The 141,511-nt window shown below is 49.6% G+C and overlaps 3 protein-coding genes, 1 long non-coding RNA gene and 1 pseudogene across 8 annotated transcripts; 4 read left to right on the forward strand and 1 right to left on the reverse strand.

The window, feature by feature from the left end:
- Positions 1 to 240: 240 nt before the first annotated feature.
- Positions 241 to 61,851, forward strand: Srrm3 (serine/arginine repetitive matrix 3). Of its 4 annotated transcripts, XM_060382217.1 has the most exons (16): positions 241 to 432; positions 28,035 to 28,292; positions 30,859 to 30,960; positions 41,571 to 41,699; positions 41,778 to 41,858; positions 42,234 to 42,263; positions 42,987 to 43,082; positions 43,195 to 43,230; positions 44,438 to 44,488; positions 44,952 to 45,056; positions 45,516 to 45,693; positions 56,506 to 56,849; positions 57,197 to 57,421; positions 57,538 to 57,675; positions 58,094 to 58,172; positions 60,180 to 60,381. In XM_060382217.1, exons 1-16 carry the CDS (start codon positions 260 to 262, stop codon positions 60,246 to 60,248), a joined length of 2,094 nt encoding a protein of 697 aa, XP_060238200.1. In that variant the 5' UTR covers positions 241 to 259; the 3' UTR covers positions 60,249 to 60,381. The 4 variants fall into 4 exon arrangements, with proteins under 4 accessions (XP_060238200.1, XP_060238201.1, XP_060238199.1 ...); XM_060382216.1 differs by lacking the exon at positions 58,094 to 58,172 and having other exon boundaries at positions 244 to 432; positions 60,180 to 61,851; XM_021649336.2 differs by lacking the exon at positions 58,094 to 58,172 and having other exon boundaries at positions 244 to 432; positions 43,020 to 43,082; positions 60,180 to 61,851.
- A 13,526-nt stretch (positions 61,852 to 75,377) lies between these two features.
- On the forward strand, positions 75,378 to 77,031 carry Hspb1 (heat shock protein family B (small) member 1). The gene is made up of 3 exons (XM_021649341.2): positions 75,378 to 75,902; positions 76,542 to 76,605; positions 76,721 to 77,031. The coding sequence occupies exons 1-3, from the start codon at positions 75,530 to 75,532 to the stop codon at positions 76,905 to 76,907; spliced, it is 624 nt and encodes a 207-aa protein (XP_021505016.1). The 5' UTR covers positions 75,378 to 75,529; the 3' UTR covers positions 76,908 to 77,031.
- Positions 77,032 to 95,230: 18,199 nt separating this feature from the next.
- LOC110555865 (uncharacterized) lies at positions 95,231 to 99,789 on the forward strand. Of its 2 annotated transcripts, XR_009591442.1 has the most exons (3): positions 95,231 to 95,530; positions 96,183 to 96,290; positions 98,567 to 99,789. It is a non-coding gene; the product is annotated as an uncharacterized LOC110555865 (long non-coding RNA). The 2 variants fall into 2 exon arrangements; XR_002476851.2 differs by having other exon boundaries at positions 95,231 to 96,290.
- Positions 99,414 to 125,452, reverse strand: Ywhag (tyrosine 3-monooxygenase/tryptophan 5-monooxygenase activation protein gamma). Its single transcript, XM_021649338.2, has 2 exons — positions 125,130 to 125,452; positions 99,414 to 102,635 (listed from the first exon to the last, which is right to left on the reverse strand). The coding sequence occupies exons 1-2, from the start codon at positions 125,214 to 125,216 to the stop codon at positions 101,979 to 101,981; spliced, it is 744 nt and encodes a 247-aa protein (XP_021505013.1). The 5' UTR covers positions 125,217 to 125,452; the 3' UTR covers positions 99,414 to 101,978.
- Positions 125,453 to 133,109: 7,657 nt separating this feature from the next.
- On the forward strand, positions 133,110 to 133,699 carry LOC110555853 (high mobility group protein B3-like; annotated as a pseudogene).
- The last annotated feature ends 7,812 nt before the right edge of the window (positions 133,700 to 141,511 follow it).

A 141,511-nucleotide genomic window follows, 5' to 3' on the forward strand; every position in this document is an offset into this window, starting at 1 on the left:
ACAAGGACATCTTTGGAGGTGTCCCCTAATTCTCTAGCTGCGGCCAGGCTTCAGGGTAAGGGCTGGTAAGGTCTAGATACCGAGAACTCTACCCAAATTAATGACTGCCTTTGCTCTTAGGCAGCGCTCAGAATAGACACGTCCCGCCCCCCTGCTGATCCCGCATCCGCAGTATTAGGTTCTCCGGGCCAGCAGAGGGCACTGTGAGCCGCGGGATGCGGTACGGTCTAGCCACCAGGCGGGCCAGGAGGCCACCTCGATGGTGGTGCGCTGTCCAGCATTTCAGCAATCGGCAGCGGCGCCCGCGGGAGGACCCGGGCGCGGGGCCGTGGGGAGGCCACAGACCTGCCTTGCCGAGCAAAATACCCGGGGGACAAACGGGACCCGGAGGCCTGGCTCCAGCATCCAGAGGACTGCAGAGGTCAGCGGGAGGTAAGAGCCTCTGATGGGGCGGGGGTGTTTCCCAGAGGGGCTGGGCTGGGTTGGACCTCAGGCCTCCCCAGCTAGGGGATCCAGATGTGCAGAAGATTGGTGGTGAGGCGTTGATTGCTGAAGTTACCTATCGCGGGGTGGGGGTTCATACGAGATAAAATTAGAGACAGAGAATGCTGTTCTTTTCACCTAGAGTGATGGAGAAAGTGTAAATTTAAGGGTCAAAGGGAAGACTGTTCTGGACATAAATGAATCATGGTGCAGCCCGTGAGAATGCCAACAAGGCCATCATATAGTCGCCCTTCCCCCAGCTTAGGAGAAGCACCTGCTCCCCAGGGAAGGGCTACCCAGAGGCAGGGGTACTGTAGACACCCATCACACTTGCAGAGATGGAGAGAGCAGGCCACCCCAACCTGGAGGCTGGGCCTCTGTCCAGCAGGGGGTGCCTGCAGAAGGGACAGTCTGGCCTTTTTCCCAGCTGCCCAAATGCCTGGGGGAGGTAGGAGCTGGCAGTGAGAATTGGGTCTCTCACAAGCCGGCATTTATTCTCACACTGGGAAGAGGGTAGAGGGTGCAGATGTGAAAGAGCCACTGGGAGTTTGGAAGGACATTCTGCAAGAATTTCTAAGGCCTAGGGTAGGTCTAGCCTTGTGGTAGATTTCTGAGTAAGTACTCTGGAGAGACATACAGCCTCTGGCTTGGCAGCTGCTCCCACTTTCTTTCAAAGGCTCCTGCCTAGATAGTGAGGCCTCCTACAGTTCTTGTTTCTGACAGCTAATTCTCATAAGGACAGATCAGGGAGATCCAGAAAAAGGCCACTCAGGTCAGATGTGTATTCCGGTGTCTGTGCTCTATCCAAACCATAACTTCTCAGTCCCATGACACCTCTCCACTCACCTGCGCTTGGCAGGCTTACGCAGGGACTGGCCTTCTATCCTGTATTAAGAGCAAAAGTCAGTTACCTTGAGTCCCCATCCGTTACCCATAGAGTCATCGTAAGGTCACAACCGGAGCTGGTGCTGGATTCCTCACCCCAAGCCAGAAATAGAAATATGTTGACTAGGAAATCGCTCCCACTGAAAAATAGTTTTGGGGTTCCTTAACTTTATATCTTATCCCACTCTCCTGTGTGGGGTGGGGGGGAATTCATTCAGGGTGACTAAAGAGAGTGAACTGGGTTTTCAGAGGTGAGTGGTGGGTGGGTGGAGAGTCACAGTCTCTGAAGTCAAGAAACACAGAATCAAATGTAGGATGTCTGACTTCAGGTAAGCCACTTAACCTTCCGGAACTTGCCTCCTACTGCGTAAACAAGAGGGATAGCAACAATCTCTTCTGTGGTGGACGGTGACCCGGCATGTGCTGAGAAAGGGGCCAGAATCTTTTGTGGTTGAACTACTGGGATCGTCTATAGAATGAATGCAAAGCTACCTAAACAGTAGGATGTTAGGGCCAGTGAGGTGGCTCACTAGGGTAAAAGCGCTTGCCACCAAGCCTGACAGCCAAGTTCGACCCCTGGACCCAGCATTAGGGAAGAAGAGACTCAAATTCCACAAGTTGTACTCTGACCTCCATACGTGCACCATCACTCACGTTTCTCCCCTCACAAACAAATACATGTAAAAGAGCCAGGAGGTGGTGGCATATGCTTTTAATCCCAGCACTCAACACACAGGCGGGTGGACAGAGACAGAGTTCAGGGCTAGTCTGGTCTATAGAGTGATTTCCAGGACAGCCATGGATACATGGAGAAACTCTGTGCTTATTATATGTATAACATATATGTATTTTATATGCATATAAATAAAACACAGGGTTTTAAATATATCATATATAAATATATATATATGATGCTAGATTAAAGTAAATAAATAGATTATGGTCAGGAGTGGTGGCTCATGCCTTTACACTTGGGAGGTAGAGGCAAGCAGATCTCTGTGAGTTCAAGGTCTACAAGAGTCCAGGACAGTCAGGGCTTGACACACAAAGAAACACCCTGTTTCTAAAAACAGAACAAAAAAGTTTACAGGTAAACATTTTCTACAAAGATAAACAGAAGAGCGTGTGGTCTGTATTTTGATTTTGTGGTGTCTCCTTTGAGATCCTGTCAGCTGAGGGTAGCACATCAGGTTCCATGGCTGGCATCAGGCTGCAGTAGAGCCAGCTCGTCCTCACCAATGCTTCGCAAGGAAGATCTAATTGGTCCTTTTTCAGAGTTGAGAAGTGAGGGTAGACTGACTTTCCCAAGGTCACAAAGCCACTTAGCCATCCTCCCTGGGGCAGAAGTTGCTCATGACCTGTCCCAAACTCTTGCTGTCAAGGTCCAGAAAAGTGTCGGTTTCTTTTGATGTCAGATTCCAGGTGTGGAGCCTGAGGCATACACAGTGGAGTAGGAGGATGACTCCCCCAAGGTCACTAGGACATTTGCTGGTAGAATGTACTTTGGACTGGCATCTGTGCACCCCTACTGCAACCTGCCCCCATCGTGATCCCAGGAGAAGTCCCATCTGGTCATTATCATACCTTCATCCCACCTCCTCCTCCCCACAGGCTCTTGCTGACCTTGGAAAGCTCGTGGCTGCCCATTCCTTTCTGAGTGGTTAACTCCCACCCCCTCACACAGCCCATGGTCAGAGCAGCTGTCAGCCCTGTTGGAGTCAGCCTCCCTTTCTACCCACATCTCCTCCTCTGCTCACACATTATTCACTCCAGGGCCATGTCACAGCCTGTGCATTCCTTAACCTACACTTTGAATCATTCACATGACCATGACCTTTCACACACACACACATCACATCACATCACATCTTCATATTACCTGGTCAAGAGGTATTAGGTCAGTGGAGGTGGAGAGATGGGAGGGGGAAATGTCATAGGCCTTTAATAGCACTCTAAAGGCAGAGGCAGGTGGATCTCAGAGTTCGAGGCTAGTCTGGTCTACAGAGCAAGTTCTAGAAAAATCAGAGCTACACAGAGAAACCCTGTCTTGAAAGAAAAAAAAAAAAAAAAAAAGAGGTGCTGCAGTCTTCCCTTTGCAGAGGATCCAGACAAAACCTAGAAGTTCAGTCTAAGCCCACTGTCCCAGAGTGGCTTCCTCAATTCTCCCTGCCTCCTGGCGACCATCTCCCAGTGCGCTGTGGACCAGCAGAAGTCAGGGGTAACACGGGGCAAAGAAGACTGCAGGGTTGGGCATGTGAGTCCAAAGGTATTTTTGATCCCAGCTCCAATCCTGACTTCTTTCATAACCTTCAACAAGTCCCCAGTGTCCCCGTGTGTAAAGTGATAGAGTCTCACAAGATGACCACCCAAAGTTTCCATCAGCATCAGGACTTTTAAGAGCTCTCTACACTACATATCTGTATGTCAGGCCAAGCCTGATAGTGAAGGCCTGTGATTCCCAACTGGTTGGGAGATGGAGGTAGGAGGATTTTGAGGTCAAGACGAGTTTGGGCAACATCTTGGAGAACTTGGCAAAACCCTGTGACAAAGTAAAGTAAAAAGATGACTGGGGAAACAGGTCAGTGGTAGATGATTTGCTTAGTCCTTTAACTAGGGTACAAGCCTCTCTAACACACACATGGTCTGGGGGTGGGGTGGGGAAATGGCTCGGTCAGTGGAGTGTTTGTTATCCAAACATAAGGACCTGAGTTCAGATCCCCAGCACTCACATAAGAAGCTGGGTGCTCTAGCATACATCCACAATCCAGCTGTTAGGAAGGTGAGAGCAAGTGGCTCCCTGGAACTCATTGGTCAGCCAATTTAACTAATTTGCTACCTCCAGGTTTAGGGAGAGAATCTGTTCCAAAAACAAGGTGGAGAGCAATTGAGAAAGACACCTGACATATACCTCTGCCTTTCATGTGCATACATGCATTCTCTCTCTCTCTCTCTCTCTCTCTCTCTCTCTCTCAGAGGTGGGAAGGTTAGAGAAAGGTGAGAGGTCTAGAGTCCTGGGATAGATAGAAATTTCTTACCAGCAATCACAACTGCGGTCTGGTCCAGCCGTGTTCATCCTGTGGTGACGATACCTGTGTTTCTTCCCTCTTCTCTCTCTTCTGGGTCATGTCTTAGCCTTGTGTCATCCAAATTGGGGCTTTCAGGTGATTTGGGCAGGTGATCAAGGCCTGGGTTGACCACTGGACTTGTAGAAAAGCCCTTCAATGGCTATGTAGACCTTGGCTCCAGAGTGGCCCACCAACCCCCTAGGGGTCCCACCATATTAAAAGCTGCCAGCCTGCGGCAATGTTTCCTCAGCAGGCAGCCCAGCTCCAGCCTCTGCCGCCCTCGTCCTGGCCTCCTGCCCACTGCAGAGGTTGCTGTGCCAGCCGAAGCTGGCAGACAAGCCTGGATCCCTCAGCATGGTGCTGGGCCCTCTGAAAGTTATAAGGCTGGCCAAGCTCCCCGATCCTGAAGTGCAGACAGCTTCTTCATTTGGGGTATGGGGTGGGGCTCTTCCTATTGCTGTCTCCCAGAATTACCCAGGACAGAGACAGACACGCAAAAACGAATTGTGTTGTACTCTGTCTTCAGCAGGGTCTCAATATGTGTCACTGGCTAGCCTGCGCTGAACGTGAACTTCCTGCTGTCCTCTTGACAGGCATAGACCAGCACACCTAGCATGTGCTGAATCTTTTAATTTTGTAAACGACCTGTTTTCAAGACGGCAAAGGTGCATACTGGTTAATCCCAGTTCTCGCTTGCCTAGCATGCTCAAGGCCCTGGGTTTCATCATCAGTGCTCCTTCTTTTAAAATAAAACATGAAGAAAGGGAAGAAGAAGAGAAGAAAGAAGCCAGGTGTGGTGGGCTGCTCCTTTAATTCCAGCACTTGGGAGTGGAGGCAGGCGGATCTCCGTGAGTTCACGGCAAGCATGGTCTACAGAGGGAGTTCCGGGACAGCCAGGGCTACAGTGAGACCCTGACTCAAAGAACTATAAACAAGTAAATAAGAATGGCGTTACACATGTCTGGTCATGCTTGTAATCCCAGCCCTTGGCAGGCTGGGCCAGAAGGATTTCTGGAAGCTTGAAACCAGTCTGGGCTGCAGAGTGAGTTCTGGACAGTCTAGGCTACCGAGTGAGACCATGTCAGAAAGAGAGAGACACAGACACACAGGAGGGACAGAGGGATGGGGGTGGGGGAGTGGGGAATGGGGGGAGGTTTCACTGTATAACAGTGGACCGAAATCAGCCATCAGCCAGTGAGATGGCTCAGTGAGTCGTGGCACTTGCTACCAAGGCTGACGGCTTGAGTTTCAGCCCCAGAGCCCACACGGTGGAAGGAGAGAACTGCTTCCTCAGAGAACTCCTCTGTCATTCACACGCACACGGTGGGATGCACAGGTGCACACAGAGAAAGACACATCACTCACAATAAAATTAATTAAACTTGTTTGTTCGTTTTTTGAGATAGGGTTTCTTTGTGTAGCTCTGGTTGTCCTGGAACTCACTTTGTAGGCCAGGCTGGCCTCAAACTCAGAGCTCTTCCTATCTCTGCCTCCCATGTGCTGGGATTAAAGGTGTGCATCACCACCACCCAGAATTTTTTTTTATTTTCTTAATTTTATTTTTCTTATTAGTTACATTTTGTTAACTCTGTATCCCAGATGTATCCCACTCCCTCATTCCCTCCCCAATCCCACCCTCCCTCCCTCATCTCCTCCCTGCCCCTTTCCAAGTCCACTGATAGGGGAGGACTTCCTCCCCTTTCATCTGACCCTGTTTTATCAGGTTTCTTCAGGAATGGCTGCAATGTCCTCCTCTGTAGCCTAACAGTACTGCTCCTCCCTTGGGGGGGTGGGGAGGTCAAAGAGCCAGCCATTGAGTTCCTGTTAGAAATAGTCCTTGTTCCCCTCACTTTGGGAAACCAATTGGTTACTGAGCTACCACAGGCCACATCCTAGCAGAGGTTCTAGGTTATATCCATTCATGGTCTTTGGTTGAGTGTCAGTCTCAGAAAAGACCCCCACCCAGAAATTTTTAAATGTTTTATGAGGTCAGATGTACAGCAAAATGGTACAGCCCCTGCCTAGAATCCCCTAGTGAGGTGCTGGGGGTGTGGCTCAGTGGTAGAGCATCTGCTAGAATGTACAAAGTCCTGGTTTCCATTCATTCCTAACACACACACACACACACACACACACACAGCAAAGAAAAGAAAAGAAAAACCGTCTTACCATCCAAAGATACACACTAAAAGTGTGGTCCCTTCTTTCAGGCTCCTACATGCCCATAGCTACATGAGACTAAGTCACTGGAAATGTGCTATTGGAAGAAGTCTGCATGATTTTTTTTTACTCCAGCCTAAGCAGCCTTAGATGTCTTCAGAGACTGTTCGAAAGCATGCTATTTTCCCCCAGTGCTGGAGCTTGAGCCCCTGTGGAGCCGTGTAAAGACTGGAGGGGGCCTAGGGCAAATGAGTGAGGTAGTTCTGTCTTGACAGTGTCCTATGCCAGGGACGGCAAGAGCAGTGGCCAGAGCTGATGGCAGGGAATAGTCTGAGTAGGTCACACATCCCCGGGGGAGATCACGGATCCTGCAGGACTTCAGTGGAAAGAGCGCAGAGCTAGAATCAGGTAACAGCCCTCTCCTACCCTCTGCTGTCCACTGGACCCACCCTCCATCCTTACAACAGGCTCCTAAAGTGCCTCTCTGTCTCCTGGTGCACAAGAAGAAGTGATAGATGATGGGTTTGATAGCAATTTTATAAGAATAAAATCCAGGCTGGGTGGTAGTGCATGCCTTTAATCCCAGCGCTTGGGGCAGGAGCAGGAGGATCTCTCTGAGTTCAAGGTCAGCCACATGTGGTCTATAGAGCTAGTTCCAGGACAGCAGCTAGGGCCCCACAGAAACACTCTGTCTCAAAAAAACCAAATAATAATAATAATAATAGAATATGAATGTACCTGAGACAGCAGTCACCATCTAGGTGGCTGGCTCTATATAAGAGAGGACACAGAAGTCCATCTGACCCTAACTTTGACCTTGAAGATTCCCCAGAGAAGTTGTGGGAACTGAGAGTTATGACCCTCTGAGGATCAGTACACAGAAGCTATCCACAGTGATGTGGGCTGTGGGAGGAGGCCCTGGGAGAGCTGATGCTTTTTGGGGGGCACTGGAGATTGATAAAGAAGGCTCGGAGGAGTGATACCCAGAATAGCAGGAGTAAAGACACGGAGGGGCAGAAAGCCCTCGGTGAGCCAGGGGCAGTGGAGCATGACGGCCATTCAGAGCAGCAGTTCTCAACCTGGGGTCAAAACTCCTCCTCGTGGGGGCTGGTATCGAATGACCCTTTCACAGGGGTCACCTAAGACCATCAGAAAACACAGATATTTACATCATGATTCATACCAGTAGCGAAATTACAGATACGAAGTAGCAACAAAAATCATTGTATGGTTGGGGTCACCTCAACGTGAGGAACTATATTAAAGGTTGCAGCATGAGGGAGGTTGAGAAGCTCTGCTCTGGAGAGTCAGGCCAGCTTGGGTTCATAGGGAGACTTTCTCAAAACCCTGATAGAGAGAGGGAGAGAGGGAGGGAGGAAAAGAGAAACATATCAGACACTAAGGGCTGTGGCCAAGAAGGAACCACTGTCCAGTGAAGGAGAAGCTGCTGTCACCAGGGCAGTAGGTGACCTCACAGCTGAAGAGGGACATGTTCTAGTCCCCTGGGAGACCTGACAGGGATGAGTGTGCATGTGCCCAGGCTAGAATCTTCTGGAGAAAAAGGGAGGCCAGTGGGAGGGGAGGAGCCGAGGGTATTGCCCGTCAGCCTATCCCCAGCTAACAACGCAGCCCTCAGCACCCAGCGAAGACCCCTGGTTAGCAGAGTGGGCCTCGGCACTAGCAGAGTAGCCGAGCCATCCCAGGAAGTCAAAGGAGGTATTCTGGAAGAGAGGGAAGCTGGGACACTCAGCTGGTCCTGCCGATGCTCAGCCTTGCCCCCTCCCCTTAGCCGGTCCTGTTCGCGCACTCAGTATCCTGCGCAGGACACCTCTCTTTGCTCTTGTAAGTATGCGTAAGGGGATGCACTCATGTGCGTGTGAGTGCATGTGTGAGTGTATACACTCATGTGTGTGAGTGTATGCAAGTGTGCATGAGTGTATGTGTGTGAGTGTGTGTATGTGTGTGCATGTGCAGATGTGCATGCAGAGGGAATGGCAGGCGCTGTCTTTCTTATTTACCTACCTATTTACTTATTTATAGAGAAGATCTTGCTGTCCTGCAGCCCACCAAGTAGGCGAGGCTGGCTGGCTAGGGAGCCACAGGGATCTGCTTGTTTCTACCGCCTAACGCTTCGATTATTAGCATGCTTAGCAAAACCAAAAACCAAAGCAAGCAAACCAACAAAAAGCAAGGGTCCTGGGGTTGGAGCACTTTGCTAGCTGAGCCAGCCCCGCCTGCCCTGGGTCTGGTTTTGCTTTGTGTTTATTTTGTTTGTTTGTTTGGAGTCTTTTTTTCCATTTTTATTTTCATTTATTATGCTCTGGCACGTATGCCCCAGTGGAGATCAGAGAGTAACAACTCACAGGAGTTGGGTCCCAAGGATGGAACTCAGGGTGCCAGGTTTGGCAGCAGGCATCTTTACACTGAGCTGTTTACCAGCCCTGTTTTTTTTTTTTGTTTGTTTGTTTTGTTTTGTTTTTCTGGTTTTGTTTCTTTGTTGTTTGAAGATGAGGACTTGAATTTGATACATAGCCAAGGCTTGCCTTCAATTCCTGATCAGTCTACCTCTGCCTCCAAAGTGCTAGGATTACAGATGTGCACAGCTGCACTTTGCTCTCCATCGGCTTTTGAACTCTTCCTTCCTCCATCCCCTTTTCTGCAGTATCAGACAGCAGATATGCTCATTCCTACCTTCATTTAGTCACTCACCAAACCTTTGCTTGGTGCCCTTCTTCCCCTACAAGTTTCATATTGTCATCCCCTGCCCCAGGGTGTACATTGGAGAACCAGGCTGCCACCAAAGCCCTCCTCAGCAGAAAACTCACCTAGAATCCCTCAGTGAGAGGCTGGGCGTGGCCGCTGGTAGAATGCTTGCTGGCTTTGCCTGCACAGGCTGAAGGCCTCATCCTCGGCACCCCAGAAACAAAAATCCTCTTTGCCTAGAGTTGGTAATGTTCCTGCAAGTGATGTGGCTTAGATGGAAGTGTCTGAGGGTGGCCCGGGCTCTGATGGGGCTGGCTGGGTGACTTTAGAGCAAGCATTACAGATAGACCTCATAGAAGGGGAAAGAGAAATGAAGAAAAGCCAAAGCGAAGGAGCTTGGGACTCAACAGGAGACATAGGCAGCTGTGGGGACCTTGGTGCCAGGTGAGGATGGGAGGCTCTGTCTTTGTCCTGAAGGCAGCATAGAACACAGAGGCTGTTCCCAGAGGGAGCCACCAGACAGAACTGTTTGGAGAAGGGCAGGTGTGGTTTAGACAGATGGAAACTGGGAGGGCGATGATGTGTTTTTCAGGACACGAATCACATGACTGGGGGTCAACCCAGGACATCCAAATTCACCACAGCATGGTCTGGTGGTGCAGTAGGCCTGCCCCTGTGTTTCTGGAAGAGTCTGTGATAAGAAAATTTCTTGGACCCGACCTGAACGGTGGGCTCAGAATCTGAGTGTGGGGTGTGAGGGTCAAATATTAAAGCACCGGATGCCAGTACATGCTAGGGCTGGGAAGCAGAGAACTGAAAACGGAGCTCAGTGGTGGAGTGCTTACTTACTACAGCAAGGTCCTGGGTTGTCAGTACCAGAAAACCAAGGAAAATGAAAATATAAAAGAATGATTCCAACGCTTAGGCAATTGTAGCAGGGTGGTCAAGTTCAAGTACAGACTGGACCTTGTCTTAACATAAAAAATAAAAGGCTGGGAGGGTAGCTCAGCAGTAAAGTACCTCCCTGGTGCATACCAGCCCTTGGATTTCATCCCCAATATTGCAAAAACAAGGGGTTTTGTTTGTTTGTTTTTGTTTGTTTGTTTGTTTGTTTGTTTGTTTGTTTTTTGCATGGAGTTGAGAACCAGTGTCTTCTTTATGTGGTTCCCTACACCTGAAATGCCCTTCTTCATCCTCCTCTGCCTCCTTCATCTCCAAGCTCAGGCGGCTCCTGTGAGATATGTCAGGTCAAGCTGTCTCCTGTGTGTCCTTCCAGGCCCTTCTTGCTCAGTCCTGCCACTCTCTCCTCTCACTCTCTGTTTGGCATTTGCCAGGCATCAGGCCCTGCGGCTTGAGATCATGCATCTTTCTCTGCCTCACAACATCCAGTGGAGCAGGATGGAGACATGGACCACAGCTCAGAAATAATACCACCGCAGTGGGGGAGGCTGACCTGTTTTCAGGCGCTCGGGCTTGTTGCCATTTAAGGGCCAGGTCTGTGCCCTGTGCTGCCAGAGGTCCCCATGCTACCTAGGTTGGCACAGAGATGCTCATTCCCTCGTCTTCCAAGTGGCCTGAGGGTTCCCCATTTCCATCTGGGGCTGCTGTGCAACTTGAGGGGTCCTCGGCCTGGGTGAAGGTGATAGGCTATGAGGCACATGATCTGGGAAGGAGGAGGCAGCAGATGCAGAGGCAGGGCTCTGGAACCTTAGAGCAGTCTCACAGAGGGACACACTTTCCCTTCCTCCCCTGGCCTCTCTCCCACAGAGGTCTTCTCTACTAGGGACTGACCCCAGGATTTGCACATGCAAAGCAATGACACACCTCCAGGCAACATTCCTAGACCCTCACCAAGGGATTCTAAGCAAAAACTCTAGCACTGAGCTATACCCCACCCTATTTCTGCTTTTTTGTTTTTTAAGATTTATTCATTTCTCAAGTATACAGTGTTCTAGCTGCATGTACTCCTGCACGCCAGAAGAGGGCACCAGATCTCATTATAGCCGGTTATGAGCCACCATGTGGCTGCTGGGAATTGAACTCAGAACCTCTGAAAGAGCAACAGTGCTCTTAACCTCTGAGCCATCTCTCCAGCCCCTATCTTTGTTTTCTCTTTGGAAATAGCCTCACTAGGTTGCCCCGACAGGCCTGAGGTTAACAGCTCCCTGGGAATGACAGACCTGTGCTAACAGACCCAGCTCATATCACCCTTTCCACCCTGGCCAGGGTCTAGACAGAGCTGATGGTAAAGTCAGAAAAACACGGGGAAGGGAATGCATGGGGAGGCACAAGTAGCCATCTTTCTTGGTGTAACACCAAGAGATGCACCCCTTCCTTGCCAGAGAATCGAGGGCCTCCTTCATCACCCCAATTGCCATCCCTGAGGGATCCATGGGTTATTGTCAATGATGTTGCTAATTAACTGCTTAAATAACGATTTAGGATAATCAGATTAATTGACATTAATTGCTTACCATTTGTCAAGGACCCTGGAAAGCCGTGCCTCTCAGAGTTGAAGTGTGTCAGGCACTGGGCAGAGTACTCTGGAAGGAAATGACTCCGCGCTGTAGAGCTGAGGCTGAGCTGGTGGCAGTCAGGTCCAGGACCAAGGGCTTGCAGAAACCACCCTGGGTCTGAGCCTCTGCGTGTACCATGGCGAGCTTCTAAGTGCTTTAGCTCCTCTCCTTCTCCCTCGCATGCATTAGGGAAAGAGTTGGGGGCTGTCAAGACGGCTCACTGGGTAAAAAGCACTTGCCACCAAGTGTGACAAGCCCCTGGGGCCCACACGGTGGAAGGGCAGAGTTAACTCCTTCAATTGACACCCATACATCTGCCGTGGGACCCCCCCACACATGCTGGCCCCAAGCCCACAGAGATGCACCTGCCTCTGCCGCACTAGTGCTGAGACTAAAGGGGTGCACGGCCACCGCCACCCCACCACCACCTGGCCGATCAATTTCACTTCTAAAGCGGTTTGAGGCCGCTGCATACAGCGCCTCCACCGAGCAGCATGGCTGAGCCTGCTTGATTTCTGTGCTTTAGCTCAGAAAAGTGTAATTCTCCCTCCATCCTTTCCCTATTTTTAATATACTAGCCAAAAGCTGAGCATGCTCTGTGTGCCAAAAAGAAAAAAAAAAGAGCAAGCTCTTTCTCTGATGCACCCCCCCCCCAGCTCTGCCATGTAATCACTTGCCTTCTGAACCCTAACGCAAGACAGCAGGGCCTTTTTCTTCCTCTTCTCTTCCCCACCCCCACCCCCTGCCCAGCAGCTGCTGAGGTAGAGCTTGCTTGCCCTGCTGTGGTTTTTATTTTCTCTCAAAACTCTAATATAATTGTCCTCCAGCTTCAGATAAAACAAAATAAAAAAGGGTTGACAGCTGGATATAGTGGTTAGGGGCTGAGGCAGGAGGGTCACAAATTTGATGGCCTCCTGGGATCCATAGTTTGAGGCTAGCCTGGACTGCAGAGGGAGACAGTGTCTCAAAGAAAGAAAAGATTGGAAAGGAATCAAGGCAGAGGGAGGGGGTTCTGGTGAGCCGCCCATTGAAAAGCCCTTGCAGTGTGCTTGTGTAAACCTGATTTTGATGCCCAAAGTTGGGCATGGTCATGCACAGTTGCTATCCCAGTAGGAGAGGAGAGGAGACAGGAGGATCCGTGGAGCTCACTGCCAGCCAGACTATCTTAGTTGATGAGCTGTAGGTCCCAGTGAGGGGTCTGTCTCAAAAACCGGGTGGATGGCTCCTGAGGAATGGCTCCCACTGGCAAACCTTCCCCTGACATACACACACCAAAGAAAAATAAAACCAAGGAGCGGAGGAAAGCTGCCCTTTGTCTGTCTGCAAGGGAGGTCCTCCTGAAAAGAGGCCTAGTTCTAAGGTGCTGTGGTGTAAACAGGTCACCATATAACAGCTGCTGGACTGTAACTAGGTCACCATATAACCCCCGCTGGGGTGCGGCACACACAGACAAGCTTTTGAAAACCCAGAAAAGTGAAAAACAAAAACCTAAGAACCAAATCGCTGGGTGGTGGTGCAGACCTGTAATCCAGGGCTCAGGAGGCTGAGGCAGGGGGAGCTCTGAGTTCGAGGCCAGCCTGGTCCACAGAGCGAGTTCCCAGACAGCCAGGGCTACACAGAGAAACCCTGTCTCAAAAAACCAAAAGATAAAAACCCAGGAAAGATGAGCAGGGCAGGGCTGATAAAACATGCAAAAGAGGAAGCTCTGACAGGGACCGGCTTGAATTAGTCAGTCAGCCTCAGCCCCTCAAGCTGCGGTGCGTTTCAGTGGCTGTTGAAAAAACATGACTTACTGTTTTAGATTACACCACTTGAAACAACATCAGGAAAAATTACTATGAAATTCATCCTACGATTTAAGAAAGGGGAAAAAAAAGCCAACCTACTCGAAAATGTTAGTGTGAATTTGTTTTAGAGACATTCTCTGTAAATCAAATGGCTCCCACATCAGATCCAAGTTCAAAGCAGAACTGGAACTCAGGAGCCCCCCAGTCTTGTTTTTGTGAGTTTTCTTTGGGTTTGGCTTTACTGACAGTGAAGGCTTCACACGCCGGCCTCCACCTCCCAAGTGCTGGAATTACAGATGTATGCACCTTCCGGGCGAGTCTCTGGTCTCTCTTCCTAAGAGACTACTCCTCCTTGGTGCAGTGGCTCTGTGGATATTTTTAGTGTACCAGAAATGCGTATAAATATGTAACAAGATAAAGGGGTCCATCTGGTGTGAGGGCAGAGTTCCAGGTATAGGAGTGATTCCCCAGAAGGAAAAGAGACTCCAAGTTTGGTAAGAGATCTTAGTGTGGAAAGGAAAAATGGAATGAACGTGGTGTCTCCTTCTGTCTCTCATCTCTTTATTGTCCCGTCTTGCAGCCCCTGGTGGATGAAGGACCGGGAGAGACTGGAGGCTGTTGCTTAGCAATGAAAGGCACATCTGGATCGATGGGAAAGGCAGGCGATGCTCCAGCCCCCAGCCTGACTCCCTTTGGCTCTCTCTTTGATCTCAGCTGGCCCAGCAGGAACCTGAGGGGAATGCCCAGGGCGGCCTGCCTGATGAGAGCCAAGCCAATAGGGGAGTTTTCCATAATGAGGTTATCTGTGCAGAGGAGGCATCTGCCCCAGACTCCACCAACACTCTCCCCAGTGGGAGAAAGCAGCTGGCCAGGCCCACCTCTCCTACTGATAGCTTCTGAGTTGACAGATCACCTGCCAGCTTTTATTTGTATGTTTGGTGTGCGGGTGTGTGGTATGTGCAGGTGTGTGTGTGGCATGTGCAGCTGTGTGTGGTATGTGCAGGTGTGTGTGGTATGTGCAGGTGTGTGTGTGGTATGTGCAGCTGTGTGTGTGGTATGTGCAGATGTGTGTGTGGTATGTGCAGGTGTGTGTGGTATGTGCAGGTGTGTGTATGTGGTGTGTGCAGCTGTGTGTATGTGGTATGTGCAGCTGTGTGTATGTGGTGTGTGCAGCTGTGTGTATGTGCAGCTGTGTGTGTATGTGCAGCTGTGTGTGGTGTGTGCAGCTGTGTGTATGTGCAGCTGTGTATGTGGTGTGTGCAGTGCATGCAGGTGTGTGTGTGTGGTGTGTGCAGTGCATGCAGGTGTGTGTGTGGTGTGTGCAGCTGTGTGCAGTGCATGCAGCTGTGTGTGTGCAAATGTATACGCCGTTCAGATGTTGGTGCTCAGAGCTCACTTCCTCCTTTTTATTCAGTCTGGAGCTACAGCCCATGGCATGGTGTCACACACACTTAGGATGGGCTGTCCTGCTTCAACTCACTTCATCTAGAAAAGTCTCCCACAGATGTGTCCAGAGGTTTGTCTTCAAGATGACCCTACATCCTGTCAAACTGACAAAATAGAAACCATCACAGTAGCGCCCAGGCTGGCCTCCAACTCATGATCTTCCTGCCTCTGCCTCCTTGTGCTGGGGTCACACATATGTGCTAGTCTGTCCAGCTTCCTCCAAAGTTTCACTGTTCTCCAGGGACAAAGAGTCCACCCCCATGTAAACCCAGGAGGGGATTGATGATCTTAAAGAGAAGGGGTCTGGGCGGTTTCTAACTCTTCTCTTCAGCCCAGCGTTCAGGTGTGGTGGGAGCTGGGATGGATATGCAGGCTCCTCTGACGTCATGCCAAAGGCAGCAAATGCCTTTACCTGCTGAACCTTTTTGGCTGCCTACTGAGGATGACCTTGAACTTCTGATCTCCGGCCTCTACCAGCCAAGTGCTGGGATTACAAGCGGGCACCATCACTCTGACCTTATGCAGTACTGGGTGCGGAACCAGGGCTGTGTGCACACTGGGCAAGCAGGGCCCCAACTGAGCCACATCCTAAGCCTCAGTTCTGCTTTCACTAGCTATGTGCCGATTTGGGCTGGTCAGCATGGTGTCTGAGAGACAGTATTGCCTGTCCTGGTCTATCTGAGAGCTTGGAGTGCTGGATGCTGCTGCCCTTAGCTGATGCTGCTCGTCTCAACTCCTGGCGTCACGGGGTCTGTCCCTTACAAAGCTCTGTCTAGCCAGCTCTGGACCGCAGTGGTCTGCACCCATGTCACCTGGCCTGTCTGACCCAGACTGAAGCTCCTCCTTAACAAGCGCACATAAGAGGCCCCCTTGGCTCTCTGGGAACCTGCCTCCCAGACTTCTGGTCTGGGAATTCAAGTTGGAAATCCTAGAATAGGGGAAGGGCCTGGCTAGAGTCCTTTCTATCTCATTCAGAGACTGGGCTGGAAGAGGTGACTATGTAGTTTGTGCAAATGACAAAAGGGCACAGACTGGACATTGGGAGAAAGGACCAAGGACAGCTTCCCTTGAAGTCTCTGAAGATGATGGTGGTGAAACAGAGGAAGTGAGCTCCCCACCATTATAAACACAGGCTAGATTCTACTACCTTTATTTATTTGTTGGTTTGTTTGTTTACTTAGTTAGTGACACAAACACGTGGAGGTCAGAGGACAACTTGTGGGGGTCAGTTCTCTCCTCCTGGGGTCTAAACTCAGGTCCCAGGCTTGGTGGCAGGCAGCCTTACCCACTGAGCCATTTGCCTGCCCCAGGCTGAATTTTGGCGCTGTTGCTTATTTTGACATAAGGTCTCATGCAGCACAGACAAGTCTTGAACTCATTATGTGGCCAAGGGTGACCTCAAACTATTGATCCTCCTGCTTCCACCTCCGACACCTGCCCAGGGTGAAGGCGCATACCAGACGCTGGGGCCAGGAAGCTAGCCTAATTCAGCCTCTGTCCTTAGAGACCTCCGCCAAGCTGGCGCTGTGGCACGTGTCTGTAAGCCAGCACACAAGAGGCTGAGACACAGAACCACGAGTCAAGCGCAGCATGGGAAATCAGGCGAGGTGGCACACACCTCTAATCCTAGCACTGTGAGGCTGAGGCTGGTGGAAGTCTGCGGGTTTGAGGCTAGCCTGCTCTACACAGTGAGTTCCAGGACAGCGAGCGCTACATGGTGAGACACGATCTCAAAAACATGTCTGGGACTATAGCTTGACTGGGTGAGTGCAAAAATCCCTGCGTTTGACCTTGGGTAGAGCAGATGCTGGGCATGTTGATTAATGTGTGCAATCCCAGCACACCAGGAGGTGAAAGCTGAAGAATATAGGAGTTCAAGGTCATCCTTGGCTACAAAAACAGTTCAAGGCCAGCCGAGGCTACATAAGACAATAACTAGATGTGTCATTCAGCCAGGGACAGAACAGAGAGAACAAGAGCAGAAGTGATACGGTGACCCCAGAGGCACATGCCCCAGGAGGACTTACTTTATAAGATCTCTGGAGGCCACACAGAAGAGGTGGCCCTTCTCCTTTCCAGCCAAATGAATGGAGGGGCAAGGCATTCTAGACAGGAGGGACAGTAGAGCTCAGCGTGTGCTGAGTAGAGCAGAGTACAGCAGGAGAGATGGAAGCTAGCCTGAGCCTGGAAAGGTTGTCCAAACCCACACTCTCTCAGAACAGCCTACGCTTTCTCCTGGGCTACACAAGTCCACATTTGCTGCCTGCCTGCCGAGGGTCAGCATCTCCCACCTGCTCAACAGCATAGACTGAGGGAGCAGAGAAGGGCCAAGCCAAGCACTGGCCCGGGCCCTGGTGATTGGACAGAGACCTCTGGACTGAACAGGAGAGGCAGGAGAAGGGACTGTGAGGCGGCCAAGGCACGGCACTGAGGTACCAGCACTGCACAAGCCAGCCTGCCTCTCTCTCCCTCAGGCTCCCACCTTGACTCCAGCCTGGGTAACCCTAGTGCAAAAAGCTCCCGCCAAGCTTTTCCTCTGGCTCCAGCTGGGGGCCCCAGGAAGCCCAGCCACTGAATAATTGAAAGGAAGCCATATAGGCTCTTTTCCTCCCAGCTGCGCCAGCATCTTCTGGAGTGTTGGGTAACGCACAGCAGCTCTGGCTCTTCCCCAGAGACTCCAAGGAGGCCGGGAGGAAGCCGCTGTAACCCTCTCACCGCCAGGAGACACCAGCTCCTCCTGGCTTCTAGCTCTTTTGGCTCACTGTGGGGTTCCCCCCCTTCCTCCTCTTCTTGTTTTCCTTAAGAGGGAATATCATGTAGCCCAGGGTGACCCCAAACTCCCTATGTAGCTGAAGAGGGCATTGAACACTTGATCCTCCTGAGTGATGGAATTACAGGTTTGTGACAGACACTGCAATCCGTTTATGCAGTCCTGGGCATCAAAGCCAGGACTTTATACCCGGTTCTGAGCTGCATTCCCAGCAATGTACGCATGTTTCTTTGTTTGGAGACAGAGGCTGGCAAGGTCTTACCATTCTGTAGTACAGGCTGTCCTGAAATTCACTGCATAGCACAGGCTAGACTTGAAGTCATGGTCTTACTGCCTCAGCCTTCCAAGTGCTGGGACTATAGGTGTCAAAGCTAGCTGGAACAGAAATTGTACATGTGTCTGTTTCTTCATTGTTCTTAACCTTGTTGAGAGGAAGTATTTATAGTGAGCGCCATTCTCTAGAGGAAGAGGCAGAATGATGCCACATATCTGTAACTCCAGGGAAGAAGGAAGATCCCACGTCCAAGGTCAGACCCTGGGCCAAAGTCAAGTAAGCACAAGAAAAGAAAATCAAATCTGGCAGGGATGTAGCTCCGCTTGTAGGGAGCTTGCCTATCGCGTGTGAAGCCCTGGGTCCCTGGCACTTCAGGAATATTTCTCATATTTCTCTCTCTCTCTCTCTCCACAATGCTAGTGGTTGAAATCAAGGCCCCATCCTTTCACTTTTCAGTAACCCATCTTCACCTCTTTGAAGCTGATTTTATGTATTACTGTTGTGCCTGTGAGGGAGGTGCCCCAGGGCACAGTTCACCTTGTGCAGGTTAGAGGGTGACTTTGTGGAGTTGATTCGCTCCTTCCACCCTTATGTGGGTTCCAGGGATCAACTCAAGGCCTCGGGCTTGCATGACAAGCCCTTTCATTCAGTGAGCCATCTCACTGCCCCCCCCCCCCTTTTGCTTCTTTTGAGACAGAGTTTCTCTGTGTAGCCTTGGCTGTCCTGGACTCAAACTCAGAGAACTGCCTGCCTCTGCCTCCTTAAATCCTGGGATTAAAGGCCTGCGCCACCGTGCCTAGCTCCTTCTCTTCTTTGGTTTGTTTGCTTGCTTATTGCTTTGTTTGAGACATGGTTTCGGGTAGCCCAAGCTGGCTTCAGAGTGTTATGTGCTCAAAGATGACCTTGAACTTCTGGTCCTGCTGCCTCTATCTCTCAAGTGCTGGGGTTACATGCATGTACCATCTTCTCAAGCATTTTCTTTTTAAGGTTTTGTTGTTTGGGGGCTTTTGTTTGTTTGTTTGTTTGTTTTATGTTTTTCCCTGAAACAGGGTTTTCCTGTGTAGCCTTAGCTGTCCTGGACTCACTCACTCTGTAGACCAGGCTGGCCTTGAACTCACAGAGATCTTCCTGCTTCTACCTCCCAAGTGCTGAGAATGTCACCATGCTTAGTTTTAAGTTTTTGAAACAGGATCTCATACTAAATTGCCAAAGATGTCCTTCATCTCACTGTGTAGCCCAGGCTGGCATTGAACTTCCAATCTTCCTCTCAGCTTCCCTAGTTCTGGGGTCACCACACCCACGTAAATATTTGCTTTGCAAGGCATCTTTTCAAATATCATTTTGGTGACACCTTCCCTGATCATTCCAGGAAAAAACAAAACAAAACTGCACTCTCCCCGTGGCTTCCTGGTGTAGAAGGAGGAGCGGGTGGAGTCATGCATCACAAGGTATCCCGGAACAAACCAAAGAAGGAAAGGCCCCACGCAGCTACAGTGTAACAAGGACCACTGTACTCCACAGAGGGCAAGAGTGCATCCCAGCACAGCCTGATGCCTCCCCTACCCAACTAGGCAGAAGCCATGCTAGAATTCAAGCTAGAGCTTGCGGTGCCTGGGACATGACCTGGTGCTGGAGCCCTGGCGTCTTTCAGTGAGGGGCTGGGGTGTGACTCATGACTGGCACCACGTGCAAAATCCTCAGTTCAATCCCCAGAACTTCAAAAATTGAGCTAAAAACTCTGGGCAAGGGCCATGCTAATCTACTCTGTATCAGACCAATTTTGGTATATGTGCTGCCAAAGCGAACACGCAAATGTGTACTTTTGAGAGTGCAGGGGCTCTGGGTCCTGAGAGACATGCTACAAAAAGGTAGAGCTCTCCAGCAGGCAGGGGCAGGGAAAAGCGGGGGGGGGGGGGGGAGGATTCTGATTCTTCTGAGCAAGAAAGGCTGTGAGTCCTAGCACAAAAGCGGCCCCTGCAACTGTGATGTGTGCTCTGTTTGGTTCTGAAGTCCTTGCAGAAGCACTTTTCTGGGACCAGCAAAGGGTGGGGTGGGAGAGAGGACTGGGGGGTGGCCTGGGACCTCCCTACAAACTCTTCCAAAGTCTGTCTATTCTACCCTGGATTTGTCCTCTGTCTCCATGTACCCTCCTCAACACTCATCAACTTTGCTCGCTGTGTTTTTTTCCTGTGTTGTTTTGAGATGGGGGAGTGCGGTTTCTCATGTAACTCAGACCCATTTGAACTTACTCTGTACCTCTGAAGATGGCCTTGAACTTCTGATCATCCTCCCTCCAAGCCCTGAATGCTGGGATAACAGGTGTGTGGTGCCTTAGCTAGCTTATGTGGTGTTGTGGATCAAAGGCAGGACTTCCTACCTGCCAAGCAAGCCCTCTGCCTGCTGGCCCCACAACCTCAGCTCTTGTGCTGCTATGGGACTCCAGATTTAGGCCAATATTGGTGTTTTCAGATAATCTTCCCTTGATGTCTAGGGGCTCCTTAGTCCCTTATTCTCCAAAACAGAAGAAATACCACTGACTGCTAATATTAATGACAGTCAGCGCTGTTTGCAATGCATTGTGCACACGTCAGATCCTGAGGTGTATTCCCCAAGCCTTTATCCATAGCTGAACCTTAGATGGAAAAGTCAGAGGGATCCCAACATTCAGAAGACTATGGCAAGAAGACCAAGAGTTCCAGGAGGAGAAAATCTGTCTAGCACTTGAGAGATGGAGGCAGGAGGATGAGAAGTTTAAGGTCATCCTTGGCTACAATAGTTCAAGAACAACCGGGCACATGAGACTCTGTCTCAAATTATTTTATTTTTAAAAGAGAGAGTTAGGGGCAATGCTTGGCTATACAGTGAGGCTCTATTGAAAGAAAGAAAGAAAGAAAGAAAGAAAGAAAGAAAGAAAGAAAGAAAGAAAGAAAGAAGAAAGGAATCATCTAGGGAACTAAAATAATCTCACCTCCAGAGATTTGAATCTGAGATACATCACAGGTTGATTGACGTAAAAAATATAGGACACCCAATTAGATCTGAACTTCAGAGAAAGAGTGAATAATTTTTAGAAGCCTGTCCCAAATACGAACTTCATGAAATTCAAATATCTCTTAGCTTAGGAGCTCATGTTTTTATTTGCCAAATCTGACAACATTTCAGAGTTCTCAGCATAAGTCCCAGCCAGGTGTGGCCCGAATCCTCTGCAGTCCCTCAACTGTGTGAAGACGGGGATTCTAGCCACCTGTGTCTTCTAACCTTCGTCCCTCCCAGCATCATATTTTGGTGGATACATCTGAAAATAGCTTGCACTTCTGGGAGCCTCTTTGTCATATTGACTTAAATTGGGTGTATAATCATGAAAATCCTCAATGCTTCCTAAATATATTATTTCTAAATGCTATCTAACCCATCCAATTTTAGAGTTAGTTAGGGGACCCAGATTCAATGTATACTGTTTCTGTTTCTCAAAATCCCTTTTTTACCTTTGTACATTCATTTCTTTGTTCCCATCTGTTTAGTCATTTTGGGCTGTGACTATATTTGTGAGCTCTTCCAGACTGTGTCTTCAGTGAATCAGATTTTCAGGGCATTAGTGGCCCATCCCCTCACTAAGCAAGCATATTGGGAAAGGACAGAGCATTGTGGTCCCCCACTAGATACCCACATCGAATTTGAGTACAGGTGAATCAACTGATTATAATGGAACAAAAGACAAGGCAGAGCTATCTTATCAGAGATGCAAAGAACCAGAAGTGTTTCCAATTTCAATTGTGTTCTTGCAGATTTTGAAATTTTTGTTGTTGTTGCTGTTGTTGTTGTGTGTGTGTGTGTGTGTGTGTAAGCCTTATGCACACTACATAAGCACTCCATCACTGAGCTATATCCCAACCCATCCTCCTTTTTCTTCTTTCTTTCTTTCTTTCTTTCTTTCTTTCTTTCTTTCTTTCTTTCTCCTTCCTTCCTTCCTTCCTTCCTTCCTTCCTTCCTTCCTTCCTTCCTTCCATTCTTTCCTTCCTTCCTTTCCAGACAGTGTCTCCTGTATCCTAGGCTGGCCTAGAACTTATTAGGTAACCCAGGATGACCTTGAACTTCTGATCCTCCTCCAAAGTGGTAAAATGACAGGTTTGTGCCACCAGTCCTGGTTTATGGGGTGCTGGGAATTGAAGCCAGGACTTCACACATAGTAGGCAAGTAGTATAACAACTGAGCCACATCTCCATTCCCAGATTTAGGAAAGAGACTCTCTCTGTGTCTATCTTCTATCTCTCTGTGTCTCTGTCTGTTTCTCTCTGTGTGTGTTTACCTGTGTATGGAAGCCACATGTGCCTTTGTGTCATTTCTTAGGCACCATCCACTTTGGTTTTGGGGGTTTGTTTGGATGGTTGGTTGGGTGGTTGGCTGGTTGATTGGTTGGTTTTTGTTTTTTGTTTTCTGAGAAGGGGTCTGTTGCTGGAGCTCATCAAGGAGGCTAGTGAACTCCACAGATCCACCTGTCTGCACCTTCTCATGAGGTGGAATATGCACCAACACACCTGAGGTTTTGATTTCTGAGAATCCAGCTCAGGTCATCACCATGCCTACAAAGCAAGCATTCCACCCACAGCGTTATTGCCAAGCTCAGCTGGTAGAGTGCTTGCTTTCTTGAAACAAACCGTATGGTCGTATGTACTTATGTAGTCCAAACTGGCTTCAAACTCACAACCTTCCTGCCTTAGCCTCCGATGCTGAGATTGCAGATTGCCCAGCCAGAGGACCGTTTGAGAGCACTGTAGGCCCTCTCCTTCCACCATGTGTTTCAGGCTCAATGTCGAAGTATCTGTCTAGACAGCAGCGTCTTCACCTGCTGAGTCATTCTGCCAGCCCTGCAGGTGATTCTAAAACACTATTTTTAGTGTCTCTGTGTTTATACTGTGGTCCATCACATGATTTTAGGTGTAAAGGTCGTGTTGACCCCAAAAAAAGTTGCACACTTTAAGTCTCAGGATCAGGACCCGCTGAAGGTGTCTTAGCTTACGTTGTCACAGTGCGGCCTTGTCCTTGTGAGCCTCATATGACTTTGTAAAGATGATGCCAATCAGGCGTGGTGAGGAAGGAGAATCAAAGGTCAGCGTCATCCCACATGATTTTAAGGGCAGGCTGAACAGCCTCTATTGGAAGGGAGGGGGTATGAATACATGTTAATCAGGTGCAATGAACCATGCCTGTAATCCCAGCACATGGGAGGCTGAGGAAGGCAGGATTATCAGTGACAGTTAGCCAACCTGGATTACATACAGAATTTCAGACCCATTAGGGTTACAGAGCAAGGCTCTGTCTTAAGCACCTCAACTACCAAAAAGAGACAAAGTAAAGGTTAAAGCTTAAAGGATCCTCGTGCATTGTGAGTGTGAGAATCTAGAGCAGGGCCCGGGTTCCAGAGGCTCAGAGCCAGGAATGGTAGCCAGATACAAACACATTGAACTTCAGTGTCCCAATGTCATATCAGAGATGTTGGTCAAAGCAGGGGAGTGATTCAAACGTCCCAGCTAGAGTGAGACTTCCAGGGGAGAGTAACATTAGGGCTGGACTCAGAGAGGATGAATAGAAGTTCCTTGGGTGGAAAAGAGGAGAACAGAAATTTTATCTCAGTTGAATTACCTGAGCAAAGACCAAATGGAGGAGTTGGGGCCGGAGAGTGGCTTAGGATAGAATGTGGCAAGAGGTGAAGTTCAAGATGGCCGTGTAGCCCAGTGGTAGAGTGCTTTCCTACAGTCTGCCCGTGAGTGCCTGAGGGCATAACTCTGCGGTAGAGCCCCTGCCTAGACCCCCCAGTGAGGGGCTGGGGTGTGGCTCAGTGGTAGAGCACCTGCCTAGAATCCCCCAGTGGGGGGCTGGGGTGTGGCTCAGCAGTAAACAGCTTGCCGAGCATGGGGAGAACCCTGGATTCCATTCCCATTATGGGGAAAAAAATAATTTAAGAAGACAGAACGAGGAGAGTATGTGGAGACAGCATGGCTGACTGCCATTTGCTCCTGTCTCACCCGCCTTTTATAAGGTCTTTGATTTGTCCCAGTCCTGCTCATTGAGCTCCACTTATGTGGGCACTTAACTGATTCAGAAGCTTCAAGGTTACTCCAAGCTTGTAAATCCATGGTGACAGTAGCAAGTGACAGATTGGGGAGGGTGGCACCAGCCACAGGATAAGGAAAGCCTTAAAGTTGATGGTGTCTGTGAGCGCTGAGTAGGAGTCTGGGGGAGAGCATCCTGGGAACTAGCCATGGTGCCTAAAGCCTGAAATTGTAGCACTCAGGAGGCCGAGGGAGGAGAAAAGTGAATTGGTGGCCAACCTGGGAGACATGATAGTTCAAGATCAGTGTGGACTATGGAGTGAGACTCCATCTCAAAGAACAAAGAATGATGAGAGATGAGCTGCAAGTTGACAGGCCTGGGCTAAGAGAGACAGACCACAAGGCAGGGCTCAGTCACACGACATGCCAACACAATAGGGTATTTCGAGTCTAACCGGAGACAGGACACAGCCTGTGTAACCCTGGGCTGACCTTCCAGGTCGTTCATGGAGGATGGGGGTCTGAGGGCAGGGAGGCCAGGCAAATGCTGAGACAGGATGAGATGACATCAGGGGAAGAGAATAAGTGGATGAATGGGACACATAGTGAGGAGAGAGGTGAGGGACCCAAATTATGGGTGTGTGGGTGTGTGTACCTGTGTAGAACTGGGTTTAGGGTTCAGGCCTATTCCATGGACAGAGGTAGGAAATTGGCAAGATTGGAGATAAAGAGAAATGGATTAGGACTCTGACAAGGCCTAGGAGTTGTTGCACCTGCCTTTAGTCCCAGAACTCAGGAGCCACAGGCAGGCAGATCTGTGTAGATTTGAGGGCCAGCCTGGTCTACATAGCAAAGTCCAGATCAGAGCTGTATAGTAAGAGCCTGTCAAGAAAGCTCTGATGAAAACCATTTCAAGTTGCTCTGACAAAAGTAACTCAATAGGGAAAGGGTTTACTGGCTTACAATTCAACGTCACAATCCATCATGCCAAGGGCGTCGTGGTGCTAGGGACTTGAAGCAACCGGTCACATCACTATTCTCAGCTGAGAGCAGAGGACAGTGAACTGATGCCCAGCTCGTACTCCAGCACCCAGCTCATACTGTCCGCTCAAGCAGTTTGGCCCTCCCTGCCTAGGAAATGATGCTACCCACTTAGTAACTGAAGGTTTTCCACTTCAATTAATATAGCCATGGCAACCCCCAACAGACAAGACTACAGGCCGACTTAAGCTGGACAGTCTCTCACCGACACTCCTTTCCCCGGCGATTCTAGATTATGTCAAATTGGTGGTGGAAACCATTACCACAGCTTCCGTTTCTGAGTCCCAGGGAACTCGCCTCTCCTGAGAAACGTTGTGTGGTGCTCCTAGCCACAGATGGAAAGTGAAGGCTCAGAGATGGGCATAATGTCCTCAGGGTCACACAGCAAATCATAGAGGAGCCTGGCCTAGAACCCTGTTGGTGAGAGATCTGTCCAGGCCAATTGGCCAGGTCATTTTTAAAGAAGCCAATTGGGGCTGAGGTTGTAGCTCAGTTGGTATAGTGCTTGTCTGTCATATGCAAAGCCCCGGATTACATCCCCAGTGGGGTGAGAGGGAAGGATGTTGCTGAGATGGCTCCAATCTATACTGCCCCACCCTTCCCTCTATCCTGTGCATCCCACACCCTAAGAACGAGGCCTTCGGTTGCTTAGCAACTAGCAGAGCCTTGGAGAAAGGACTCGGAAATAGCTTAGGAGGTGGTTCCCTCTCTTTCTCTTTCTCTCTCTCTCTCTCTCTCTCTCTCTCTCTCTCTCTGTGTGTGTGTGTGTGTGTGTGTATGTGTGTGTGTTCTACTTTTGGCCTATCACAGTGTCAAGGCTAATCACCTCCAAACCATGCTGACTTCTACTATACCCTTAGCACACAAGAAATCATGGCTGCCTGGAAAGCTAATTTTCTATGTCACCTTGGGCAGTCCTTGGGGGAAGTATTTCCAAACAGAGAGGAGGCAGTTTGTCCTGGACTTTGTAGACCATGCTGGCCTTCAACTCACAGTGATCCACTCGCCTCTGCCTCCTCGAGTGCTGGATCTAAAGGCATGCGCCACCACACCCGACTATAGAAGAGTCAGTCTTCTTTGAGACCACCCTCTGCAATGTTAGCTTTGAAAAAGTTGGGCAGTTAGTGGAGGCTGGAACTGCACTGGAGTAGGAAGGGAATGCAGCCTGGAGAAACCCCCATTTCTGCAGGGTTGCAGACTAGAGGTTGCAAGTACACTGAACAAAGCCAGAACAGTACCCGGGGCTAATTTAGACTGAGCCAGGCGACTGGAGATGCCACTCAGGTTTTACGCGTTTACCTGGCAGGCCCTGCAGACAAACGGCTTTATTTGGGCTGGAGAGATGGCTCAGCAGTCGAGAGAACTTGTCTGTTGCTTGTTGTTTGCAGAGGACCCATGTTCGATCCCCAGCCCCCACATGGTGGCTCACAACTACCCATAAGCCCAGTTCCAGGGGATCTGATATCCTTTCCTGACTCCTCAGGCACCAAGCACACGTGTGGTGCACATGTATGCATGCAGGCAAAACTCTCACACACAAAAGAAGAAGAAGTCTTAGCCGGTGGTGGCGCACACCTTTGCTCCCAGCACTTGGGAACTTGGGAGCAGAGGCAGGAGGATCTCTGCGAATGAGGTCAGCCTGGTCTACAGCTACAGCCAGGCACAGAGAAACCTTGTCTCAAAAAAAAAAAAAAAAAAAAGTCTTAATATCCTTTTTGTTTCTTTTTGAGACAGAGTTCCTGTGTAGCCCTGGCTGGCCTAGAACTCTCTCTGTAGACCAAGAGACTTGCCTGTCTCTCCCTCCTGAGCGCTGGGAACACAGCCATGTATCTTTTTGTTTTTAAGGCTAAAGCTGTAACTCAATGGTAAACCCCTTGCCTGCCATTTGTAAAGTCCTAGGTTTAATCCTAGCATGAGAAAACACGATTTTTGAAATTTTGTATTCATAGATTAGGCAAGGCTGGGCAGGACAACCAGAGAAATCCATTCTCAAAACAAAAACAAAACAAACAAACAAAACAAAACAAGCAAACAAAACTTAAAAACAACTTTTGTGTTCCTTTCTTTGTTGTGTTGTGTGAGCATGTGTCATAGTTCAGATGTGTGGAGGTCAAAGGACAATTTGCAGGAGCCGGGTCTCTCCTTCCATCATGTGTGTTCTGAGCTTTGAACTCTAGCCATCAGGCTTGGCGCCAAGTGCCTTTACCCTCTGAGCCATGTCACAGGCACCACACAGGATTTTCCTTGAAGTCAATTGGAGGGGCTGGAGCACAGTGGGTAGAGTGCTTGCCTAGCAGGCACAAAGCCCTGGGGTTCCGCTGAATTATCCGGGTGTGATGGTGCATGCCTGTAATACCAGCACTTAGGAGACAGAGGCAGGAGGATCACAAGTTTAAAGTCATACTTGACTACATTGCGAGCTAGAGGCCAGGCTATAGGAAACGTGGTATAAGAAAAAGAAAGAAGGAAGGAAGGAAGGAAGGAAGGAAGGAAGGAAGGAAGGAAGGAAGGAAGGAAGGAAGGAAGGAGAAAGAAAGAGAAAGAAAGAAAGAAAGAAAGAAAGAAAGAAAGAAAGAAAGAAAGAAAGAAAGAAAGAAAGAAAGAAAGAAAACACAAAGATCTGGCCTGCACCCACCCACTTTACAGATGGGGAAAGATTAGCGTGGAATACATTCCTGTCCTGAAGTGACATTCATTACCTGTCACCCGCTCCTCCCTCTACAGCGTGAGAGCAAGTGGGTTAGAGCCGCGAGTGGATCTTAAACTTCCAGGATTGAGTCATATAGGGAGCTCTTAGCCGACGCCCGATGCCCAAGAGATGACCACCCCGCCTTGTGTTTTGTCTGTCCCGCAGGGCCGACCACCGAAGGACCTGTGTCATGTCCTCCACCGTGAACAACGGGGCTACCGGCATGCCATCCCCGCCAGACGCCGCCAACGGCTTCCCGCAGCCGGGCGCCTCGTCCGGGGGCTGGCCACGCGCGGAGGAGGAGCTGCGCGCCGCCGAGCCCGGCTTGGTGAAGCGCGCGCACCGGGAGATCCTGGACCACGAGCGCAAGCGGCGCGTAGAGCTCAAGTGCATGGAGCTGCAGGAGATGATGGAGGAGCAGGGGTAGGCGGCGCGGGCGTGGCTGCAAGAGAAGGGCCTGAGGAGCCGGGGTGGGGGGGTCAGGCTGTGATCAGGACTTCGTGGGGGAGCTGTCGGGGGCGTGGGTAGGGCGTGGCGGGCGCGCAGGGGCGTGGCGAGGGCAAGGGGCGGTAGCGCGGTGGTTACGGAACGGTCCTCTGGTGCAGCAGGGCGGGGCAGGGACAGACAGGGGACGCGGTTGGATATCGTAGGACGAATCAGAGCAGGGCGGGGCGGAGCGAGGACGGAAACTGAGCGCCTGGTGAGGAGGAGTCTGAGCAGGGGCGTGTTTGGGAGAAGCGCACAAGGGCGGGGCCAGCCGGGGGGGGGGTGAGGTTGGGATGTGGTCGTGCAGGGCGGGCTGTGCAGTCGCTCTGACGTACCCAGGGGCTTGGGGCGGAGGGAGGGGCAGGCTAAGCAGTCTGGCTGGGGTAAGGCAGTGTGAAGCCAGAGCGGGGGTGTGGGTGGCTGTAGGTGGGGAGGCGTGGCTGGGTTGTGATCTGGAGCTTGGTGAGGAACGGCGGAGTAGGGCTGTGGCTGATCCCGCGGGGAGCTTTGCTCCCTGGAGGAATGCTGAGGCCATTGGTGTGAGACGCGGAAGGGCCCGTGGCTGGAGTATGATGTGGCGGGGCCAGGACAGAGGTGTGATTGTGAACTTGGAAGTAGTAGGATTGTGCCCAGGGACTTGGTGTGGCAGGATTGGAGTGGGGGTGGGCAGCGCTGGGTGAGGATGGCGTAGAATGGAGCCGGAGTAGGGATGGGGATGTGTTTGGGCTGGTGGGGGAGGGGGACTGCGGGGGGTGGCTGGTCAAATTGAGGGGACCCCACCTGGACGCGATGGAGCTGTGCCCAGGATATCGGAACAACAGGGAGCTTGGCCCCGCATGGTGAGTGCGCGCAGAAGTGCACTGGGATGTGCCAGGCCTAATCAGGCTGGTCGCAGGCCTCATGTCTGAAGAGACTGACTGAAGGTCGATTTTATTCTGCAGTGCTGGTGTGGCCAGGGTCAGAGAAGGTTGGGCTGAGCGAGGGCAGGGTTGGAATAGGGTTGAGGTGTTCAGGGAGGCCTGGGTGCCTGGGTTGAAGCCTGGTGCCGAGTCTGAAGAGAGCCAGCAGCCTCATCCAACACGGAAGCAAGTTCTGGACCAGCTAAGTGGAGCCAGGAGCCCAGCCTGCCTTTCATTCATTCCTTAGTTCAGACTCTCAAGACTAGGCTCCGACTCACAGACGCCACAGGATGTGTTCTCCGTGTCCCTGACACACCCAGTGTCCACAAGCATAAGACGTAAACATATGTGACAATTCAAGACCTCAGTTTCCACAGCCTATAAGACGGGTGGAGATGCCAGGCAGGAAAACCCACCGGAGTCCTTCTAAATAGCAACATTTCCTGCAGCTTCGCCATGTCCTTCAACCCTGCAGCTGAGTTTCCCTTTAATCTAGTCACTGCGATGGGGGGGGGGGGGGTGCCGGGCTCAGAAGTCACGTCTCTCCTCAGTCACACACATGTGCAGTCATCACACTCGTCTGTGTGGCACGCACATACACATTAAATAAATAATAATTTAGAGTAGAGACAAGGTCTCACTCTAGAGCCCTGGCTAGCCTGGAACTTACTTTGTAGACCAGAATGGCCTCAAACTAAGAGGTTCCCCTGCTTTGCCTTCTGAACACTGGGATTAAAGGCAACCATGCCCGACCAAAAAAAAACAAAAAACAAAAAACAAAAACAAAAACAGTTTTAAATAAAAATAAAGTTTTAAAATTGCTGGGAATAGTGGCACATACCTTTAATCTGTAAGTTTGGAGCCAGCCCAGTCTACAAAATGAGTCCAGGACAGCCAAGACTACACAGAGAAACCCTGTCTCAAAAAATCAAGATTGAGAGAGAGACAAGACTTCCGCTCTACAAAAACTCTGAGGCAGTGCAGAGTACAGACAAGTTAACAGAAAATTACTGGAGCATGAACTGCGGCCAGGATCCAGGAGGTACAGGTCACTGTGAAAATGCAATTGCTGACACTCTCCCTGCTAAGGGCTATCCATCCTCCTGTCAACACACAATGAGTCAAGTCTTCATGTTGCAGCTGTGTCTTCCAGTCTAAAGAATGCAAACCCGGGAGGTCATGACCCAAGATGAATTCACTAATAGCCGTAGACACCTGTTAGTGCCACATCAGGCATGAACTATGTGAGCACAGCCATGAGGGACAGCCTGTGCTTTTAACACTGAGATGCTGAGGCACGAGTATTAAAGGGTAATTCAGCTTGGATTACAAGTGAATTACAAGATAGCCTGGGCTACATAGCAACGCCCCCCCCCTGAAAAAAAAGGAGGGAAGGAAGGAGAGAGGGATAAAAACATAAAATACAGAGAGAACAGAAAAGGAGAAAGGGAGGAAGGGGGAAGGGAGTGGATACATTGAGAGAGAATGATACTATTTTAAAAATAGCTGCCAAATAGAGCCTGCACTGGAGAGCATGGGCTGGAGAGAAGTTGGGAATGACCTAGAGTTAGCAGCAAAGCCCTCATGCTCCCTGTGTCCCGCAGGTACTCGGAGGAGGAGATCCGGCAGAAGGTCGGGACTTTCCGGCAGATGCTGATGGAGAAGGAGGGAGTACTGACCAGGGAGGACCGGCCTGGGGCCCACATGTGAGTATTAGCCTGAGTGATGGCAAGGGAGGGCGCACCTCATGCTGCAGCTTCGTGCTTGGATAGCTTGTCCAGATGTGCCCTTAGGCGCGGGGTGAAGGAAGGAGAGATCATGGACTCTGTCCTAGCTCAGAGTACAAGATGCAGACAACGGAGGATCCTGAGGGCCATTTGCTGCCCACTTGGGTCACGTTGCAGCCATGCCTTCCATTCTAAAGAATGAAAACCCTGGAGGTCATGTCACAAGATTCATTCACTAACATCACAGGCACCTGTTTGTGTGTCCATATGGGCTACAATCCTGGGGCCTTCAGAAATGTTCGGACTCCAGTATTGCCACTGGCTGACATTTGTGACCACAGGCAAGCTACAAGTTAGTCTATGGGTCTGTTATTCATACCTGTAAAATGAACTCCAGAATGAACATATGACGTGCTCTAGATTATAGAAATCCAAATGTCAGTGGGCTGGGGGTGCAGCTCAGTGGTAGAGCACCTGCCTAGACTCCCCCAGTGAGGGGCTGGGGTGTGGCTGAGTGGTAGTGCACCTGCCTAGAATGCCCCAGTGAGGGGCTGGGGTGTGGCTTGGTGATAAAGTTTGCCTTGAACCCTCCAGTGTGGGGTTGGAGCTCAGCATTAGAGCCTGGCCTAGCATGCAAGAGGCTCTAAGTTCAAACCCCAGCATAGGAGAAAACAATATGTAGAAGAGGGAGCAGCCTGAGTCAGAGAGATGGCAAAGGGTAGCCCAGTCCTGTGCCTGACAACGGACTCAGAAAAATCCTTCTGGACACTTTCAGAGGGTGCCCCTTGCTAATGGTCCATTCCCTACCCAGCACTGAAGCTATGTCTCCTGGTCTTCTCTCAGCAGTGGGACCAACTCAGGAGCAGACACCTTCCGAGTCCCTAAACTTCTGTCCACTTTTGTTCCACAAAAACCTAATCAATGATTCTAAGTTCTAGGACATGAGGATTATCATGCTTCATAGTGAGTTCAAGACCAGCCTGGAATATATAAAAAGAACCTGTCTCAAAAAAGAAAACACTCTCCAAGATTCTATGAAGAATGAATAGTTGCTAGGGAAGAGAGAGACTTTTTTGTTTTAACATGTATTTACTTGTGTGTGCATGTGCAGGTATGTAAGAGTGTACATGCATGCCAGGATATGCATATGGAGGTCAGAGGACAACTCCTGGGAGCTGTTTTCTGTTTCCACCACATGGGTGCCACAGATTGAGCTCAAATCAGCAGAGTTGGCAGACGTGCGTTTTACCCACAGACTCATCTTGCTGGCCTGTGGGGGGAGGGGCATTATCTTCAGTGGTGTGGCCACTGTTACGTTAAGCCGTAAATAACCCCTTACTTGTGGCCCTGTATGCAATACTAATGAAACACATTGGGTCACCAAAAAAGGCAGCCACCAGGGGCTTGGAGGCGGCTCACCAGTTGAGAGCCGGAACTGCTCTTGTGGATCAGGGTTCTGTTGGCAGCTCCTTGTTGACTTGCTCACACTGTCTGTAACTCCAATTTTGGGACAGCCAATGCTCTCTTCTAGTCTCAGGCACCTGCACACATTCGGCATACATTTATACATGCATACATGCGCACACACACACATACACACATGAATAAAAATAGCAAATATTTTAAATGGTTTCTGATACAGGGTGATGGTGCACAGCTTTGATCCTGGCATTTGGGAGGCAGGGGCAGGAGGATCTCTGTGAGTTCAAGGCCAGTCTGATCTACAGAGAAACTTCCAGGGCAGCCAGAGCTATACAGAGAGACCCTGTCTCAAAAAAAAAAAAAAAAAAAAAAAAAGAAAGAAAGAAAAAAGAATAAAGAAAAGAACAGAGTGTGTGTGACATGTATCTTAAGATAGCCTGAAATTTGCTATGTAGTTGAGGATGATCTTAAACTTCTTTTGTTAAGTTTATTTTTATTTTTTAACAGGTGGGAATAGTAGCACATTGCCTTTAATCCCGGAACTCAGGGGTCAGATGCAGGCAAGGCCAGACTGGTCTACCTAGTGAGTTCCAGGATAGTCAGAGCTACAGAGTGAGGCCTTATGGAGAGAGAGAGAGAGAGAGAGAGAGACAGAGAGAGAGAGAGAGAGAATGCACATGCATGAATGAACATGTGCAGATACCCACAGAAGCAAGAAGGGAGTGTCAGATCCCCTAAAACTGGAGTTGCAAGTGATAGTGAGCCATTTGGCGTGAATGCTGGGAACCAAACTCAGGCTCAGTGCAAGAACAGCAAGTGCTCTTAACCACTAAGTCATCTTTCCAGCCTGAACTCAAGCTTGTGATCCTGCTACCTCCACCCTGCTGGGACTGCAGGTGTGCACCACCACGCTCAGAAGTTTGTGCAATGCTGGGATGGAGTGCATCGCCTCATACGTGCTAGACAAGTGTGTTCAGTTCACTTGGCTTTCATCCCTGCCTGAGAATGGGATCGCTACTGGTTTTACTTGTGTTCCCTAAGACACTGTAGCCCCCTCAATTTTTGCACAACTTCAGTTTCATCCTTCATGTAGTGAGGGAGTTGAACCAAGGTGTCTATAATGGCATTAACAACACTGGGTGTGATGGTGCATGCTTATAGTCCCAGCACTTGGGAGGCAAGAGGTAGCGGAATCAGAAGATCAGTGCTGTGGGCAGCAGAGACTTGAGGTTCTCTGGGACTTGCTGGCTGTCGGCTTAGCTTCAGGTTCAATGAGAGACCCTGACTCAAGCAAACAAGATAGAGTGATAGAGCAAGACGCTGTTGTCCTCCTTCTACCACCGCGCCCGTGCACACAGGCACCAACACCCGCCCACACATGTACAGCGCACCCCATGCGCACACGCACCACACACACACACAAAACAGCTATAAAGGCATTGGATAGCAGAATTATCCAATGTGCTCAACAGCCTGAGGGCTGGGAGGCTGTCCGTGGTGCTGAACTCAAGCTTGCGGTCATGGGGCCGGAGGCACACAGCTCAAGGGGAGGAAGGGCTTGCCACTGTCTGGCCACACGCTTTCCTACGGAGCTGGTGGCTGAGCCAGTTTTCACATCTGTCCATGAGTCTGTCGGAATCTCTAAGTCCCAGGTGGACGTGTTGACCTCTGGCCCCCCGCTGCACCACCGCCGCAGCTGTGTGACTGAAGCAGAGCCTCACCTTCTCTGGCTCTTCACGCCTTTATATTTAAGATGAATATAATGATGCCCACCTCGTAGGCTTGTTAGGCCTGGAGGCTAGCCCAGTGGTAGAGCACTTGCCTAGAGTCCCTAGCAAAGGGCTGGGGTATGTGGAGGGCTTAGCTAGAATCCACCTCCCCACCCCGTAAAGCTCTGAAGGTGTGTGTGTGTCTCAGCTACGAATCTCTTGTGTATCATGAAGGAGGCTCTGGTTTCCATTCCAGCAAGAGAAACACATACATGAATCAAAGTGTGAGGATTAACACCTGACCCGCAGCAAATACACAGCACTGGTAGGTAGCCACTGCCATCCCCTACAGGACTGCCAACAATACCATATGATCAATTGTCCTTGACTTATGCCCTTCTTCCTGGATGTCTCTGCCTGCCAACTGTGGGGTTTCCTCCAGACTATAAATCCCCAAGACCCTGCATCTATGCCCTGGCCTCCAGTCTTGACCTTCCACAGATTATAGACTAGTGTTTTGGGGGCATGGTAGGTAGGTTCTCTACCACAAAAATTTATTTCTACCCCCAAATCAGGAGGCTTCAATGGTTAAACAAGAGAAGGTGGGTTAGAGAGCTGGCTCAGTGATTAGGAGCACTTGTTGCTCTTCCAGAGGACTCAGGTTCAATCCTGGCACCCACATGGTGGCTCATAGCCATCTCTAAGTCCAGTTCAGGGCATCTGATGACCTTTTCTGACCTCTGTGGGCACCAAGCGTGCACATAGCTCACATAGAAACAGGCAGGCAAGACACTCACACATAAAATAAAATAAGTCTAATTTTAAAAAATTTAAACAATGAAGGCAAGCCTAGACTGAAGGGGCTCCACACAGTGAGCCTTTGGGGGTCATTAAGAGTTCTCGCTGGCTTCACAACGAAGGTAGGATCACCCCTAGAAAGCGGTCCCTCTTTGCCCTTGTGTTAACTGACTGGTGTGAGTGGTTGCTCCTTGTGACAATCCTCTCTCCAGACTGCCCTCAGAATACTATACTGCTGCCGCGTGTAGAAATGCCCTACAGAAGTCAGAAGCCAGGAGAAGGCTTTTGACAGAAAGCGGAACGTTGTTTGGAGGCGTTTCCCTTTAGAAGCTGGATCGCTGGGGTGGGAGCACAGTGTTTTTCCTTTCCAGACCTGTGGTCAAAGTACCTGACACAGACAACTCGGACTGTTTTGATAATGGTATCAGAGGCTTAATTCGTTGTGGCAGAGGGAGTATGTTGGAATAGATGACATACACCACGGAGTCCAGAAACTGCCAGGAGACAGGAAGGGAGAAAGATGAGAGGACATGTCCATCAAAGGCATTTCCCACAATGACCCAACCTCCTCCAACTGGCCCCAGCTCCCAACAGCCTACCTAGTCATAGTTTGATTTTTTGTTTCTGTGTGTGTGTGTGTGTGTGTGTGTGTGTGTGTGTCTGACTCTCTGTCTCTGTGTGTGTGTGTATGTGTGTGTGTGCACGCACCATGGCGTGCACATGGAAGACAAATCAATTCTCTCAGCTCTTCATTTGGGCACCAGGGATTGAGCTCAGATCATCTACTTGGCAGCAAGTGCATTTTTTGAGCCATCTCACCAGCCAGGCACTCTGTTTCAAAAACAAAATAAAACAAAAACAAAGAAAGTTTCATGGTTATACAATGTAGCGAGGCATTTGGGAAAGCAGGCTTACAGAGGCAGTATTTACAGCTACTTTCTAACACACTGCGAACAAAGTCTAGTCATTTTCTCAACATGTCTAATTTTAGATGTGTGGCCTCTCTGAACCGCATCATTTTATCTGTGAGATCAGAATTTTAATGATGGTCCCCATGTCAAAGGCTTGTTCTGAATACTCGATGATTAATGAGATAAGTACATGGAAAGTGCTGGAAAGGCTGTCTGGCCCCCACACCAGCAATTACCATTGTAGACATAGATCAGGGTTTGTCCTGCACTGTGAAGCACGGAAGGAAAGAATGCAGACCCGGTTCATCCCCACTTCTATCACATCCAAGGCCGGTGTAAGGCCAGGTGGCCTGATGACCCGGGATGGGCAGAAAGAGGAGACCGTTCGTGCAGAAACCACCACGATCCCAGCTCACTCATCTGTTGGTTGAACCAATATGTTCCTGGCTAATGGAAAACAAAGCCAGTTAAGTAACCAGAGTTACTTAACTCTGGTTGGCGATGGATGGCACAGCAGCCATCGAAATGGCTCCATGGGTAAAGGCGTTTGATATTAAGCCTGATGATATGACTTGGAGCCTTGGGACCCACATAGTGGATAAAGAGGATAAAATCCAGCAAGTCATCCTCTGACTTCTATAGGCACATTGTAACACGCCACACATAGGCATGTACACACACACACACACACACACAGTCTAAATAAATAAATAAGTTTAATAAAAATTACCCCCAAAAGTCTCTTTTTTAAAAAGTTGGGATAAATAAATAAATAAAAAGTTGGTATGAAGAACAGCCAGTAAGAGGCAATCTTGTATGTGTGAATGCATTCATGTGTGTGTGTGTGTGTGTGTGTGTGTGTATACACAGTGTAGGGGCCAGAGATCAACACAGGATATCTTCCTCAATTTCTGTTTACCTTCTTTTTAAAGACAGGTTCTCTCCCTCGTCAGGAGCTCACCATTAGGCTACACTGCTTGGCCAGCACATTTCAAAGACCCTCCCAGCTCTCTCCCTTAATGCTCGAATGATATGAGCAAACCCCTCCACCCAGCTTTTCACATGGGTGCTGGCATTGAACCCAGGTCCTCATGCTTGCACGAGAAACATTTTACCAACTGAGCCATTTCCCATCGCCCCCCTCCATTTCTTTGAGAATGAGTTTCATGTAGCCTAGCCTGGCCTCCAATGTGCTGACTCTTGATCCTCCTGCCTTCCCCTCCCCCAAATGCTGGAATCACAAGTGTCACTGCATCTGGCTTCAGTATTCCCTTTTACTTCATAGCCAACTGTGTTAGCCACCTCTGTGGCATGAAGACCCTTCCAACCTCCCATACCCTTTCCCCTATCCCATAGAAATAACGTACCATTGACTGTGTAACAAACATGGATTTAAGGGGGAAAAGGGTTAAGTTAGTCTGGTGTCCAGAACATGAGGCCATAGCAACCCAAAGAGGAAAAGCTTAAAAGTGGTGATACTAAATAGGGCCGGGGTAATGGCTGGGTGGGTCAAAGGCTTGCTTCAAAGGCGGGAGGAGCTACATTTGGATTCTCAGCACTCACATAAAAGCTGTGTGCCAGCATGCCTTTGCAAGCTAAGGAGGTAGAAACGTGTGGACCCAGGGCCTTGCTGACCAGCTAATCTAGGCCCTCCGCTGAGCTCCAGCCTCAGTGACAGGCCCGGCCTCTAGAGCCTGAGCCTGAGGGGCTGGAGAGATGGCTCAGAGCCTGCTTACTCTTGCAGAGAACCAGGATTCGGCTTCAGCACCCACATGCTGGCTCACGAGCACTCATAACTCCAGTTCCGGGGAAGGGGTGTCCAATGCCCTCTTCTGGCCTCTACAGGCATGGTGCACATATGCTCACACAGACAAAACAATCACACGCATGAAATAAACTTCTTCAAATAAAGTTGGGCGTTATAGAGGAAGGTACCCTGGAGAAGAAGCCATCAGAGGAAAAAGGAATACAGAAAGGGGGAGAAGCAGGGAGCAAGGGGTGCATGAAGGGTGTCAGTGGCCAGCCTATCCGGCAGTGACAAAGACCAGAAAGGGCCTGCGTTAGGCATTGCCCAAAGGGAGCAACTTGATTTTATAATAACCTTCATCACATTTGGGTCCGTATCAACTGGACACTCCCTCCTCCCACCAGCTACTTGGGATATCCTTACATTTTACAGTTTCGCTAAAGACTGTGTTTTACATATCAGGAATGTATGTGGCTGGAGAGCTGAGTGGGAGGTGATAGATGCAGAACAAGGGCACATGCACGGAGGGAGACAAGGGCAGCTGGGAGGAAGCCGCCGCCTCAGGATGAGGCCGAGCAGACAGCTTTGAATGAAAGGGTGGGATGGGTGCTCGGTTCTGTGGAGGCGAATGAGCGCATTAGTCTATCTATCACCCCCCAAAAACCTCCCAATATCTGTGTGGAGGCTCCAAGGTGGTCAGGTCCAGCCTGGTGTTTGCAAGTTGGATCATAATTATTGTTTTTCAGTGTGTTAGGGTTTGATTTCAGGGCCTCATGCTGAAGAACAATTTTACCACTGAGCCACACCCCCAGCCCCTCACTGGGGGATTCTAGGCAGGGGCTCTACCACTGAGCCAGACTTCCAGCCATTTGTTTGTTTGTTTGTTTTTGTTTTGAGGAAGAGTTCCTCTGTGTAACAGCTCTGGCTATCTTGGAACTTGATCTGTAGACCAAGCCTCGAACTCAGCCCTGGGGTTTTTGCTTTTGTGTATATGTGCATGGTATACGCATGTGCAGTTATATCACCTGTGTACATGTGTGTGCATTCGTGTATGCAAGCAGATGCACTCATCCACATGTGTTATATCACCTGTGTACATGTGTGTGCATTCAGAAGCAGAGGACAATGGGATGTCCTCCTCTTCCTCCTCTATTTTTTGGTTTTTCAAGACAGGGTTTCTCTGTGTAGCCCTGGCTGTCCCAGAAGCTGCTCTGTAGACCAGGCTGGCCTCGAATTCAGAGATTCCCCCTACCTCTGCTTCCCCAGTGCTGGGATTAAAGACGTGTTTCTCCATGTCTCTCTTGGCTCTACCTGATTTTTATGTGACAGTGTTTCTCTGTACCTGGTACTCAGCACTTCAGTTAGACCAGCCGGAGCCCCAGGGCTCTTCCTGTCTCCAACTCCTACCTCCGGGGTTGTGTGTGTGTGCTGCCATACCTGGCTTTTTATGTGGGTTCCAGGAATCCAAACTCAAGTCCTAAGGTTGTTCAGTAGGCTATCCCCTGAGCCTGGCCATTTTGTTTCTTACTTTTTATTTCTTTTGAAAGATAGAAAGACAATGGGAGGGGAGTAGAAAATGCATATATCACAGCATGTGTGTGGAGGTCCAAGGACAATTTTCAGGAGTCAGTTCTCTCCTTTCACCATGTGGGTTCCGGGGACTGAACTCAGGTCCTTAGGCTTGGAAGCAAATGCCTTTACCCACTGAGCCATTTTGTCAGCCGTTAGTTAGCTAGCTAGCTAGTTATTGAGGCAGGCTTTCTGTAGCTAGGTTCAGGCTCACCCTGAACTTGCTATGTAGCCCAGATGATCTCAAGCTTATGATCCTCCTGCCTCCTCTCCTGAGTGCCAGGATTATAAATGTGTGCCACCATGGCTGCTGTAAAAGCGTTTCTTTAGTCCTGTCACCACAGCCAGGCTCCCTTCCCTCCTTTCTTTATGTGCAGCTCCCACACCCCTGCCAGGAAGGGGCCTCTGTGCGTAAGCCAGAAGACGCCCCCTGCCAAGTAATCACTGCCTGGTAATGCCCCTGTCACAGACCAGGCCTCTATGTTGGGAGCTTCAGAGGGAGACTCTTACTTAATCCTCTGCTCAAAGACAGGGATTCTCTTTTCTTGTATAGCTAAGGTCCCTGAGGGTCAGCTGGCACACTTATTTTGGGATTTGAAACTGTCTTGATAATCCAAAACTGGTACCCCATTGTGCTGGCCTCCCTCCTCTGTACAGGAAAGGATGAACTACGTGTGTGGGTGGCAGAGAGAAAGAGAGAGAGGTCTTCTCCTCCAACATAGAAGATGAGGAGAAAGGGGCCACCACCCTGCAGCCAGGCACTGTGGAGCCAGGTCTCTGGAAGTCATTTGTAGGCTTGTTAAATTGGAAAGAAAAAAAAGCAAGCAAGCAAGCAAGACATAAAAAGACAGAAAGAAACCCGGGGCTTCCAAGACGGCACGGAGCTTGCGGCTAAGTCCAACAATCTGAGTTTGATCCCCAGTGCACAGGGTAAAAGCAGAGAAGTGAAAACAACCTGCGTTCTCACCTCCACACTGACGGAGGTGTGTGTGAGCCCCACTCCTGCACACAAGCAAATAAGTAAACGGTTTTAAAGATATGTTTTAAGTAGAACAGCCCAGTTATTTGTTTATTCATTTAAGAATTCTTATGTTGAAGAAGAGGCTCAGCCAGGGCCCTAATCAGGTCCTAGGTCACACAGTGGCCAAGGGACAGAGGCCTAGTTCTAAGGACTTGTGTGAAGTCCCTGAGGACAGGACATTAATAAAGCCGGTGAGTCTGCAGCAGAGGATGCCTCGGGCTGGGGGCACCGTCAGGGGAGGGCTAGGAGTAAGGACCGGAAATGGCTGGCTCCTGCTGACTGGAGAGTTCTGAGATTCTGGGAGGTATGGGGATGGATACAGAGCTGGGGTGGTGGAGAGCTGAGGCCCCAACCCTCCCCCTCAGGCGACAGCGGTGATTGATGAAGACAGCCGGCAGCTGGAGCTTCGAAGTGCTGAAGGCCTCTGGAGGCTTCCGAGGGGAGGGAGGGTGAGAGTGGCTATGAATATTTCAGAGGCTGAGGCCAAGGCTGAAGGAAAAGAGGGAGGGGGGGAAGGAGCAGGAAAATGGGGGCACTGGGGATCTGGAAAGGCAGGTGTCAGCGATGGGGGAGGGGCCTTTGAAAGAGTAGGGAATCAACTAAGGGAAAGGGGGGGTCAGTAGGGCCCCCAGGACAGGACAACGGGGCTAAGGTTCACCGGGAGGAGTAAGGAGAGGCTCAGTGAATGGGAGGGATCTTATTGTTTTGTTGCTGTTTGAGACAGGCTCTCTTGTAACCCAGGCGGCCTCAAACTCTCTTAAGCATCAGAGAATGGCCTTGAACTCCTGATCCTTCCGCTACCTCCCAAGCGCTGGATTTATAGGTGTGCCCTACCATCCCAGCAGATGCTGCAGATGGGACCCAGGGCCTCATGAGCGCTAGGCAAGCACCTTGCCAACCCTGCGTTCCCGAGCTTTTGGTTTGGTTTTGTTTTGGTGTGTGTGCGTGTTACTTGAAAGGGAACCTAGGGATTCTCTATAGGCCGGTGGTATAAGCTGAGACCTAAGCCTGTCCCTGGGTGATTTTATGCAAGTGCTCTACCTCAAAGCTGCACCCCTATTCACTCACTCACCACTCACTCACTCACTCACTCACTCTTACCTAGGTTGAAGACAGGCCTTCAACTTGAAGGCCTTCTGCCTCAGCATTCCTAATAGTTGATGTAATAGGCCTGAGTTACAGGCTCGGGTTTTCTTTCTCTTCTGCAAAGCACTGTTTTCAGAGTTTGGGTTCCTCAGATCTTCCCAGACCCCCCAGGGCTGCTGTTGGCCCCCTGGTCTGCAAGCACAGGCCCCTCTCCACAGCCACAGACAACCCGGGGCATCAGGCTGGGCCAAAGCAACGTGCCCAGGCTGCAGCAGCGGGACGGCCACCCTCGAAGGCGGCTGGGCAGCGTCTGTGTCTCTCCGTAGTGTGGCAGAGACCCCGCGGCGGATGGAGGGCTTGGAGCCGGGCCTGGAGTACCCGCCCTTCGATGAGGATGACGGCCCTGTGGATTGCGACTGCCCGGTCGCCTGCTACCGCGGGCACCGGGGGTACAGGTGAGCGGCCGCCGCGGCGGAGGGGAGGGCAACGCGGGGCCGCCTCCCTCACCGTCCCCGCTGCCCCTTCTCGCCCAGGACCAAGCACTGGTCCAGCAGCTCCGTCTCGCCCCCTCCCAAGAAGAAGAAGAAAAAGAAAGGCAGCCATCGGAGGAGCCGGTGAGAGCGCCGCATGTCCCTAGGGAGAGAGACGGGGAGGGGCCTTGGGCTGCCCATCTTGGACACACTTGGGACACAGACGCTACTCTTGGGATCTGTGAATTTAAATCCGCCCCCTCTCTGTCTTGCCGCGGAACCCCCTGCACCTTAGTCCCGCCCACTCGCTTAGCCCTGCTCACTCCCCTCCCACTAAGTAGTCCTATCCTCCCAGGGTTCAGTAAACACCATCCCAATTGTGTGTTCCTGAGAAGGGGGCCATTGCCGGGCCTCAACTACAACAACCCCCCCGACATTTGTGTCCCCTCCCTCCCTGAGGTACACCCTGGGACCACTAGCTAACCGGTTCTTGTGTCTGTCCTTTCTCTCTGGCATCAGCAAAAAGAGGAGACTAGAGTCAGAATGCAGGTCAGTGATGGAGGGGACAGGAAAGGGAGTGGGGGCTGGGGCCAGGGCAGGGGCACCGGTGGGTGGGAAAGAACCCAAGGCCACTTCCAGAGACAAGAGGCCTGGTACCTCAGGGGTTGGGCTCTCTGGTGCCCGTGTTTGTATATCCAGCCCAGAAATCCCAAGGGCTGGAGATAGCTCAGCCTTGGAAGTTCACTTAGTACAAGGCCCTGGGTTCTATCTCCAGCATGGTAAGAAAACCAGACCCAAGAAAGCCATTTCCCTTTCCCTAAACATAATTGGGGGCACATTCTTGTGACCCCCACACTTGAGTGCAAGGCTAGCCTGGGCTACACGGCAAGACCTGTCCCCAAACAAACAAACGAATTTTAAAAACCAAGCAAACAACATAAAGGATATGAAGAGATCGCTGCGTGCGTGCCTGGAAAGCATAAGGGCCCCTGGAACACACACACACACACACACACACACACACACACATACACACACACACACCAACAGACATGCACACAGACACATACACACACACACACACACACACACGCACACGCACGAAGGGAAAAAGGTGATTGAAGGGACAGGCGACGGCAGCAAGTTCAGGAGTCTTGCCATGCTGACCCATTGCTTTAGCTCCTTCTATACAAGGGGCTTTAGGCTTCGTGAAGCCCTTCCCAGCTTCCGTGCCCCACGCCCCTTCAGCCATGCCCATCCTCTCCCCTCCAGCCCCAGCTCACTAGTGCCCACCCCTGTCCACAGCTGTGGGAGCACCTCTCCCCTCCGCAAGAAGAAGAAGGCTGTGAAGAAGCACCGTCGGGATAGGTACTTTGCCCTCTCCACCCACTCCCGCCCCCGAGGCCTGCCTCGGTCCCTGGGCTCCAGGTGGACGGTGCTCCTCGGTGGCCGTTCCCAGAGAGGCTTTATCACCCTACAGGTCTGAATCTGGGTCCCGAAGGAAGAGACGGTACAGGTGAGCTGTGCCTTCCTGGGCAGTCACACAGAGGTTGCTGGTCTCCCTTAGGGACCAAAGCCCAGAAGGGGGGGTCCCCGAGTCCAGGCTGGCTCCGTCCTCCACTCCAAAGACTCTTTCACTGATGCAAATGGGGCTGGAAGACAGGTAAGCTGAGAACTGCTTTTAGCCTTTGCCTGACTCCAGTCAGCTCCCATGAAAAGCCCCAAGAACTTCCAGAAAGAACTGCAAGTCCTGTGTCCGGAGAGTGTGGCCGGAGGTGCCCTCTTTGAAGCCGGAAGCGTCAGGACCCTGAATGGCAGGGAAAGGGGCATCGCAGGCCAAAGCATGTCTGTGACCTGGGGTGGCTCGGGGTAAAGACGGGGTGGCCAGGCTGTGGCTAAGGTGGAATTTCTGGCACACAGGTTGCTAGCCTGTGCAGGCCTGACTGTCAGGCCGTGGTGCTGGCCTCAGGGGTGACTGGAGGAAAGGGGGACCCAGGCAGTAACCTGGAGGGATTTAAAGGTATAAGCCAGTTGCACCCTCCCGAAGCCCTGAGCAGGTGCAGTCTCCAGGCCCTTCCCTCGGTGGAGTTTACCAAAAGCCTTTTGTTTAGAAAAGCCTAAACAACTCCCCCATTCTACCCTTTCTTTTTTTCCCAATTTCCCAGTTCTGTCCTCCCTCCGTCCTTCCCTCCCAAGATGGATGGAGAGCATGTACCTCTGCTGCCCCCTAGTGGCCACCATCTTATGTACCGCCCCTTTGACGGGGACAAGACGTGAGCCATTACTGCTTCATCAGCTTCCTGATGAAACTGAAGCCCAAAGCAAGCGCTGCCCTCCTCCCCCAGTCCTTTCGTCGTTTTCCCCTTGTAGGAAGTACATTAGGTGTTTGTTATATTCGTTCAGGATTTGGTGGCATCGGAGGGGGGTATATAATGCGGGATTATACAATGTTTATATTGAAGACAGAAGGTGACAGACGGCATGGCTCGTGGCAGAACTCCTGCTTTCCTGTACCCCGGCACCACATGCCTACACGCCCTTCTTCACGAAACCTGGCTGTACCCTGTGGAGTGAGATGGGCAGGTCCCTCTCAGCCAGGGAGGTTCAGGCCTAAGCGGAGAGCAAACCGGGAGTGCCGCGTCTGAGCTCAGCGGGGCGCCAACACGCCACTGTCACTCTCGGGCCGGCCTGCTGTACTCAGATTCAGTCTCTGCTTCCTGCAGATCTCAAAGCCTCAAGGGCAAAAGGAAAGAGAAAAACAAAGAGCGCAAGAGGTAAGCCCGCCCTCCGGTCTCCCCTCCCCAAACCTGGCCTGTAGCTCCCCAACACCAACCTCTTCAATCTACTTAAAGCCAAATCTACTTAAAGCGCAGGGTTTCAGGGTAACCCTGTGAGCAGTGGCCACTTGTAGGCCCCTTGCCACCCATGCCTCCTTTCTGCCCTCTGACCCTTTCGCCCACGCCCCTCCATCCCAAGAAGACCAGCTGAGAGATGAGCCGGTCTTTGAAAGCTGGGGCTATCTCCAGGAAACAGCGCTTTCCCCTAACTCTCAGAGATGACTTTGGAGACCCCACACCCAGCCCCAGCCCCATTCTGGTGATTTTTTTATAGGTGCTGGGGGTGGGGCTGACCCCACAGTGACCCGCCTCAGTTACTAAATCCCTGAGGTCAGGCCAGGCTGCACCACGGTCGCGGCAAATAACGCTTCCCCTTCCCGCCTCCCCTTGCCCACACCAGGCCTCACACCGAGTCTCCAGGCCGAAGGCCTCACCACCACAGCAGCGCCAGTTCCCACAGCCCTTCGGTGTCCTCCCACGACAGCGATTCCGGATCTCCCAGCAGGTAGGCTGACCCTGGGCTCAAGAAGGGAAACTCCGGGCTGGCCCCCGGGGCTGCACAATCCAATTGCGGTGATGCACCTCTGCAATCCCAGCACTTTAGAGATGGGGAGGGGGGAGTCAGAAGTTCAAGGTCATTCTAGACTAGATGTGGAGTTGAAAGCCAATCTATATATATTGAGCTGCTGTCTCAATATATATATATATAGATATAGATATTATTTAACTCAAGGTGGGGGTGGGGGCGAAGACAGTGTTGCGTCCCTAAACTGAGGTGCTGCGCCTGTGCGCCTCAGTTCAAGCAAGCTGGTGCCCGCCTGGAGAAAGAGCGTAAATGGGAAGTCGAGGCAGGGCGGGGCGGGCTCGCTCGGGTTGCTCTCGTCGTGAAAGCGCGAGTCGGGAACCAGCTCGCCTGCAGAGGGGGCGTCCCACGCCGGCTCCCCGCATCCCTCCGCTCCCCCAGGCTGAGCCCCAAGCATCGCGACGACGGGCGGAAGACGGGCAGCCAGCGATCCAGCGGGAGCCGGTCGCCCTCCGCCTCGGGCGGCAGCGGATGGGGGTCGCCCCAGCAGAACGGAGGCAGCAGGCAGCGAAGCGGAACGCACGGGGGCCGCCCCGGTTCGGCGCACAGCCCGCCCGATGTACGTACGCTTGGCTTTGCGGAGGGGTCGCCGCGCCGCTCGCGCGGGCCGCGCAGGGTGGGGCCGGGGAGCCGGAGGGGCGGGGCCGCGAGGGGTCGCCGGGAGACCCCACAGATGCTCTCTCCTTTCCCAGCCTTCCGACCTGCCCTCCGCAAGGGGCGTCGGGTGCCAGGAGTCGCCTGGATTGCTCGGTTGGATGTCGGTTGGCTGTTGTTCCTACCTGGGCGTGGTGGTCTGGTGAGGGGGTGGGGAGGGCACCTGCAGGCCTGGCCTACTCTCGTGCTTGGCAAAGTGACGGTCAGAGGAGGTCTGACCTTTAGGGATAGTTGGGGTACGCCGCCGCTGGGGGTGAACGGAGGTTTCTTGCCAACTGTAACTACCTGTAAACACCTTAGTCAGGAACCAGAGAGAAGTGACTCAGCGCGATACCAACGCCCTTACCCCCTCACTGAGTCTTTCCCTCCCCTAACCCCTTCCGCTAGTCCTTCCCACCTCTCTTGGGACCCTGCAGTGTGCTTCTTTGGTACTCGGCCCCAGCGCTTGGACCGTATCTCGAACCTGGCAGCCTCACTCCGCAGGCTTGTCATTACTGAGACGACATTCCTGCTGCCGCCAGGGCGTCCCCACCCAGCCTCAGGAGGGACGGAATTCCCTCCAGACCTGCAGGCAGGTGAGGGCGAGATCGGTCTGTCTGTCAGTCAGAGCACAAGGTTGAGATCTCTCAGTGAGGGAGTGCCACAGTGCTGACAGGGCCACTGGGTGTGCTCAGGAGGCCTCATCCAAGTAGTGACCTGTCCCTCCTCAGACCTCAGGTCCCAGCAGCCAACACAAAACCCCCTACTTGTCAGTTTCTTTTTGAGTTTTTATTTTTTCGGTTGTTTTCTTTCACTCCCTTCCTTTCCTGGAGTCCTCTTCCTCCTGTGGTGTCAGGGAGGAAGGTGAAGGGAGGCAGGCGCAGAGCTTTCGTTCTCAGAATGTCTGTGGAAGAACCTGCCTCTAGACTGTCCTGTCTAGAAAGACTACCAGGTTCTTGGCCTAGTGCCTGGGGCTGTGGTTAAGCCACAGTTCAGAAGGATGCTGGTCTGTCTGGAACTGTCTGGGGAATGGGAGAGGGGACAAATGGGTATCTTACAGCAGCCCGCGGGGGCTGGAAGTGATGTGCTAACTTAAAAAGGAGAGTGGCCATCCCCAAACTTCCTGGGCACCAAGACCTACCAGCACAGTCCCCCATCTGTGGTCTCCTTTGAGACCCCAAAACACAGACCTTTTTGTTTTTTGTTTTTGTTTTTCCAAACCAGGGCTGAAAGTAGGCCCTGCTCCATTTCTGATCCCTTCTGTGGGGTCTTGGAAATCTGAGTAACTTCCTTCCATGTACACTGCCCATCCCAAGGGTCCTGTAAACAAAATGGCTACAGCAGCCAGCCCTGGGCAAGTACTGACAAAATGGTGACAGTAACTAGATGGCTTGTGTGGCAGTCAGCAGTTGGTCTAGGAAACATTTTGTATCTCCTGTCCCAGAACAGGACTCCATTTTCACATGGCCAAGGAGTTTTCCAAGAACACTGTTTACTCTTATCACAAAAGCTATCACCAAGCACAGCTCTGAATCTTCTCCCTCACCCTTGCATCCTGCACAATCTGAGACTTTGAACAACCTGGGTCTCCAACCTACATGATCCTCTCTTTAACAAAAAAAGAAAAAGAAAACAAAACACCTCTGATGGGGGCTTGGGAGGTGGTATTAAAAAGACTAGTTCTTGGTACCCAGAAAGGTGAGATGGGGGAGGGCTGGGGTGTCAATAGCCTTTACCATTTCAAAAAAGAAATTGTCTGTGGGCATAAATACTGGGGGTAGGAATTTAAGACACTATCTTGAAGAAAAAGAGAGAGAAAGAAATGGGGGGGAAAAAGAGAGAAGCTCAACATTTTTTTAACCCCGCCTATGTCTTTGTTTGTTTTTTAGCCTCCCATTTGAAACGTGGTAATACTATAATTCCATATCTTGTTTAGCTGAGGGTGGGGGAGTTTATGTCATTTTTTTTCCTATTATTTTGGTTTTTGTTTGTGTTTCCTTTTTATTTATTTTAAAAAGTTTTTGTAATGTAATGAAATGCAAGCTATCTTTATGGATTTGTTTTGGGTTTTTTTTTTCTTTTTTCTCTCTTCTGTGTTCTAGAACTTTGCTTTTGTGTCTGTTACTGTGGACGCCTTTCTTCTAATGCAGAGCTGGTGTTTGAATTTCAAGTCTACGTTAGTCATACCCATATCTTTTATACTTTCTTCCCTTGTGATCAGAATTTAAAAGGAAACACATCTGCAAGTAAAAAATAGCAGCCATATAACAACACCTGCTGAATAAGAAGGGGCAGTTAAGCCCTCTTGTTAACCCCAGGGAACATACTGGAATTACCTCATTTTAAATGAATAACACTGGTGTTTGTGTCCACAGAGGACCTTGCAAGAAGCGAGGCACCACACAGGAAGGGACTTGTCCTGTGTTAATAACTGAGTGCTGTGGAAGGGCAGGAGAAGCCAGCATCAGGCCCCACCTCAGAGCAGAGGCAGACAGAGCTCTGAGTTTGAGGCCAGCCTGGTCTACAGAGCAAGTTCTGGGACAGCCAGGGCTACACAGAGAAACCCTGTCTCAGAAAAAAGAAAGCCTGGAGGGGTCTGAAGGGAGGTTGAAGTTTTCCAAGCTAGGCATTGTAGACTAGAGAAAAAGACTGTTCTAGTTTGGTGACAAGCCATTGGTATCTCTATTCAAATAATAATAATGTGTGTGTGTGCGTGTGTGTATGTATACAGACACTCCATCTGAAAAATACAACCAGGCCTGGTGATGTCCACTTGTAATCCTAACACTTGGAAGGCTGACAAAAGAGGATCGCAAGATCAAGGCCAGCCAAGGTCACTCTTGGTAACTTAGTCTGAGAAAGAAAAAAAAAATCAAAAGTAAAAGCAAAAGGAGAGCTTGGGATGTAGCTCAGCAGCAGAGTGCTGGCCTACTGTGTGCAAGGTCCTGCACTCAGTTCCTAGCACTATAGAAAAAAAGCAAGAGATATGGATGGAGCTGAGTTGGCAGTATTTGCCTAGTGTGCACAATGCCTTGGATTTTTTCTCTAGGACCAGGTGAAATCCAGCATGGTTGTGTACACTTGGAATCCCTGCATCTGAGCAGCAGATGCAGGAGAATCGTGTATTCGAGGTCAGCCTCAACGTCCTATTAATTTCAAGGCTAGCCTGAGCTATGTGAGTCTCTGTCTCAAAAAGCAGATAAACAAAATGATCATCCGGTCTGAGAGGCAAGATCCTTCTTTCCAATTGAACTCGTGGCTGATTTTCCTTTTAAATGTGCAGGTCCTCTTCCACCCTCTTCATCCTTCCCACTGGCCTCATTTAAACAGCCCCTCTCGTTTGACCTTTCTGTTTCCTCCCTCCCTTGCTCTCTGACTGTTTTTCCTTTCCATCTCTCTTCTCCTGATTTGGGCCTCTTCCCTAAGCAACCTGTCCATTCTCTATCTACCCTGTGGTTTCTGCATTCATTAGCTGCTGCATGCATGCCCTCTGGGGAATTTGTCATGTAAAGAATTAAGGAAAGCTTGGCTACTGGAGCCTGTGGTTAAAGATTTGTAAATAAAGAAATAGATAAATAAACGAATCTACCAGGGGCGGCTGACAAGTGGCCTCTCCCTCCCTGAGGGTGGCACCCATACATAGGACAGGCTGTTTCCCCTCTGCTGGCTCAGGGCAGGGCTCCACTTGGGAGTCACCACTGTCCGGAACTCCCTGTGCAGAGACAGTCTTCTTTTTCTCATCGTTGCACCCGTGCCCCGACCCCTGAGAAGGTGGGATGCCAGCTGTGTGCCTGCTCTCTACCGCTCACCTCAGAGAAGTCTGGCCAACCTGCTTAGTCTAAACTCAGTCTCTCTCCTCTCCCCTCCACATAGCTCTAAGTTGGTTTGATTTTTATTTTCTCTTTTCTCTCTTTCTTTAACTAACCTTTTATTTGCACTTTCTCCAAACTCAGCCACCACCGAACTGTCTGTCCCCTGGTTTGGTTTCCTTCACTCTCCCTCCCGAACCTTTGATGACTTTGCAGGTTCATCTTCCCTCCTTCCTGACTCCCCTGCCTCTGCTTCTTCCCCTTCACCTCCTGATCCGGCCCCAAGCCCTCCTCCACTCTTCCTCATTATCATTTTATTGGCTGAATGCACTTGTGTGTGGCTTGACATTCAACTTTGTGTCTCTTCCTGTACTGGGTGCTTGCAGTGAGGCCAGTTTGATTGCTACTGTCTGGAATGGTTGCTGAACCCTTCCTCCTTGCCAGCTAGCTTCTAGCTAGGGGCTTTGGTCACACAGACTCCAGTCCTCCAGGCCCCACCGAGACTGTAAGCATTAAAAGGGTGGCCTGGAAGAACCTCTTGGCTCCAGATTTGGAAGGAAGTTCTGGCTCAGGGTCAAGTTCAAAGTTAAGTCCCATTGCTCCTTGGGGGCTGACTATACCAGGCTGAACTCTAGACTTAGACAAGTCCTTTCACAGCAGGACAGTGGAGCTCAGAGGTGCAAGCTTCGGGGGCTGGGACCCCCGTGGGCATTAATACATGGAGAATCACAGCTCTGGGACTTATAGGTAATGATGGGATGACCTCAGAGGGTCTGGGGCAGGCCAGGGCAGGAGCTAGGCACTGAGAACTTACCCGGCCAAGACTCTCCAGGGTGATATTCAGAATGGTATAAAATCTTAGAGGCTCCGCCACGTCCCCAGTGTCCTTCCTGCTTCCGAGTTTCTGAGTTTGAGCGGTTTAATGTAACCCTTGGTGCAGAACAACCCAGAAGAGACAGTTGATAATGGCCAGAGTGACTCTAGAATGAGCATTGTATATATCACATGAGATTTTGTGATTGCCGCTCCAGTGCCCAACTAGCTGCATGGAAAGTGGCAGAGGCAGGAGTGGGTCCTTGGGACCATCTCCTCACCTTTTTCCTACCCAGTAGCCATTGTGAGGTCTCGGCAACCCTCCATCTTCAACTTTGGAAAGGAAAGAGTTAGATACTTCTCCCACACTTATCCCAGGAAGGGTCAGGACAGTCCATTCCTCAAAACACTCTGTCTTGAACGATGCTTGCTGGGAGAGAGATGACAGCATCGTTCTTCAAAAGGGGGGAAGGTGTTGCGTGTCTAAAGGGGAGAAGGGTCCCAGCCTGAGGAGGACTCAGGGGCTCCACCCTTCAAGATTTCCTGGATCTCAATAGAGGGCAGACACAGTGAGACAGAGGCAAGCAGGCATCGGTCCTAGGTGCACAAAGGACACAAAGGGAAACCACTCCAGACAGTTTCTTGTCTTTGTCCCCTTTCTCTATCCTTCAACTGTTTTTCTCCTTGACCCTCAAATTTTTCCTATATGGGGGGGAGGAGAAGATGTTACTAGCAGAGCCAAGAAAATAACGTAGTGCTGGCTTTGAAAACATGAGGACCTGAGTTCAAGCCCCAGAACCCACAGTAGAAAACCAAAGATGGCGATTTGTGCCTCTAATCCTAGATCTGGGAAGGCAGCAGCTGAAATATCTCTAGGGCTTGCTCATCAGCCAACCTGGCTTAAGTGACCAGCCCTGGCTCCTTGAAAAAGCTCAGTGCTTGCTTGCCACCAAGCCTAGTGGCCTGAGTTCAATTCCTGAGGCTTACACAGTAGAAAGAGAAAACCAGCCACCTCAGGTTGTCCTCTACATGTGTGCGCACATACACACATAAATGTAATTTAAGACATATAAATGCTAACAATAAAATTAAAAAGGTGGCTGGCTCCTGGAGAATGATACCCAAGAATAATGTCTGGCCTCCACATGCACACACATACAAATGCACCTCCACACATAAACACAAACACACACACACAAAAGAGAGAGAAGAAGGAAGGAAGGAAGGAAGGAAGGAAGGAAGGAAGGAAGGAACAAAGGAAGGAAGGAAGGGAGGAAGGGAGGAAGGAAACAAAGTCCATAAGCCCTGGTTTTCACTCAACCCCTAGGAAGAATGAGGCCAGTCAAGCAGAGGATGAGCACAGCCTGACAGGATCATGGCGACCTTTTCTTGGAAGTTTCTGGAGGGATGAGACCTTCTCCAAGGACTCCCTGACAGTACCTTCTTCCCATCTTCCGCCATCCTGGGCTTCAGGGAACCCTCTCCATTGGACCCTAGGCCTTCTTCCCTGCTGTGATCCTTTTAGTCTGTCAGGGGACATATAGGGCCAACCCCTTTCTAGGCCAACTCAATTAAGGTTCTAGTAGCCCCCATTTTATCAGTGGGGAATTGGGTCCACTTAGGATGAGACTTAGCTAAGTTCCCATAATCAACTTGAATTGGCTCAAGGGGTTCTTCCTGGGCTGGGGTGAGATCAGTAGTCTCAAAAGGGATCAGAGAAAAGTGATGGGGACCTGAGACTTCAAGACATACTAGGTAGGAAGCCACCATCTTGGCTTGGGCCTCAGTGGCTGGGGACAAAAACATATTGAGGGTATTCAGCTATCTAATCAGACCATTTCCATTCTTAATATTCTACCCCAGTTCCAGTCTGAGACAGTGTGAAGTCAAGATGGCTTTGCACGGGCCTGGGGATGTAGCTCAGTCACCAGTGTTTGCCTAGCATGCATGAAGCATTGGGTTATAAGACAACTCACCAGGTGTGGTGGTACAAGCACCCAGGGAGGCAGAGGCAGGCCGATCTCTGTGAGTTCAAGGCCAGCTGGTCTACAAAGCAAGTCCAGGACAGCCAGGGCTACACAGAGAAACTGTCTCTAAAAAGAAAAGAACAAAAACAACTAAGACAAACAACTGATAAACCAGGCATGGTGGTTCATGTCTATAACCATGGCACTCATGGAGGTGGAGACAGGCGGAGCAGAAGTTCAATGTCTGGCAAAATGTGTCCAAAATGTGATGGCGATGGTGGCATGGCTGTTGTGGAGGTAAACAGCCACCTTTTTAGTTAAAAAAAATTTAAAAAGTTTAAGGTCAGCTGGGCTTGGTGCTGTAATCCCAGCACTTGGGAGGTAGAGGCAGGTGGATCCCTATGAGTTTGAGGCCAGCCTGGTGTACAAAGCAAGTCCAGGACAGCCAAGGCTACACAGCCAAACTCTGTCTGTCTCTCTCAAAAGAAGTTCAAGGTCAACTTTGGCTACATACTGAGTCCTAACTGAGCTCCATGCAATTGTGTTAGAAGTGCCAAAGGGAGGGGCTGGACTGCAGCTCAGTGCCAGAACAGCTTGCCAGCACACATGAGGCCTGGGTTCAATCTCTTGTACTGAAGAGGAAAAAAAAGGTGGGAGTGGGTTCCTTCATATCTGACTTGATCTTTCTCCTTGGCCCTGTTCCTTGCATTGAGCCGGCGCTCTGGCTGGTTTTGATCCCAGTATGCAGTCCTTCACGACTGGCCTTGCTGCCTCCCCTGAGCAGAGCAGCTTTAAAGAAGGGGCCCATGGTGGCCCTGGGTTGTGAGTTAGCACGCATTTGTCCCTAAGGTTCCCTTACCTGATACTTCTGTTTACTTGACAAGATGACCACCCTGGCACAGGATGCCTTTGAAGAACCTAGAGACATTCTTTCTCATTTGCCTCCTAGAAGGAAATTGAGTGAGAGAACCTTGGTACAGACTGGGGACTGTGAGGTGTTCCCTGTCTGCTGAGGGTGGGTGGAGAGCTGAGGGTTCACCTGGGGATGCCTTTTATGAATGAAAGTATCTTTACAACAACCAGCCCCAACTGGGCATAGCGTAGCATAGCTGGCACTAATCCAGCACTTGGGATGCAGAGGCAGAAGGCTTCAGGAGTGTAAGGTCATCTTTAGCTACACAGAGAATTTGAGGCCGGCCTAGGCTACATGAGAACCTGTCTGAGTTTTGTTTGTTTGTTTGTTTTTAAATGGGGCTGGGGATATGCTCAGTAGAGTGCTTGTGAAGCATGTATGCATGAAGCCCTGGGTTTGAGCCCCAGCACTGCATAAAAACACCTATGATCCCAGCACTCAGACGGTGGAGGCAGGAGAATCAGAACATCAACTAGGTCAGGAGTCCAGAGTTCAGCCTGCCTCAGCGACATGAGACCTTGTCCAAAATAAACCAAAACTCAGCATCCAGTTTGCCTAGCCTAAGCTGGTCTGTAAGTGAAGGCTGCTTAGTGGGATGACTGCTAGATCATACCCACTCTGGCCACCTATGCCTGCTGCTGCTTTGGGAGAAAGACCAGCTCCCCTGGGAGAAGTCTTCATGGCCTCACTGACTCCATCAGCTAGTGCTCATTGATTGCTTTAGCTACCAATCACAAACTGACTTTACATTTCCAGCAATGAGGCCCACTCTGGGCTCTAGCTCTTTGTGGGCTCTATGTAGGCCTGAAGAGAGGTTGGTACCCCTGATTACCTCTGTCAGAGACAGCCAGGCCCAGGGTGGCAAAAATCATGCTTTCTTATTGATGATAGCAAGGCCCCTGAAGGAGTCAAAGAGGCAGCTGGATGGACTCAGCTCAGACCCCTTCTGCCACCTGGACCTCCCTGATTGGCCCTTAGTAGAGCCAGTTCTTCCTCAGCTAATACTATTAAGGATGTAGTGACCTGCTTTATGCTAAAAACTGAGGTTATGCCCAACAGTGGCGATACATGCCTGTAATCTCAGCATTCAGGACACTGAAGCAAGAGGCTCTCAAGCCCAAGGCTATACAGTAAGACCTTGTCTAAAAACAAAACAAGCTGGGCATGTGGTGTGTTTTCATAATCCCAGCACGTAAGAGGTGACATCTGTAGAATCATGAGTCTAAGGACATCTTGGGCTGCATATTGACTTCTAGTTTCTCCAAGCCAGCCTGTGTTACATGAGGTCCAGGCAAGAAAAAGAAAGCTGGGGGGGGGGCACACACCTTTAGTCCCAGCACTCAAGAGGCAGAGGCAGGCAGCCTGGCATACAGAGGAAGTTCTAGGACAGTCAGGGCTACACAGAGAAACCTTGTCTTCAGAAAAAAAGGAAGGAAGGAGGAAAGAAAGGAAGGAAGGAAGGAAGAGAAAGAAAGAAAGAAAGAAAGAAAGAAAGAAAGAAAGAAAGAAAGAAAGAAAGAAAGAGAACCTGTGCTGGCATGATTGCACACATACCTTAGTCACAGCACTGGGAGGCTGAAGCAAGTGGATCTCAAGGCTAGCCAAGACTATAAAGTACATAATGAGATTCTGTCTCAAGCAAGCAAACCTGAGGTTATAGACAGCAGTCTGGCCGGGCAGCGATTGTGGAAGTGTCAAGGACAGGCCTGTAAGCAGAATAGTGGCAAGAACAGTAACATCGGCTCTTACAAGGTTGGGGCCCAAGGTCAGGAGGGTCCTTCTGTGGCGGGAAGGGTGGGGAGGCTGGGGAGGGCACAACCAGAGAATCCTGGACTATTTACCCCGGAAGACACTTTGGGAAGCCAAAACCAAACCCTCACTGTGCGGGTGGGGAAACCTGAGGCCTAGACTGGGGAAATTAACTTGTCCAGGGCCCCGTGGTGCTGAGGTAGCTGTAGGCTAGTTCCCAGCCAGGACCTTGGATCCTGTCAGGTTCCCTTTCTGGTCCTAACTCAACTCTTGGAAAAAAAAAAAAAATCAGTAGCCCTATTCAGATGTCAGCCAAGGGCACTGGCTGAGGCCATTGCTGGTCCTCTAGAGGCGATTCGGCCTCCTCTCGGGCCTAGCGTTGGGGTGGTTGCGTCTCTCTCTCTCTCTGTCTCTCTTGCATTTTTGTGACTCTAATGATGAACTTATGCTACACGCTTTTCCCTTCTCTTACACAACTTACCTACTAAAGGAGGAAGTGCCACTTTATTGGTAAGTGGACGTTAACCAAGAGGGACTTAAAAAAAAATTCAGAACGTTAAAAGAAATAAAAAAGGAAAGAAAGAAATGAAAAGAAAAGAAAAAGAAAAAGAAAAGAGAGAAACAGAAAGACAGTCGGTCAGCTACTGACACCCCTGAGCGCTCGGCAGGGTCGCAAAAACAAAGCCAAATATTAACAGAAAGGAAAATAACCAAGTCAGGCTCCCCAGCAGATCATTTTGATTTGGGTCTATAACGACATTTGTGGTTTTTTTTGTTCCCGTTATTATTATTATTTTGGTTTTCTTTTTGATTTCTGTTTTGACTCCTTTTCTTCGGTTGAATTTTGAGTTCAGTTATCTTGCCCCTCCCCCATCTGTGTGCCGTGTGACCCCTCCCCCTTATCCTTTACCCCGGTTGGGGGAGCCTGGCCCTGGCGGGCTGGCCCTGGCTTGACCTACCAGTGTGGTACCTCTCTTCTCTCTGCTGGGGGGAAATCGTCTGCCCCCTCTGCGGGGACCATGCCAGCCCCCTGGTGCCCCATCCTGGAGCTCCCCTCCCCCGCAGCCCCCATTTCCACCGCTCCGTCCCTCTTGTGTTATGCATGCCGAGAACCTTGCATGGTCTGCTATGTTGAGGCCAGAAGGTGAACCACTCAGGAGAGGTAGAGGCAGGGCAGGCGCGGGAACCGTGTGTGCGATGCTCAGGGGCTGCAGCCCGCGGCCTAGGCCCGGTGAAAGCCCTCTCTCCTTTTCTCCCCCACCCCGCTGCCCTCTCACGTCCCCTCCCCACCCCTCCTCATTCCTCTCCACCTCTCCTCCGGGCTCGCCCCCGGCCCCCTCCGCTTCTTCACCGCCCCACCCGCCCGCCCGCCCGCCCGTCTGGTGCACCCGCCACCCTCTCTGCTCCGGGTCCCCTCCGCATCCCTCCCCGCCTCTGTCGCCCCCCCACCGCCCCTCCGTGCCCTTCTCTGCCTCTCTCCCCGTCAGAAGCCCAGCTCGCCCCGGGCCTGCGACAAGGAGGCCGCGGCGCCCACGCCGCCCGCGCGGGGGAAGGACAGTCAGAGCCCGCGCTCAGCGCCGTCGCCGCAGGGCCGTGGGGGCCGCGCCGCGGGGGGGACCCGGCGCCGGCGCCGGCGGCGGAGGAGGCGCCGCTCGCGGTCCTCGGCCAACGCACCCCGCCGCAGGGGCCGCCGGCGCGCGAAGCCCGCGCAGCCCCGGGGCTCGTCCCGCTCGCTCAGCGCCGCGCACTCCAGCAGCGAGTCCGGCGGCGGCACCCCAGGCCCCGGACCCGAGCCCGGCACCGAGCGAGGCCACGGCGGGCACGGCAAGCGGTGAGACCCCCCGCCCCCCCGCGGGCACGGGCGGACCCTTCCCGGACCGCCCCAGGGGAACCCCGCACTGACCGCCCCAGGGGGACCCCTCACTGCCCCCACAAACAGCCCCTTACGGATCCCTCCGCACGGGGCCCCTCTCAGCGTTCCAGCGGAGCCCCCGCTGGTTCATCACCCCACGTGGACCCTAATTCGTCCTTGGCCGGCCCGTCTTCTCCAGGCTGAGCTCAGGGACCCCTCCTACCCTCCCCAGGCTCTACCCCACCCCCCCAGGCTGTGCCCTCCCCGGCTGTGCCCCTCCCCGCCCCCGGCGCACCCCGAGCCCTGACCCGCGCTCCCTCCTGCAGGGCGAAGGAGCGACCCCCCCGCGCGCGCCCCGCCAGCACCTCGCCATCCCCGGGCGCGCACGGCCGGCGGGGCGGCCCAGAGGGGAACAGCTCCTCGCGCAGCCCCGGCCCGCACCCCGGGTCCTGGAGCTCCAGCCGCTCGCCCTCCAAATCCCGCTCGCGCTCCCCTGACAAAAGAGCCCGCAGCCCCAGCCTCTCTCAGTCGCCCAAGAAACCCGTCGGCCGGTGTGTGCCCCGGGGTCCCCACGGGGGTCGGGCGGCGGGAAGGAAGGGGCGGTTGGACGCAGGCCCGACCTTGGGGCGCCGAGGGCGGGGATCGCTCACACGAGCGGGTCACGCAGGGACAAGGACAGCGAAGGCCGCGTGAGGCATGCGGAGGCGGAGGCCGCCCGCACCCGACGCCGCTCCCGCAGCTACTCCCCGATCCGAAAGCGGCGCCGAGACTCGCCCAGCTTCATGGAGCCGAGACGCATCACCAGGTACAGAGGGGACTGGGGGCGAGGCGGGACCAGGGCTGCCGGCTCTCGCTGGTGGCCAGGGAGGTCAGGGAGTCGCGGTTCACCCAACTGGGGTCCTTCTAGAACGGACCGATTCTGATCCTGGGGGAAAGGGCGGGTTTTGCCACGGCGGGGAGGAGCTAAAGGAGGGATGGGTTGGGTGAAGAGGAACTAGGGGACTCGAAGAGTTGGGAAGAGATGAGGGTAGCAGAGTGAAGACGGAAGTGACAATCCTGGGAGGGAGAAGGTGCAATGCACCCGAGCTGGTCTGTGCCTGGGCCGGGGTGGCAGCCACAGGAGTTCAGCTCTGGAAGATGCCATTCACCCACCTGGAGCTCCTCCCTCCCTCGTCATGTCTGCCACCCCCTCAATGACATGTACTTCTCTCCTTCGTCTCAAGGAACACCCTGCAGTGTGGCCTGTGGCCAGCCTGGGGGCCGTGTGGACCGGCCTCCACAGGCAGCCTAAACGATACCCATGTGAGCTAGTCTGGTGGTGGTCAGCTTTTCCTCTCCTTTTCTCACTAACCTCTCAGCACCCTGGGGAATCGGGGGAGGGGCAGAGCATCCTAGTATCTGTCTGAGGGGCAGCTGTCTGAGGAACCCCATGCAGATTAAGGTGTGGCTGATTTGATGCAAGACTAGAGGGGTCTGAGTCTGCAGATGAAATCATCCAAAAGCTGGGACTGTTGGCTCAGGCCTCTCATCCCAACTTCTAGGTAGACTGAAGCAGAGGGTGTGGAAGTTTCAAGGCCAGCTGAGGAACTTAGCAAGACCTTGTCTCAAAATAAAAACACTGGTAGAATGTTTGCCTAGAATCCCCCAGTGAGGGGCTGGGGGCGTGGCTCAGTAGTAGAACACCTGCCTAGAATCCCCCAGTGAGGGGTTGGGGTGTGGCTCAGTGCAGAGCACCTGCCTAGAATTCCCCAGAAAGGAGCTGAGATATGGCTCAGTGGGAGAGCACCTGCCTAGAATCCCCCAGTGAGGGGCTGAGATGTGGCTCAGTGGAAGAGCACCTGCATAGAATGACCTGGTGAGTAACTGGAGACCTGGCTACATGGTCAGCATCTGCTTACTATGTGTAAGGGTCTAGATTCCATCCCTAGTACCAACAAATTTAAAACATCACCCTGGATTACCCCCAGTATGAATAGATTGCCACAGGCAGAGTTCTGAGTCCATATTGTCCTGCCTTGCTAAGTCACCTGGGAGAGACTGTTGTGTCTCTCTGAACCTCAGTGGCCAGATGTGTATAATTAACTGAAATCCATAAGAATCTTTAACTCCAACACACTCTTGATTCTCAAATTAGTTCTCTTTAGGCCAGTGGTTCTCAACCTTTGTAACCCTTCAACCCTTTAATACAGTTCCTCATGGTGCGGTGATCCCCAACCATAAAATTATTTTCGTTGCTACTTCGTAACTACTATTTTGCTAGTGTTATGAATCATAACGTAAATATCTGATCTGCAGACTATCTGATCTGTGGCCTCTGTGAAAGGGTCTTCTGACCCCCAAAGGGGTTACAACCCACAGGTTGTGAACTACTGCATTAGTTATTGATAATCTGGGTCTCCAAGAATGCAATATGGCATCCTCCTTTACTCAGAGTTAAAAACCAGACCACACCCTAGAGATAGCTCCCCACCTCAGACATATTACACACCCCAGGTATACACTGAGGGTCCCAAAATGGCCAGAATCTCACATCTTCCACCAGGCACCCACCTCAGCCCCTCTGTCCCCCGGCTGCCTCCTCTTCCCACTAATGCACACCTGTTTTTCTTCCTCAGAATTAACCTTGTGACGGGGCATTATAACCCCCTTAACCACGTTCTTTTCTTTTCTCTGGGTCATAGCCTCCTGACTTCAAACTAACTGCGGGCCAGCGGGAGGTAGCTGAGTAACCAGTGGGGGTGGAGTGGGAGAGGGGACTAAGCTGAAACAGATAGCAGTGGCCAGGGGTCTCCTTCTTATTCCCTTTGAGTAGCCTTAAAAATAAAATCTCAGCCTAGTCTACAGAGTGAGTTCCAGGGCAACTTGGGCTACACAGAGAAACCTTGCCTCAATAAATAAACAAAACAAAAGAAAAACAAAAACAACCCCTTAGCCAGGTAGTACACACCGTTAACCCTAGCACTCAGGCAGAGACAGATCTCTGAGTTCGTAGCCAGCCTAATGTACAAAGAGAGTTCCAGGACAGCCAGGGCTACACCGAGAAACCCTGTCTTAGAGTAGGGTTGGGTGGGGTAGGCAGAGAATTTGGGCTTTTTTGCCCTGCAGGCAGACAAGGAGGAACAAAAACAAAACAAAACAAGGTTTTGTCAAAGGACACAGAATTGGGGATGTCCCTGAGCTAAGACTGGGGAAACTTAGGCAGGAGGCCCTAGCCACTGCTGGGATGGGGTCTGAGGCCTGAGTGAGAGCCCCAGATGGGCAGAGCTGGGGGCTCTGGGTGGGCTAGGATCTGTTTCTTCTCTCCTACAGTGCCCGAAAGCGTCCCATCCCCTACTACCGGCCCAGCCCCTCCTCCTCCTCCAGCTGCCTGAGCAGTGACTACTCAAGCCGGAGCCACAGCAGGAGCCCAAGCCCGGGCCACAGCCACGGGAGCTACAGCAGCCGCAGCCATGAGACTCGCAGCCGCTCCTGCAGCGCCTCCAGGAGCCGCAGTCCCAGCTACCACAGCCGGAGCAGCTCTGAGAGTGGGGGCTTCTGAGCCCGGACGGACCCAGCTGGGGTTGGAAGGCCCTGGCATAAGGAGAGCTGGGGCCCTGAGACCTGGGGAGGAGGGGTCTGTACCCCATACTACTACACAGGTCTCGGGTGGGGGGACGGCGCGTGGGCAGGTGGGCTAGGGTAGAGCTTCTCCTAGGGTAGGTGTCCCACCTACAAGGAGGAATCAAATTGCCCTGTCCCTAAAGTGTGCCCAATCCCACGCCCTGCCCACTCACCTTGTCCAGGAAACAAAGAGCCTTTGCGAACACAGGGACCAGGTCACCATGCCCTTCTTCTGCTTGAGGCCAGCTTACCAGCCTGGGGCCCAAGAGTCCACTATTGGCTGTCACCTCACTTGAGCTCAGTGGGCCCCTGCACAGCTTGGAAGGTGCCAGGCCTGGGACCTTCCCCTCCTCTTTCTCTGTCTCCCACTGGGCGGGTCTGAAACTGGTAGGCAAGCCAGATCTAAGAGGGAAGGAAGGACCACCTAACTCCTGGTGTATTGCCAGGCAGGATAAGGGGTTCACACTTGGCCCCATCTCTCTTCATTGCCCTCACATCAAGGCCACACCATCCAGGCCTTCATCAGCACAAGAGGTAGCAAACACCACACCTGTGTCTAACCTGAAGTCAGAGGGGGGATTCAGGGACTGAGGATGTAGCTCAGTTGGTAGAGTGCTTGCCTCGCATGCATGAAGCCCTGGGTTCCATCCCAAACACAGCATAACACAGCATGCTGGTGCATGCCTGTAATCCCAGCACTCTGGAGGTAGAGGCAGAAGGACCAGGAGTTCAAGGTCATCTGAGGCTACACGGTGAGTTTGAATCCAGCCTGGGATACAGGAGACCCTGTCTCAAAAGTAAGAGAGAGAGAGACTGGGGATTCAGGTCAGACGATAAAAAGGAACACGGGTAGAAAACGGAGGAATTTCTTTTTTCTTTTTTTTTTTTTTAGCATGGGCCCAAACAGTGCAGTCAGGTGACCAAGCAGGTCAGAGGATACTGGGAGACAGATACCAGCTGCTGTCGGGGTCCTGGGCCAAATGATAGGATAACTCATAGTCATGAGCATAGGCTAACATGCAGTGCACCTACGAGCCTGCCCAAGGGAGGCCTCCCTATCAGGCTTTGATGAGGCAGGTTTGGTCAAGGCTTTCAGGCCGGGGTGGCAGGTTCCAGCCAAAGCTCTCAGGCTGGAGCATGACGGGAAACGGCGGTCCCCCTCCAGCCCTCTTCTGCGGCACCCAGCCCCACTCCTCCACCCCGCTGGGGCCCTCAGGGATCTCAAAGTCTTCCTTGGCCCGATAGGGCAGATGCCCTGGGCTCTGGTGGGGGAGGAGTCTGGGGTCTGATCCGGGTTCCCACCCTCTCTGTTTCCCCTTCCCTCTTTCTCCGCAGTGCGGGAAAACAAATGGAGTGTAATAAATACACTAGGTGCCCAGGAGACAGGCTGAGACTGAGCTCTGTGACTGCCACCACCGGGGAAGAGGACTGGGGTCCTTCCCTTGGGGGACTGAGTGGGGTTCACATTCCTCCTGAAGTGAGATGAGGTAGCATCAAGGAACCAGGTCCCATCATGTCCAGCCTCCTGCCTCTGAGCAAGAGACAGCATAGCCTTCTGAACCTCACATGGGGAGGAAGATGGAACCAAGGAGACTTCCTTCCAACCTGGAGGCCCTGTGACATGTTTGTTAAAATGTACTGTGCGTGATGGTGATGGTGGTGTGGCGGTGTACGCCTTTAACCCAGCACTCAGCAGGCAGAGGCACTCGACCTCTGAGTTCAAGGCCAGCCTGGTCTGCAGAGCGAGTTCCAGGACAGCCAGGGTTCTGTCACACAGAGAAAGCCTGTCTTGAAGCCTCTCCCCCTACATCGATCGGGTGTGCGTGTGCAAGATGTGTGGCAGTGCATCTGCCCGCATGCATGTGGAAGTCGGAGGGCAACCTTGTGGGGTCAACGCCCTCCCCACCTTTACGAGAGCCAGCGCCAGCCACCAGGCTTCTGAGACAAGTGCCTTTCCCAGGTGCGCCATCCCGCTAGCCCACGTTTGTTTATTTGACACAGGGAGATCCTGACCAGCCTGGTAGACCAGACTAGACTAGAACTCTGAAATCGTCCGCCTCCGGCTCCTGATTTCTGGGACTCCAGTCACAGACCACCATGCCCTACAGGGCTTTTTCCTCCTATTCCTCTTCTTCCTGTTTCTCCCTCTTTTCTTTGTCTCAAAAGTAGTGTGTATGAGCATCCCTGTGTCGGCGTGAGACGAAGGCCAACACTGTGTCTTTCCTGTTTGAGCTTTTCTATCCTAATCTGAGTCAAGGTCTCTCGAGGACTCTGCAGCCCACATGGCCAGACCGACTGGCCATGGAGCGCCCAGCTCCTGCGTCTGCTTCCCCACCCACACCCCCAGCACTGGTGTTGCAGATACCTGGCTTTTACATGGGTGCTGGAGACCCGAACTCAGGACCTCAGCAGGCACTTTACCAATGGAGCCGACTCCCCAGACTGTACCTGCTTCTCGGCAGAACAGCCTTGCCCACACTGGCCAGGGAGGTCTTGCTGGGTCTCAGACACTGAAGGGTTTCAAGGACCCCTAATCAAGAACATTGGTCCAGCTAGGTGAGGGGTGCAGGCCTCCAATCCCTGCTCTCCGAAGGCAAAGACAGGAGCAGTGAGAGTGGGAAGCCAATTTGGGGGTTATGTGGCAAGGCTGCCTTTTAAAACGAATTACAGCCAGCTGGTGGCGGTGCACACCTTTAATCCCAGCACTAGGGAGGCAGAGACAAACAAATCTCGGAGTTCAGGGCCAGCCTGGTCTACAGAGTGAGTTCCAGGATAGTCAAGGCTACAGAGAAACCCTGTCTCAAAAAAGAAAGACAAAAAAAAAAAAAAAAAAAAAAAAAAAAAAGTCGCAGCCCGGTGGTGGGGCAGGTCTTTAATCCCACCACTAGGGAGGCAGAGGCAGGTGGATCTCTGTGAATTCGAGGCCTGGTCTGCAAATTGGGTCCAGGACAGCCAGGGCTTTTTTACACAGAAAAGCCCTGTCAACAAAACAATCACACACATGGCTGGGCATGCTTTTAAAGGCCAGCACTTACAAGGTAGAGGCAGGCATATCTTTATGAGTTTGAGGCCAGCCTGGGCTACACAGTGAGTTTCAGGACAGCCAGGACTACAAAAAGACGCTGTCTCAAAGCAAACAAGCAAGCCTCTCTCTCGGGCTTATCTCCTACTATTTTTCTATTTTTCTTTCCTTTTATTATTTTTTTCCTTTGAAACCAGAGCATTTACTTTATGACGGACCGAAATCCTCAAGAGGACCTGGCTGCAACAGCTGCCCTCTTGGGCCTAGGTGTTGCTCCTTCCCGGACTCCATGCCTGAACCTGCGATAGACAACTTCCAGGTGCCTCCTCCGCGCGGTCCCGGCGGCGGTTCGCCTCTTAGCCTTGGCACTCCGGTCACACTCCTCTTGCGCTTGGCAGGGTAGCCACATTTGCCCACGTCGACCTCTAAGGGAGTCGGCCTTACAGCCGCAGCGGCGGCCCGACGTGCGCGTCCACCGGGAGCTTTCCAAAGGACGACGCTCCTTTCGTCACCTTGCTTCTGCCACCCAGGCCAAAGGGACGGGAAGAGAGCCCTTCACTATTTCTATGGCAAAGCCTCCGCCCGGTAAACTGCTTCCGGCGGGCCGGGGCTCCGTTTCTTTAAGCTTCTGTTGTGTTCCCGGCGTGAGGGTGTTTGTGCGTGCACCACAGGCTTTGCGCCCGCGGAGGTCAGGTGTCCCGAGACTGGAGTTAGGAATGGTTGTGCGCCACCGAAAGGTTGCGGGCTTAAACCCCAGCCCTCTGCAAAGGCAACAGGTGCTCTTGGCCGCCGAGCCGCCCCGCCAACCCCTCCTTTCCATCTGTGTATGATGGGACATGGCACAGTGCATGCGGGGCCAGAGGAAACGCTCTGCGGAGTTGGTTCTCTCCTTCCGCCCATACAGGGTTCCAGAACCAAATTCAGGTTATCAAGCTTTTCCCCGCTGCGCCATCTCAACGGCCCCTACCACAAGTTTGTTGAAAGCACAGAGACCTTCATCCTGCCTGATTGCCAGACGAAACAGCCACAGGAAACAGGAAATGCACCCCCGCTAGTTATTTGTTTGTTTGTTTGTCCGAGTCAGGGTTTTTCTATGTAGCCCTGGCTGCCCTGGAACTCGCTCTGTAGACCAGACTGGCCTCAAATTCAGACATCTGAATGTCTCAGCCTCCTCAGTGCCGGGGTTAAAGGCGTGTGGCACGTTACCGTTGAAGTGTTTATTGAATCAGTAAACGAATGAAGGGGGAGGGAAGTCAAAAAATAACAAAACAAAAGCAAAGGAGCAAAGACAAGGTTGTTAGCAGCGAGCGGCCACTAGAGGGCGACGGAGAGTCGAGGGAGTTGTTTAGGGACTTCCTTCTCCCTCCCAGAGACTCGCAGCCCTCGGGTCTCCCTGGGCTTTTTGCAAGATAAGGAAACTCGGCCCCAGTAACCATGGAGACCGCCTGCCCTCTGCTCTATTCCTTGCGGGACCCAGAAAACACGGCCAGGACAGGGGCACGAAAACAGGAAACACGGATCCCCTTCTCCGTTACCAGGAGAATGGGAGGGGCCGTCCTTCCTCAGGATGTCGGGCATTTGGCACCCCAGGCTCTGGAGCCTGGAACTGGCTCTTACCGTTTGAGGGTAGAGCAACTTAATAATGTTTTGGTCAACAACTATCTGATGGGGCTCACATGAAGCACTCTAGCGGTATCTATGCAAACACACAGCAGCAACAGACCAGACACACCGCCCCCCCCATGCGTGCGTGCGTGCTCCTTCGGGGAGGGCTTGCAAAATGTAAAGGTGTGCATCTGTGTGTTCCTGTGGAGACCAGAGGACAATCTTTTGTTTGTTTGTTTGTTGTTTTCGAGACAGGGTCTCTGTGTAGCCCTGGCTGTCCTGGAGCTCACCCTGTAGACCAGGCTGGCCTCAAACTCACAGAGATCCGCCTGCCCCTGCCTCCCTGAGTGCTGGGATTACAGGCGTGTGCTACTGTGCCCAGCTTTAGAGGACAATCTCGGGTGTCCTCAGATGATATCTCTTTATATTTGGGAGGATGGTTTGTTTTTACTTTTTCTTTTTTTAAGATTTATTTATTTTATGTATGAGTGCTCTATCTGCATGCATACCTGTGTGCCAAAAGAGGGCATCAGATCCTACTGTAGATGGTAAGAGCCACCATATGGCTGCTGGGACTTGAACTCAGGACCTCTGGAAGAGCAGACAATGCTCTTAACTGCTCTTAATCCGTTTCCTGCAGACAAAGCCCCGAGGGAAATGGAGCTTAGTGCACTAATCAGGTACTGCTCATCCTAACCCTTGTCTCTCTGAGACACTCCGATATGAAGACCCCAACCCTCCCAGCCCCTCCCAGCCCCTCCCAAGCCCTCTTCTGTCATCAAAAAGTGTACTCAGCTGGGTGGTGGTGGCTCACACCTTTAGTCCCAGAACTTGGGAGGCAGAGGCAGGCAGATCTCTGGGTTCCAGAACAGTCAGAGCTACACAGAGAAACCATGTCTCAAACAAAACAAAACAAAACAAGTGTATTCATTCAATAAACTTGGCTTTAGACAGCATACACCCAGCCAGCCCCCAAAATGGGATGTCCCATGCTTAGAGCCTGGCTACCTGGCTACTTTTTAGGGCTGCCTTGTGGGACACACAGGCCCACCTCAAGACTGGAATGCTGGTCTCTTGACCTTATAATCATTTATATTGATTGTTTTGTTTTGTTTTGTTTTGTTTTGTTTTGTTTTGTTTTAAGCAGGGTCTCACTAGCCCTGGCTGCCCTGGAACTGGTGATATAGACCAGGCTGGCTCAAACTCACAGAGATTCATCTGCTTCAGCCTCCCAAGTGCTAGGATTACAGACGTGGGCTACCACCTGGCTAGATTTAGTTTTATAATTTTTAAGATTTACTTAGTCTGTATGTATGAATGCTTTGCTTGCATGTATATCTATGCACCTCATGTGTGCCTGCTGCCTAAGGAGGTCAGAAGAATTCATGAGATCATGCTGTCTATATGCAGATAATGTGTCAAGTGGACACACATAGGATCACAGCAGTAGGGGAAGAGGCTAGGCTTGACTGTTCAGGCAAATGGGTCAAGGAGCAGGGTCAGGGGTAAGTGATAGGAAAGGTTGCAGAAGAAACTTGAGGTTGAAAGGGCAGGAGATACAGTTCAGTTGATGGAAGGCTTGTCTAGCACAAGTGAAGTCCTGGGTTTGATTCCCAACACCACAGCAAACTGGGTGTCGAAGTACATACGTGTAACCCCAGGTGGAGACAGGAAGATTAAAAGTCAAGGTCGCCAGGTGTGGTGATGGACACCCTTAATCTGCTTCAGAGTTGAGTTCCAGGCTAGGCCAGCCTGGGCTACAAGAAACCCAACCCTATTTCAAAAAAGGGGGGCTGGCAAGGTGGTACAAAGGTAAGAACACGTGCAGAATTCAGGTCTCAGTACTCTCGTGCCTGCACAAGTGTCTGCAGTTCAGTTTTAGAGGTGCCTAAACCCTCTTCCAGCATGACATGAACAAGTGCCCTGACATACACCCAAAAAAAAAAAAGAGTCAGGTGGATCTCTGTGAGTTCCAGGCCAGCCTGGTGTACAGAGAGAGCACCAGGACAGCCAAGGCCACACAGAGGAACCCTGTCTCAAAAAAACAAAAGAAGGGGCTCAGGGGTTTAGAACACTGGCTGTTCTTCCAAAGGTCCTGAGTTCAATTCCCAGTAACCACGTGGTGGCTCACAACCATCTATAGTGATATCTGGCGCCCTCTTCTGGTGTGCAGGTGTACATGCAGGCAGAACACTGTATACATAATAAATAAATAAATCTTAGAAGAAAAAGAAGACAACGAAGGGACATGGCGGAATGTGTCTCTAATCAATCCAGCACTCTGAGGTGGAGGCAGCAGGTCTAGAAAGCCAAGCTCATCCTTGGCTACATTGGAAGTTCAAGGCTGGGCTGGAACGAAGGAAGGGAAGAAACATCAGAATGACGAAGGAGATTTGAGCTAAACCAACCTAGAAGAATTCAAAATTATTCTATTACATATATTTATTTGTGTGTGTGCAGAATATACCACACATACTATGGCACACACGTGAAAGTCAGAGGACAACTTGTAGGAGTGTACTCTCTCTTCTCCCTATGTGAGCCCCAGGACTCGAACTCAGATCACCAGGCTTAGTAGCAAGTGCTTTTACCTGCGGCCTTCTACCTGGAGTCTTGCTGAGTCAGGCTGGGATGGTCCAGAGTACCTGGGGTAGTGGAGGGTGACGCTCTTGATCGGACATGAGGGGGCAAAGGGTCCACACAAAACTCACTTGGCATGTTTTTGCTAAAACTGAATTTGACAAAGGAATGTAAGCCAGGGCCTAGGAAAGTCTCCTTTTTTGGAGACTTTTTCAGAGACTTCCCATATACATGCTGAAGCCCTTTAATTTTCACAGAGCAGCACAGGGGTGGGGGCGGGGCCAGCAGAGGAGAAACCTGATTCACAGCCCTGGAGCCTTCCAGAACATCCAGTCCGATGGTCTCCATGTACAGAGGAAGAAAATGAGTCACATTTGCTGGCCTCTGGCCAAGGGCGAAAGCATCCAGGTCCTCAGACTTCTGAACTAGACGGATTCTGCCTGTCCCCATGTCGATCCACTTTCAGTAATAACTAGGGTAGATGATCTCCAGGCCAGCCCACATTCAGTGGCTGGGCCTGGCTGGAGGCAGCATTTTGGAAACAGACTCCCAGCGAGACGCACAGAGATGTTCCGGGAAAGACCCTAGCCGCCCCCAAGTTGTGCATGCTATACTGATGACCAAGGCTTACTTCTGGTGCCCAGGAAAGTCTGTGCCTAGTGCAATCCATCAGCTGTCAGGCCCTGCCTGGCAGCTTCCTGAAGGCTCCAGAGAGTTCTTTGAGGCTGAGCCAGAAAGGGAGGGGCTGGCTGCGGTACAGCTGGCAGAGAGGCCTGTCAAGGGCTGGGCTAGCATGGCCAAAACTTCAGGCACTTTTGCAGAGAGGAGGTACTCCTCAGACTACAGCAGTCTGGACTTACTGAGGAGAGGAGGGGCCCTTCCAAGGACAAAACTCTAGACCCCACAGAGGGCAATGAAAGAGATGGGGTTAAGGCCTGTCTGCCTTGGAGTTTGGGGAAATCCCTAGATGACAACACTGTCCCTTTTTCTCCCCCCTCCCCGCCCCACTCCTCTCTCCCTGTATCTCTGGCTAACCTGGAACTCCTTATGTAGAGCAGGCTAGTGTCAAAACACCACGGAGCTCTGCCTGCTTCTGCCTCCCAGGTGCTGGAACTGAAGGCCTGGAGCACCACACTCCCCCTGTACCCACCTCTTTCTCTCTCTTCCTCCCTCCCTCCCTTCCGTCTGTTTATCCCATCCTTTCTTTTTGTTCAGTGTCGGGAACTGAACCCAGGACTCCATGACAGTAGAGAGGTGCCCTGCCACAGCCAACTGTGATTTCTTCTTTAGGATTTATTTATTTTTATTTTATGTGTATGGGTGTTCTGCATGCATATATGTTTGTATACAACATAAATCCAGAAGAGGGCTTGAATCTCTTAGAGCTGGAGTCAGGGGCTGGGATTCGAACCCAGGTCCTCTAGAAAAGCAGCAAGTACTCATAACTGCAGAGATAACCACTGAGCTGTCTCTTCAGCCCCCTTTTCTTGCTTTTTATTTTGAGACATGGTCTCACTCTGTAGCTCAAATAGGCCTTTACTTTCGATTCATCTGCCTCAGCCTCCAGACCCAGCTCTCATCTGAGAAATGACAGTCTTAGAAGCTCTTTTGATATGTCATAACACACACACAAAAGCCTCATTGTCCAAAATGAGAGAATGCATCAAATTGGATATGGTGACATACATCCATAATTCCAGCACCTGGAAGGCAGAGGCAGGAGGATATCACAAACTTGACACCAACCTAGTCTACACCATCTGGGGCCACATAGTGAGACCCTATCTCAAAAAGAACAAACAACTCAATGTAAAATGAAAGACCTGAATGCTACCAAGAGAGAATGGATATGCCTCATTTGGGACCCAAAACAACCATGAAAAAAATGGCCAAATAAAAGCCATTGAGATGCTCCATGGGTAAGGACGCTTGCTGCCAAGCCAGATGATCTGAACTCAGTCCCAGGGATCCACATGCCTGACACTGGCAAGCTGGACCCTGGCCTTCAAACATGGATCACAAAAGGATTTCTAAAACAAAAAACATGGATCACAGCATGTGCGCCCCTCCCCAGGCACAAATAAAGTCTTTAAAAGGCGTTTTTAATAGGCAGGTGAATTGGCCCTGGTTTTCAGATCATGAATGTAGGTTTAAGAGGCCATCAGACACCCAGCTTCAAGCCCAGCCCTGCCTGTCTGACCCCAAAACCCAGTTTCTCCCCCACCTACTTCTCACCTCAGAGAAGCTACCAAGGCTCCACCCTTGGGAAAGGGCAGGTAGATCGTAAAACTGGTCTGTTGAAGATGAGATGGAAGTCAGACACAGGGACAGACACTAGTCATGCTGGTACTGAGGGAGCTGAGACAAAAAGTTTACCACATTAGACACCAGTCTACATTACACCTGTGCACGCATGCATGCACAAAGAAATTCACACAGGCATACATACATACACATAAATAAATACATTAATAAATAAACAATAATTTATTTAGGGGCTGAAGAGATGGCTCAACAGGCAAGCACAATTATTGCTCTTCCAGAGGACCAAGATTTGATTACTCAGCCTGGTGTGGTGGTTCATGCCTATAATCCCAGCACTTGGGGAGGCTAAGGCAGGTGAATCTCTGTGAGTTCAAGGCCAGCCTGGTTTACAAAATGAGCCCAGGACAGCCAAGGCTACACAGTGAAGCCCTGTCTCAAAAAATAAATAAATAAATAAATGTTTCATTACCCCACACCCACTTTGGTGCTGGCAACTCACAACCATCTGTCATTCCAGGTCTAGGGGATCCAACATCCTTCCCTGGACTAATCAGATACCAGGCACGAACATAGTGTGCAAACATATATGCAGGCAAAACATTCATACAAATAAAGTTTTAAAAATTAAAAACATATTTTAAGGAAAGAGAAGAAGAAAGAGGAGGAGAAGAAAAGAAGGCAGCTCAGCAGGTAAGAGCACTAGCCACGCAAGCCTGATAACCAGAGACTGATACTCAGAACCCATGTGAAAAAGCAGATATGGGGCTGGAGAGATGGCTCAGCGATTAGGAGCACTGGCTGCTTTTCTGGAGGACCCGGGTTCAGGACCCGGGTTCCCAGCACTCCTACAGCAATGGAAAAAAGTAGACAGACAGAAGAGTCAAGGAAGGCGAACCCTGCCTCAAAACCAAAGTGGAAAATCCTTGGCACATTCCTTTACTCTCAGCACTCAGGGGGCCAAGTCCAACCAGTCTCTGTGTGTTTGAGTCCAGCCCGTTCTACATAACAGATTCTAGGCCACACGGGGCTACAGAGTGAGTTACTGTCTCCAAAACAAGCACTAAACAAAATTCCAAAACCAAAACAAAACAAATAAACACAAAAGGTGGTGGGTGGAGGGAACTGATCCATGAAAATGGTCCTCTAATCTCCACACCGGGATTATCATATATACATGGGTAATGTGTGATATATATATATATCACACACAAACACACACACACACACACACACATATATCACACATTACCCAATAATAGTTACAGTCTTGCTTTCGTTTTGACATTTACTTGTGTGTGTGTGTGTGTGTGTGTGTGTGTATGCATGCCATGGTGCATGTGTGATGATCAGGGGACAACTAGTGGGAACCATTTCACTCCTGAAAATAAGGCTGGGTGTGGTGGTCCATGCCGCTAATCCCAGTGCATTCGAAGGAGCAGTGGGAAGATTAACAACAGGCTCTGATATTCAGTAAGAGCCAGCCTGGGCTACAAAAGACCCAGTCTCACAATTTACAAAGGGGGAGAGGGCGTTGTCAGATTCCCAGTGAGCAAGCAGAGTGACTGGGGTGCAGCCGCATTGCAAAACCTGCCTCGGCTTTAACATCAAGCACAGCCGCTCCTTGCGCTGGTTTAAAGCGCGGTTGAGAGGCTTGTGTCTATAAAGAGTTGGCAGCCCCCCCCCCCCCCAGTCGAGGCTGGGCGCAGCGGGGTCACATCTGAAAGCAGCCATGACAGCATCCTCTGAGGTGGGGCGCCCTCCGGTCTGGGCTACGGTGGGCAGGCAGGGACAGGTGAGCGCCCTCCCCACCTTCTGACCTCACCGCAGATTTATGGAGCTGGGCGTGGGTGGGGCTGGGAACAAAGGCCTGGGCTTCCTAAAGCACGCGTCTTGGGGAGATGGGTTGAGCAGGAATTCCCAGCTGTAATGTGAGCCGGCAAGGGAGGGGGCAGGAGCGCTGAGTGCTTCTCTTGGTTTTGAAGCGACCTCAGACCAGTGGCGGGTGCAAGCCCAGGAGGTATATAGGAAGCTGATTCCCCTCAGAAGGAACCTGGGCTGGCTCAGCAGGTGGAGGCACTTTGCTGCCAGGAATGACTGGTTTTAATTCCCCGGTTGCTCAGGGTAGATGGAGAAAGCTCCCACAGCTTGTTCTCTTGCCTCCCAGGGCCTGTGCACATTTGCAAGGGCCTGTGCTTGTGTGCTTGTGTGCATGAGTGTGTGGTGTCTGTGTGCGTGTGCACTCTAATGCAAATAAAGACAAATAAAACAACAAAAAGGAAACAGAGTCAGACCTGGTGGAACATTCAAGGAGGCTGAGTGAGATTACAGGTTCAAGGCCAGTGTGCACTGCAGAGTGAACTCTGAGTAAAGCTCACCTGAGCAGCTTAGTGTGATGCTGTCTCAAAAAGTAAAATGGAAGCTGCATACACTGAGATGACTCAGTGTGCAAAATCACTTGCTACAGGGGTTGGAGAGGTGGCTCAGAGGTTAAAAACACTTGCTGCTCTTACAGAGGACCAAGGTTGGCTTTCCACACACATGGTGGCTCACAACCATCTAAAACTCAGTTCCAGGAGACCTGGAGCCTTCTTCTGGCCTCCTCAGTACTTGGTATACTTACATGCACACATACATACGTGCAGACAAAACATTCATACACATAAGTAAAAATGAATAAGTCTTTTTAAAAAATGCTACATTGCCCCAGAACCCATAAATAGTGGAAGGAGAGAGACCCAGCTCCACAAGGTTATCACCTGGCCTCCACATACATGTCATGGCACACATACCTCCTCCACCCCTACATATAATGATAATAATAACAACAACAATAATAATTTAAATAACTTCTTTAAAAAGTAAAATGACCAATGATGATATAGCTCTTCAATATAATGCTCATCAATGTAATGCTTGCCCAGAATCCCCCAGTGAGGGGCTGGGGTGTGGCTCAGTGGTAGAGCCCCTGCCTAGAATCCCCCAGTGAGGGGCTGGGGTGTGGTTCAGTGGTAAAGCACCTGCCTAGAATCCCCCAGTGAGGGGCTTGTGGGTATGAATGCCATGCCTGAGTGTGGCTCAGGGGTAGAACTCATGCCCAGAAACCCCCAGTGAAAGGCTGGGGTGTGGCTCAGGGGTAGAGCACCTGCCCTAGAATCCCCCAGTGAGGGGCTGGCATGTGGCTCGGGGGTGGAGTGTCTAGTATTTACGAGGATGAGGCATGTAGTATCTTTAGCTCTTGGCCAGCTGTGGCAGCAGAGGCCTGTGTCCCAGCACGGAGAAACACAGGCAGCAGGGTCACCACGACTCAGAAACCAGCCTGGTTTGTCAGGCCCACCTCCTGAGGGATAGAGGTGACTAAACCCTCCCAATTGTCTAAGCAAGGTGGATAACAAATAACTAATAATTAGTCATGACTCACCAGGCCTTGGGCTACATCTTCACTTGTATGAGGTCACTGGATTCTCATGCCAGCCCAATGACATCAGCATTATTAGGATCCTTGTCAGCCTCTCATTGCAGAGAGACAGAGTAAAGGACAGAAAATGCAACTTTTACAGGTTCCCCCACCAGTAAAACATCAGCAGTTTGGTGGTCTGGGAGCAGACGCTACCAATGAGACCACCAGGCTGTTTAATATCACAAGGCTGTTGTGTGGTGGCAGATGCCTACAACCCCAGGATAAGAGGATCAGGAGTTAAGGTCATTCTTGGCTGCACAGAGACTTCCAGACTAGGCTGGGCTACATGCGACCCTCTCTCAAAAAACAAAAATGAATTTGGGAGGCAGAGGCAGGCAGGTCTCCGTGAGTTCAAGGGCAGGCTGGTCAACAGGACAGCCAGGGCTACAAGAGAAACCCTGTCTCAAATAAATAAAATAAAATAAAAACAAAAACGAGGGGCTGGGAAGATGCCGAAGTGGATAAGAGCTGGCTGTGCTGGCATGGGGGCGGAGTCTGGGTCCATAGTGAATGAACTGAGGATGTGACTGCTCCTCCGAGATATGGTGGAGGGGGGATTATAGACACGAGGCCGAGAACAGCCAGGGGCCCTGGAAGAGTCCAGAGCAGAGAGAGAAAGTGGCTAGATACGGCCAATATGTTGGGCCTGGACAGGAGAGGAAAGAGAGATGAGGAGGGTGGGAGAAGAAAGAGAGAGGGGCAAGAGACAGGACCAAAGGGGAAAGATAAGAGAAGGTGGGTGGGAGAGAGAGAGCACAGATAGGGGAGTGAGAAGCTGGGTAGGGAAGCCAAGAGCTGGGGTTGTAGGTAGGGGCGGGGTGAGAAGAGCTGACTGTCATTTGCGATGCCGAGTGAGCCCCAGGGCCTACATCCACTCTGGCAGGCTGATGTGCACCACAGACAGCCATTTCTTTTGTCCCTAATACATGGCATTCATATAAAAGCAGATGTGGCCCGGCGTGATGGCTCTCTGAGGGAAAGGCAGGCAGAACTGTGAGTTTGAGGTCTACCGAGTGAGTTCCAGGACAGCCATGACTACACAGAGAAATCCCAACTTGGAGAAACAAACAAACAAACAAACAACCCCAAAAACCTGACTTGCTGTCTATGTTTCTAATCCCAGTACTGGGCTGGAGGGGCGGGGCAGTTGCAGAAACAGGAGGGCACTAGGGGGATCGCTTCCCAGCCAGCTTGCGAGCTCAGGGTTCAACGTCTCCAGGCTGGAGCGATGGCTAGGCGGCAGTTAGGAGCACTGACTGCTCTTCCTATAGGGCCTGGGTTCAAATCCCAACACCCACATGGCACGCCAAGATCTGACACTCACTGTAACTCCAAGAACTGACACTGTCACACAGACATTCATGCAGGCAAAACACTGATACACATTAAAAAAAAAAAGAAAGAAAGAAAGAAAGGAAGAAAGAAAGGAAGGAAGGAAGAAAAGAAAGAAAGGAAGGAAGAAAGAAAAGAAAGAAAGAAAGAAAAAAAGAAAGAAAGAAAGAAAGAAAGAAAGAAAGAAAGAAAGAAAGAAAGAAAGGCCTCAGGGCCAGAAGGATGTTCGGTGGACGCAGGCGTCAGCCAAGCCTTTGCTCCCCAGGATAATCACTTAGGGGAGCTGGTCTTGCTGGTGGTTCTGAGACTTCCACAGGTGCGCCATGGCCTGCGGGGGTCTCACAGGGGCCTTTCTCTGGTTCACACCAGGCTCAGAGGCTTCCTAGCTGCGACACTAAAGCTCTAACCTCTTCTGGTTTATTCTCAACAACAAAAAGGGACCTGCCGTAGGCCACAGCCCTCAGCCGGCAGCGTTCCAGGCTGTGAAAGCCGGACAGTGGGAGCCGCTCCAGCTCCCGGTTTTACAGTCATTTGTTTTCTTCATCTAGAGAAGTTTCCAGATGGGGGCAGAACCTTCCCGGCCCCGCCTGCCCGGCCCCTTTGTAAGCTCAGGGGGAGGAATGCAGCGAGAAGGGGCGGCCCTAGACGGTCATTGCCATTAATAGACCTGAGGCACCGCCTGCTAAAAATACCCGGCTGGACACCCATAAAAGCACCGCCGGGGCTCCGGCTCGGCACCTCTCGGATCCTCAACCCAGAGCTTCTTGGTCCTCAGCCCTGACCAGCACAGCCAGGAACATGACCGAGCGCCGCGTGCCCTTCTCGCTGCTGCGGAGCCCTAGCTGGGATCCATTCCGGGACTGGTACCCAGCCCACAGCCGCCTCTTCGATCAAGCCTTCGGGGTGCCGCGGCTGCCCGATGAGTGGGCGCAGTGGTTCGGCTCCGCGGGGTGGCCCGGCTACGTGCGCCCGCTGCCCGCCGCGGCCGCCGAGGCCCCCGCGGTGGCCCTGGCCGCGCCCGCCTTCAGCCGCGCGCTCACCCGGCAGCTCAGCAGCGGCGTCTCCGAGATCCGGCAGACGGCCGACCGCTGGCGCGTGTCCCTGGACGTCAACCACTTCGCTCCCGAGGAGCTCACGGTCAAGACCAAGGAAGGCGTGGTGGAGATCACTGGTGAGTCTCCTTTGCCCATGGAGCTGGAGGGCGGATTCCGCGGTCGTGGGGGAGGGGGAGGGGGACGGAACCAAGAGGGATGGGAGCCTGGGAGGTTAGAAATGAGCTCAGGGACCAGGCAGGCCCGCGTCCTCATCCCGAGCCTGCTCTGCTGCTCCAGAGCGCAGGGTGCAGGTGGCTCCTAAGAGCCCTGTCATCTCGGTGATAAGGACCCACAACTGGGATGCGGCTTAGGGTAGACCCTGGCCTGGCCTGCGGGAGGCCTGGGTTCCACCCTCAGCACGGACACAGTCGAAGGAAGGCCCAACGCGCCTTCTGGACGACCTCATTCCCAAATAAGCAAGTGACAGGACCCCAGCCTGGGTCCCTAGACCCGGCCGCGGAGGGGGCGTGCTCACAGCTCTGAGTGCGCCTGCGCTGGTGTCCGGCCTGGGTCAGAGCCCAGCCCAGCGCCGCGACCCTTCGCATCCCAAATCCCAGAAGGGAACTTCCTGGGAAGTTTAAAGAGTCCAGACAGTCCGGCATCTCACCACACTCTGATTTGTGCGCCTCCTCGGAGCCCCAGCCACTCCTCAGCAAGTGGTGGGGCCAGTAGGACCGCAGAGGGCTGCTCTGACCTCCTTCTGTCCCCGCCCACAGGCAAGCACGAAGAAAGGCAGGACGAACATGGCTACATTTCTAGGTGCTTCACTCGGAAATACACGTAAGTTCTGGCTGCTTGCATGGCCGGTGGGGGAAAGAGAATCCAGGGAGGAGGGCAGAGGGCCTCGGGTCAGGAGAGATAGGTAACCCTTGTCCTGTTTCCCTGCTGTGTCCAGGCTGCCTCCTGGTGTGGACCCCACCCTGGTGTCCTCTTCCCTGTCCCCTGAGGGCACACTCACCGTGGAAGCTCCTTTGCCCAAAGCTGCCACGCAATCAGCGGAAATTACCATTCCGGTCACTTTCGAGGCGCGCGCCCAAATCGGGGGCTCCGAAGCTGGGAAGGAACAGTCTGGAGCCAAGTAGAAGCCATCCGCTTGCTGCCCACCCCCGATAGCCATCACTGGCCACCCCTTTCTGTCAGTCTGTACGCTCTTTTGATACATGTACTCTCTGTTTTTTCTCAAATAAAAGTTGGAAGCCCCTGCTCGCCACCGTCTCAGACCCCAGCGTTTACGGGGGGCTAGATCTTTGCTAGATCTTTGCTAAGTGCTCACTGCGGGCTCAGCCCCTTTCTGGGTCCAGCCTAACATTCCCCGGGTTCCGGGGTGCGGTGGGGGGTGGTAACCTGGAGATTAAAATTTACCAGGCTGGTGCATGCCTGCCTGTAATTCCAGCACCCAGAAGCTGATACAGGAGCATGGTGAATTTTCGCCCGCCCTGGGCTACAGAACGGGTTCTAGAAGTGCCCGGGCCACATACTCTGTCTCAAAAGAAAGGAAGGAGGGAAGGTAGGAAGGAGGAAGAAAAGGCAGAATTGTTGTACGGCATGCATGAAACACTGAATTTGATCTCTCACGTCGAATAAACTGGAAACGGCTTACAGCTATAAGCCCAGCACTCCGAAAGTAGAGGAAGGAGGGTCAGAAAGAAGTTCAAGGTTGTCCTTGGCTACATAGCTGGAACACATGAAAACTATCTTAAAAGCAAAATGGTAAAAAGCCAGCCAGACCTACTATTTGTCAGATCCAAAGAGAGCGCCTCTCCCCCATATTCTGTCACCGTTCTGTTCAAGAGGCAATTTCCTCACCAGGGTCCCTGTTAGCATATCAAGCCTTGAGGCTTCCTCACCGTGCAGGTTACCCCAAGCCACCCTAACCTTCCCCAGCTCCTTTGCTCCCCTCCCCCAGCCCTCACAACTCTACTATTTCCGCCATGCACGCTCTTAACCCTCTTTTTTTCTCTCCGTCGCCCACGCTCTTTGTCGCCCTCTCTTGCCAACCCCCTACTGCAAGTCTAGTCAGCCGACCATGTTCAACCTACTAGTTTCCCTTTCTGCTCTGGATTCTTCCAGATGCCTCTGGCTGTGCACTCCCTCATTTACCCCCGCCCCCCTGAAGGCTCTTCAGTCATGCCTTGCAGTCCCGGGTCATGCCCACACTTTATGCATCTGGTGCTGGAAACCCTCAGTTGGTACTTAGGAGGCATAGGCAGGAAGATCAGGAGTTCGAAGTCAGCCTTGGCTATATGGCCTGTTTTGAGACTCTGTCAATACAACAACAACAACATAAACAAATAAAAAATTAAAAAGTAACAACCTCCAGAGCCCAGGTGTACCATGGAGAAGGTACAGGAAGTGTGGCAATTCCAGGTAGCCTCCTGAGGTGTGGACCTAGTCACCCTTACATCCTACATCTGCAGAGCCTGAGAGCAGGACCTGGGCTCTCAGCTCCGGGCAGAGAATGAGGACTGGGGTTTACATCTCGGTGAAGACGGTGTCCCGGCATCTTCCTGCTCTGGGGAGCTTGTCTTGACAAGCCAAGGTCAAAACAACTACACAAGCTTAGCGCCACCCTTGTTTGCTTTGCACCATCATCCTCCAGGAAGCCCAGAGAGGGACCTGAGGGACCCTAGGGGGCTTGGGAGCCCAATGCCACAGAGTCTAAGAGACTGGTGGCTCAGTGGATAAGAGCACAGTCTGCGCTTTCAGAGGACCTGAGTTCGGTTCTCAGCACCCATAGCAGATGGCTTACAACCTCCTGTAACTCTGCCTCCTGGGAAATTTATGCCTCTGGCCTCTGAAGGCACCCACACACTCATGTACACACACGCACACACACCTATACATGCATTTGTTGTTGTTGCTGTTTCTCATGATGGGATTTCTCTGTGTAGCCCTGGCTGTCCTGGATTTTGTAGACTAGGCTGGCCTTGAACTCACAGAGATCTGTCTGCCTTTGCCTCCCTGAGTGCTGGGATCACAGCTGTGTGCCACCATGCCTAGCGGTACATGGAATTTTTTTTTTAAGTCTTTGAAAAACAAAATAATTACAGGGATGCAATACAGCCAGGTGTGTCCGTACAGGTGTGTAATGCTAACACTCAGAGTCAGAGGCAGGAGGATGTAGTACTCCGAGCTAGCCTGAGCTACATAGTAAGACCTGTCACAGAAAAGCCCAACCAAGTCTGGCAAGAGGGTTTAGCAGACAAAGGCACTTGCTGCTGAGCCTGAGCCTGAATTCAATCCCCTCAATCCCACACACTCCCAAAAGCTGTCTTCTGACCTTTACAGGCCCACCAAGGCACATACCCACAGGTATCCGTACACATACAAGAGCACACAAAGTAAATGAACAAAAAATAGTAAGAGGAAAGCCAAACTAGGTCAACTATGTAGGTCAGTCGGCTGAGTGCCTGCCAAGGGTCTGTGGAACTCTGGGTTCCAGCCTCAGAATCACACACAATGGGTGTGATGGTGCATGTCTGTAATATCAGCACTGCCATCCCAGGTAGGCGGTTCAGGAATGTAATACCAGCCTCAGCTGCAAATCGAGTTTGAGGCTATCTTGAGCTATACAAGACTCTGTCTCAAAAAGGAAAGGCAAGAGCTGTGTGTGATGGTGCATGCCTGTAATCCCGGTGCCTGGAAGGTGAAGACAGGATGACCCTGAGTTCAAGGATAGCCTGGGGAACATAGCAAGGCTCTTAGGAAAAATGAAGGGGGTAGGGGTGGAGGCTCTGTGATTAAATGCTTGTAAGCATGAGTATCAAAATTCAAAGCTCTAGAATCTACAAAAATGTTTGCCCATGAAAGATGGAGAGAGAGAGACCAGCCATTTCCAGAGCTCTGGCTGTAAGCTATGTGTCAATGAAGGGCAACTGAGAATGATGCTCAGCCTCAATCTCAGGCCTCTACATATGCACACAGCTACAGCTACATGGATTCATACCAGTGCATACGTACAAGTGCCCTCAAATGCACACCACACACACACACAGAGAGAGAGAGAGAGAGAGAGAGAGAGAGAGAGAGAGAGAGGCAAGAAAATGGAAGGGGGAAAGAGTGCAACTTCAAGGGACCCCGAAGTTTTACCTAAGGTCCCAGAGCCCCAGGCTTGTAGCAGGACACATCTACCCACATTGTTTCCTAAACCCACAGCGGTGCCTTTTCAGGGTCCTGGAAGGAGTAGCCAGGGACGTATCTGGCACACCCTGTCTCTCACCGCCATCAACTCCCCCACTCTCTCAACTGCTCCATAACGTTAGCTCCTCTCCTGGGCATGCCCTGGAACAAGCCTGGAGCAGGCATGAAGCCGGGGCAGGTCCTGGCAGAAAGAATCATTCTGGCCCAGCTGGCAGTACCAGTCCGAGCCTGTCAGTCAGAGTTCCGACCCACCTTCCTAGCCTTCCACTCACAGCCAGGGCTGTTCGGTTCAGGTCCACTTTGAGACCCTAAGCACCCTCACTTTGTGTAAGAGATCTCTTCGCCAGTTGTTGACCCTACATGCCCATGGCAGGGGCTAGAGAGTCGGGCTGGCTGGGTCACAGCCTGGGTTTGCGGGCCAGCTGTCCTGTGACTGGCTAAGGATGTCCTGGCTTGTCGAGATGTGACTGCCTCAGAGGTGGCTATAGCAAGGCTGCCCTGAGGTGCCCTCGGACTGTCTCCTCAGATTAGCTCTGCTAAGAGGTGCAATCACCCCTACCTAACAACTGGGTACACAGAGAGAAACAGCTGGGTACAGCAAGTCTCCAAGGAGTGCCAGACCTGCTGGAGGGGTGAGGCTGGAGACAGGAAGACAGACTGGCCCAGGCTCAGAGCCAGGGGAACTCAAGAGGAACAGGCTCCATAGTCTGAAATGCAGATCTGTACAGATACAGATATATAATTGTATGTTTATGTGTCTAGGCATATAGGTGTTACAGATGTTTGATTGAGCCTGCATGTATGTGTCATCAAGTGCATGCCTGGTGACTCCAAGGCCAGAAGAGAGCATCAGGTCCCTTGGAACTGGAACTACAGATGGCTGTGAGCCACCATGTGGATGTCCGGAATCAAACCTTGGTCCCCTGGAAGAGTAACAAGCACTGTTTTTCTTTTTATCTGTTTGTTTGTTTCATGATAGGGTTTCTCTGTGTAGCACTGGCTGTCCTGGAACTCACTCTCTAGACCAGGCTAGCCTTGAACTCAGAGATCTGCCTGCCTCTGCATCCTGAGTGCTGGGATTAAAGACCCGTGCCAGCACCACCTAGCTGCAGCAAGCACTCTTAACCATCTCTCCAGCCCAAATATGCGTGTGTATGTAAATACGTATATATATCACACATATGTGTTTTGCTTTGTTTTTGTTTTTCAAGACAGGTGTGTGTGTGTGTGTGTGTGTGTGTGTGTGTGTGTGTGTGTGTAGGTCTGGCTATCCTGGAAGTAGTTTTGTAGACCAGGCTGGCCTCAAACCCACAGTGATCCACCTGTCTCTGTCTCCCAAGTGCTGGGATTAAAGGGGCACCATGCCGGGCTTAGATGTATTCTTTAAGGTGTTTGCATGGCAGAACTTATGTTTTTCAAATGGACAAGAAGAAATAGTCTCATAGACAGAACTTACAATAAGCTGTCGTTGGGGACAGCTTCCGTTCTGGTACTTTCAGCTCCAGAAATGTGCTGGGTGGAGATGAAGACTTAGATTGAACAGGGGAACGGTGGTTAGGTACCTGTCCTTTCCACGGCGGAGGTGGGGCTTTGAGGCTCTGGCGGGATGACCGTGACACTGTGGGAAGTCTGGCACCTCGCCACTGCTCTCCCACAGCACTTGGGTCCATCGCTGCAGTAGGAGCACTATCTCCGTTCTTTCCTCAGGCTGCTGGAAAGATGGCAGAACAAGAAGCGGGTTCTTCTGGGAGAAAGCTGCAAGGAGAAACTCTGGGTACTCCATTGGTCCAGGCCTCAAGATGCGCAAGGAGACCATCGAGGGCATCTGCATGGACAGGAACTGCCCCTTCGCTGGTGGCATCTCCCTCCACAGTCGGCTCCTGGGTGGTGAGTGACCAGGCAAGGACCGCAACATCCACTTGGACTGTCTCCACTGCTGCCAAAGTACAGTCACCTTAAGAAGCTCCACAAGAACATGTCTGTGCACCTGTCCGCCTGCTTCAGGGATGGACAGATCGGCTCCATTGTCACCGTGGGAGAGTGCAGGCCCCTGAGCAAGACGATGCGCTTCGGTGTGCTCAAGGCGCCAAGGCTGCTGGTGCAAAGAAGCAGTTCCGCTTTGGAGAGGACTCTGGCAACTTCCTAGAACAAATAGTTTTTTCCAACTTAAAAGAGAAAAGAAAGAAAAGAAGCCGGATGAGGTGACACATGCCTTTAATCCCAGCACTGAGGAGGGCAGAGGCAGGGTGATCTCTGTGAGTTTGAGGCCAGCCTGGTCTACAAAGAGAGTTCAGGGCAGCCAGGGCTACACAGAGAAGCCCTGTCTCTAAGAAACAAACAAACCAAAAAAAAAAAAAAAAAAAAAAGAAAAAGAAAAAAGAAAAAAAACCCACTATCTCGATTCATATTCCTTTTTGTTACAAATCTAACAGAGGAGAAGGCTTCAGGTGCCTTTTTTTTTTTTTTTTTTTTTTTTTTTAAGTTTCACAGAACGTACTGGATTAAGCAAATGACGATTATAGAGGTGAAATGATGGGGGACAGAAGGTCCTACTCTGTGTCCCAGGGGCTGCCATTCACAGCCAACAGCCACCCAGCGCAGCAGCCATACAGCTACCAAGTATCAACTGCTTGTCACTAGAGTCAATAAAAGACAGAACCAAGGTCACATTTTGATTTTGCCCCAACTTCATAACTTCTTTGCATGTGCATAGCCCACAGTTCAGTCCCTAGAAACCAGAAAAACACTGATTCAGTCAGATATTGTCTCCAGGTCCTGGCTGGGCAGCTAAACAAGGAGAGGAGAGGGAGCGTCAGCCCAGACCTCCGTGAGATCCCCGGATCCATGCCCAGAGGCTCTGTGCCAGCAAGGAAGCGGTTTGTGCCAGGGAGAGCCCCTTGGCGTCCCCAGAGTGCGGCATGAGGCTCGTGTCTGGTGTATGGCGCTTCTCCTGCACCCGGCGTCAGGGCCGCTGGATGTCTCTGTGGCCTCAGAAGAGCTTATTAGCACCATGCAGTAATTTTAGCCACACCAAGCTTCTGGGTTCTACTTGCAGCAGAAGGGGACACAGGCCAGTCTTTCCAAACAGCAAGAGAATCCCGCTCGGGGGCGCCCTAATACCAGCTACACTCTGAAGGGACTCCTGTGTTCCATCAGGCAATCTGGCCCGATCAAGAGGAAAGAAGAACTGCTCTGTGGCAAGACAGGTCCCTCCCCCAGGTCCACCTCAGCAGAGGTTCTGAGGGGCTGGACTCTGGTGCTGTTCCCGGCCCAGGCAGAATCAGAGGCCTTGTGGGCACTTCCTGGCTCACTTCTCTTTTTTTTTCTCATTGTCACTGACCCAAAGCTACAAGCTGACCCAAAACCACAATGTTTACAATTCCCCAAAAGTACAGGGGTCAAGGAGATGGAGTGATGGCGCAACCTTCAATCCCAGGGCTCAAGAGGCAGAGGCAGGCAGATATCTGTGAGTTTGAGGCCAGCCTGGTCTACAGAGCGAGAACAAAATAAAACAAATTCTCTGCAAGCAACCTGGGCGTCTCCACCTTCGGCCCTTGGACCCGCCACTCGCATTCCACCATCCCTTGTGCAGTGTCTATCCCCCCACCCCCCGGGACGACACTCTATGGGAAGGCTGTATATAAGCTTTTCATAAGTTATTCCAGGACTCCCAGTTGCCATCCCTGTGCACCCAGGGAGGCCTGGGAAATCACTAGCGAGGGATAATCTTGAACTCCTGGTCCTCCTGCCTCCACTTCTTGATTGTTGGGATATAGATATGTGCTGCCTTGCGGGATTTAGTGCTGAGGTCAGGACTTCAGCGTCACACGCTACCAGCTGAGTTTCCGCTCTAACCGATTTGTTGTTTTGGCTTTTGACACAGGGGTTCCCTGTGTAGCTCTGGCCTTCCTGGACTCTCTTTGTAGACCAGGCCGGTCTTGAATTCACAGCAATTTGCCTGCCTCTGCCTGCCTGAGTGCTGGGATTAAGGGGTGTGCCGCAAGGACAGGTTTATTTGACGTTGTTGTTGGTGGTGGGGTGTGTGTGCGCATGCATGTCTGTCTGTCTGTGTGTCCATGTACACTCAGGCATATTGCAACATCCATCTCAAAGGACAACTTATAGGGGTTGCTCTCTCCTTCCATCATGTGGATCCCAGGCATCAAAATCAGCCAAAAGCACCTTTCTTTACCTCAAGTGCCATCTCCCTCACCCAGCCAGCCCGTGTCTTCGGTTCCTTTGTGGGTTTTTGTTTGTTTGTTTGTTTGTTTGTTTTTTGAGACAGGGTTTCTCTGTGTAGCCCTGGCTGTCCTGGAACTCACTCTGTAGACCAGGCTGGCCTTAAACTCACAGAGATCTGCCTGCCTCTGCCTCCCGAGTGCTGGGATTAAAGGCATGCACCGCCATGCCCAGCTTGTTCCTTTGCTTTTTGAAACTGGGTCTCACATAGCTCAAGCTGGCTTTGAGCTCAGTGTGCTGCAGTATGAGTCCCGATATGTCTGTCTGGACCTCTTGAATGCTGGGATCACAGCTTATTGTGAAGCTGCTTTGAAGATCACGGCCTTTGGGAAGTGGAGTCCAGCTGGTGGGCCTAGGTCCCTTCCAGGAAGACCTTTGAAAGTTACAACCCATTCTTAGCTCTGTCCCTTCGCTCTCTTCTCCCTGGCCTGGCCCTGTGTGAACAGCAACTACACACCCACACACAAGCATGCCTTCCCAGATACGGTGGGTGGGCCACAACCTTCAGAAACTGTGAGTTTAAGTCAACCTTTCTTCCTTAAGTTATTTTCTTCAAGTTTTTGTCATGAAGACACAAGAGCAATGAATGCAGTGTTCTCTGGTCCCTGGCCTAGCTTCCTTTTGTTTATGTGGCTGTTGCTCTAACTTCACCGGCTGTGGGTCCTCCAGAGATCATCCTCAGTCATAGGCTGATCTGTGGTCCTCGACTTTTCTATGCCTCTCCCAATGGTAACATCTACCCTCGAAACTGGCTTCTCCTCCGGGCCCAGCACCCACCTGCTGTCCAAGCTCGTGCTCTTGATGGGACAGGTGAAGGAAACAACCCAAAGGGGCATCATGGGAGGCTAGGACTCAGCTGGTGAATTGCTTGCACAGTGTGCACAGAATCCTAGGATCCATGAGTGTGATCCCCAACACTGCACAGACCAAGTGGTGACGGCGCTCATAAGGCATGGGCAGGAGGATCCAAAGTTAAAGGTCATCCTTTGGCTATAGAGTTTGGAGCCAGACTGGGCTATATGGGACCCCATTTCAACAAATCCCTTGGCTATATTTCCAGAAAACATAGCTGCTGGACCCCTCAGCACACTGAGCTGAACTTGAAGTTCAGATAAGTTGTTAGACTTTCTCAGGGTTACCCAGCAAGCCGTTCAGGGTAGAGTAGGACATGACGGGTTCCCGGAGCCACTCTGTGCCCATCCTGTCATGGTTTAAATGGGAAAGGCCCCCATAGGCAAATGTGTTTAAACACTTGGTCCCCAGCAGGTGGCACTGTTTTGGCAACTTTTAGGAGGCAGGAACTTGCTGGAGGAGACACACCCTGGTTTAATGCCTGCTCCAAATTCAGCTTTCTGACCTCTGGTTGTCAGGGTTGTTGGTTCCTTGCAAAGGCAGAAATCAAACCAGTTGGAGCCTATACAGACCTCCCTCCCTCTAAGTTCCTCCCTTCTCTGGCTTCTCCTTGCCTCACTTCAGCAATCTACACAGCCAGGCCCTCTTCTGAGCTGTTGCCTGTTGTTTGGTGTAGGTGCAGATATTTTAACTCTGTTTTATGTGGGGTTCTTCAAACCTCTACCTCCCTTCTCCACCCCTTATCCCTCCCAATACCCTCCAACACCCCAACATTAGGTAGGAGAGAAAGAAGGTTAGTGGAGAGAGGGAACAGAGTTCTCTTTGGCTGGTTAGGGTCATCGGGTTCTTTGGGGCAATACCAATCTCAGTCATCAGGATATCCAGCAGTCCAGCAAAACAGCAACAGCTAACAGCAAAAGCAGCAGCAAGATGAACCAACAGCTGTCTTTCTTCTCTGACTCTGTCCTCAAAGGGTCCTCCTCCTCTCTGCGCTCTGGTATTTATATCCTCACAGAGTCCTCAGAATTGAACTAACTGCAGCTGGCAAAGACCACTCCCCTCCCTAAGCCTCATGAGGCAATTATCAGCTATGCACAAACCAAAAGCACACACTTGGGATTAAAACAAAAACATAACTGTTCTGTTTTGAAAGGGTTGGTTTTTCGAGACAGGATTTCTCTGTGTAGCCCTGGCTCTCCTGGACTCACTTTGTAAACCAGGTTGGCCTCAAACTCATAGAGATCCACCTGCCTCTGTATTCCCGAGTACTCCGATTACAGGCCTGAGCCACCACGACAGGCTCATAACCGGAGTTTTAAAGAAACCAAAACTTCTACTACAGTTTCGCTTTAGACATCTCTTGGTCCCTACCTGCTGCAGGGCATGGCTGGAATATTCTGCCCTCTACCCTGAACTTTCCAGCCCAGGGGCAGAGCTTCCCCCTCCCAGAGACCCTTCACTATATAATCCAAACATTTGGTTCTCTGCTCTCCTCCCCTCCCCTCCCCCATCCCCTCCCCTTCCCTTCCCTCTCTTCTCCTCTCCCCTTCTCTTCTCCTCTCCTCTCTCTCCCTCTCTCTCTTTCTCTTTGTTCTCTCTCTCTTCTCTTCTCCTCTCCTCTCTCTCCCTCTCTCCCTTTCTCTTTGTTCTCTCTCTCTCTTCTGCTCTCTCTCCGTATCTCTGCATCTCTCGTCTCTTCTCCTCTCTCTCCTCTCTCTTCATGTGCTTCTCTCTCTCCCTCCTTCTCCCCGAATGGCATTTATATACTGTAACTTCATGTTGCAGTTATCTCTTTCCTCCATTTTAATCCTTTAGCTCACTTGGCCCCACTCTGGCTTCCACCCACGTACTTACTCTAGCCCACACTGTCTCAGCTCCTGGTGTCAAGATCCTTCTTTTTGTTGTTGTTGTTTGCTTGTATATTGGACTTTTAAAAGCTAATAAACTTGCTTTAACAGATAGATTGGATGATAGATATGTAGATAAATGATAGATAGATAGATAGATAGATAGATAGATAGATAGATAGATAGATAGAATTTCATATAACCCAGGCTGGCCTCCAATTTGTTATATAACCAGGACCATGACCTTGAACTACTGATCTTCCTGCTTCTACCTGCTGAGCTCAGGATTACAAATTTGTGTATTGTCCCTGATTTCTGCAGTGCTGAAGATGGAAGCCAGGGCTTTGTTCACTTTTGGCCCCTCGTCTGCTTATCAACTGCGGGGATTACAGGTGTGTGCCACATCCTTTTAGCATCCCCTTGAAGACTGTGGTGTGCCCCCAGCCTTAAGGCTTTGAACTCTTCTAGTGTCTGAATTCAAGGGACACAGTAAAGAAATCAAAATAGATACTCCTTGGGTGAAAAGGGGGAAACTTTTTTTTCAACTGCCAAGGCTATCTCTCCAGAGAACAGAGAGAATTAAGAAGGGGAAAAAGCTTCATGGTTACAAGGGGATGGGAGGAAGAGAGCCTGTGAGCTGGGGATGAGGGGGTTCTTGTGAGTAGGGACTTGGGGAACCTGTAGGCCAGCATGGATCTTGATATGCTGATGGGCGCCACACGCGTGTGTCGATGGAAGAGCAGTACTCTCCAGTTTCTTTTGGATCCGACAAGATCCACAGAGGTTGATCTTTCAGCGGGGGGTCTTGAAACCTCAGGGCAATGCCCTCAAGGGAGGAGGAGCTGCTTCTGGATGAAGACTCCCTAATCCTCAGAAGGTAGGCTGAATGCCTCAAGGCTGAGCAAGCCACACCCAGGCAGGAAGCCCACCTTCAGAGGCTGTGAGACTGCCCCTGAATGAATCTCCTGTCCCTAGCACCCTGCTACCAGAAGCCCCCAGACAGCTCTCTCAAGCACTCCACAGTACCCAGGGCATCTCCACCAGCCTCTAAGCCCTTACCAGACTAGAGGAGACAGGAGGGTCAGAGGCCCAGTTTTAGGGTCTGGGAATACAACTCAGTTGATAAAGCGCTTGCCTAGCAAGCATGGGGGCCTGAGTTCAACCCCTTCTGGGGGCTTGTACCCAGAAGGGTATGGTGGAGCATCCTTATAACCTTGTAGCAGTGAGGCAGGAGTGGCAGATTCCAGAAGCTCACTGGTAGCCAGCCTAGCTTAACTGGTAAACTCCAGTCCAACAAGAACCTATTTCGAAGGAAGCACACAGTACCACTGGACCCTGACACTGCCCTTTGACCTCCACATACAGGCGTGCACCCACATGGGAGGAAAAAAAAAAGGAGCAGGTTGGTATGGAGGGGAGAGGGAGAGAGAGGGAAGGAGAGAAGGAGAGAAAGAGAAACAGAGAGAGAGAGAGAGAGAGAGAGAGAGAGAGAGAGAGAGAGATATCTTCAGTCCTGAAAAGAAGTCTCTGAGCTTGTCGTCTCTGCTCCTAGCCTTAGTCCTCAGGGGCCCTCAAAGCTACTGAAATGTCCCCACTGTGGGGCTGACTGCGCTCCAGGCTGCCAGCCCACTGTTCTGTTATTGCTGATCTAGCAGCCACTTCTGGATCTTAAGCCTCCGGCTTTCCCTGATCTCCTTTGGACCAGAATTATTGATGACTGCTTATCTGATGCTCTTCAGAGCCAGGACCTGCTAGTTGTCATTAGCAACCCTAGGCCACTAAGAGGCAGCAGAGGACCATTCATGTACTTGTGGGCATGTGAGACAAACTGCCTGAGCTCTGAGCTCCGAGAGCTGGCCACTTTTTGTGTATGTTTTAAATTTTTATTTATTAATTTTTAATTGTGTGTGTGTGTGTGTGTGTGTGTATGTGCGTGTGGGTACAGGTACACAAAGAGACCAGAAACATTGTATTGCCTGGATCTGGAGCTACAGATGATTGTGAGCTATCCTACACGGGCGCTGGGAACTGAACTTAGGTCTTCCGAAAGAGTGCACAGTCTTTCTTTTTGTTTTTTGAGACGAGATAAGATTCCTCTGTGTAGACCAGGCTAGCCTCCAGCTCAGAGATCTGCCTGCCTCTGCCTGTCTGGGATTAAAGGTGTGCACCACCACTGCCTGGTGAGGAGTGCGCATTCTTAACAGCTGAACCCCCTTTCCCCACCCATTTTTATTTTGAGATAAGATCTCATTTAGTTGTCCAGGCTGGGCTTAAACTTGTCATCCTCCTGTCTCAGCACCCCCATATGCCAAGCCCACCCCTGTAGCTGGGACTGCAAACCTAAACTACGAGCACAGCTTGCTAGTCTTCTTGTTTTGTCTTGTTTTTTTGAGACAGGGTTTCTCTGTATATCACTGGCTGTCCTGGAACTGGATCAAAGCGGGCCTTGAACTCAGAGATGTGCCTGCCTCTGCCTCCTGAGTTCTGGGACTAAAGGTGTTGTGCCCGATTTGCGAGACTCCAAAGGACTGCCGGGAGTCGAGTCCATTGCAAAACACATGAAGATCTTTTTATTACAAGCTCAAACTTGGGCCACAATTTTTTTTTTTTTTTCTGCAACTGGGTGGTTAGAGAGTCATTCTTGGGTCAGTACCTTTTACAAAATGGAATCCTAATTCAAAATGGAGTTTGCTTAGCCCTTACATTCCCTCCTCTAATAGTGACTTTAGAAGCCCAGTGGTGGCACTCTTAGGGGTCTAGGTTGTCTCCATTAAGACAATGATATTGGTTTCTCATAACCATGAGCTGAATTGTGCCTAACCTCTGTTTTATATATTGTAGTAATTTATTAAGTACGCAGGGCCCAAAGGTCAATAAAAGCAAGAGAAGTAGAAGGGGACCTGGCAAGGTAGAGACAAGAGTGGTTAGCTACGGTGAGGTGCTGAACCATGACTGGAACCAATCTTGGGATTGTTCTTGTTTACTTTTTCCTTTTTCTAGGCCTTCTCGGACCTTAGGCATACAATCTTTGACTATACCCGAATGGTCCATGTAAAAAGTGCATTCTTCCCTAGGGGCCATGCAGAGTACCCCTTGCTGTGGGAATAAGAGGTCTAGCCCCCTTCTATTTTGTAATACGGCCTCCACTAAAGAGGACAGTGAGTCTTACAAGTGGGAGATAGCAGTCTCCAGTCTGTCTATATCTTCATCTATCGACTCTCTAAGCTGGCTATAATGTTGATCTTGGAGTGCCAAGGAAGAGATTCCCGTCCCGGCCCCTGCAGCCCCCAACCCCAAGATGACAGCCAAAATTAAGGCAGAGATGGGCTTCCTTTTTGTTCTGACATGAAGGTCTATTAGGGTAGAGGGGGAGTCCCAGAAGGAGGCAAACTCTTCTTCACTGTGGTAGGTTAGGCGGGGGACTAGCTGTGCCAAGATGCAGAGCTGGCCAGGGGACTGTAACAGCTGGCCATGGGCACAGGGAGTCAGTCCTGTTGAACAAGCCCACTGGGTATTGGCGGGAGGGATCAGAAACTTAGTCTTTTCAGAATCAGTGAGGTCCTGGGTTAGATTACAAAACTCTTTCTATTCCTTAGTAACATCACCCATGCACATCCCTGCCCCTGGCCTGGGGTTGATTGGCGTGTGAAGGATCTGGCTGTGGAGGATTGTTGCCATCTGCACAGACTATGGTTATCAGAGGAAGTACAGTTACCCCTGGTGGCAACACCGTCGTAATAGGGGGGTTTTCATTGCAGCATAACCATCAGGGCTGGGTTAGATCAGGCCAGGACCTGTTAATGGCTTGGTATGTATGTATCCCACAAGGGATCAGAGCTGGTGTCCTGGACAGGCAAACGGTTCGGAGAAGAGGTCACAAGTCTCGTAGGGCCCTTGGAAGATAGTGGCTAATGTCAGGGAACCCCTTCTGGCTTAGCATTTCAGCCTGTTAGGAAGGATAAAGGCCTATGAATCTCTCTTTTTTGTAATTTTTTCAGGCTGACATTGGGGCAGAGATATTGGGGACCCAAGCCTTTTCAAGAAGGCTGAAAAGCTAGTCAAAAGCTAGGCAATGGGGCACCATCTAATCAGCGATCCAGTTGAAGAGACAGGGAGCCATTTCATTGGCTGGACTGGTTTACTTCAGTTTGCAGCAACTCCAGACCTCAGCTCGCAACCCATAGCTGATCCCTGAATGAAGTCTTCAACCAGGTGAAAATCTGCTGAGACAGATTCATACTCATCACAGAAGTTAAAATTTGTCTAGTAAATGGGGAAAGTGAGGAACCCCAAGACCAAGGGGAAACTCATCTGAGGTCCAGTTGAGCTATGGCAGATCCAGGCCTAATTTTGATTTCCTGAAGCTCATATGAATTTTGGTTTACAAAAGGAAGTACATTAGTATCACCATTGCACTGAGATCCATACTTTAGAAAAAGCGGGTAACAAGTGTCTGCAAGACAGCGGGAGTAGACTTGTGTCCTTAAGACCTAGTAAAAGCTGTGGATTTTGGGTCAGAGATAGACATATTAGACAGAAATGTTTTTAACTTAAAGAGAAGTACCTTTAAGTCTATCTTCAGAAGACAACCAAACGGAAATTAAAAATCTCAGGCTTGTGACTGGATACTACGCAGTCAGCGTTCCGTCAGCTCATCAGAACTCCATTGATCAATGTCGTGACTCTGAACTTCTGAAACCTTATAACCACAAAAGCACAATAGCAGAGAGAGGGGAGAAATCTGAAATTTTTAATATGCCTTAAATTATTTTCTTATATCATCACAGCTTATATTCACATACATTAAAACACCTACTTAGACCTTCCAATCTTTCTTGCATCTACCAACTTTGAAACATCTTCCTAGACCATCAGCTTTTTTAGATCCTCATAACTTAAACATTCATGTCCTCAGACCTTACATAAACTTTATATCATTCTAGCCAGTTATTCACCATAAGACAAGGCAATTAGCATGAAGCCTCTGAGCACGGCAAACCTCTTTGCCTTTCTAAATAAGAGATCTAGTACCTAGTAGTTCTAACTAGTTAACGAATTAACCAATGAACTACAGTGAATCTAATTGTCTGCTCCTTAGCTTAGCCGTCAATGTGATCAGAGACCTGAGAAGGATAAATCATAAGCTAAATATATATATAATCCATGTACCAATCAAAGTGACAGAGACAACTAGTCAGTCTAGCACCTAAGCAGTTTTCCCTGGCTCCTGTGGTCTTATGGCATCATGAGCACAGTCTGGCCATCAGCCACAGAAGATTGGAAACTGCTCCTGTGGAACAAGGAACACAAGAGACTGACCTCACCTCGCCTTCAGCAACGTGAAAAGTGAGTCTCCAGGTGTCCACAGCTTTGTCCACAGTTTAGGCTGGGCCCAAGCAGTGGGCCAGTTGGGGCAGTCTTGCCCAATGGTTAGCATACCACAATCCAGAGTCGAAGTCATCTGTCATTGTGTCCAAATCTTCAAGGGACCTTGGGGAGAGACTGCCAGGATTTTGGGACTCTCTATCATAGTAAGCTTACACATGTTAAAATGGCATATTCCACAGATCTCTGACAAGCTTGAGGGCCAGCATGTGAGTTATTCTTTGTCTATCTTTAGTTATCTGCTCTAAACTGCATCCTGTAAAACAGAATGTTATAATCTCTAATTCTGGCATATTCCTTAGATAAGTGTTTTAGAACCATATCTATTTCAAGTAGATATACATAGGCAAACTTTGTAGTTACTCATCCTAGGCTTAACCCTAAAAACATAAGAAACTAGGTAAAGCTCAATCTTGTAGTCATTAACATAACTTTAAATATATTTCTGAACTAAAATCAAAGAGCAAAACTTTCTTTCTTTTTTTAATGTGCGTTAGTGTGAAGGTGACAGATCTCTTGGAATCAGCATTACAGACAGTTGTGAGCTGCCATGTGGGTGCTGGGAATTGAACCCAGGTCCTTTGAAAGAGGACCACTTAACCACTGAGCTGTCATCTCTCCAACCCCAGATAAAAACCTTCAATCAAATACAGTTCATAGAGAGGCTGGCAAATCTTGTGGATCCTATAATAATATAATATAATTATATTATATTATAGTATCATAATAATAATATCATACTATTAAGAATGCACAGCAAAAAGCTTAAAGGACAGAAGGATCTGAACAATGCTGGCAGCCCTCAACAAAGATGGTGGTAAAATCACGGCTCCACCCTCTTTATCCCTGAATGAACATGGCGGCCAGCCACGCACTCTTACAGGCTGTGGTCGGCAATTTAAAACACAGCTATTAGGTGTCACTGATGTTTTGCCGCCTCCCTCGGTATGGCAAGCACTGTGGAGCCTTTACAGCTTCCCCTAATCAAACTCTAACATCGTAATCAAACAAGTTTTAGAACCAACTGCATAACAGAACAGTATAGAACAATTTTACAACTGTACTTGAACTATCTAGCCACACCAAACCTATCCGCCAGAAAGAAACAATGTTAATCTGTTTTAACAGGAACTGGCAAAAACACAGGCAGCCAGGCACACTTCAAATCAGCCTGTTAAATCTGAATAGACCCTTACAAACCAGGGATGAATCACACACACAGCATGCCACAAAAAAAGAAAAATGAATTATATATATATATATATATATATATATATCTAAAACCCATAAAGACGTTATTATAAAATAACTGATTATTATAAAACTTCAAAATGTTCCAAAGCCTTAAACATATTTTTAAAAGAATTCTGATTTTTGCAATATCAAAATAAAGTATCCTTTTTAGGAGCGAAGTCACAAAGTATAACCATAATTTTAAAAGTCAAAACCAAATTTTACCAGTGTAAACAATTCATCTCTAAAATCAATACCAATTTAAAGTGAGACTTGTCTTCTTAGGATGATAAACAAAATTCATTATGAAATTCTTTTTTTAAGATATATTTATTTATTATCTATACAGAATTCTACCAGCATGTGTGCCTACAAACCAGAAGAGGGCGCCAGATCTCACTATAGATGGCTGTGAGCCACCACGTGGTTGCTGGGAATTGAACTCAGAACGTTTGGAAGAACAGGCTCTTAACCTCTGAGCCATCTCTCCAGCCCACAAAATTCATTATGACTGAGAGGTTCTGTAATTTTTTTCTGCCCTACCCCATACCACGTGGTAGTTTTAAGACGTCGGAGTCACATCACATGGCAGGCCACCTTGGCATGCACTACATACCCCCACACACGTGTGTGTGCAAACACACACACAAGTACAACCAAATAAGTATAATTTAAAAACCTGACCTTCGCCTGTTGTGGTGGCACATGCTGGTAAGATTAGCTGAAGGAGTCGGAGGCAGGAGGATCACGAGTTTGAGGCCAGCCTAGGCTATATATTTGTTTTTTTTTTAAAAAAGGAAAAGGAAAAAAAAAATGGGGGCTAGGGAGATGGCTAGGGGGTGAAGAGCACTGTCAGCTCTTCCAGAAGTCCTGAGTTCAATTCCTGCCAACCACATGGTGGCTCACAACCATCTATACTGGGATCTGATGCCCTCTTCTGACATGCAGGTGTATGTGCAGATAGAGCACATAAAATAAATATAAATAAATAAATATTAAACAAAACCTGTCCTACTCGTAAATCCGGGATGCACAGGTAGGCTGGGGGCCTTGGGTTACTAAAGAGAGAAGTAACTGGCTTCTAGGTCTTTAGGATTCCAGCAGTGCGGCCCGCGCCCATCTTAGTGTTCTGCCAAAGGGCCACCGTGTGAGGGGATGAAACCAACCATCTTGCCCTCCCGAAGAGTGTGTGTGGACTGAGGTGCAAAGGTGCTGAGCCCTGGTTCCCCACTTAAGGACACATCTTGGGATGTTTTTCGGAAGGTAACCTGGAGAGGAGGAACAGAGGCAAGCTTTTAGAGGACTGAGAGCGGGTCCCGGAGCCTGAAGCCCCATCCTCCAAGGCCACCTCCTTCCAGAGGCAACCCCCGTGGAGATTTTGTTGTTGTTTGCTTGTTTTCCCGTGGGGATTTTTATAGCCTAAATAAGCCCAGAGCTGATTACTCGCCAGGGACTGCAAAGGCGGAGACAGAGCCCTGGAAGCCCGGATAAGCTCCGCATTAGCGCCGGGGCCGGCTCAGCTGGCAGATCCCAACACAGCGGAGGCCCCAGCAACAGGCGGGCCATTGGCAGGAGGCAAGATGCTGGCCTGTGATTGGCTCTTGGCACGCGCCGGACAAAAGGCTCTTTCCCGGCCGGGCGAGGCCGGGCTGAGCCACGGCCCTGCCCAGCTCGCTTCCGGCGGCCCGCAATGGCCGGAGGTAGGGGAGGGGTGAGTCTCGGGTGCCCGGCCCTCCTGTGGGCGCGCTGGGGAAGCACAGTTCTCCTCAGGTCCAGGCGTTCCGGCGAGGGGAGCGCCCAGAAAGCCGGGAATGGAAACCTCGGCTGGGCTGGGCTCGAGGTCGCCCCTGCCTTCAGGGTAACCGTGCCTGACGGGACAGCCGCAGAACCCACAGGGCTCACCGGGGGGAGGCCCGGAGGGGCATGGGGAACAGAGCCCAGACTTGGACTAGGAAGACCCCTGAGTCCCAGCACCCGCCACTGCAGGCCTCATTCCGTTTTGCAATCAGGTGATAGTTCAGGGGCAGGCCAGTTAACGCTGTTGCTCCCTTGGCCTTTAGTGTTTGTGTGTGAGAGAGGGAGGGTCTAATTCTATAGTTGGGTTTTTGTTTTTGGAGACAGGCCTTTGTGTAGCCTCGGCTCTCCTGGACTCACTTCGTCGGCAAGGCCGGCCTCGACTTCACCGAGATCCGCCTGCTTCTGCCTCCCGGAGTGCAGGGATTACAACCTGCAGTGTAACGCACGGTTGTATGGCCGTGGGTGACTTGGTTTCGAACTCACGGCACTCCCCTGCCGCTGTCTTCGGAGATTACAGATGAATGTACTCCGGGGCCTGGCAAGGCTTGTTTTTTTGTTGGTTTTTTTGAGACGGAGTCTCTTGCAGCCCGGGCTAGTCTGAAATTTACGGAAGTTGGCTTTGAATTCCCGATCCTCCTGTCAATACCTTACAAGCCCTATTGCCTTTTGCACCTCATCTTCTCTCAGCAGCCCCTCCCTTTTAATTTTCTTGCCTTTTTCATGTAATCCAGGCTTGTCTTGAATATAACCTTGCAGTTTTAAAAAAAGATCTTGTGTGGGTGTGTGTATACAGGCATATATATGCAGAGGCCGGGGGAGGGTGTTGGGGTATCTGCCATTGCTTTCTACCTGTTCCTGAGGCAGGGTCTTTTCCTGAACCTGGGATTTGGATTTCCTCATCTGAGCTGGAAGCCAGCAAGCACCAGTGGATGGCCCTGTGGCGCACAGGTGGCCTGGCTCGCCAAGAGGGAGGTGGGTAAGGTACAGAGAGCACTCTTGAGAAGGGAGCCCTGGCTCCAGCCCTCAACCTTGAACTGATCCTCCCAGACTGTAAGCCACCTGGTGTATGCCATCCTGGGGTTGGCACGCAGGGCACTTACCAACTGAGCTACAGCTATGTTCTGTTGTCTTACACCTACCCAGCTTCACCTTGTCCATGACCACTAGGCTGTCTTTGTCTCATGCCTTTGATCCCAGTGCTTAGGAGGCAAAGGTGGTGGTGTGGCTTGGGTTTCAGGCCAGCATGGTCTCTCCTTTCGGTTGTTTTGGTTTTTAGAGACAGGGTTTCTCTGTGTAGCCTTGGCTGTCCTGGAACTCACTCTGTAGACTAGGCTGGCCTTAAACTCAGAGATCCCCCTGCCTCTGCACACACGGCCCCCAGCTCTTTTTCAGTCAGTACATCACAGACATCATGATAATGGCTCCTCTAGATTCTGCCCTGGCAGCAGGATATGGCATGCTGAGAATCTGGACATTTAGGATGACTAATATTCAAGGAGTTACCTAAAACGCTTATAGTCAGTTAGAACCAACTGGATTCTTCATGTGGGTGTTCCCAGCTGTTGCTGAAGCTGTCTTGGCTCTGGTTTTCTGACTTAGGGCCAGATTTTCACTTTTCCATTACCCTGTCCCTTACTCCTCAAGAGACTGAGAACTCAGCACTGAGGAGAGGTGGCAGTATTCCCAGCAGTCAGTGCTGCAGGAAGAGGCAGACAGCCTTCAACTGCAGGCCAAAGACTTTTGAGTGTGGCCCTGGGTGTCCTGGAATTTACTCTGTAGACCAGGCTGGCCTTGAATTCACAAAGATCCACCTGCCTTTGCCTCACCCAGCTTGCAGTAGTGTTTTTAAAAACCTGAGACAATCATAAGATCCCCTCCCCAAACTCCTACTATAGGTGAGCCCAGAGTAAAGATGGGTTTTTAAGAGCCCATCCGGTCCTGTCCATCATGGTGGGAAGGGATGTATCACCAAGGTGGTCAGATTCCCACGATGCAGATTCAGCATGAAGGCATCTCCCAGACATGTTTTCCTGCTCAGGGGTTCTGTGAGTTTGGAGAGCTAGTTTCCCGGACTTTGTCTTTGGGCGCAAGACAACTGTAGACCAGCAGACTCACCTCACCAGGCCAAGCATGCACCCCTACCCTGAGGTCTGAGGTCAGAAACCTGGTGCTTCGCTGAGTGCCGGCAGTGTCGGAAGCGGCGGGTGGTACCATGACAGCATAGGTAATAAATCCTGGAAGACAACGCCGTCTCCAGCCATTGGGCTGGGAGTGGTAACCAGTATTTGGAACCTCAGAATTTGGGAGGTGGAGGCAGAATTAGGAATTTGAGGCCAGCCTGGACTACATAAACCCCATCTCTGTCTTATACACAGTTTGATTTTGTGGGGTGGAGACTGGTTGGGGTTTTAAGACAGTATCTGAACATGTAGCCCTGCTGGCCATGAGCTCAGAAATCTACCTGTCTCTGTCTGAGATTAAAGTAGCTGTGCCAACACCCAGCTCATAATCTTGTTTCGAGTCAAGGCCTTTCATTCAGCCTAGCAGTTCTCAACCTGTGGTTTGGGACTTTGGGGTCAAGTATCAGATATTTGTTATGGTTCATAGTAGCAAAATTACAGTAGCAATAAAACCAACTTCATGACTGAGGGTCATCACAACATGAAGAACTGTATTAAAGGGTTGAAGTATTAGGAAGGTTGAGAACCATTCACAGCCTTAGATAGCTTTTCCTTGCGAAGTCCCTTTGTCTTGTGTGATGTGAACTGGCCCAGGCAGCCTTGCTCTGCCCACAGATATCCACAGTTCATGACTCCGCCAAATTCATGGCCATTCAGCTTTAACTGCAGGAGAAAAAAAATGACAGCAGCCAGCTCAGCAGCCAAGCTGTCTGTCACACCTTTGGGGTCCTCACTAGCCAACTCCCAGAAATAGAGACCAGTGTTATGGGAGGCCATTTCCCCAAGCTTACACCAAGGCCCAGACTGCCATTCTTGGCTGCTCAGATCACCCTGTGAGTCAACACAGACTCAGCTGACCAGTGTCCAGGCCAACACACGTGGTAATCACGCTAAGAGTGGGGAAGACAGTGCTAACAGGAAAGGTCCCACCACAATCCGAAGTTCTTGGCCGGAGCTCTCCTTGGATGGGGAGGGGTCCCAGGCACACGGGTAGGTCACCCCCCAGGAGCCACTCGCTCACTCCTTGTCCATCACTTCCTCAATATTGCCTTTTTGTTTTTGAGACAGGCTCTCCCTATGTTGGTCACACAGCCTGGCCTGAACTTGAGACCTTACCCCAAGGTCCAGGATGCTGCAATGTGCATCTTGGTCAGCAGATTCTCTAAAAAAGCCAGAAGCAAAGGTGCAGGCCTGTAATGATCTTCAGCTCAAACAGCCCAAGTGACAGTGAACCGATCTACTTCCGCTGGCAAGCTTCGACTCCTAAGGCCCATCCATCTCTCAATGTGACACTGCAACTGCCGAGTCCAGAGGACCCAGCTAAGGGACTCTCAAGGTGATGGATACTGCCCCTTCGTTTTGTTTTTTGATCCTGGCCTTGAGTGTGCTAGGCTAGCACTCCACCCACTGAACTCGACATTAACTCCCAACTGCCCACTCACTTCTATCTATTATTTGTATTTCCCCTGGAAGGGTCTCATAGCCTGGGGATGTGGTATGTAGACTGGTCTAGCCTCTCCTCCCCAGGTGACGGGACTGAAAGGCATGTGCTACCACACTCATTTCTTGGGTTCTTGAGTCAACTGTCTCACTATAGGCTGGCCCTGAATTTGTGATCCTCCTGCCTCAGATTCCCAAGCAGTGGAATGGTATCACCAAATGTAAAAGCACCACACCCAACTTGCTTTATCCACCTCCCCCCAGCACCCAGGTGCTGGGAAATGAAGCGTAAATCCACCCACCCGCTACACAAGAGCTCTGCCACCGAGCTACACCCGCCTTTCACTGTTAGGCATTGCTGTGCCCCCACACCACCACCCCGGCTCATTTCTGACTGAGGGTGGAAGACACCTACTTCCAATCAAACTTTCAAAAACAAAGCAGTTAAACCCTATTAAATGAAGCTAGGTAGTGCTGACATCAGATCTGTAAGTTTATTTTGCTCAATGTACGACGGCTACATAATGACTCACATTCATGAATATTCCATCACTGAGGAAAACTGCTAAGAATGGTCCGTGTGCAAAATAATTCCTTAGCGAAACACGGAGTTGGGGGGGAAAATCACTTGATTAGACCTTAAAAATAGTTCACTGCATAACATGACAAGAAAGCACAGAGGCGCATTCAGAGAGCGTCCATGGCGTTCTCCTACGCTGCAATAGTTATAATTTCACCATGACAAACACCAGACATTAATAGTAAGCTAACACTGGTGTTTCTTTTGTCCCCTCCCCCCCGAAAAAAATAGAACTGCATGTCACTATAGCAACATCCAAAACAAATCAATTTGTTACAATCACTATTTGGTAAAAGCAAAGTTTACCCCTGAAAGGAAAAAAATTAAATTAACAAAAAAAAGTTTAAAAAATTTTGAAGTCTTATGGTTTTTTTTTTTGTCATAGGAATACATAACACCTACAGTGTAAGTTAATAAATGTCAAGCTACCGTATAGAAATACAACACCAGCATGCACAATACTGTATCAATAGGATGGAGGAGCAGCCGCGGCACTGGAGACAGCATCATAGGCAGGTGCGCTTCTCAACACTGACGGAGAGGAGAAGAAACCATCCAGGCTCAGACAGCAGGTCTCCCGCTCTGCCCTCTTCAGCTCTACCCTCACATGATTTCTCTAGAACACAGCTAGGGTCAAGGCTGACATTTAAAGAGAAACTAGGGTTTGTAATTCCAGTAGGTCATTTCTAAACGGGACAAGGACACATGCTCATGTTGGACAGAGACAAACCAGGCGAAGCCCCACCGACCCCTCCGTCCATGGCTCTGGTGGCCAAGCTTCCTCCATGCTGTCCTTCCATGGGCCTCGGTTAGTGGGTACTTGCACACTAGCACGAGGAAAGGCATGCTAGCAGGACTGTGCAGAGGGATGGTTCCACTCTTCTATAGCTATCCTGTCACGTGCACTCACTTCCATGGGAGCTCGGTTTTGGTATGAGAGAACATGGCCTCTGAAGACGAATAAGCAAGTTTGGGGTGCTGCCATCTTGGGAACCCGTATGACCATGGATCCTCCAAAAGACACTGACTGCACACTCTGCGTGCGCCAGGGCGTGTTTATGGATAGATTTATCCACAAAGAGAACGAGGGACCTAGGGCTGAGACTGACCACGTAGGACATAGCAGCATAGCTTCCTTCAGTGTCACGCGTGCAGTGACATTAAGAGAGGCGGCCACCCCCAACATCTATGTTTTCATTTGGAAAGGAAACACAGTGTAGCTTAGGTCAAACAGGCGGTGAGCATCTTCCTGCTGGACAGCAGTCACCCTCCACTGAGCACGTGGGAAAGGAGTGCTGGGGTGGGAGGGGTGGCAGGGACACCTGGCTGAGGAACACGGCTCCCTGGGGGATGTGGTCTCTTCCTAATGGCTACCCTGTTGGCTTAGCTGCTTCTGCCTGTCGAGCCACACTTTGTTGATGACTGCCTACCTCCAGCAATCCGACCCGATGGCCTCGAGGCGCCTGCGTGCCACCAGCACAAAGTGCAGGGTAGACTCAAGTGCCGAGACACTGAGGAGGGAGCCCTGGCTGCCAGACAGCAGGAGAGTCTCTGAAAATACCAACGTGATAAATGACATACAGACCTGAATTTTCTCCATTTTCTGTGTGTGTGTGTTGCTTAACAGTTTCTATCTTTGTGACGGGCTTCAAGAGTAAAGAAAAAGAAAAAAGCTATCCCATAGCCACCTGCCAAGCACCCATCAACCAAAACCTAGAAGGAAGCTCTGACTCTCCCTACAGAAGAGCCAAGAAACAGCCAGACCAACCTGGATGCAGCAGGAAACAGATGCAAAACTGAAGTGACAAAGGAAAACTCAGAACCAATGGCTTGATGTCATGTATGGCTGTCATGGGGAAATACTGTAAACTAGAATTTAGTGTTAATACTGTCAACCCGCCAGACTTCCAAACACAAAGGTTGTGCCTTCCACTCTGGGCCTGTACACTTGGGTAATTTAAACTATACCTTCTCTGGTATACACCTTGGGGAAAAGAAAAAGAAAAAGAAAAAGAAAAAAAAAAGGTACAGCCACAACAGAGAGAAGACAGCCACAGAACAGGAGATGAGAGCATGTGCACATAAGAATCCTTACTGGAACCACAGAACGCTCTGAATGAGGGCCATCCATCTCTGGTTTTTCTTTTCATCTTATAACCCTACCTACCATCTAGCAATAAGTTAAACTAAAGGCAGACAGCTCCGCTTGCATGAGCCTGCACAGCAGTCTGGATGCCTGTGTGAGGCTGCTACTCCAATACCAGCACAGCTAGCCTGACTTTCCACTAGTGGTATTTTGGCAAAAATGTCAAAGAGGCGATCAAAGACAGGACAGTCGTGGGTTTCTCCCTGGGAAGGTCAGCCCTCCCTTTCCCCTCCCCCACCCGACCCCCAACTCATGGGAAAAAAATAAAGACTGCAGTAGTAGCATCAGCGTGCGCTGCCAGTCCACCTGGGGCCTTAGTTGTTGCCTTCGCCGCCGTCGTCGTCTTGTTGGTCGCTTGTCCAGAGCGTTAGGTTGTCTCGGAGCAGCTGCATGATCAGAGTGGAGTCCTTGTAGGAGTCCTCGTTCAGAGTGTCGAGCTCGGCGATGGCATCGTCGAAGGCGGTCTTGGCCAAGTGGCACGCTTGCTCTGGGGCGTTCTGGATCTCATAGTAGAAAACGGAGTAGTTAAGCGCCAGGCCCAGCCGGATGGGGTGGGTGGGCTGCATATGCTCCTTGCTGATCTCATGGGCTTCGCTGTAGGCCTTCTCAGAGGACTCCACCACGGTTGCCCGCTTCTCCCCGGTGGCTACTTCAGCCAGGTAGCGATAATAGTCCCCTTTCATCTTCAGGTAGAACACCTTGCTCTCGTACTGGGTCTCACTGCAATTCTTGATCAGGTAGTTGTCCAGCAGGCTCAGCACATCCTGGCACACTGCCTCCAGCTCCTTCTCGATCTTCTCCCGGTAGGCTCGCACCATTTCGATCTTCTTCTCGTTGCCATCTGCAGAGGTCTTCTGCTCGATGCTGCTGATGACCCTCCAGGATGAGCGGCGAGCCCCAACCACGTTCTTGTAGGCCACGGACAGGAGGTTCCGTTCCTCGTTGGACAGTGGTTCATTCAGCTCTGTCACCTGGAGGAGGAATGATGGAGCACAGTTATGACACAGATGACGTTAACATACTCTTCCACCATCCTACGACAGGTCCATCAGCTATGGAGGCAGTTGGTAGGCAGATAAACAGGCTATGCTCTGTGCAGCGGAAGAGAAATGACAAAAAAGGGGGAGAAACACAGATGTTTTCCACAGTGACAAGCATCACTCTGCCACAGAGGACCTGTGAGTCCAGGTCTTAGACGACAAGTCCAATGCTCCACAGTGCTCGAATGGAACATGGAACACAGCAGTCTTAGCGCGAGATGGCTATATACAAAGTCAGGAGTTCTCAGGAAGGGAGCAGCTTCCTCAACCTGCCCTGTTCCCTTATTCCTAGTCCCTCTGGGAAAGAGTGAGTCACCATCAAGTTGACTTTTGAGAAATAAGGAAGTTTTTCTACCCCCATGCTAACACCAAATGAATGACACACTACAGAAAGAAAGTTGACACTGGGTTACTGGACCAGGCAAGATGGCTCAGAGGGGGACATTGCCTACTGTCAAACCTCGCAGCATGGTCTTGACCCCAGGATACATTGTGGCGAGATCTGGTTCCCAAGTTGTCCTCTGACCTCCATATGCCATACAAATGGACTCCCCATACACAGTGCAACACACACAAAAATAGATGAATCAAAGAACTTCAAAATGGGACTGGAGAAGCCAGGCGGTTGGTGATGCACACCTATAATCCCAGCACTTGGGAGGCAGTGTCATGTGGATCTCTGTGAGTTCAAGGCCAGCCTGATCTACAGAGCTAGTTCCAGGACAGCCAGTGCTACAAAAAAAAAAAAAACAAAAAACAAAAAACAAAAAAACAAAAAAAAAAACCCAACCAACCAAACAAACACACACACACACAAATAAACCCTGTCTTGAATCTTGGGGAAAAGGAAGATGGTTCAGTGGTTAAAAACACTGACTGGCTGCTCTTCCAGAGGACCTGGGGTTCAATTCCTAGCACCCACATGGTGGCTCAACCATCTGTAACTACAACTGTAAGGGGTCTAACGCCCTCCTCTGGTCTCTACAGGTACCGGGCACACATGTGGTACACAGGCACATGTAGGCAAAGCATCTGTACAAATAAAAATCTGAGTTTGAGGCCAGTCTAGCCTACATAGTAAGCTAAAGGATGGTCAGAGCTAGAGAAGAGGAGAAGAAATAATACAAGATAAGATTCTGAGATTCTGACAAGTGTGGACTCTTAGCAGACTGGGAAAATAGACAATGATGTCTGGTGGCTACAACAGCTCTCAGGGCTGGAGCTGGAGCTAAGTTGGGTTCAACTTGCATCACTGGAAAAAAAAAAGGACAAGTGTGGAAGCCACTTGAACTGGTTATCCATCCCTCCACCATCCATGCATCCACCCAGCAGTGCTGGAGATGGAACCCAGGGTCTCACATGCACTGCACTGTGCCCTGAGCCCCTTATCTGAAGCTGACCGCTGACCATCTTCAATTCCAGTGCAAGGCAGGATGGTCTGCCAGGCTGGTTCTGCCAGGATTCAGAGCTTTCTGCTGTTAGGTATCACCATCCTGTGCCAACACCTTCCCTGCATGGACACAGGCTTACATCACCTCGGTTAGATCATAACACATGAACAAAAGCAGTGTTTCTCCTCATTCCTCTCAGGAAGTCAGGGAAGAGCCATGGAGGCAGAGGCCATGCAGGAGGAGCCCTGTTTGCTGACTTGTTCTGCACAGCTTACTCGGCCTGCTTCCCTGTATCACCCAAGACTGCCTGCCCAAGTCACCACCACCTACAGTGGGCTGGGCCTCACCCCCTCCCATCCATCACTAACCAAGAAAACACTCCCACAGCCTTGCCCACAGATATATCTAGCTTGTGTCAAGTTGATAAAAAACAAAAACAATAAAACCCCAAACCAGACAGGTCACCTGGCCTTGCATCTACAATCCTCTCCATGATGGGTGGACTATAAGTATAGGCTACCTTGCCTAACTCCTTTTGGGTTCTGAGGCCTTTCAGTCAGTACAAACTCCCAGAAGACAGAAGTTATTGAGTGATCTTAGGAGCAGCTGTTCCATTGCTCTGGGCTCTGACTGCTGCCCCTGGGTGGCCATCATTATATTTTAGAAGTATTTAGGACCAAACCTAGGGCCTCTGCCAGGCTGGCCCTCTACCCACTGAGCTATATTCCAACTGACTATTACGCTGATAAAAAGCAAATTTCTCCATATTCATGGGCTACTCTAAGGTCTTTGAGAAAAGGGCTGTTTGTTTTTGTTTTGAGAAACATAGCCCTGGCTGATATAGAACTTGTCCACCTGCCTCTGGCTCTAGCATGGTGAGAAAAAAGGTGTTTAGGGCTTAAAGCACTCTCCGCACAGCATGTGATACGGGTATGGGAAGCCACCTGGAAGCCTTGAACAGTTTTCACTCAGCACCAGCATTCCCCATGCAGCCCTATGGGCAACCACCTCCATGGCTGCATTTTTGGGTAGAGTGTCTCCCTGACCTGACCCTCCTTAACTCTTTACATTCCTTCCAAGGATCCCAAGAGCAGCCCACAGAGATCTAGCTCCTCAGATGGCCAGATCCTGCCTGTCCCAGCGTCTCTGCTGAAACTGAAGCCCTGCTGCGGTACAACCCAACCACAGGCTCAGATGCCAGAAGAGCTCAAGTGCCTAAGGCCACGGAGATCCAGTTCTGGCCTTTGCCCTAAATCATGCTGTCCTTATTTCAAGAGCGCTATTTAAAGGTCCAGTGACCTCATCAGCAAGCACACTAAAGTGCTGGCTCTGCTCTGGCTACAGAGCCCTAAAGCAACAGTGGACACTTATGGAGGAAGTTTGTTTCCTTGCCGCCAACTGCAACATGGAGGTTGTGCGAGGCCAATGGCAACCTTTAGCTAGAGTAACTCAGCCCCATCTGGAACATTCTCCATGTTCTCTGCCAATGAAAGCCAAAGTGGAGGGAAGTCTTCAGGATGAAAGACAGAATGTGCAAGGCCTGCCTGAGCTACAGAGTACATTAAAAACCAACCTGGGAAACCTGGAGGGACCCTGTCTCAAAAAGTACTGAGCACTGGGAGCATGACTCAGTGGGGAAAGTGCTTAGTTAGCACCCCAGTACCAAAACAAACCACTGTTTTCCACCATCAGCAAGCAACTTAAGTCGGCAATCCCAATACTTGGGAAGCAGAGACAGTTGAATTTTTGTGAGTTCAAGGCCAGACTGATCTACAGTGTGACTCCAGGACAGTCAAGGCTACACACACACACGCAAACCCGGCTCAAAAACAAAACAATCTTAAGTCAACTGGACATGGTATTGTGTACCTTTAATTCCAGAACTCAGGAGGCAGAGGCAGGCAGATGCCTGATTTTGAGGCCAACCTGATCTATAGACAGAGTTCCTGGACAGCCAGGGATAGAGAAACCCTGACTCAAACAAAAACAAAACAAACAAAACTTAAGTCAGCAGGTGTGGTCGTAGGGAGTGGCAGGGGTTATTTTATTTTTTAAGATTTATTTATTATGTGTACAGTGTTCTGCCTGCAGGCCACAAGGGGGCACCAGATCTCATTGTAGATTGTAAGCCACAATGTGGTTGCTGGGAATTGAACTCAGGACCTCTGGAAGAGCAGCCAGTGCTCTTGACCTCTGAGCCATCTCTCCAGCCCCCCCAGCTTGGTTTATAAATCAAGTTCCAGGACATCCAAGCCACACAGAGCAAGGCAGCTTGAAGTCAGCAGGGCAGACAGTTCTGCAGCCAAAAGCTGTCCTTTAGAACTGCGCATTCTGCTTTCAAACAGCTAGACAGTGCTGATAGAGCAGACACTAGAGTGCTGGCCTAGAAGCAGGGGAGATGCTGGCTTTAACCTGCAGCATGGGGGGGGCACCTTTCTCTCCTAACTCAAGTTGAAGTTTCTATCCACGACTGAAAGATGCCAGAAGGATTGGGAATCTGTGATTGTCACATATGTCAAAGGTAAAACTCCCTAAATGGCAGCTGCCAGAAAGTGGTCAGACACTAGCAGCGTCACCTGTTCTCCCCTCTCACGAAGCAAAACCTCTTTCCTGACATTACAACTAGGAGATCCTCAGCAGGCTACCTGGGTGACTGTGACCTTGGAGCACTGGGTCATTCACAACACATCTGGAATGCCAACACTCAGGCAGAAGACTGGGCCAGTCTGGGCCACCAATCTAGCTCTAGGCCAAGCAATGTGACACTGTGCCAAACAGCCAAGAATAAGGGCAGCCATAGTGGCCTATGCCTTTAATCCCAGGACCCAGGAAGCTGAGGCAAGAAGATCTATGGGAATGAGGCTAGCTTGCTCTACCTAATGAGACACACATACTCTCAAAAGACATGAAATTTCCATAGGAGAAGATCTTGAGACTTTTGCCTATACTCCCAACATCCTGCTGAGCAAACTTCTTACTCTTAAAAAAAAAAAAAAAAAGGTTTATCTATTTTTCTTTTCAATGTGCATTGGTACTTTGCATGTCATGTGAGTATGTCATTGAACCTGGGTCCTCTGGAAGAGCAATCAGTATTCTTAAGGGCTAAGCCATCTCTCCAGCCCTACAACTTCTTATTCTTTTAAAAAGGCTTTTTGTTTGTTTGTTTTTATTTTTCAAGACAGGTTTCTCTGTGCACCCTTGGCTATCCTGGATTATAAGCTAGTGCCACCTTGCCCAGTGGAGATAAGTTTTCAATATGCTGTCCAGGCAGGCCTCCAACTTCTGTCTCGGCTTCTTGGTTAGCTGGGATTACAAAAGCACACCACCATACCTGGTTCATGTTTATTTGTTTTATAAATAATCAGTGCCTTTTTGCCTAGTCCAAGCAGCAAGGACCTGAAATTAAGATTCCACATGAAAAAAGATGTCAAAGATAATTTGGAATTTTGTTTAAAATGTTTTCCTGCAGGACAATGACAGTGCATGCCTAGAACCTCCACATTCAGGAGGCTGAGGTAAGAATCTAAGGACAGCCTGGGCTACACAGAACCAGGCCACCTAGTGCCATATACCAAGGCTGTCTCAGGAACCTAAAACCAAGGCTGTGGCTGCAGCGTGGCTGGTGGAGTACAGTGCAGGGTTAAGTCAAGGGCACACAGAAACTCTGCTCGGTTTTGCTTTAAACCTTGCATACGATTTGAAAATACCATTGCAAAAAATGGCTAAGAAGCCGTGAAAAGTAAATGCAGTGAATATGCTATAGTGGGAACAGAAAAAAACAGGTGACAAAGTGCAAGACACATGAACAGGCATCTATGGAATGTTCCAGAATGTGCATACTACTGGGACAATGGAATAAACCACTGAAAAATTGAGCAGACACAGTTCTGTTAGCTACAATTACTTGTGTATCCTACAGGTGACCCATGCTTATTAAATAATAAACTAAAACTTGAGAGATGTTGAGAGATGCATAACTGAAGAACCCTACACTCGAACAGTGCAGAAAGGGTTAACAGGACAGCTTTGCCACTGCTATCTTTAGAAAGGCCTGTTGTAAGGCTGACCCTTGGCTGGCATTTGAGCACTTGGATCTCTGGAAGGTTCTCAACACCCGTAGGGTAAGGATGATTCAAGGTCTCTAAAGCGCCTACACAAACTACCTGGTTTAGGCTCTACTCTATCCAACCGTCCTGGGTGCTGGGTTAGGGGCCCCTAAATACCTAAGGCACTAGGTCTTCGGAGGACCTCCCTGGTAGGCACTGGTCCTTCATCTGTCTGGCTGAACAGCATTCTATGAGATGCCCCTGAAAGCCTGGGCCCGGTCAACTTTCACCACAATCAATCTTAGCCATGAGCTGACTGGTGTAACCTTGGGAACCCCCAACACAAGTTTATCCAAGAAATCATTAGGCAATACACCCTTTAAGATCTGATGAGCAAGAGCCAGGCACATTGGCACATAACAGTAATCCCAACACTCAGGGAGGCAAAGGCAGGTGGATTGCTTGAGTTTGGGGCTAGCATGGTCTACAAAGGACAATCAAGGCTACACACAGAAACCCTGTCTCAGAAAAAGGAAAGAAAAAATAAAAGGAAGGAAGGAAGAAAGGAAGGAAAAAGAAAAGAAAAGAAAGAAAAAGAAAAGAAAGGAAGGATGGATGAATGGATCTGCTGAGCATCCAGGAGCAGTGGCACACGCCTATAATCCCAGCACTCAGGGAGGCAGAGGCAGGCAGATCTCTGTGAGTTCAAGGCCAGCCTGGTCTACAAAGTATTATAGGAAAGCCAGGGCAACACAGAGAAACCCTGCCTCAAAACACATAAACAAACAAATAAGATCTGATGAGCTGGCACTCAGTAATGGAAGGAAGATCAGGGGGCTATGTCTCAAAATAGTGTGACAATACTTAGTGAACATCAGGGATTGGCCATACTGCTCTGCACTGAGGCCATGAATGTTTTGTGTGGTGGGCTCCAATGCTCAGGTTCCCCAGAAGTGTGGCAGTTTTTGTCCCTTTTGTTGTTGTTTGAGAAAAGATCATTCATGTAGCACAGGCTATCCTCCACCCTCTACATCTCAAGTGTCAGTGTGGACCACCAGGCTTGGCTCAATAAGCTTGTCTCCTTAAGGCAACACAACAACCTGGGAAGCTTGTAGGTTCCAGCTGGACAATCACAAGCAGCCCTGGGTTTTGCTAACAGCTATCACACTGGGTAAATATGACAAAAGGGAAACATCAGGGCGGGGGGAGAAGGGTAAAAATCCTACAAGAGTCATGAGACATCTGTGGCATATTCAGGGCCAAGGTCAAGATCTCTCTCAGAGGGGTTGAAACTGAGCTGGAACCCACAGCTTTGTAACAGCCACCAAGTTCTTTCTAAAACCACCCAGCAAAGTGGGCAATTACTAAACTCACTTTACAGGTGTGACTCAGTGAGAATCAAGTGCCACCCTCCCGACTTTAATCTTGTGTTCTGCACGAAGAGCATCGGACAACACAGACCTTATCGCACATCAGAGAAAGAGGCAGCTAACACAGTTAATCCAACAATTCCGAAGTTCAGCCAGAGGTAGGCATGGTGGTGAACTCCTGTGATACTAGTATTCAGGAGGCAGAAGCAGGATAAGTCCCAAACCACCCCAGGACCACATACAAGACCGTCCGTTTCAGATATTTTTTCTAAGTACAGAGAGATGGCATGGCAGTTTAAAGTGTTCACTGTTCTTGCAGAGGATCTGAATCTGGCTCCCAGAAGCACTGTACCTGCAGCTTTGGAGAATCCAACTCCCTTTCCTAGCTTCCAAGGGCTCCTGCATGAACCCCACAAGCCCACATTCTTTTAGAAGTGGGTACAGTTAGCCCACATTTGGCGTCTTGTAGACACTCTCAGAGGCGACAGCTGCATGCCTGGGTTCCTTATGGTTCTGACTTTATAATCAGAAGTTGCTTCCTCACTCAACGGGAACTCTTCTGACTTAGTGTTATTCCTCAAAATGAGGAACACAAAGCTGGTGTGTGGCACAGGCTCGTTAAAATCAGCATGAAATTGGGAGCTGCAGGTACTCAGGGTGAGCCTGGACTACATAATACCCTATCTTAAAACAATAGGGCAAGACACTGTAGCACACAGCTTTAAGCCCAGCACACGGGAGGCAGAGGCTAGTCTGAAACTCTCCTGGTCTATAGTGAGTACCAGGACAGTCTGTCTACTTAAAGAAATCCCGTCTCCAAAAAAAGGGACAGTATGGTACTTGACAGCTGGCTCAGCAGTGAAAAGCGCTTGTGGCTTTTCCCAAAGACCAGTTGGGTTCTCAGCACCCAGGTCAGACAGTTCAGTTTGCCAACCCCGGCTCTGGAGATAATGCCTGGCCTCCAAGGGCACCTATCTACACTCAGACACATAACCCAATAACAATAAATCTTGAAAAGAAATCAAACATGTTCATGCTAGTGGCATGTGTAACGGAGGCCAGTGATCAACTATGGATCTTTAACTTTTCACAAATGTCTGAGACACCATTTCTCACTGAAGCTAAACCTCACAGAATGGGCAAAACTAGCTGGCCAGGAAGTTCCAGAGAGCCACCTGCCACTGACTGCCTGGGGCTAGAATTACAGACAGGTGCCACCACCTGTCTTTTCATAGGGGTACTACAAACTGAGGTTCTCATGTTGGCATGGGCTCTGTCCCCAGCCCCCACTGGCTTCTGCTGGGAGAAGGTCATGTGTGCTACCACACATCTACCAATGCAGAGGACATTAAAGACAAACCCTTCTTTAAAAAGGAGCAAAAACACTTCAGGCTTCCAGCCCCCAAGAGACAATCTGACTCCCTCGGCAGACAGCTCTCTGCAGCTGCAGGCCTCTGGACCACCCTGCTTCTCATCAGTGCCCAATTCACATGTGAATCACCTGACTCCTAACAGGCACCTGCCAATGTCTGTGGGGTAAAGCATCCACACCAGATGAGTCTAGCCCACAGTGTTTGTGGGCCACAAACACATGCAGGCACAACACCCACATAGAACACCTTTTTAAATGAAAATGGGGGTCAGCTTCTTACACCCTGCAAGCTCGGCCTGTTTGCCCGGCCCACCTGCAGCTGCTGAGGAAGTAGCTCCTTGCTACCATAGGGAGAGGAAGAGAGCCCAGCCAGCCTGGTTGAGGCAGCCTACACCAGCTATGCCCCATGTCCAGGAATCCTGTTGGCCTGGCTGTGAAAAAACTTTCTTCCAAAAATTAGGTAAGCCTAAATTGGTTAAAACATCGTTAACCACAGCTGCACGGAGTCTCCCCCTCCTGCCTTTGCTCTCTGCTCCTTCAGTATCAATGCCCTCTTCAACTCCAGCCCTTCTTGTGCTTTGCTTTTTGGGAGTTTTGCCTTGTTGAAGAAGTCACCCTCAAACAAAGTAAAAAAATAAATGCAATAAAACTGTGTGAGCTTCCAGACTGATGACTGGGGCATAGTCAAGGATGACAATGAACTCCTAATCTTCCTGCCTCCTCCTCCCCAATGCTGCAGGTGCCCCAGAAGAATGTGACCCCCCCAACTAGGACATTGCACCCTATCAGAACCCCACACACCCTGTGCCTCAGAAGACTCTCTTCTGAGTCCTCCTCTCAATCCTTATGGCTTCCAAGGCACATGCGCACACAGAGACAGCCAACCCTCACCTCCGCGCCTCTGTTATGTTTGGAGTAAGCAGATGAGGCCAGAGACAGCTCAGCGGGTAACCTGATGACCATCCCCAAGTGGAAAGGGAAGTCCGGCAGGCTATCCTGTCCTCCACAGGCCCCACTGCTCAGACATACCATCGCTGCAACGGTATGTCTTGCACACCTTTCAGGAAGTAAATACATTGTTAAAAACTTAGCTGGGGACCTGGCATGCTAATACACCCCTCTAATCACAGCACCAGTCAGGGAGGCAGAGACAAGGCCAGCCAGAGCTATACAGAAAGACCCTGTCTCTAAAAAACAAACAAGAAACCTTAGCTGGGTACAGTGGCACACACTTTTAATCCCAGTACTAGGAAGGTGAGTGGTGGATCTCTGTGCACACAGGACTGGCCTGGGATACATAGTGCCACACTACTTCAAACAAGGCTACAGGCTCACCATTCCCATCCTTCCCGTGCTCCACTGAGTATCTTCCCTGTTTCGTACCTACTGGCTTCTGGGGGAAAGGGCAGTCTCCTCCATCTTACATTGTGATTCACTGGTGCTCAGGATAAGCAGCAGCAGCTTAGCATGCATAGGGGTCAATCTCCAGAAAAAAGCTTCATTAGCCATACTCTCCTCTTCCCCACTGCTAGTGCGGTTTCTGGGTCTTCATTCAGCACCTTCTACCACGTCAACTCTCCATCATCCCACCTCAATTCCTAATTCCTTCAGTTATGTATCAAGACACTGACTCAGGTCTTAGACCAGCCTGAAGATCTGAGGGGCCCCACCAATTCTTCTAGAGGGTCCTGGGGCTCAAAGCCAGAACAGCACACAGAACAACTACACAGAGTAGTCCACCTGGTAGACAGTGTCTGTAGAATGCAAGAAGGGCATGGTGGGGCATGGCTATAATCCCAGCACAAAGGGCACGGTGGAGGCAGGAAGAGTGTAAATTCAAGACCATCCCTAATTAAACAGTGAGTTCAAACCAATGCAGGATCTTGAACATGGACATGCTATGGCCAGATGCAACCACAGGGCTACACTTCCAACCCCGGTGTTTATATCACCTTTGCACTATTCTAGGGGCCTCTCATGCAGCCATCTAACTTGTGCCAATTTTCAAAAAATGTTCCTCAAACTGACCACATATCTCAGCCCTTCCCCATCATCCTCCAGCCATCCATTTCTCATCCAGGCACTTAACCCTTTAATTCCATTCCCATTAATTCCTCCCTACCCCATACTTTCTATTCGCTCATTTTTCTAGACCTTTTTGTTCTGCCCTTTTCTTAAAAAGATTATCTTATTCTGCCTATATTCCAGAATTGGGCATGAGATCTCACTATATATACATGGCTGTGAGCCACCATGTGGTTGCTGGGAATTGAACTCAGGACTTTTGGAAGAACAACCTGTGTTCTTCTGAGCCATCTCTCCAATCCCATTCTTCCTGTTTTTAAAGACTGGTTTCTCTGTGTAGCCCCAAACTTGCTCTGTACAGTAGGCTGGGTTCTAACTCACAGATCTGCCTGCCTCTGCCTCCCAAGTGCTGGAGTTAAGATTGGGAACTACCACTGCCCAGCTTCATTAATGATTTCAAACAGCTGTCTTAAATCATCCTAAACTGAGAAATGTACGCTACAGCCTATAAATGTTTACTGAAATAGGGTCTATGTCACCAGGGCTAACCTGGAACTCACACCCCCCTGGCCTCAACCTACTGAATTACACAAGCTTGTACCACTATCTAACTCAATAGCTATACAACAACAGAGACTCTCCCTCATGAGCTGACATTAACCACGTCAGTCTCACGGCTTGCTCTTCTCTCAGCTGCTCAGGGCCTGGAGTGCAGGATTCCCTGGATGCTGCCTCCAGTGATAACGGACTGTCCCTCTATACCCCGAACTACCAACCCTGCCAAACACTATCCAGGTATTCACCACTTCATCTAAAAAAGCCGCTGAAAAGAAATAGATTTTTACTCTACCCCTTTGATAGTCCATAAACACCCAAAACATGTCTTACTACACATGAACACCTTGTTTGAGGCAGGGTCTATTTGATTTTATCTGAGGGGGGAGCTCCTTCATTTTTCTCCTGGCTAGCTGGAGAAACTGCCAATTTCTGGATACCCTGTGCCTTCCACATCGCCTCAGGAGCACTAGAGTTACAAATGGGCAGTACCACACCAGGCTCTGGGTGGCTCTAGAAATTTTGATTTCAAGCATTTCCCCACTGACTGTCTCAGCCTATCTGCTGTTTTTTAAAGACCAGGGCTCACTCGCTAGATTACCCAGGCTGGTCAACACCCTGAACTCAAGCAATTCTTTTGCGTTGGCGTCCTGAGGGGCAGGTCTATGGTGTGTGTGTACCAAAAGGTGTCACTTCCTCCCAGATCCACTGCTTTCCGGTGACGTGCTTCCACTTTGGTGTCTGGCATCCATTCCATCCTTTTTGGCAATATCTCCAAGACTGACAGCAAAACCATAGCACTTACCTTCTCATTCTAGAAAGAGCATATTGAATCAAGGGGTCAATGGCAGTTAGGAAAACAATCTTGACACTCAAACAGAACAGTCCTGCTATCATTTAAACCTTACCTACACAGCAGTCACAAGGTTAAAAAAATAAAAAATGAGAAGAATCTTTCATGTGTCTACAATGGAGTAGATGCCTGTATCAATAAACACATCGACTAGGTAAGGCAGCACAAACTTACAATTCCAACACTTGGAAGACTGGGGTAGAACAATGAAATGTATGGCCAGCCTGGGCTACCTAGTGAGATCCTATTAGAAGGAAAAATGTAAGAAGCCCAGTTCGGTGCTACAAGCCTAAAATCCCAGCACACACAAGAGAGGCAGAACCTGAGTTCACCCCCCAAAACTATGTACCACACACCTAAATAAGAAGATGTCAATGAAAAGCGAGTTTTTTGTTTTTGTTCTTTTTCAGGTCAGGGCTTCTCTGTGTAGCCCTGGCTGTCCTGAAAGTCACTCTATAGACCAGGCTGGCCTCAGACTTACAGAGACCTGCCTGCCTCTGCCTTAGTGCAGAGTGCTGGGATTAAAGGCATGTGCTGCCACCACCAGGCTAAAATTTGAATCTTAATATATCACAATAATTGCACATTTGTCCTTCCCCGATAAATAAACCCAGTTCTTACTCTGTAAAATTATATACACATGATGTGGGTCATTTGTGGAAAATATTTAAATGGTCAGTTCCCATTGTGGGAGGGAAGACAATTTATGTAGCACACGGAAGCCAAACACTTTTAGAGTTCCAGAGGACTGGGGCTCATACAAACTGCTGCCTACTGACAGGCAAAAATTACTTACAGCACTGGGGAGACACTTAGTGGGCAAAAGGCTTTCAGGGCACACATGGAAAGACAGATGTGGTGGCACAAACCAGGAAATGCTAACACCAGGGATGAGACTGACAGAGTTCGAGGGTTTACTGGCCAGTCGATCTAGCCTATCAGACCCTTGGGGGGAAGAAGAGGGGCCAGCAAGACAGCTTAGTAGGTAAGGGAGCCTGCCACCAAGGCTGACAACTGGACTTGAATTCCTAGTACCCACTCAGTGGAAAAGAGAACCAACTCTTTTAAGTTGTTCTGTGCCACGCCTCACACTCCCCTACAAACACAAATAAGTAAATGCAATAAAATTAAAATATTGACAATAGGGTAGAAAAAATAATAATGAATGAAGAACAATCAAAGATTCCAGACTTCAACCTCTGGGGCGTGTGACATACACTCACACAAGCTAGGCAGGCAACAGTGCAAAAAAAAAAAAAAAAAAAAAAAAGGAAAATGTTCCTGATGTGACTTGATGTGCTGGGGGGGGTTAGTGAGGGGGCCCTTTTCTGAGGACAAGAGATGGGGAGAAGGAGGGACTGGGAGAAGAGGGAGGGGGCGATGATCAGGATGTAAAGTGAATAAATAAACTATAACATAAATGAAAATTTCAGAAAGAGACAAACACATTTGATTATCCTGATTCACTGCGAATGGCAATATATCTGTTGTCTTTGTATAGAAAACTTAATAATAAATAAACAAAATGGACTTAAAACAGTCTCTAAATCAACTAGGTGGTAGCTTTTCTACTAGAGTTAAAAGAACAGAATTTCTCCTTAAGAAAAGGCAGAAGCCAAGCATAGTGGTACATGCTTTTAATCCCAGTTTTTCCAAGGCTGAGGCAGGTAGATCTCTAAATTCAAGGCTATCTTGGCATACATGAGACCCTGTCTCAAAAAGAAAAGGCAAGAATAGGGACAGAGGAGCCCCCATCCAGAACAGAGATCTTACCCACCGGTGGGCTCATCACTTGGCACCACCATCTCCACCCACACAGATTCCCAGTCCCCCATAAGACTAGAAGTGATGGTTAAGCATTTCTTTAACACCGGGGGAGTAAATTATCTACCATCTGGATTTAATAGCCTAAGGGGAAAAAAACCATACACTTTCAAGGTTGCCCAATTTGAGCGTGAAGATAACGTTGGTTAATTTGAGCATCTGTGGCAAATAAAGGGTAATTTTAAATAGTCAAAAACCCATCTTCCAAAATGGTAAATAATCCCACAGGGGACCAGGAGAGCAGCAAAGTAGACACAGATTGCCAGTATGTTGCAAAGCAGTGAGCTGGTGTCTGTGTGTGTGTGTGGGGGGGGGGGGTGTTGCAGTTTATTATACTATCAGACCTTAATTTGTTTAAAAGTCACCATTAAAGAAGTGGGGATGCAGAAAAGGGCAAAAAAGGAGGTGCAGCAACTCCCCTCATATAATGTACCACACACACACTCCCCTCTACAACCTCAGTTTTCCCGTACAAAGCACAGACGACCATTCTAGACCATTCTCAACTTATTTTTGTGGTACTGACACTGAATCCAGGGTTTCACAAGGGAAGTATCCATAACTGAGCTACACCACCAGCCCTTTTAGTCTGAGACAAGGCCTTACTTAGTTCCCTAGACTGACCTAGATCTTCCTACCTCAGGCTGCTAGGGTTAAAGGCATGTGCCACCACAGCACACATGTGGAGGTCAAAGAGCAATTTGCCAGAAATTCTCTCCTTCCTCCATGAGGGTTCTAGGGATTGACCAGATTGTCAGGTTTGTAGCAAGTGGCCTTTCCTGCTTAGCCACCCATGGGTAACAAATCAAAACAAAACCCCCAGTAGGCTTGAATGTCTACAATCCAAGATGGAAGACAGAAGAAGGATGAGGACATTTGAGTCATCCTTGGCTGCAGTGTTCAAGTTCCTGGCCAGCCTGAGCTACACAAACATCCTATCTTAAAGTAGAACTTTAAAAATCGCTGTGCCTGGTGACACAAGCTTTAACCCTACTACTCAGAGGCAGGTGGCTCTCTGAGTCCAAGACCAGCCTGATCTACAGAGTTCCAGGATAGCTAGGGCTACAAAGTGACCTGTCTCAATTAAAACAGAAGAGAATTACAAAGTCTTTGACCAACCTGAACACAACTGAAGCAACCTAGTTTGTTTGTTTGTTTTTTTGGTTTCTGTATAGTCCTGGCTCTCACTCTGTAGACCAGGCTGGCCTCAAACTAAGAAATCTACCTGCCTCTGCCTCCCGAGTGCTGGGATTAAAGGCCTGTGCCACCACCGCTGGGCTTAATCTAAGCTGATTTGGATATACCAGGTACTTACAACTTTGAGTATGTGTACATATACACATATACACTAACAATTATTTTCCCAGTACTTGCACTTTGGGGTCTGTATGTGAATGTCATGTTTGTAAGTCTTCAGTTTTTCACTTAAATATGTGTGTTTGTGAACATGTGAGTGTTCCCTATGTGTGCAGCCAAAGGTCAGAAGAGGGCATAGCAGGACCCCCCACCGCAGGAGCTGTAGTTACAGGAATCAAGAGATGCCTATGGTGGGGGATGGTACCCTTGAAGGGAAGCAAATACTCTAACCACTGAGCCACCTGTGCAGCCTCCATTCTCGATCACCACCCCAGAACTCAAAAGGCTGAGACAGAAAGCCTTTGGGACAACCTGGGCTACATACTATTGGGGGGGGAGGGGTCCTGTTGAAATAGCTCAGCATCTAAAGGTGCCTGCCGCCAAGTATGCCAACCATGGTGTACGGAGACGACCAACACATTATTCTCTGACCTAAACACATATTTTCTCAATATAAACTAGTCACAATGTATTCACAGTAATTTTACACATAAAACTAAAGCCTGGATGATAAATGTAAAAGAAACAAAGACTGAAGGTGCAGTGAGGGATACAGCTCTTGCCTGGCATGTACAAACTCTACATGCAAACCCTACTACTGCAAGGGGTAAAGGGCCAAGATACCCTGTAATAAGCTGGGCAGTGATAGCACACACCTTTAATCCCAGCACTGGGGAGGCAGAGCCAGGCAGATTTCTGAGTTTGAGGCCAGCCTGCTGTTCCAGAAGACCTGAATTCAGTTCTTACCAATTATGTCAGGTGCCTCACAACTACCTGTAATTCTAGTAACGGGGACCTGACATTTTCTTAGTTCTGCAGGTATTGGAGTCACAAGCACAGATTCACACATATGTACACATAATTCAAAAATAAATAGTTTACCAGGGTGCCTGTGTACTCCAAAGGAACGAGGCTGCCCCAGACAAGTTTGGGGCCAGCCTGAGCAGTGCAGGAGGATCCAGTCTTTAAGGGAGTGGGAGGGGAGAGGGCTCAGTAGTAGAGTGGGTGAGGAGCAGGTAAACACTGGCATTCACCTGCTAGCAACACCAGAAGAAAAACCCAACTTGGGCTTCCGCATCCTCAAAGGAAAAGCACCACAGGCGCATCTCCTAGATGGCTGTTTAAACACATGGTACGTGAGTACCACATCACATCTGCTTTTAGAAAGATGAAGATACCACGATGATTTTTCATGATTTCAAAAAAAAAAAAAAAAAAAAAAGTTCTATAGCCTGGGCTGAGAATGGCTGAGTTCACAGAAGGCCCAGTTGGCATACAGAAGCTCCTGCTTCCATCCCCACCACTGCACAGGCATGGTATACAGTCCTGTAGTCCCAGAACGCAGGAGGTAGAGGCAGAACTGCCAAGTTCAGGATTATCCTCAGCTATAAAAGTATGAGGTCAGCCTGGCTTCATTAGACCATCTAAAAAAAAAAAAAAAAAAAAAGCCAGATAATGCTGGAAAAATGCCACCTGGCTGCTCCAGATCCAGGGTATCCACACTCTCTTCTGGTCCCTGAAGGCATGTGTAAGCATGTGTTGCATATATATACATACCAGAATGAGCACACACACAAAGAAAATAAAATCTATATATCTGAAAACATCCTGGGCCTTCACGGTGGTACTTGCAATCCTGGTACTAGGGAGGCAGAAATAGGAGGGTCAGACATTCAGATCACCCTAAGTCACAGGTAAGTAAAATGTCAGCCTGGCCTACATGAGACCATGTCAACATGCGGGGAGGAAAAAGATACGATGCTTTCTCCTCTTTACCAATTCACAAGTAAAGCTGATGCTACATGCACACCGGAGGCCTTGGAATCAGGTGAGATGCTGGTCTATTTACCTTCTACCAGCTCCTGGCAAAGGAGAGCTGGATATGGTGGAGTATTTGTACTGGACTACACAGTATCATGCCAGCAAGGACTGGTCTACAGGTACCTACCAATCAATCAAATCAATCCAGGCAGCTTACTGCCTAGTCTAATGTTCCCGTGCAAACTAGAAGAAAAAAGGGCTAGGCCTGGTGACACACATGCCTTTAATGCCAGAAGCAAAGAGACCTGACAAGGCCAGCCAGTATGGCCTACAAAGCAAGATTCAGGAGAGCCAGCATTGCATTGAGAGACCCCATCTTGAAAAAAAAAAAGGGAATGGAGCCTGGTGATAACAGAGTTCAAGGCAAGCCTGGGCAACTGGCCTCAAAAACAGCAAGAGGGCTGAGCATGCACTCAGATGTAGCACCTGGCTGGTATGCAGGACCTCAGCTCAGTCCGCAGGATGACAAGCAAGAATAAAGGTGTTGGGAGTCCACATGCAGATAATGTTTAAAGTCTGTATTTGTTGCTTTTGTAATCATAGGACCCACTGAGCGTGACGAGACAGGGTGGCCACGCCAGCACTCCAGATCCCTGAGAAGCCTACGGCCAGGACCAGACTAACTACAGTGAGTTGTTAATCAGCATAGGCTGCCTGATGATGAGACCTGTCTTTAAAATAAAAACAAAAACCAACTCTCTCTCTTCAGGGGGCTGGAGAGATGGCTCAGTGGTTAAGCATACTTTGGGGCTGTTAACTCCAGATTAAGAAGAATGCAATGGTTCTGGCCTCTGTGGGCACCTGAGCTCACATGCACATACCCAGATATATATAAATAAATAAAACAAAAATGTTTTTTTTAAAAAGCCAACCAGATAATAGTTTCATAATCAAAATAACCAATATGGAATTTGAGGGGGAAAGCTACGAAAGGAAAGACATGAGACAGCTGTACATAGCTTATAGCTTAAAATGGTGGGAAAGGCAGCACCTCTACAGTGGGACCATAAAGGATGCCCAACACATTATGGACAATAATTTATATGAACAATTCTGCTAGGCACCTCTAACAGTATCACAAGTTTGTGGGTCAGTCGCCTTGGCTACAGTGACACACAGTCTCAAAAGCAAATAAAATCAGACTATTAAAAGGAGGGTTGGAGATGTAGCTGAGCGCTTGTCTAGCATGCACACTGCCCTGGGCAGCGTCCCTAGCACCGGAGAGGTGGAGACAGGAGACCCTCAGCTACATAGCAAGTTTGAAGCCAGCCTGGCCTACATATGGCCCTGTCTCTGAACTAATTAAAAACTAATAGGGCCAGAAAGATGCTCACTGATTGAGAGCAACTGCTGCTTTCACTGGACTTGGGTCAGTTCCCAGCACCTACAGGATGGCTCACAGCTATCTGACTCCAGTGCCAGGACACCTGATGCCCTCTTCTGACCTTCGCAGGCACTGCACTGCAAAACTCACAGAAAAAACACACAGAAAAAGCTTTGCTTTTTTCCTTCCATGTTTCTCAAGAATCTGGTAAGAATACAGAATCAGATGGACAGCTAGAAAAAGGTCAGTGTAGCTGCAAGTGGGTGAGAAGGGGAAGAAACACTCTCCTTAGCTCCTCAGCCAGTTACATGCTGGCAACCAAGAAACACTGAGTATCTCCCAACTAGACGCCAGGCTTCAAGAGCTCACCAGGCTCAATCAGTGCCTGGGGCGTGCTCATGAGGGACCTACTACCACACAGCGGGGAAGTCATTCACAAGAGCCAGCCTTGGGCTGTGTAAGAACACCAGCCATGTTTCCACAACCTCCAAGAGGCTTAACAGTTTCCTCAGATTTCAGATGAATTACTCTTGTTTGTTTAGGTGAACGTCATACTGCTTTTAAGTCCTGTGCTCTTTAAATGGAAATACAAACAAACAACAAAAAAAAACTCCAGTATGTATCAGTTGGGTGTGGTGTTTCAGTCCTGTAATCCCAGCACTTGGGAGACAAGGGGGCTGAATGAAACAGGCGGACCTCTGAGTTCAAACTCAGTGCGGTCTCCAGTGAGAACCTGTCTCAAAAACAAAAACAAAAAATCATCTTCTTCCTTCTTTTCAATAATATAGAATTAGGCTTCATAAATGACAGCCTCTGAAGTATTAGACTTGGGATCCGGCTGCTGGGGTCTGCCTTTAATCAGAGCATAACGTATATGCGACATCTTTTATCTCAAAGAATTCAGGAGGCATATGAAGATTCTTGTTTGTCAATTATCTGCATGTGCGGGGGCACTTAGAGGCTGATGAGATGGCTCAGCAGGTACAGATGTTCGTTGCCAAGCCTAGCAACCTGTGTTCAATCCCCAGACCTACACGGTGAAGACAGAACCGATTCATTCCTGTAATCTGTCCTCTGGCTTACACACACATGCTGGTAATTCTTAAAGAGAGAAAGGAAAAAGAATTTAATCTTCGTTTCAGCATTGTGAAGGATGAGAAACACTTATGCTCTCCCCACCCAAAGGAGAGCAGCCTAACCACGTGACTAAGAAAACTGCCAGAGCCCCACCTCAGAGAACCTGGAAAGGGTCATTACTCCATTAGGGATAAGGGCTATCAACCTGGCTCCTGGAAGAACCAGCAGAGATTAAGGGTTTTAAAACCCAGTGATCCCACCAGGAAGACCTGCTTATGTAACTATGGCAGCCTTTAGCACTGTTAAGAGTTAACAGTTAACCCCAGTTAAGAGTGCCTAACCCATAACTCCAAGGACATGAGCAGTCCAGAACCTGTTCTCCCACCTGGAGGCAATTACCAGGAGCCTGCTCAGGATAGGAACTTCTTAGGAGGCTATTGAAAGCCAAAGACTGGATGGCCCAGTGGTCTCCACCTCCGCCCAAGGGGATGTATGTGTTTCAAGATCCCTAGCAGATGCCTGAAATTTCAACTAATTCCAAACACTGCATCTCATACATACCTGTAACACATTTAATCTCTAAAACAGGCAAAGAGAGTAATAGCTGATAATAAAATAGAACAATTATAACAGACTGTAACAGAGGTTGAGGGCTTTATTACATTTTCCTCATTTTGGACCATGACTGGCCAAAGGGAAGTAAGGACAGAAATGGAAAATGTGGATGAAGTGCAGCTGTGATAACAGCTCGCAAGCTGGAGCCATGTAGACACTGTGCTTCAACGAAAGAGTACCCATTTATCTCAAATGATCTAGCTCTCCCACTTCAGAATACAGCCCCACAATGACCTCTATCCTATTCACCCACACGCATGGCTATGCCTGGATTCCAACTGTGGTATTCCCAGAACAATTTTTCTCGATACAACAAGATCCTAATTCCCTTCATCATCAAAGGTTCAGCTGACAGCAGAACACAACGGGAGCAGTGAGGGCTTAAGTCTCTTTCTTCATGCTAAGTTTTCAAATGATGACTGTTGAAATTTTCTAGGGCTGAGATCTGAATTCAGGGAGACTCTCACATGCAAGGTGAGACAAGACTACACGAGTTACCGACTATTTTCCTCACTGTTTCAAATATGTATTGTGTGAAAGCTGAGGATGAGAGGCAGGTTTCCTCAAAACCACAGCAAATAGGTTTGAGAAACCTTTTTTTTTTAAAGTCTTTATTTTACAAATGGTTCTTCCTTCTGAAGCACTGTCAGCAAGCATAAGCAGAGACGCAAGTGGAGTAGAGCACACCTTCTCACATCTAGATGAGAAACATTTTGTGCTGGGCTCTCACTCCCGCACAGCTATTGCTGATGGGCAGCAGAAAGCCATTTTTTAAGGTTATTCTAAAAACCTGTTTCCTTGAGAAGACCCTAAAGGCACACACCCCACCTCTTCACTATGAAACAGAGCCATCCTTACTTAGAAACCCCTTCATTTCCTCATTGCTGTTTTTTTTTTTTAAATAAGTGAGATGAATGCTTAAAAATATGAAAGTACCCTATAAACTTTTGATCACGGAAGTTTAAGGTAAATGGGTTTGTCTAGAAGTGCCGCCCTGGCGTGTGTTCGAAGGAAAATACTACAATTTTTATTTTGGGGACCAAGGCCTATCTAGTAGAAGATGAAGTGTCCACTGCCACCTGGCTTATCGGCTCATTTCTGCATTACCTTGGACAAATGCCATCTGAAAACTCCCTACCAGCCCTTAGGTGCATTGCAGCCTCTGTGTCATTGTGTGACATCACTGGGTTGCTATGGATATAGGTGCGAGGTCACTCACTCTCCTGTAGAACTAGAAATAGGGGAAAATTAGAGGCTAAATATCATGAATCGAAGACATTTCCAACATTAGTGACCTACCGGAAGTCCAACTTGTATTTTTTAATCGTTAAATCCTTATAAAAAGGCAACTGTAACCCACTAATACAACAGTGTCTCTGGTGTTAAAACCAATTTTTTTTATAAGATGAAAATAAAATCTGTAGCTAATTTAATTTGGAAGGGATAAGCACCTGATCTTTTGAAAACCAAGAAAAAAAACATTAATATCTAACATGCCAGGCACACTCCAGTATCCACTTCACGGAGATGCATTTAACAGCCTTTGTTACATAAGATAGGAAGTTAAATATTAAGGGAGTGGGGAAACCCAATTATTAATTTTTCAACTGAATTTTGCAATATTTAGCACTTTCCCCTCCTTGTCTGGAAAACTGGTCCCCAACTCATTAATAAATGAGTGTTACTGACAAAATGCTGCAACTAGGTAGGGTTTTGCATCTCAGTCAAAAATGCGTCAGTATTCTCATCAGAATGAGGATGTATTAGATCAGAGGAAAAATAGCCTCAGATGCATTTAACAAAAATAAATAAATAAAAATAAAAGACTTTTGCCCCTTTAAAATAACTCCTCCCAGCCTCCACCCAGTCTAGGCTCTCTGCAATATGACAAATGCAGAATCTTCTGGAATGACTTGATACTGCCTCCCACCACCGCTTTGTTTGCAGTATCAGATCAGAAAAAAATTTTTTACACTTATAGGAATTTCTGCAGACTCGTGCCTGCATTCAAAAGAGAAACCGCATATGTCACAAATTGAATTAGTCAGTTAATGTTCAAAGGAATTGTATTTAACCCTTTAAAATGAAAAATGAAGATGGCATATAGAGGACCAAGAATGGGAATGCCAGCGAACACTAATCCCTCCCTTCCTCAAAGCCAGAGGACCTGCTTTGGGGACTGGGTAAAGGGAGGCCTTTTGTTAAGGAAAAAACGTGAACAAGGTGGTTTCGATTTTACACCACTGAGGATTTTTTTGGGGGGTGGGGATCTACATATCTTCTTCTCGAAATGTCTTTAAAGAACGTCTCAGGGGTGTAGGGGGAAGATGGTGTGTGTCGGGGGGCGTTGGAGTGGGGAGGCGGAAAACTGGGAGACCTGCTGAGTGAATGGGAAAGGCGCCGCCCAGACACCAGGGAGAGAGAAAGAGGAACCGCATCCATGCGGTCCCCCCGCCCCCACGCCTAAGCGGGAGGAGGGGAAGTGGGGCACAAAGGATGCGCACGGCCCCCAACTCAGGTCCCCTGGACACTCAGGGTCACAGAGAGACCCCCACGGCAGAGTCCAGCCACGCGAGACCCCGCCCCAGCTCCGAACTCGGAGAGGCTGGGAAAGAGGCCGCGTCACCACTCGGGTGCATGAGCGGCTTACTAGGACCCATCCCCAATCCCTCCAAGGAGATGGAGAGGTGACCGTGCAGGCAGCAGGCGACATGCCCCTGGGCATGCCTTCCGGCCGAGGATCTAGGCACGGGGAGCGGCCGGGGCGAGGCAGGGGGGAGGGGAGGAGACACTCACGTTCTTCATGGCCGCGGCCATATCGTCGTAGCGCTCCGCCTGCTCGGCCAGCCGGGCTTTCTGCACCAGTTGCTCGCGGTCCACCATCTTCGCAGGGCTGAAGAGGGTCGGCTGGAAAGAAGGAAACCAAAGACCGCCTTGAAGGGCTTTAGGGAAAGAGAGGCGCGGCTTGGAGCCCGTGTGCCGGCGGGACCGACCGACGAAGCAAGGTGTTGAAGCGAGGACGAGGAGGCGGCACGAGCTGCGACCGCGGGACCAGGCGCAAGAAGGCTGCGGCTCCGCTGCGTGCCGCGGGCGGACAACCCCCTGCGGTCCCGCCCACACGGGTGACGTAAAGCCGCCTCCTGCTCGCGCATGCGCGCGCCCCGCCCGACCCTGCCCTTCCTGGGCTTCTCCCCTGTGGGAACGTCGGCTGTGGCTGCTCGCGCTTTCCTCGGCGTCTCCCCAATTCTTCGCTGCTCCCTAATGTGTCCCTCTCTTCACTTCACCCTAAGTCCTCAACTTAGCCAAACCCCCTCCCCTCGCCCCCTGAAGGTTCTATATTTGCATAGCCTCTGGCGTGTGAACTCCTGGGAGTTGTAGTTTGACCCGCTGCAAACTGACGGGCACCGCAGACCAAGGACAAAGGGGCGGTGGAAACTACATCTCCCAGAGGGCGTAACGCGCAGGCAGAGGCGGACCGGGTAGGGGGTAGGGTCTAAACCCGGGGCCGCTAGGGACCCCTTGCTGGGATGCATCCTGCGCTAGTCTAGGCGTTTGCTGATTCACGGTCCAGCCCCATGGCCTCTGGGCAGTTGGGAGGAGAGAAAAGGCCAAGGCCTCAGTTTTTCTGTATCTCTGAAACTGAAGTAACTGGTCATGGTTGGGGGGTGGGGGAACGCACGAGTATAGAGTAGGCAAGAGAAGTGAAGACACCGTAAATCCGAACTCCCCAACCACCACCTTCAAAAGGGTGAGCCTGCCCTAGAGATGGCTGCGTGAATGATGCAACCTTTGTTAAACTGTCTCACATACCAAGGTTGCAGTTTCCAGTGATGTTTCCACTTTGACATCGGGCTTGACTGGATGAAATCATGGAATAACAGCTACCGGGCATATTGCTTATTTTCCCTAAATGATGAAGCTCTGTGCAGACTGACCCTGGGGCTCTCTGCAGTGAAGGCACTGAACATTCAATTCAGCTGAACCGACGCCCGCTTAAGCTCACATCCCCGCCCCTATAGTTTTGACTGCCTATTTTATTTTCGTTGTTTTTATGGATTGTTTTGTTTCAAACAGTCTCACAGCGCTCAAGATGGCCTCGAACTCCTTATATAACTAAATCTGGCCCTGAATTCCTCCAGACCCAAGTTCTGGAGTTTTAGCCACGTACCAACACAAGGATCTCGACTGCCTATTTTATTTGCTTCATCTGTTCAACATGTCGAGCACCTCCCCTGTTCCAGTGACTGTGTACAGCGGGACACAACAATAGACAAAACACTCCGCTCAAGAAAATAGGAGAGAACTGTTACGTTTCAAACCAGGACAAACAGCTGAGGTGCCCATTTAACATATCAAGGTAGACCCGGCCCCCAGATTCCTCTAACAGCCCTAAGGCCCTACCTGTTACAAGGTATGGCTAACACAGCCAGCCCTCTACCCTGAGCTTTCCAGCTCGCGGGCTGGGCGGCTCTTTCCCCCAGAGGCTTTTCCATATAAAATGCAAACATTTTGGTTACCCGCCTGTAGCGATAATTTCAGTTTCTTTAAAACACACAGAAAGGGGCTGGAGAGATGGCTCCACGGTTAAGAGCAATGTCTGTTCTTCTAAAGGTCCTGAGTTCAATTCCCAGCAACCACATGGTGGCTCATAACTATCTGTAATGAGTTCTGGTGCCCTCTTCTGGTGTGTAGGCTCACGTGAAAGCAGAGCACTGTATACATAATAAATAAACAAATCTTTAAAAATCGGAAGACATGAAGCGGGGCACAGTGGCACACGCCTGAAATCCCAGCACTTAGGGAGGCAGAGGCAGGCAGATCTATGTGAGTTCAAGGCCAGCCTGGTCTACAAAGTGAGTCCAGGACAGCCAAGGCCACACAGAGAAACTCCGTCTCGAAAAAAAAAAAAATTTTTTTTTTTAAAAGGCTAGACAGATACAGATACCTGTCTCAAAAATCCAAATGATGGTTTGGGGAAATGGCTTGTTATTTAAGAGTACCGGCTACACTTCTCTAGGTCCTGGGTTCAACTTCTAGCTCCCACATAGTGGCTCACAACTGTGTGTAACTCCAGGTCTAAGGGATCTGACACCAACTTCTGACCTCCATGGGCACAAGTCATGCACACTGTGCACAGATATAAATGCAGACATGACACCTATATAACTAAAATAAAATTAAAGATTAAAAAAATCAATCCAAAAAGAGGGCTAGCAAGATGGCTCAGTGGGTAAGGGTGTTCGCCACAAACCTGACGTCCAGAGTTCAATCCCAGCGACCCCAGCGTGGTAAAAGGAGAGAACTGATCCCAATAAGTTGTCCTCTGACCCCCCCCCAAAACAGTGCACGTGCCCCTTCATACACACACAAAACAACAAAAACACAGAAAGAAAAAGTAAAAAAGGAACGGAAAATGAAAAAGAATGACTGAGATGAGTGAGTAAATGAATACAGTTTACGGGGGACTGCTCTAGCAATCGTGGAAGGAACAGACCAAACTGAGAGACATTCTAGAAACAGTACTGCTCTCTACCGTCTCCTGCACAGGATATGGCCTGGTCTCTTATCATGTCGCCAGGCAATAGGCCCTGGTGTAAAAAATAAATAAATAAATAAAATTCAACTCTTCCTACTTCTTCTGGCTCTACAGAAGGCTCCTCCTAGTCTCCGAGTCTCTCCTCTTCCCTGCAGACCCTGATCCGGTCTGAGCATCCTGAGTGTTATTAAACATGCCAATAAATGAAGTGCCGTGGTGTATAGCCTGAGTATAATACATGAGTTGGGAGGTGCAGCCAGGAAAATCTGGAGTTCAAGGCAAATGTGAGCTACACAGTGAGACCTTGTCTCAGAAGAGAATTAATTAGTTAATGAATTTAAGGACATCTAGAGACCTGGACCTTATCTCAAAGTAAAAAAGTTTTGTTTTTAATTTGTTTCTTTTTTGAGATGGTCTGCTCTTCAACTCTCTATGTAGCCCCAAGCTGGCCTTGAACTCCTGATCCTTCTCATTACTCCACCTCCCAAACACTGGATTAAAGACCTTTACCATCAAGACAGGCTTCAAAGAGAAGAAAATAAGGGGTAGAGGGGAGCAGGAGTAGAACTGGGTGAGACAGCTCAGTGGTTAAGGGCTCTTGAGGAGAAAGCTCAGCAATCTCAGTTCCATCACAGGACCCACTTAAAGGTGGAGGGAAAGAACCCAGTCCACAGGAGTCTCTTCTAGCTGAGTGCAATGGTAAGCATGATCAACCAGCGCTCAGGAGGCAGAGGCAGGCAGATCGATGTGAGTTCAAGGCCAGCCTGGTCTACAAAGCAAGTCAAGGACAGCCAGGGCTACACAGAGAAACCCTGTCTCAAAAAAAACCAAAGAAGTAAAGAATTTAAAAACTGTCTTCTGACCTCCACATGCCCCCCATGCACATATGCTTAAGAGTGTGTGGGTGTGCATGGACACATGTTCACAAGTGTCCATAGACAAACGTACTCATGCACTCTCACACATATACTCATACACTATTAAATAAAAATAAATCATTTAAAAAAGGACAGTCGGCTCAGCAGTTAAGAACACCAGCTGCTCTTCCAGGGGACCCATGTTCAATTCCCAGCACCCACATGGCAGCTCACAACTGTCCGTAATCCAGCTCTAGGGGATTCAACACCCTCACACAGCTATATTTACAGGCAAAATGCTAATGCACATAGAATAAAAATAAATCATTTAAAAGTTGAAAAAAAAAAAAGACAACTGTGTGGTGGCACACATTTTAATGTTAGCATCCGTAGGACACAGGCTTCCTGTAAGTTCAAGGCCAGCCTGGTTTACACAGTGAGTTCCAGACCAGCTAAGGCTACAATGAGAGAACCTGTGTAAAACAAACAAACAAAAATGCCAGGTGTGACAGTGTACACCTGTAATCCCAGCACTGGTGGAGTCAGAGGCAGCTGGATCTTTGAGTTCAAGGCCAGACTGATCTACAAAGTGAGTCCAGGACAGCCAAGGATACACTAAGAAACCCTGTCTCAAAAAAACAAAAACAAAAAACATGTCAGTGAGAAGGACCTTGGACTCCTGATCCTCCTGTCTCTGTCTCCCAAGTGCAAGGATTACAGATATGAACCACCACATCTGGTTTATGCAGTGCTGGGGCTTGAACCCAGGGCCTCATGCATGCTAGGCAAGCACTCCATGGCTGAGCTACAACATCCCATTGAGCTCTGCCCCTGAGCCCTTTCCCCATTTTTCAGACAAGAAGGCAGAGACACAGAGAGGCTATGTGAAATTCATACAGACATTGACTAGCTGAGTGTAAAAGGAAAGCCAAGCAGCCTCCTGGGCTAATGCAGCACACACCCACCCGTGCTCCCTCTCTGAGGCCTGATCTCTACTGGCATCTTTCAGAAAAAGGGGGAGGAGCCGCCGTGGCTGTGCAGACTGATCCGTCACAAGCATATCCTTCACCCTTCTTCAGCACTGCATCTTCTCTGGCTGAGTTGGCAGACAGGCAGGCCAGCCAGGAAAATCAGTGGCCTGCAGTTCCCCTGCTGCTGGCTCCTTCCTGAGGCTGGAGATATCCCTGGATCAGTGCAGAAGATGACAGTGGCATTGGCAGCAGCATCTTGGAGGACCTACCAATAATATATCCATCCTGTGCACTGAGACTGCTGTCAACGTCCCTTCCTTAACATGGACAGACTGAAGTAGGGGCAGGAAACACCATGGTTCAGATGCAAAGAGTGATGGGAGAATCGCAGTAGTCATCCTTTACAGTAAGTCCTAGAGCAGCAGGAAGGGCCTGTGCTGAGAGGCAGGACTCAAATATTAAGACCCTGACTTTGTCACTAGATGACCTTGGGCAAGTGTTAGAGGTTGGTCTATATTCTACAGATAAATAAATTATATAAAGATAGATATGTCTTCAAAAACATCAGAGACCTACAGAATATGGTATTTAGAAATATTTTTATTATTTTAAAGATTCTTTGACGAGACATGTCATCTCCTGGCAGCACCCAGACTACCTCAAAGATGAAGAACATCGAAGAACCTCTGAATGAAGATGGCTTCAAATATGGCAAACCAGCCCTCCCCTTCCCCCGCCCCCCCCCCCGTAAAGAAAATGACCTGGTTTCACGACAGACAAAATTCTGCCTAAAATGGGAAAGCTTAAATGCAGACCAACGCAACTGCCAAACTCTGCCAAGACAGGGTAAACAAGTCCTAAATAGTTCCTGCTTCACATATATGTCTGTCAAATATACTGAGCCAGAAGGCTGAAGATGGTGCTCCAACATTATAGAGCGTTCTGGATGGTTGTTTAAGCAGCAAACTATCTCTGTCAATTTTCTATTTTTTTGGAAGTTGGTAGCATGTTCTTCCTATTTATTTAAGAATTGATTTTATTCCTTCTCAAGTCTCTGATGAGGTTGAAGACCAGATAGTCATAGCATTATAATTAGCTTAATTGCTTAGGAATTAAAAAGATGTTTTAGGTCTAAATAGATGTTTTTAGGTTGATAGATACAAACTATAAAATTACTTAGGTACAAAACCTTAGACCCTTATAGATAGAAGAGATATTTTCTTCAAGATTGCCAAATACATTTACACTAGACATTATATTTGTAAACCTTAGCTATTGGTTTTTATAATTGTTTTGTAATTATTCTTACTATATAAAAATGGCCTTTTAGTTAGACAGAAAAGGAGAATTGTTGGAGGTTGGTCTGATGCTAATTACTGGCCCTCAAGATCTGGCCACTGCCTGCAGATCCACCCATCCTTGTTTGTGTAAACCTGCCTAAAACAGTATTCCTGATTGGCTCATTAAATGACATAGACCTGGGCAAGGCAGAATGGGGTAGGCATGGCTAGGAACCTGGGCTTTTGAAGACCGAAGAATCACGAGAATCACGGGACAGAGGGATGGGAAGAGAGGAGAAAGGAGGACACCAGGATGGGTTAGGTGGAGAAGGAAACACAGACCTGAGGAGAAAAGACTCCAAGAATGCTGTGAAAAGGCCCAGAGGAAGAGTATAAGCAATTACCATGGGATTATGCATGAAAGGTAGTCCAACTGAGGAGGATTACGACGGATGGCATTGGATTGGGGCTGGGAGATGGATGGTGAGGATACTGAGGCAGTATAAGTGAAATATCTGCCCGGCCCAAGGTAAATAAGACAATTATAAATCTAACAGGTGTCTGTGTCTTATTATTTCTAATAGCAGGTTAAATAATACCACGCAATAATCTTAGAGCTAATAATAAACATTATATAGCCCAACATTCGTTTTTTTGTTTTGTTTTGTTTTGTTTTTTTAGCAACAACAGGGAAGTACGCTATCTCTTTGGGTTTTAGATTGTGACGCTATAAAAGAAATTGGATGTATAACTATTTTTATATGTGAGTATGTCTGTATATCTGTTTTTGTGTGTACAGGTACATGTCTATGGGCCAGAAGACAAAGTTGGGTGTCATCTTCAGGAATGCCATTCACCTTTAAGACAGCATTGGCCTAGAGCCCACCGCTAAGCCTACACTGTCTGGATAACAAGCAGCTCTCTACCTCCTAGTGCTGGGACAGCAAGCATACACAACCACACCTAGTATTTTTATATGGGTGCTGGGGATTGAACTCACGTCGTTGTGCTTGCAAGGCACGCCCTTCATCAAATGAGCCATCTTCTCAACCCAGACAAATGCTTCCTAAGATATTCTATTATAGTAGGATGTGATAATACATACCTCAACACTCAGGAAGCCACCCTGGTCTACATAGTGAGTTCCGAGCTGGCCAGGGTGACACAGTGAGACTCTGTCTTTAAGAACAAAACAAATGTTCTAGGATCTGGAGAGATGATTCAGTGTTAAAAGAACTAGATGTTCTTCAAGAGTTCCCGGGTTGGGCTCTCAGCACCCAAAACACAGAAATAAGTGGAATGTGGTGGCACATGCCTTTAATTCCAGCACTTGGGGAGGTAGAGGCAGGTGGATTCTGTGAATTCAAGGCCATCCTGGTCTACTGAGTGATTCAAGGACAGCCAGGGCCACACAGGGAAACCCTGTCTCAAAAACAAAACAAACAAACAAACAAAAAGAATGTGTTTTTGTTTTAATCCCAGGTGTGCGATGTGGGGCTGCTTTGGACTGTCCGCAGCAGCTGACTATGATTTGCCTCATGCTCTAGCAGAAGCAGGGTTTTGCCAGATGCAGATAGTTTCTTCGATTGTGTGACATTTGGAATTCTGGGAACTTTTCAGAGAGTGTATAACTGCTAGAGTGCCACAGGTGCGTAGTTGTTAATCATTTAGGGAGGCTGGTTGCGGTTTGTTAGTAGCTGTGGTTAAAGAAGAAAAAACAGAAGGAAAGAAATTAGATTCAGGGACTTTCCTAATTTCTTCCACCCCTCTATCCTTGTTTCTCTCCTATCTAATGTTAGGGGGTGAAATTGGGGGGGAATAAAGAGTGGGAAAAAGAAAAACTCACAAAGTAGCAAAGGTCAGCTACACACATAAATAGAAGGTAAATAAAATATAAAGATATTTCACTCTATTTGGTGTGTTGGAGCACATCTTTAATTCCAGCACTCGAGAAGCAGAGGCAGAGATATCCAGATCTGTAAGGTCCAGTTAACCAAGGCTACATAGTGAGACTGTCTAAAAATTTAAGAGGTATTCAATTCGAGGTGGCTCTCGTGAAGGCAGCTAGCGTGAGGCTGGGAGCGCAGGGCACGTATTTCTCTGGGCTGCCCAGACTAGCGAACAAAACAGTCAGTATGGCTAAAGGTGATCCCAAGAAACCAAAGGGCAAGATGTCTGCTTCTGCCTTCTTCGTGCAGACGTGCAAGGAGGAACATCAGAGGAAAACCCCAGAGGTCCTGGTTAGTTTTGCTGAGTTTTCCAAGAAGTGCTCTGAGAGGTGGAAGACGATGTCCGGCAAAGAGAAATCCAAGCTTGATGAAATGGCAAAGGCGGATAAAGTACGCTATGATAGGAAAGATTATGGACCAACTGAAGGAGGCAAGAAGAAGAAGGACTCTAATGTCCTCAAAAGACCTCTGGATTTTTCTTATTCAACTCTGAATTCCGCCCCAAGATCAAATCCACAAACCCTGGCATCTCCATTGGAGATGTAGCAAAAAAGCTGAGTGAGATGTGGACTAACTTAAGTGACAGTGAAAGGCAGCCTTATATTACCAAGGCAGCAAAGCTGAAGAAGTATGAGAAGGATGTTGCTGACTATAAGTTTAAAGGGAAGTTTGGTGGTGCCACAGGCCCTGCTAAAGTTGCCCAGAAAAAGGTGGAAGAAGAGGAGGAGGAAGATGAACACAAACTTTGTCTCCTTGTGAGTACCTTGGAGTAGGAGAGCTCTGTGATTGGCACATCTTATTTGAGCTGTGTCTATTGCCCTTGTTAGGTTTAATTACAAAATTTGATCAAGATAGTGTTGTAGTTTCTCAGAGTGTCAGTGGTTTACATGAAGTGGCCGTGGGTGTCTGGAGCACCCTGAAACTATCAAAGTTATACATAGCTCCAAACATTTCTAAAATGAAAAAGCACTCTGGTGTTGTCCTCACTCTGTGCACTTTGCTGTTGGTGTGACAAGGCATTTGAAGATGTTTCTGGCATTTTGTTTTCAACTCGTAAGGTAGTATTAACTATATTGGCTAGAAATCCTGAGTTGCCAACTGTACATGTCTATAGTTTGTAAAGAGAACAAAACCACCCAGACAGATTCTTGATGCGTGTTTGGCGTGGAGGCTGTGAGAGGAAGATGCCTTTTGGAGGGGCTGTAGCTCAGGGCCTGCACTGCGAGGCTGGACCTGCTGATCCTGCAGTGGGCATCCATTCATCCATTTACCTTCAGGTTGTTTTGTTTTTGTATATAGTGGCATAGCATTCTGCTGACATTCTTAGTTGTGGAAAAGTGGGGAGGGCCCAGCTGGCATGAGAAGGGTTTGGATTTTTTTTTCTTTAGTTAAATGCAGTGGATTTTAAACTGTTTTTAAAGAAATTGTAGAATTCATGGTCAAAAAAGCTAAGAACTGCTGCATCAAGTGAAGTTCAAGAACCCTCTCTACCTAAATGCAATTTGCAACATTCTGTTATGTTTTTATATGTTTAGAATGCTGAGATGTTTTTGAAGTTAAATAAACAGTATTACTTTAAAAAAAAAAAGTATTCAATTCTTGGGCTAAAGTATGATCCCCAGAAGCCACACTGGTGCCACACATTATGGCTCATGCACGCACACACAGAGAGACAAAACACAAGAATAATTGTAAATACAATTTAAATTTTAAAAAGGGGGTGGAACTGCCTCCATGCCCAGCTTCAGAATGGGCTTCAGACTGAACAGTCCTGAGTTTCTATTCTACATAATACTGCAGTCCAGATACAGTAACTTAATAACCTGCCTGAAAACCAGAAACAGTAACTCAGTAAAGTCCCCAGCCACTTAACCAATCAATTTAAGATCAGTTAGAAACCCTTTGTCTAGCTAGTCAAAATGATACTTTGTTACCTGAGCATTCCCTGAAGTCCCCCATGTAGAACCGATCATGAGTCCCCCACCCCTTGTCTAGATTAGTACCAACCAATCAACATAAAGATTACATAACCACATAGGAAATCCCCTGTCTTTCAGTTGAGCTTTTGTGCTCACTTCAGAGTCACTATGGAATGGTGGCCCCTGCATGCTGGATATTTCTGCAGAGTAAATGCTCCTTGCTTTTGCATACTACCTGAGTCTGAGGTCTTCCTTCAGAGAGCAGAAGGATGGAGAGTTCAAAGTTATCCGTGGCTACATAGTAAAGTTGAGACCAAGCCTTGCTACATGAGACATTACCTTTAAAAAATAAAAATAAAAAAAAAAGACTAATTTCAAAATGGACGTGCCCCTCATGCCTGAAGTCCCTGTACTTGAGAGGTACAGACAGACAAATGGAAAGGGCTTTAATGCCATTCTAGGCTCCTAGGCTATATAACAACACATTGTCTCAAAATATATTGTCATACACACAAAGAGAGAGAGAGATATTGGGAGAACTTGTGAGGAATCAGTTCTCTACTACCAAGTGGGTCTGGAGACTCGAACTCAGGTCCTCTGGCTTGGTGGCAAGCACTTTTATCTGCTGACTATCACAGGCCCTGGGCCCCATATCTAAATAGCAAGTTTCAGGCCAGCTAGGGCTACAAAGTAAGACTGTGTAGGAAACAAAGAAAATGAAAAAGGAAGAAAAAAACTCCACTGCCTCAAATAAAGAGAAAAATCACTTGTTCTCAGAAGGCCAAGGAAGAACATAATCCGAGCTAGGAACTTTTTAGCAATCTGAGCTGCCTGAATGTGGCCAAGGGCTTTACCCGTCTGGAGCGTTGGTTGTCTGCAACATGGAAGTCAAAATCTGTACCTGGCTCTCAGAACTGCAATGTAGACAAAAGGCCCATCTCTCTCTCTCTCTCTCTCTCTCTCTCTCTCTCTCTGTGTGTGTGTGTGTGTGTGTGTGACTTTGAGACATTGTATTGCTATGTAGCCTAGGAGCCTAGGGCCCTAAACCCCTTTCAGTGTCTGTGTCTCTACCTCACAAGATACACTTGAGCCAGAGTTTGATGCTCAGTATCTTCCTTTATCATGCTCCACTTTAGTTTTTTTGTTTTATTTTGGTTTTTGGTTTTTAAGACAGGGTTTCTCTGAGTTTCTTGGCTGTCCTGGTACTGGCTCTGTAGACCAGGCTAGCCTCAAACTCATAGCAATCCGCCTACCTCTGCCTCCCACAGTGCTGGGTGCTGTGTCCTCCTGGAAAACTTTCCTGGCTAGAGTACTTTGGGAAAGCTTCTGTGGACAGTTGTTCCCTGTTAGGTATTATGATGAAGCCTGGCATGCTCAGACATGACCTTCAGCTTGAAGATTTAGAACAAAGCCACCCTTCTCTACCCTCCCATCTGCATACCCACTTGCCCATCCATCCTTCCTTCCATCCATCCCTCCCTCCCTCCCAGCCATTCTCTCCTCCTCCTGTCCATCCTCCCACCCGTCCATCCACTTATCAATGAACCCATCTGTATATTTGTCAACAGCTCACTCATCCACACATTCATACCTATTTATCTATCCATTTTTGACTCAGGGTCTCTCACTGAGCCTGGAGTCCACTGATTGGCTAAGCTGACTTCTCCTGTTTCCACCTTCCCCAGGGCGAGGTGGAGGTGAGGTGTGTGTGTGTGTGTGTGGGGGGGGTGATACAGTTCCCTGGGTTCTGTGGGTCTAAAATCAGGTCTCCTTTCTTGGGCAGCAAGCACTTTCCCCACTGAGCCTGCTCCTCAGGTCCAGTCCCTAGAGTGGACTGGACCTTGGAAGAAAGAGTCTGAAGCTAGATTTGGTTTGATACTTGGATACTGCAGCAGAGAGCCGACGACTCATGGGAGGGTGAGTTACAGTGTTGGGGACAGGACAGTCTGCTGACCCCTGGCAGGCAGGCCAGTGTTTGGCATGTTTAGAGGACTCCTAACTGCTGAGGGTTGGCCAATTTCAGTCTGATTCAAAGCAATCTTCATTCCTGTATATACACAACGATGGTGACATTTTATTGATAAATTTGGCATGCAGCCGGGACTGGCGCTCAGTGGGTGGTGTTTGCCTATCTCGGGAAGCCCTGGGTTCACATAAACTGGATGGAGATGCATGCCCACAATCCTGACACTTGAGAGATGGAAAAACAAGGATGAGGCGGTCAGAAGCCTCCCTCACTATGCCATCAAAACCAGCCCAGGCTGTGTGACACATGACTAACAACACAAGGCAGAGCCGGCTGTGGCAGCACACACTTGTGATACCAGTACTGGGACCACCGAGGGAGGACATGAGTTGGAGAATAGCCTGGGCTATAGGAATAAAACGAGTTTTTAAAACAACCATAAAGATCAGGACAAAAGGAAGGGAAAGAGGAAGGGAGGGAGGGAGAAAGGAAGGAAAAAAAGAAGGAAGGAGAATCAGGAAACAGTCTTTAACTTTCAAGAACCACCTACTCACAAAGACCTGATTCCCTCAGCTAGATCCCATCTAAAAGTACCACAGACACACACACACACCCCCAACAGCACTGCCACATGGGGAAAACAAGTGTTCATAACAGGAGCCTGTGGGGGGGAGGGTCTGATTCAAATCATAGCAGGGGGTGTTGCTGAAAGGAGGCCAGCTTGAGTTGCCCGAAAAGGAAGCCAAGTGGTCATAGAATCTCCTGGAAAGGGTGAGGGCGCTGGCGTTGGCCATTCTGCAGTGTCAGCCCAGTGCTAATGCTTGGAGAGTCCAAATCCCACTTGGTCGTGTAACAGGAACACTGGTGCTGACACAGCATGCAGACAGGAGCCGGGCTGCGCCAGCGGCAGGAGGGAGGCCTGGAGAGCGCTCACCAACTCTGAACATGGGGATGGCCATAGGTATTCTGGCCCCCTCCTTCTGAGTCAGCATGACTCAGGTGCATGGAGCTTGTCTCCTCTGATAGATCCCCGAGCCAGGCAGGTATCTTCTCTGTCCTGCTGGGAGCTGGGGGCTTCAGACTGGATGGGATAGCAAGAGGCCCTTGTTCGTCCTGAATAGGAATCCTTATGCACTATAGCGGTCTGCTCCCTTGTTGTCAGACCCGCTGGCAGACTTCTGGCCACAGGCGATTTGGGGGCTTTTCTTGCTTGGTGAAAACAGCCTTCAAACAGCCACACCATTGCGTCTAATGAGTCCTCATGCTGATCTCTGGTGTTACAGGAGAAAGGCTAACCTTTCTTTACAACAGGGCCAAGAATGTGTAAAATCATCCTCCTCCCTGAGACAAGGTTTTTCTGTGTAGCCTTGGCTGTCCTGGAACCCATGGTATAGACCAGGCTGGCCTTGAACTTAGAGATTCACCTGCCTCTCTCTGCCTCCAGCTTCTTCTTCTTCTTCTTCTTCTTCTTCTTCTTCTTCTTCTTCTTCTTCTTCTTCTTTTTCTTTCATGGAGCTATGAATAAAGCCCATGGCCTCAGTCATTCTAAGAAAGTGCTCTAACATTAAGCCACACCTCCAGCCCCTCACCAAGGGATCTAGGCAGTCACTAGATGAGCTGGCCCTCAGCCCTAGGTGAAGCCTTTTCCTCTCCACAGAAACAACTGGACGAGAGGGGAAGCAAAAATTCTTACCATGCCCTCCTCATCTTTTAACAGGTCTGACATGGCACAGGCTAACTTCAAATCTACCATGTAGCTGAGGCTGATCTTGAATTTCTGATCTGCCTGCCTCAGCCAAGTGTATGCTCCACAGCTGGCCAAGCCATGTGCTTTTCTCTGTCCACAGTACCTACTGCATAATGGGAATGGGCAGATTAAAAAAAAAAAAAAAGATGGCCCACACTTCATTTAAAAAGTGTGTATACTGCCAGATATGGTTATAGTGTGTGTGTGTGTGTGTGTGTGATTCTAGCACTGAGGAGACTGAAGCAAGAAGATTGCTAATTGCTACCCTAGGCTACAGAGTAAAACCCTATCTCAAAAAAAAAAAAAAAGTTTAAAAGGATGAGATGCAGCAGGTAAAGACACTTGCCTACAAGCCTCATGTCCTGACTTCTGTCTCTGGGACCTATATGGTAGGAGGAAAGAATCAACTCCCACATGTCAATGGACCTCCATACATGTCCCATAGCACATGTGCAACACACACACACGCACACACCACACAATTCAAATATAATAAAACCATTTTCATGGAACTGGAGAGATGGCACCGTGTGTGTGTGTGTGTGTGTGTGTGTGTGTGTGTGTGTGTCCATGGGCAAAAGTTTAGGGAGTTAATTCTCCATCTTTAGATGGGTTCCTGAGACTCATCAGCTTTGCATGGTAAGCGTTTTACCCACTGAGCAGTCTCCCCAGTCCCTGCACTTTCTTTTCTTTTCTTTTATTATTTATTTTGAGACAGGGTTTCTCTGTGTAGCCCTGGCTGTCCTGGGCTCTCTTTGTAGACCAGGCTGGCCTTGAACTCAAGAGATCCACTGCCTCTGCCTCCTGAGCGCTGGATTACAGGTGTGCACATCCCCGCCAGACTCCTTGCTTCTTTTTTCTTTTTTCCTATACTTATCTATTTTTATTTTATGCGCATTGTTCTTTTGCCTGCATGTATGTGTGAGGGCGTCAGATCTTAAGAGTCACAGGCAGCTGTGAGCTGCCATGTGGGACGCCTGGAAAAACAGTCAGTGCTATTAACCACTGAGCCATCTCTCCAACTCCCTGTCCTCTCTTTTCCTTCCTTTCTTCTTTCCTCCCTCCCTCCTTTCCTTTCTTTCTTTAAGATAGGGTTTCTCTGTGTAGCCCTGGCTGTCCTGGACTGGCTTTGTAGACCAGACTGGCCTAGAACTCACAGTGACCTGCCTGCCCCTGCCTCCCCTCGTGCTGAGATTCCAGGCGTGCGCCACTGCGCCCAGCTGACGATCTGCTTTCTTTAAGTCAGGGTTTCATGTGTCCCAGGCTAGCTTTGAGCTTACTCTGTGGCCAAGGATAACTTTGAACGCCTGATCCTCCTGCCTCAGCCTCCCACGTCTTGAGAGCGTATGTGTATACCACCAGGCACTTTTTTTGTTGTGTGTTTATGTGGCTTTGGGTCAGTTATAGGATCTCTAAATGAAGCCCAGGATGTGTTTATGTCACTAGATTAGCTACGTTGCTCAGGCTGGCTTTGATCTTGTGATCCTTTTGCCTCAGCCTCTACAATGCTTAACTGGTGAATGTGTTGGGTGCAAAGTATGACGATCTGAACTTGATCCTTGGGACTCATATGGTAAGAAGAAAAAACTTCAAGTGTCCTCGGACCTCCACATGTGTTCTGTAACAAAAGCACAGCCAGATATACACAGACAATAAAGAAATAAGTGCAAAAACAAATAAAAAATAATTTAAAATAAAGGAAAGATTTGGAGATAACCTAGTATGGACCAGGCTTATAATCCCAGCACTCAGGATATTGATGCAGGAGGATCAAGAGTTCAAGGCCAGTCTGGGCTACATTGTGAGACCTGGTCTTAAATAAAATAATAATAAAGAACTGGGATCAGAAGCCAGGCATGGTGGCACAGGCCTTTAATCCCAGCATTCAGGAGGCAGAGGCAGGTGGATCCCTGTGAGTTCAAGGCCAGCCTGGTCTACAAAGTAAGTCTAGGACAGCGAAGGCTACACAGAGAAGCCTGGTCTAAAAAAACAAAACAAAAAACCAAACAAACAAACAAAAAGAAAGAAAGATCTGAAGAGATAAATATAGGAGCTGAGATAATCAAGCTGGAGGGCTGGAGTGGCTGAAGAGGACAGGTGGGTCACCTGATGTGGTGAGGGGGGAGCTGTCACTAGAGGAACATCCTGAAAGGAGTGACAGGAGAGTGAGGTAGACTTCAGAGTGGACACCAGGGAGGTTCCTAGGAACTGCCTCTCTGGAAAGCAGAAGCTGGACTCTCTTGCTGAGTCACGGCAGGCCGAGGGGCGGAGGAACAGGCTGCCGGTTTCCTGCAGCTCCTGGAGTGGGTGGGGGTAAGGGTTCGCAAAGACTTACTACTCTACAGCCATCTGGGGCTGGAGGTCATTTACCAAGCAACCAGCCGTCTGTCCCACCCTCAGATTTTTCCCTAAGTGCCCTAAACTGTGCAAACCTGGAGCTAAGAAAGTCAAAATCAGACCACCAGGGTAGACAGGCTCAACATGGCCAAGAGATGGAAGAAGGGAGCTGAGTTCAGGGGTGGAGTGAATGAAGATATTGGCTTAGTCTCTGAGCAGGGAAGGAAGGAGTCAGCCTGGGACTGGAAGCCTTGGGGACACTGAAGACCAAAGACAGAATAAGTGGGGATTCCCCTAGACAGAGAGCCAACACTCAGGAAAACGGGGCTGACCTGGGCTGGAACTGGGACTGCCTCCCTGAGTGCTGGGATTAAAGGTGTTGTTTGTAGTTTGTTTGTTTACGTTGTCGGTCACAGAACTTGGGCCTTGCTAATGATAGGATCCACCACTGAGCCTTGCTTCCAGCTCCTCACTGATGGATTCTAGGCAGACACTTTACTGCTGGGCCCTCAGGTGCCTCACTAAAGGTGCTCTAGGAAGAAAGAATCCAGCAAGGTGGCAAACCCTGTAATTCCCGCACTCAGGGAGGCAGACATAGGCAGATCTCTGTGAGTGC

The sequence above is a fragment of the Meriones unguiculatus genome, chromosome 4 (genome assembly GCF_030254825.1).
Source record: "Meriones unguiculatus strain TT.TT164.6M chromosome 4, Bangor_MerUng_6.1, whole genome shotgun sequence".
Taxonomy (NCBI): Eukaryota; Metazoa; Chordata; class Mammalia; order Rodentia; family Muridae; genus Meriones; species Meriones unguiculatus.

Excerpts from the sequence above, each read along its gene's own strand:
- Srrm3 (XM_060382216.1), top strand. The coding sequence starts at position 260 with ATGGTGGTGCGCTGTCCAGCATTTCAGCAATCGGCAGCGGCGCCCGCG. Across the intron at positions 42,264-42,986 it reads AGACTAGAGTCAGAATGCAG|CCCCAGCTCACTAGTGCCCA; the intron begins GTCAGTGATGGA and ends TCTCCCCTCCAG. Across the intron at positions 43,083-43,194 it reads AAGAAGCACCGTCGGGATAG|GTCTGAATCTGGGTCCCGAA; the intron begins GTACTTTGCCCT and ends ATCACCCTACAG.
- Hspb1 (XM_021649341.2), top strand. The coding sequence starts at position 75,530 with ATGACCGAGCGCCGCGTGCCCTTCTCGCTGCTGCGGAGCCCTAGCTGG. Across the intron at positions 75,903-76,541 it reads AGGCGTGGTGGAGATCACTG|GCAAGCACGAAGAAAGGCAG; the intron begins GTGAGTCTCCTT and ends CCCCGCCCACAG. Across the intron at positions 76,606-76,720 it reads TGCTTCACTCGGAAATACAC|GCTGCCTCCTGGTGTGGACC; the intron begins GTAAGTTCTGGC and ends TGCTGTGTCCAG.
- Ywhag (XM_021649338.2), bottom strand. The coding sequence starts at position 125,216 with ATGGTGGACCGCGAGCAACTGGTGCAGAAAGCCCGGCTGGCCGAGCAG. Across the intron at positions 102,636-125,129 it reads TGGCCGCGGCCATGAAGAAC|GTGACAGAGCTGAATGAACC; the intron begins GTGAGTGTCTCC and ends TTCCTCCTCCAG.